We start from the raw sequence: 144,179 nt of genomic DNA on the forward strand, positions 1-144,179 counted from the left end.
TACAATATATTCACCCTCCCGCTCTTCAATGATCTCGACTGTCGCAACATAGCGAACACCAATTACGCTGACGACATACAGGTACTACTCGCACTATCTGGTACTTATGAAGAAGATGCTGCAGGCCTAACCAAAATCTAATCAGCAATTCAAACTTGGATGGCTGCCAATGGCCTCTGCCTAAACGGGGACAAAACAGAGATCCTCCTAGTAGGTAACAGCGAAACTCTCAACAAGCTCCCACCACAATACAAAACCTTCAACATTGACAGCTCCACCATCACAGCTGTAAAAACTTTAGGTGTCTACCTTGACTCCTCACTATCCATGTCCCGCCAGGTCAATGCCATAGCCTCTTCTGCCGCACTCACCACCAAAGTGATCAATGCAGTTAAACCTTTTCTCTCCACCAAAAACTGCCTAACCATTGCATATTCTTGAAATCACTGGCCTTCACACACGTGCCTCTCATCAGATACCCCACTGTACCTATCTGAAAGAATCACCCTCAACTCCTCCAACAAGACCTACCAGATCCCACCTATCCAATCAGATCTATGTCCCCTCCTTCATAAGAACGAAAGTGGGAGGGTCCAGCTTTCAACACTTGGCGACAGAAAACTGGAATGCCTTGCCTACCACACTAAGGAATGAAAGATCCTACTCTACCTTCCGCAAAATGTTAAAAACTTACCTGTTCTGCTAGTTGACCTAGCCCACCTGATTAATTTGATGTTCAACTGTAACCCTAGCAACAGCATAACTTACGTATGTTTCCTCTGTTAATTGGATATATATTGTCTTCACCTCTGTCAGTGACTGTTCCAAGCTAAGTACTCTGTAAGAGCACTACAATGCCCCAGGGCCGATGTGTGCTTTATAAATGCAAATAAATAGAATTAAAAAATACATATCTCCCCCTTCAACATGCTTGATAATAATAATAACAATAATTACATGGCACAGGTATTCCACAATTAGTCTAAGTAGTTAGAACCGTGGGAAAATGTGAGGGGTGCTATAATAATCACTTAGGCGAAAGAGAAGAAATAGTTTATATCTGTTGAGTTATGATGTCATTTAATTTCGCAAAAAAAAACAGCGCACCATTTACATTTGGCTGTTGAATTTATTTGAAAAAGAATACAATTAAAAAAGAATTCAAGACTTTATTTTTACCACAGGGGAAGTTAACGTTCTGAGATACTTCTTATAAGGCTCGCTTACGCAAGGCTACACTTCTTGCCTAAGAGACACACTTTACAGTGGCAAAGTACTTTGGTATGAGGAGGTCCAACAGGCTGTATTGAATTTTATATGAAGGATTTAATTATATTATTGAGGCAGTCACTTAATTTATTGGCAAGACTAAGGGGTTGATTGCATTAGCACTAAAATGACATTTACAACTCTCTGGTGGTATAGTATTTTGGAAGAGGTTGAAGTTTGATGTGAAGCTGCAAAATCAGATCCAGCAAGAAACGAATGACTGTCAGGGACGGAGTGGTGTTAGGATTGGTTCTAACTCTATGGGCACCAGGGGGCAGTTTGCTGTTCAAGTTAGTACTGTGGGCTTGTTTTGGATGTCTGGAGGTCTCGGACCAGTGTTATGAAATCGGGCTGCCATCTATGGCCTAAAGTGAACCAAGTGCTTTGGGAAGAAATGTAATTGTGCATTTCATCCACACTTTCGTCAGATGACAGAGGACGATGTTTGTGAGGAGGACATTAATCTCCCACCATCTAAGTCACCAGTGGAAGTACAGATTGCATGACCTCAGCAACAATAAGATCAACCGACAGAGGATGAACTAGAGGTGATTTCTGAAAATACACCACCTCATTTTTGCTTTGGAATCAAAAGACAATGAAGAACATGATTAAGATTATTGGTCCAATGGTGTGGGTGTGGGGCAAACTCTGCTCAGATGTACTTGGCAATGAAATTGCTGGTTGTACTGCTGTTAGGGTAGGCGTATGTAGGCTTCCCCACATCCCAGAAGCATGAAAGAGATCATTACTACACCACAGCCCATGCGCATGCCCCTAACTCTTATGAGCTCATTAGCTCTGAACTGTAATTGGATAAAGATGAGCCAGCAGTCTTGATAGTTAAGTTTTCTTTCCCTTCAATAAGGCTAAGTCACTCTTAAAGTTGAGTTTTATTTTCCATCAATAAGGGTATGTCACTCTTGAAGTTGCAATTAACATTTACTCCATATTCCAAAAACCATATGTGAGTTGAGAAATTCCAAGTGTCCTAGTGCCAACACGTGTTTCAACCTATTATCGGTCTTTCTCAAGGCTGGGCTTCCTTCAAGAACATGTATGATAATGTTGAAAAGAGCATTGCCTAACAGGTATGTCAATAAGTGGGTAGGCTGTCCTTATGTTGTAAAAACCTCATTTAGTAGATGGATGCAAAATATTCTTATGCTGTTGTTATTATTCTTATGCTGTTGTTAGTAGCAATAGTCCTTCCTTTTCAGGCTTGAATCAAATGGAAAATGTGGGGGTCTCCCGATTAGTGAGAAACCTCTGTCGCATTGGCCTCCTGCGTGTTATTACCACGGGGCTGTCATTTTGGAAAGGTCCATTAATATGCAGATGGTGATGGCACACATAAGGAGTGTGACATCACCCATGTAAACACAAATGAAGGCCAGTGTGAGACACAGTTTAGAGAGTATTAACTGTGTGTGATACTCTTTGCTTCAAAGTAGGTAATCAGACTGTGTACACTTATTCACCTCAAAATCTGAAACTTGTTCAGGGGGCACCAAAATAAGCTTTCCAACAGTGGAAACATTTAAGAGACTGGGGAAGGCTCCGTCCGTAGTCGGGCTTTCTGCATGCACAGGTTCCCAGCAGTAATTCAACAGGCCCACTGTAGACCAGATGGTTGATACCAATGTTCTCAACAATTTCCAGCTGGATAGTGATGATTGTACATGGTGATTCTCAATCAGCAGGAGATCAATATGGCCATTTGTAATTGTTACATTTGCTTGGGAATGCCTACGTTAACTCGGGTTAGGGTACAGTGTGAATGGGTATTTAGTGCTGCTGAATCTAATTTCTTAGACCATCGGAGACACTGTTTTGGCACACATCTGAGGGAGCTTACTTTATTAAAAAGGAATGAGCCTTATATTACCCAGGGCTAAGGCAGAAGGAAGCCCCAGGTCTATCACTTAGAAGACCACACAACAGGTTCAGTTGATAAACATTTATTTACAAGTTAGCCAGTCACATCGGTAGAGAGGGGTACCACAGTGAAGGTTGGTGGTTATAGTGATGCAGACGATATTGTTTCACTGCATAGCAAAAGTAAATATTTTATTTTTCATTCATTGTCAATTTTTTAATGCTCTCACCAACTGGAGACCCTGAATCAATTATTGCTGGCTCTACCAACTAGCGGAACCACTACAACTCTCTCAGTTGTCCATGCCTCTACTTTTTCTACCTTCTTCCAAGTCACCTACAAGAAGGCAGTATGGTGTTTTAGCTTGTGCCTCTGCATGGAATCTACCAATTCTCTACCAATACTGCCTGCAGAGCTCCCTGCACTAACAGAGGCCAGACAAGGCAGGCAAATTGTTCCTGTATGCCTCATGCCTCAGTCTGTCTGCAACTGCCCAAATGGTGCCACTTCTACATCTCATCCATCGCCAATAAGATGCTGTAGTGTTGGTGGTGGCAAATGGATGGTGCTACTGGTTCAGGTTAAGCTTGACCAGACATGGAGGGCCTGGGTGTTTTGGCTGGCCCGGATTGTTGATAGGATGACGGTCTCTTGTCACAGTGTGTCCTGTGATTAACTTTTGCATTTATCAACACTTCCTCATTACCGTCACCTCTGGAGGGCATTGTAGTAGCATAGGAGAAGCAGGGGATTAGCACACTGTGTACAAATCAATGTACCACACTTTAAAGTTTGTGAACATCACAGTGGTGCCCATATTACTACACATTCACACCCCTTTACATTCTATCCTTCTGATGAGTTGATATAGACCCAGACCCAACAGCAGATGGGTGCTGTCATGAAAGATGATTACTCCTGAACCGCCTGAAACTGGTGAACCATCTCTGGCTACTCTGCCTATACTCTTTAGTCTCCAGTAGCACCACCCAACCTGCTCCCTTTCCTCAATGCACTCATGCAACCGTCTGGCTACCGCTCCCTGCTGATAGGATGCCATTATCTGTTCTGCAACCCCATTGTCTACATACTAATGCTCATTCTGCAGAAACACTTGAAGTGTAGGTGCAGCGCCTTATGCCGCTTCTGACAGAGGTTCCATAGTAGCCACGATCTCTGCGTACAGTTTGTCACCATCTTTCACCACTTCTGATGATAGGAGAACTCCCTACCATGACAAAGCCCCGTCAAATTGGCTTGAATCTTCGCCCGCCCCCTCCTGCAGCAAGGACCCCTCCGACAGGTCTAACTCTTCTTCCTCTCCCTCCTGCAGTATGGCCTCCTCTGACAGGCCTGGCTCTCCAACTGCCCCCCTCTTCCAGCACCTCTTCCATCGCCCACTGTTTGTCATGGCTCCCTTTGAGTGCCCCAAAGGTTCCACAGACCATTCTGTTTGACTTCACCATCTGATGATCCTGACACTTCCATCTCCCTCTCCTGCAGCACAGCTGCCTCATACAGGCCAGGCCCTTCCTCATCCTCAGGGCCACTCTCCCCCTCCTCACAGACCTTGCTGTCTAACGCAGCATCAAACAAGGACACATATCCAGCTCCTCATGGTCACCTCCTACCTCATACTCCAGGTAAAAGGACATGTTGACAAATATAGAAAAAGACAAAACAAACAGATACAAGCAGTACTCAAACGGACTAAATGGAAAGCTTCTTGGTACACACAAATACAAAAAGAAACGTAAGCAGGAAGGATTCTCAGGTTCAAAGAACGGTGTCTAAGAGTTCCTAAGGTTTCACGAGTTGGGTAAAAAAGGTTATGAATCAGGAAGAAAATGTTATGGCCTTTTTTAAGTGACACAAAGGGATAGGTAAAAGCATAGGAGAAACATTGTTGTGTTTGTATGTTTTCTTTGCACAACACAAAAGGGAAAAGGAAGAGGGAAGAGATAATACAGGTGGCCTATAAACACACACACACACACACATCACACACGTATAAAAAACACACAAATCACATGCTGGCTCCTCAAACTCTACAAAGCTCTCCAAGTGTACACTGAAACTCTCCCAAGAGCAACAATATGTAATCCTGCCCTGTACTCCCCTCTGTACAGACAAACAAAACTAACAAAGGAAACAGGGATTGAGAGAGACCTTTTAAAGGGCTGTGTAACTTCCTTAAATAGTTTGAGGCCCCTGATTAGATGGTCATGCTCTCTTAAAAGTTTTCAAACGTCTCGATTGTACTGTGGGATGCGGAACCTGATTCTAAAATCCGAGGTGGCTTTGACCTGTCAGAAATGCAGAGGTATTCCTGTGCAGTGGCCAGAGCCCACCCCATGGGGCTCTGTTGAAGAGGTATCGAACATGCTTGCAAGCTAATAAAGCGACCCAATGGCAGGTCAATATATGGCCCTACAGCATCCATTTACCACAAACCGAGCATAAATATTTTGAAACTTAAATTAAGAATATACCCCACAATCAATTAGAAAAACACACATTTAATTGAAATTGAGTACATTCATACAGAAAAACAGATTTGAATGAACACAAGCAAATTTTCCTGAAGATTGATGATATCAAAATATATCACAGTCCATTTGGGGAAGCAATAGCAGAAGAAGTTTCCTGCAATTACCATTGCAAATCCAATGTGTTTCGGGTACAATTTGAACAAGGTGACCATGAGGGTGTAATGAATATTACAGTGATAGTATTTGGATTGTATTCTTTTTCATGTACACTTTTATGGCGATGTCCTCCGAAATAAAGTTGTTCTGTTCTATTAAGGAGATGTTTCTTGTTAAGATGCATCCTCCGGTGTTCCATTCTTCATTTCTTCTCCATTCAAAGCTGATGAAATACATTAACATGCACCACACACACAATGAAAGTGCCAGCCATGAAGTGCACCGGGTCCGAGTCTTTGGGGGAGCCAGGGGTTGCTTAATCTGCTACGCCCTTTTTTCCACTACTTGCTATTGTGGGTTATGCTTGAAGGCGAGAAAGGCAGCAGCTCCTGTACATGAAAGTGTGAGGGAATTGTGTGTGAGAGAGAGAGAGAGAGAGAGAGAGAGAGATAGAAAGACAGGAAGGGGAGAAGAGAAGTAAAGGTGAGAGTGTCAATGGGGTAAATAATCATCATTCATAATGTGCCAACCTCTTTATGAGCAGGTGAGCAAATTCCATGCCAGCGGATCATATAACGCACCATTAAACATCAGCAACAAAAAGCAAGACATACATAACATCTTAAAAGAATGTTTCTCAGATGCAAAGAGGCAACAACATGCAGAAGAGGAACTGATTATCACACCGGTGCAGGCAGGGCAATGCCATTTCATGCATGGACAGTGCCATCGGATCCACTGACTCTTAAAGCGTAGAATTCCCCAAATGGTTGAGAAATGCTTCTGCAAAAATAAGGATGTTTACTCTCTGCACTTTCCATTCTGTCTATTCACCCACTGCATTGGCAGAGTAGTTGTCACCTGTAGTTTCAGTCATGGCTTCCTGTTGCTGTGCATTATACCCAGCCGCGACCACTGTTGTAGCACTCACATTTTGATTACACTGTGCGTGTCTGCAGCATCATGTCTATCGAAAGGCTTACAGTGCTTCAGCTCACCAACTGAAGCTGGAGGCTGATGAATGTAGACCACTTGCAAGCATTGGGTTAATGAAGTATTGCCATAATGCACAACAGCTTTTGTTTACAACCAAACAAATGCATTGTTCTTGTCTAGTCTCATTGGCACGTACCAACCAATAGTATTCTCATCACCATCGAACAGAATACATTTCACATGTTCTGTGAACCAGATGTTCTTTAAGTCAGAGGGCTCTGCTGCCAGCTCATGGTCTTAAGCAAGGAGGGTGAGGGTCAAAGCTTCTACTCTCCTGGACTAGATCTCACCTGGGTTTCTGCACAACACCTAATTATGTGTGTCTGCCTCGGGCTGTTCAGATCTTGCAGGAATTGCTTTTAAAGTGTTTGCCTTCACTAGAATGATGTTTACAAAGTACACACAACTCCGACCTAGATAAGGCAGAATGCTCACCCCTCTCATCTGACTGCACATTTTAGTAGAAGACACAAACCGCCATCTTTGTGTAGCCGCTAGGGGTGGCATGTATGCCTTTATTAAGCACTAAACATAGTCAGACTTGATGACTAAAGATCATACATCTCCTTGTAGTGCATTGGTGGCAGTTATGTTGCATGATGTAGGTGGTTACTTGCCAGAGCATATCTGCCAATCTATTTTTACCTTTCCTTTCCAATATGAAGTGGCCTGCAGAAATCTGTAGTCACTGAGCACCAGCCCATTAGCTCTTGGGTCATTAGTTTACTTTACATATGTAGTCACTCCACTATCTGCAGGATGGGGCCTCAGGGTCCATCTCTCACACCACACCCACAGAAAACATATTAATCCCAAACTATGGAATGTATTGGAACTAAACAACAGTAGGAGCCAGAGTGTGGTTTTGTGTGACATGTAGGCTTGAAATAGTTATTGCCTGGTGCTACTGAGGTAGGCAGAGGCAGCAGGGAGTGAAAGGCTGGCAGCTCGTTCAGAGGTAGTTGTCAGCGAGATGGAGTTCAGAAAACCTCAGAGTTGGAGTAAAGATAAGCTTGGAGTGGGAGATGGGGAGACCTGTGAGCAGGATGGACCACGTGGGGGGCACCATTCAACCTCAGCCTTGTTTTAGAATCAGTCCAGATGCGCCACTGCCATCAGGGATGAGTCAGAGCAGCAGGGCGAGAGATGCCATGATTGGGTGGTTGTGATAAAGTAGGTGCGCAGAAAAGAGACTAACTGGGAGGCATACAAGAGATGGGGGTCCTCACTGTTTAAATAGGGAATGGTCACTGTTCAGTCCGACAGGAGCGCATGTTCACCCCCATGGGGTAGCATCTTGGTGCTGTACACAGATAACAAATGTTGATTATCACCCAACTCATTGGTACTAGTTTATCCACCTCGGACGATTGAAGGGCTGAGTGGGTCCTGGCATTTGAAACCAAGACCATGAGGTCAAACCATGCAGTCTACAACTTAGTGAAGTAATGTATAGGCTGGCTCTTCATTTCACATAGACAAATACATCACAGATATGAGGAAGACTGCATCCAGGCTATGGAAAGCAGGGCTTGATATGCGCCTGGATCATGACCATAGTACTAGTACAAAAGCCTATTAGCTAGAGACTCACCTGCCACCAAGCTCAATCCAGTAGATACCCAACCCAAGGCGAACGACCAAGAATACGTTGTGCTGCCTGAAGGCCTGGCAGAGCCAGTGAAGACTGACATGGCAATTAAAGCACTGGCACCTGGGAAGGAAAAGGAACAATATGAGACATGAAGCATTTCTGAGCTCAAATGGCTCCATATCAGGGCTGCCCTAGGCTTCGGGGACAAGCAAAAATGCTCAGGAATGCATGTGTCATCATTGCTGGAATCTCTGGCCTTAGTTTAGCAGATGGGCCAGGGGACATAACCTGCACTGGGAGGTGTAAATTCAGAATGTTATGGAACAATCTTCTCGTTCCAAAAGACATAACACCTGAATAGAATCCGCAAACTAGTGTAACAGTTGCTTTCTGAAGACTGTGCGGCTTAAGGTAGCCATTCATACAGTGTTAGTCTGAAAACCTTCCAATGCATGTTTCCCATTCAAGTCTACCTTTCCCAGCAAGATACCTTCCTGCGTTGTTACCAAAAAAGTGTTCACCCAAATGAATTTGGTTTCCGGCACAACTCTCCCTCCCTCCCTCCCACCTCACACCCACCTTTGCTGATTAGGATAAGGGGTATACAATCACATTCATGATGTGCTTTATTGCTTTTCTGTGGTATTAAGCATCAATAGTGCTAAATTGCAGATGGAGGGGTAACAATTCAATGTGAGCACCAATGTGAGCACCAACCTTATGACAGGTTAAACATGTTACAGAGTTCAATTTACCAGTGCCATGGGCCGCATCACAGGCCCTTGGACTACATCTAACACTCTCTTTCCTTCCACTTGACTCTAGCCCATATCGAGTGACTTTATGTGTCGGGTACGCGTCAGATTGCGGTTAGGACAGCAACCAAGGGTTGTCTAAACCCATTAGTGAAAAATGTGATTTGTCTTGGGTGGATCCAAATTCACCCACCTCCATATTAATGACCATGCTATTGCGCAGGAATCCCAGTTTCCAAGATGTGTTACCATCCTATCAAGGATCAGTGCTAAACTACCCACAGGCATAGGAGGTGGTGGTGAAGATCAGAGTAGGGTTGTATTACAAAAATGCATCAAGCAAGGATGATTTAGCCTTATAATGGCATAAGATAGCACCACAAACCAGGATTAATTGTGAGACAAAATAACTTGTTCTTAGTCACTGCTAATCATTCTACAAAGTAGTTGCAGAAAGGTGCATCATTTTCTTTACAAACAAAACAGCAGTGAAACATGCATGCGTGGCAAGAAATATATACAGTGCAAGACTCACCTGCACAAAAACTCAGGATTGCAGTCAGCTTCTGCTTATTTGTCCCTGACAGGACTGTGTTGAACATAATTTCGAGGATCTGCATCAAAACAGCCACCAGCAAAAGCAGCAATGAGATGATAGAGAAGGCCCGGGTGGCATCGATATCAGCTGCATGGAAGAATAAATCAGAAAATATAAAGTGCCTTAGCACTTTTTCTGCATTGCTGTGACCTTCAAGCAGGCAACACTTAGGCACCTTGGAAAGCCTGCTATTCGTTGTATTCACACATCATTTGGCCACTGTACCCTGCAAGGAGTAATCTTGGGGGGAAGGGAGTGTTGGTACAAGGTTCAAAGCAAATGGTCTGGGACAGTAATATCGTTTTGCTAAAGAAGGATATATACAATTCCTAAATGAATCTGATAGCCTTGAGCAAACATAGGATTTTAGAGTCCAACCTGTTCCTGGATAGTCCTCCATTGAAATCTGTTATGTCAAGATAGTCCAGCCCAGGGGTCTGGGATCATAGTAGCCTTTGTGAATGTAGCTTCCCACTCAAGAAGACAGAGCTCATTTTCTCCTTCTGTATAACTGGTATAAAACCAAGATCTCATTGGATCACCCCGTTACTAAGTGAAGAAGATGTCAGAGGATATAGAGCGGCTGTAAAAATATTGATTACATCTAAATTGTCAGGTGTATTTGCATGAAATATCTCACAATGCATTTAAAATAAGGGGAGGAGGATCCCATTTGATTGATTTTCTTTATGCAGGATCAATCTCCCGACTGTTTTTATATTCACCTGCAGTTGATGATCAATTAAATTCTGATGGTGGTTAATATTGGAAGTGATAATGCTTCTTATCTCGAGCACCCTCTAAATGAGGGGCACCGGTTTTAATGTTTATTGAAGTGATTACGTGGTGATTATTCTTTTCTGTATCAGATTTCATGTCTTGGAATTCTCAAATGCGATTTCTTTTTGTGGTGCTTTTTGAATTTTTGCTTTTTTACATTTTTTAAGATAGTGCAAGAAACGGAATAAACTACTAGCACTGACTAGCACTGCCCTATGGGACTGTGTACGCACAAATAGGATAAAATCCCTCCCCTCAATGCACAATCTAGAGCACAACACACAGAAGGATCCGCTGTTAGAATCTGCCAAATGCACCAAAAGTAAAAGGTTATGGATTGAGTGCCATTCAAATGAATAAACAAATTGGAATCATTCTTACCCATGATGTCACAATGGAAATTTCCCAGCCCACAATATGGGCAAAACTAAAATAAATTAGGTATGTATTTTTAAATTAATGCTTCCATGGATAAAACAACCACATATGCCCCTACTTCCAAAACAATAATTAATGTATTCAATTGGATATACGAAATCAAAATTATGCTTAAATCAAAAATTGAATTATAAAATTAGACAATATTCTAAACAACCTTCTCGCCCCCTTGGCATGTTGATAAACATTTGCAAGGGGTTAAGCCATGATATAGGATAGAGATAAAGAATCCATAAAAAAAGTGAATTGAGGTATGAGAAAAGAAACGTACAGGAGTGTGACAATGGAGGACGGCAAGATGGGGACTGCTGGCAGCACATACTTTTTTGTGAACAGTGTCCCAGCTGCAGCCATTTGGCCACTACCAATGCCAAACCAAATGTCTTGAATCCTTTGGCAAAAGCCGGCTCATGCCAGCTCTACTTATAGCTGTGTGCTGACTATGTCAACTCCTACAACACTATATTTTATTTATTTTATTGTGCATTTGTAAGGCGCTTGTGCATCAAGTAAATTGTGTTTCAAAGCACCCACAGGGCAACAGGGAGGGAACATGGTAATGAAAAGCAAATAAAACAACGAAAGATAGTGGCAGACCTACTAAGCCTTGTGAGCATTCAGAACGTGCAATTGCAGAGAGAAAAATGGAAGAGGGAATGGGGGCTAAGGCTAGGTGTACTAAGAAGGAAGTGCTAGGGAGTGAGCAGCTGTTAAGTGACTAGGTCAGAAGGGTCAGCTGCCAATAAATAAGTGCAGGCCTGTGATAGCATAGGCCATTGGGTGCCAAGGCAAGTGCTGGGAGCGGACGGAGGCTGAAGGCGATTGGGTGTGGGAGACCAGGACCCAGGAGGACAAATAAGAACCATAGTCACCAATCTCAGTAACTATGGGTTTAGCAGGGGAGGGAGGGAGGTAAGGAGCAGGTGAAAAGGAAAGTCTTGAGGAGCTTCTGGAATTTGAGGCTCAAGACTAAGAGGAAGGGGAGGCTATTCCAAAGGAGGGAGCCTGTTAGCAGAGTGCTTGACACACAGAGTTGGTGCCAGAGGAGCTTAAAGATCTGGAGGGAGAGTATTTAGTGAGAGAAAGTTGTAGATAGCGTGGCCACCTGCCCCAGACAGCCTTATGTATGATGCAGAGGGATTTGAATTTGATCCTTACAGCAACCAGGAGTCAGTGGAGAGTGTTTAGGGCTGGAGAGATGCAGTGCCTGAACTTGAGGCCAAGGGTAAGTCTGTCAGTTCTATTCTGGATTACCTGGAGGAGTCATAGAGAAGAAGAGGGGAAATTAAGGAAAAGGCTATTGCAGTAGTTTAGCCTAGAGAGAACCAGAGCTATAGAGACATTAAGCTTCTAGGGGAAAGTGAAGAAAAGGAAGAATTCCTTTGATGAGGTGGAGTTCAAAGTGGGCCTTCTTGGCAAGGTCCTGAATGTGAGGGAGGAAGGAAAGAGAGGAGTCAAAGATGACTCCAGGGTTTCTGGCTTCAGATGAAGGAGAAGGAGGAGAGCCCATAGAGGATGGCCAGAGTGAGGGGAAGGAAGAGCGAGCAGGAGTCCCAATGGGAAGGATCTCAGTCTTGCTGGCATTGAGGAAGAGATTGTTGGAAGTACACCAGGACTGGATGGCAGATAGGCAGTGAGGAATGATGGAGGAAGTAAGGAGAGGGCCAGAGGGAAGTTTGAAGAAGAGTTGTGTGTAACCTGCAAAACACTGGACGTTAGGGGAGATGGTGGAAATGAGGTGTGCAAGCAGACCAGGATAGGTGTTAAAGAGCCAGGGAGAAAGGTTGGATCCCTGGGGGACACCTCAGGTGGAGATAGAGATGGTGGAGGAGAAAGAGCCTAGAATAATCTGGGATGGACACTCATTGAGGAAGGATGTCAGCCAGTCCAGTGCCCGCTCCGAGATACCTAGGGTATCATGAAGTCATTTTATGAGGATGGAGCGGTTGACTGTATCAAATGCAAATGAGAAATCAAGTAGAATGAGAACAGCTGGAGAGTTGGAGTCAAGAGATGCAAGCATTTCCTCATGGGTGTTCAGAAGAGCAGTTTCCATGCCTCTGGATGCTCGTAATCCAGATTGATGGTCTTGGAGGCAACCAACAATTTCAGTGTGCTGGGTCAGTTGGGGGAAGACCAGCTTCTCTAGGAGTTTCCCAAGGAAGGGGGTGATACATATGGGGTGGTTGTTGGCTGGACAAGACTGGTGTGCAGAAGGCTTCTTCAGGAGAAGGCACACAAGGGAGTGCTTGAGGGAGGAGGGGAAATATCCAGTAGTAAAAGAGGGGTTGCAGTAATCAGCAAGTGCAGGGGCAAGAGAGACAATATTGTCCTTAATGGTTCTGGAGGAACAGTGGGAGACCTGTTTAGAGGAGACCTTTGTGGAGCGGACAACTCTGGTGACCTCATCAGGTCTGATAGGAGAGAAGGAGGAGACAAAGGTTGAAGGGGGATGGGAGGCCATAGGAGGCAGGGAGTTGGGGAAGGGAAGGGGGAGAGGGACACAAGGGTGCTCAGGATGTCCTGAGTTTTTGCAGTGAAGTGTGTGGCCAGTGAGTTGCAGAGGGCCTTGGAAGGAAGATATGAGGAGGAGACTGTGGAAGGGGTGGCTAGTTCCTTGCAGATTTTAAAGAGTTCAGCCCTGTTGTTGGATGCACCAGAGACGCAAGCCTGGATGTGGCCCTTTTCTTTTCACGGATGGAGAGTCAGTATTGCCTTTGGAGCAGGCAACAGGCCAGATTGTCAGAGGGTGAGCCAGAGGTCTGCCACTTCCATTCCGCAGCTCTGCACTTGCGTTTCAGGGCTGCAAGCTCGGAGTCGTACCAGGTGTTACGCTTGGAGGCATGTTGCAGGCAGATCCCCATGACTGGGGCAAGAAGTCAAGTGTATTAGTGATGGCAAGATGGAGGTTGCTGAGAGCAGAGTCAGAGGTAGAGTCTGTAGTGGGGAGAGAGGGTGGATGAAGGTAGACGCAAAGGCGGCTGCTGACACTTGTTTCATCGGACAGATGTTTGTGAACGAGCTTGGCAGGGCTGAGGGAGGTGCGGTCAGAAGGCCAAGAAGACCCAGGTAAGAGGAGAGGAGAGAATGGTCTGACCAGGAGAGTGCGGTGATCAATGGGGGGGAGGGTGAAAGATCAGTGTGGATGAAGGCATCAAGAGTGTGTCCAGCCGAGTGGGTAGGACAAGAAAGGAGAATGGAGAGGGAGAGAGAGGTGCAGAGGCCATGGAAGAGAGTGGTTGATGTGATTGAGGAGTCAAGGTGGATGTTGATATTGCCCAGGAGAAGGAGTTTAGAGGTGTTTGTGAGGAGAAAGGAGGACAAATCAGTCCATTCAGAGAGGAAAAGGGTGGAAGGGCAGGTGGCCTGTAGATAGTTGCAATAGTCAGAGAGGAGGTGGGAGAAATGACCAGCTTGCAAACTAGGCTCTCGAAGGAAGAGTAAGACTGTGTGGGTATGAGGGAAGAAGGGACCCACTCAGGGAAGATCAAAACAACCCCACCGCAAGCACATTTAGGGCGAGTCTTGGAGATGATTTTACAGCCATCCGGGAGAAGGCCGTCAAAAGCAGTGACTGAGCTGGCATTGAACCACATCTCGGTAAGAGCAAGGATATCGAGGTCAAGGTCTTCAAGGAGGAGGCAGATGTCAGCAGAGTTTTTAATGGCAAAACAAGCATTAAGTATGGCTAGATGCAAGAGGTCACCACTTTTGAAGGTTTTCCGAGGAGGGGTACAGGGGCATGGTACACCAGTCGGAGGGGGGGCAGAGAGAGTGGAAGAAGGAGTGGCAGGTGTGGAAAGGAATTTAATGAGGGACGGCAAGTGCTGGTCAAAGAGGAGGAGGTTAGGTTGAGGACACAGAACCAAGATAGTGCCAGTGTGATAGACATTATTGATACACCTGGATGATGAAAAGCCCACCAAGAGTACTTCCCATCTAGTGCCAACATTAGTGGGTAAGGATGTGAGAGGAGAGAGAGTAGAGATGAGATGAGGAGTCCATAGATCTGGAGAAGGGACATACAAGAGGATATCAGTAAAGATCTGTCTCGAAGTTGTGCTAACATAGGTGTCTGCAATAGGTAGGCTGGTTTTGGTGGTCAGGATGTCTTTTTTAGACTTTTTTCATCCAGACTTCGTGAGAGAGGGAGGGTAGGTGATAGTGTAGCAGTTGGAGAAGATAGGGGAGATGGTGAGCGCCATAGGGGTGATGGAGGATAGTTTGAAGAAAGAGGAGGGGCTGCATAGCACAGTACGAGCACATGCTCACCAGGCACCCTAGTATGCAAGTGAATCAAGAAAACAGATGTACTGGGAATACTTTAGTACCACAGATGGGTGCAGAGATGTTAAAAAAGACAGCAGGCTTCGACTCTGTAAAAAGAGGCACCAATTCCAATGCAAGAATGAGGTGAAGAGATGTTAGAAAACACAGCAAGTTTCAAATTTAAAAAAAGAGATACAAAATGAGATGAAAAAAGGAATAAGTGAGATTAGTAAGGCAAGGGAGGCAGAATGGCATAAGCTCACCTTGGTTCAACAGTTGTTCGTTTTAGTGGAGAGTCAATGACAATGTCCAGCCATCACTGAGAGGTATTCTGCAGGGTGAGTAAAGATGCATAGGTGCAGGTTTATGGGGTAACAGGCTGCCTGCCTGGAGACTGTTCCATGATGTTCTGCAGGGGTGCAAGGAGGAGGGGTTCCTCAAAGACCTTCAAGGCCCGTAGAGGCACAGACAGGGGCCTTACTGAGAGGGACTTGGTTGTAGGGGACGGCATCCGCATGCCGACACCTATGTTTGGTTCAAGTAGTTAAGGGCTGCCCAATCAGAGAGGCAGCAGGCTCACCATGGATTGTTTCCTCCCCCCGAGTAGGCGGCAGCCATTTTGAGCATTTTTGTCGCAATGTGGAAATCAATAACCCATTTCCTACTGCAAAGGTAAAACACCTTCACAATAACATGCCCCAAGATGTTCAGTAATGTGCGAATATTCACAAATCATTCTGGCGAAAAGTAGCAAGGGATGGAGAGCTTGCTTCCCGATTTCCAAATAAAAAAAAAAACAGCTGCACAAAAGCCCGGCAGGGCTTACTTTCAGTGCGATTGTGTTACGCTGCTCTTGCACCTTCCATAGATGGTCAGTGGGTGTTTTCTGCACACAATGCTGCAGTCTTGCCTTATGAGATGGTATGGGTGATTTCAGGCATAGACAGAGGCCTTACTGAGAGGGGGTTGGTTGTGGGGTCCAGCTTCAGCCTGCCGGCTCCTATGACTGGTTCAAGTAGGCAGGGGCTGCCCAATCAGAGAGGCAGCAGGCTCACCATGGATTGTTTCCTCCCCACGACGAGGCAGCAGACATTATGAGCAGTTTTTCCATAATGTGGAAATCAATAGCCTGTTCCCTACTGCAAGATAAAACACCTTCACAATAACATGCCCCAATATGTGCAGTAAGGTGGGAATATTCAAAATTCATTCAGGCAAAAAAGTAGCGAGTGATGGAACCTTAGCTTTACGATTTCCAGATTTTCACAAAACAGCTTCACAAAATGCCATCAGGGTTAACCTTCAGTGAGGTAGTGGAACGCTGCTCCTGCAGCTTCCAAAGATGGTCAGTGGATGTTTTCTGCAATAAATGCTGCAGTCTTGCCTTATGAGATGGAATGCAGGTTGCACAACTGAGGATCACGTACATACAAATAATCGTCACATAAATATATAGATAATATATATTTAGATTTACCCACAGAAACGCTTGGTAAAAATATTGATCAAAAAGTGCAACGTCCGTTTTAAGACATCCTCATTACCCTTCCTCACTTCGACTCATTTATGTATTTATTTCATTTATTCATAAAAACAGAGGGAAAATAATGCATTTTTGGCACAAAACGTGTACAAAATGTAACATTGATAAACAGAGCGGAAGACATGAGTCCTTTACAAGGAGTGATAGAAGGTGACTTGAAGAACGGATGTTGCAAAGGGAGGTGGAAACATTAACCCGGGTGGAGGGAAGGACTGAATGACATAGGAATGGGATGGTGGAGAAGGTGCTAAATTAAGGATGGAGGGATGACCGAAAAGTGCTTTAGGGTTGTCTGTGAACGGTAGGGGGAGAGGAAAACAGGGTAATGCAATAGCGTATAGTACTAGGAGACAGGTTCTTCAGAAAGAAGGAGGGCTTTGAGGTTGCATGCAAATAGTGGTAGAATATGAGAGGAACGGAGAGGGCGAGGAAGAGCATTCCAGAGAAGGGGAGCGAGGAGGTGCAGGGGGCTTGAGTGGAGGCAAGCGGGTGAGCCGAGGATGATCGTAATGAGCGAGGAGGAGAGTAGGGAAGTGATATGAGCAGTTCTATGTGATTTTACAGCATTTTGAAGGTCAAACACCATAAAGACGGATTCATTTGGGTCATTTTGGTGTCGCCTCCAAAATCCCGTAGGATCACATTGGGCCCCGACTGTCTCTGTGCCCTCGGTTTTTAAGGCATAAGGGGGGTTTCACCCCTGAAAAACCCTTTCATGCCCCCGCCCCCGCCTGTCCCCACCACACTTTCCCATCACTCATTACGTTTTAACTTGCACCCCCACCCCTCCCATTCCCATGATATACATTCAAACACCTCACCCTCACATAGATGAACACACACACCCAAAGAAACACCTTATTTCAACGACATCCCTGGCCGGACTGCACTTGTCAGCCTCTGCACACACTCGTCTGCTACTCAGGGAGCAGCTGTCATTCTCAAAATGGCTGCACACCGAGAGGAGGACAGCATCGACAGGGCAAGGTAAATGCAGATGGCTGGTGGTGGGGGGCTGGAGATGGAGTTTAAGGTGTCTAAGAGGGGTTTTAGGATCGATTTAGAAATTCAGACATATCGATTTTATTCAGTCTTTCTAAATTGATCTTTTTTTGGTTTGGTCTTAATAAAACAATTTTTTCACTTGGGACCATATGAGCAGATAGGTATGGTGGGGCGGGTCCATGGATAATTTTGAAGATGATGAGAAGAATTTTATACTTAGCCCTTTGTTTCATAGATAGCCAGCCAGTCTGGTGACAGGCAGTGGACGTAGAGGCAAAGCGAGAAAGGTTGCAAGTGTGCAGGCTACAAAGTTGAGGACTTCATCCAGAGGTGAAAAGTATAGTTGGATAGGCCATGGAGGAGACCGGAACAGTATTCTGATCTTGAAAGTTTGAAGGTAGAGATTAGCTGTTTAGCAGTATTGAAAGGAAAAAGATGACAGACTTTTCTGATATTGAGGAGTTTGAGTCTGGCTGTATTGGCAGACTTGGAGATGAAGTGTGAGAAGTTGTGTGATGTGTCGAACATGACACCAAGCTAGCGAGTGGAAGCAGAGTAAGGAAGGTAGTCAGGAGAGAAGAGAAGAAGAGAGGAGAAGAAGAGATGGCCTGTCTGGATGGGAAGTAGAGAGCATCAGTTTTAGTGGCGTTGAGCACGAGCGAGTGAGATGCCATCCAATATTTGATGGCGGAGAGACAGGTTGACATTTTTGACAACAGCTTGTTGGATAAGGAATAAAAGGAAAAGAAGATTTGAATGTCATCAGCAAAGAGTTGATAGGAGAAGCCATAAAAAGAATTCAGGGTGCCAAGAGCTGAAGTATAGAGAGTGAAGATAAGTGGACCAAGGACAGAACTGTTCGGGGAACTTCAACAGTAAGGGGGGTGGGGGGAGAGTGGGGAGGTAAGGCTGTTCCAGGACACCTGGAAATGTCAGTGGGCAAGGTATGATGCAAACCAAGCGAGGTCCTTAGCTCTGATGATAAGGAGAGATAATGTAGAGAGAAGGTCAGAATAGTTAACAGTATCCAAGGCAGCAGAGAGATTGAGACGAATACGAATTGATGAAAGGTTAGCATGACAAGCAGAAGAGATCAAGTTGCTGACATCATGGAGAGCTCTCTCGGTAGAATGCAGAGGTCGGAAGCCAGGTTGAAAATTGTCCTGGAGGTTGTGAGCATCCAGGAACTCATTGAGTCGATTGAATACTTCTTACTCTAGGATTTTGGAATAGTGTGGTAGAAGTGAGGCAGGGTGAAATTTGGCAAGACAGTTAGGATCTAGACTAGCGTTCTTAAGGAGAGGGATGGCAGTAGATGTTGTATAGGAGGAAAGAAAAGTGGCATTGTCAAGAGAGGAGTTGAAGTTGGAGGCAAGATGTGGAGCAACACTGGGAGCTATGTGCTTCACAATGTTCAGGGATAGTGGGTCATTGTGGGCACAGGATGAGTTGGCCTTGATGAGGAGTAGGCCAAGAATCACTTCAGGGTTGGCGGGGCCAAAGGCAGACATAGTAGCTGGAGAGGAGAGTACAGGTGGTGGATAAAAGTGAGCAGGACAAGGGTATAGAAGGTAAGTAGCAAGGGTTTTGTGAATGGTACACATTTTAGGAGCAAAGTACAAAGCAATATCATTTGAAGAATGAGTAGAGGAGATGGAGGTGGGTATAGGAGGTGATTACTCCTTACTCCTCATTCGTCCTTCTCACTTCTCAGTCAGCCTTTTCACTCATCAGTCCTCACTCTTCATGCCTCCTTCTCATATTTCAACCCTCTTCCTCATCTCGCCTCCTCACCAATCGCACATGATATATTTTAGGACATTATTACTAGTCCTCCAAGTGATTTCTAAGGAATTCATTATTGTAAAGCTGGGGATGACTAGGGGGATATGAACTTACTTTTAATGTTTATAATACCAAAGCATAATGGGTGAAGAAACCAATCAACACGCTACCAGATTTTCTTCAATTGTTGCTTGAGAACCAGACCAAAAGCCCCCAATTCATCATCATTTTAATATGTAATTGGGTCCTGGCTTCTGAAAAACTGAGTAGAGCGGGAAGCAGATCTAGTGTGGGATATTCCCGTGGCCAATTTATCACCTGTGAAGATATCCAAGCAAGGCGTATCCTTACATACTTTTTTGGGATCCTACGGTTTATGAATTGTTAATGGTTGGACAACATCTGTCAAACAAACGTTTATTGGTCATAATGGGACATCCTTAATAGACTATTTTATAGTTAGAGTGAAGGAACGGAAGCTTGTAGTGGAGATTGAAGATATAAAGTGTGATGAAAGTGATCACCTGCCACTTGCCTTGACTTTCATAATTCCTGGTCAGAAGAGGAATAATGTGGTTATAAATGAGGGAGAGTTAGTAAATTCCAGAAGAATGCTAAATGGGAGATGGCACGTCATGAGGAGGTCCTTCATGCATTAGTAAAAACCACAAAGGATGAAAATGATGTCCCACATTGTCCCTGCTCTCCCACAGGATGTCCATCAGGGGGTGTGTGGCAAGGGTGTAGAAGCCCCAGCTTTTTTTATTTGTATTAATCAATACAATTATGCAGGTAATTCCATCACTGAAAGGTTTATCTGCTAATCATACTACCGTTTAATAAGCTCCAGGCCAAAAGCATAATGTAAACATGTGCCATGCTGCATCAGTAGCCTGATCTGCAGCACCTGCTCTCCAGTGGCACAGAGCAGCGCAGGGACTGCAATTAAGATGTGCACTCTGTTCCAAAAGCTACAATACTTTGAGTAGGCTGTCCTGGTTGCATGTACAACTTTAAATGTAAGCCATACCTGAGTTTAAGGTATGGTGGCCAGCATCTCTCATACTTATCCAAGCCACATCAATTTGATATCGAACATGTGTCATCCCTGTGAGCCCAGCTCAGCTGTTGAAGGGTTTTGTGTATTCTCCCCCAGACAGGCTGTCCTTGCTGCTGCTAGTAAGACTGTAGCCTTGCAGTTTGCCTCTCTTTATACCATTGTGAGGGCAGGTAACACCATGCCCAGAGAGACAGCTGCTCAACAGGAAGCTGTCCTAGGAACAGGAATCAAAGAGTTCACCCATTCACAACAGGCTTATCCTCACACCAGGGTGCTGTACAACTAAAGGGTGTTTGATTCCTATTGAGAAGGGAAGGGGGCAGGGTTAGTGTAGACAGGGGGAGCTCTTTACAGCCAGAGAAATGTTTTGCCACTGTGTTGTTCTGCCTCTATCTTTCCTCCCTGTCCTCTCCAGTTCCATTAGCACAAAACACTTTGGATGTAGTTTCAGAAGGAAAAGTCTACTTGTTCTAAGAACAAGGACTGGAGCCCTAAAGCAGGCTACCTTTAACCCAATCACCTATAGGTGTTTGCCTAGGGGTCTCCCACTCCTTCTTTGTTTCATTCTTGAACAAAAACCTGAGGAAAAATTCACTGACCCTCTGTTGGGAGAGTTGATCTATCCAAAGTCCTCCACCAGTGAAGTGAAGACTGAGTGTCCAAGCAGAGGGAAGCTCTAAACCCTAACCGTCCCCGGGGATCAGAGTGGGGTGAACTGCTTCTCAGACAAGACTTGCTCTCTGCCAGCGAAAATGGTACCCAGGACCTCAACATGTTGAAGGACCCCTGCAGTTGTGTGCCATCCTCCCTGTGTTGGGTAGCCTGAGAATAAGGAGCAATCTGCTCCTTGAATCCATGGATTGCGTTTCTGTTCTGTTGTGGAATTCACTTCCAATTGAGCTACGGGGGATTGATTTTTTCCACAAAGTAAGAACCTTTTTGTTTCCATCTTGAGAAAGAGAGTCATGAGGGTGAGGGGAATGGGATTCTGTTGATATTGGGTGAAATATTTCTGTATCCAGTTCTTCGGCACCTTGATGCCTCGGAGTGAGGTGACTGTCTGCGCTTAAGTCCTGAACCATACCATACGATAGCATTCACAGCACCCTGAGTGCCAAGACAGGCAGGACCCCTGTTTTCTTTGCCTCAAACCGGTCCAACTGCTTTCAAATTGGGATCATTGCATCTCAAACCACAGGCCCCGCCAGTGCAGCCTTTAACACTCAAATGAACTTTTCAAACCAGCGTGCTTATATCTCAAACCACTTCAATTCCACCTTGTACCTCGCAGAGCCTAGGAGCCCAACTCAAACCACTGAATTATCACTCATTGACTCAAACCAGCAGTTACACAAATGACTTGACCCACCTCAACCTCGAACTGCTACTCTGTAGAACTACACACCGGAGCATTGGGATCACTGATTCGAACCATCAACGACAGTTGACTAGAACCACGGAGCATCACCTGCCGACCTTACCCAGAGGTTACCATCCCTTGAATACTACCTTCGAACCATTTGGAGCTGCCACATTTGACCAGACTAAACGCCAGCTCGCTGCTTGGATCAACATGACTTGCTGCAGCTAAACCTGGCTTAAGCTGCTCGCACAACAACGCAAAACCTTGTTCAGCGCTGTTGAACTGCCAGAACTGCAACAATGAATTATTGACTGCTAACTGCCCCCCTCAGTCCATTCATGGGCTCTAGAGACTCGTTAGGTCACTTTGATGGTTTTTGCACCCAAGAACATATCCTTTTAAAGAATATTGTGGCTTTTACTTGCCTTTCAACCCTGATGCATGACCCAGGGTGAGGTATATTGTGATCTTTGCTTATTCTGTGTTCTTTCCTCATCGGTGGCTTTTGTGTAGCCTTTTCTATTTCTTGATTCTTGCATTTGGTGTACTTAATTGAATAAATATATATAAAGAAGTAGGAAAGTTCACTGGAGCCAAGTCACACATTCCACAACACCACCTAGTAGCCATCGCTGGAAGTTCACATCCAGTCTTGAGCCACAGCAGCAATGCATTGTGGGTATGCAGATTAACTCAAATGCAAAACTTTTTCTCCAGGAAATTGTCTTTGTCTATGAGGCAGTGCTATTTTACAGTGCCCTGATCCCCTTCGGGCGTGGGCGCTTTACAAATGCAAATAAATAAAAATAAAAATGTAAATGAAATGCTATTGTCAATCGTACCTGTTCCTGGGAATCATTATGGTAGCCAAAGTTAGGTGCCCGCTCGCTCACTCGTATAGACAACTAGTGCTATGCTAATGAGCTATGTAGTCTTGTAAACACAAACCTCAATCGGTATTGTGTTACTATCAGCACTGTGATAGCCCCATGATGGTCCTCTTTAATTCCAAGACGACACTAATAAACCCTGTGTTTAAAGTGCAAGTGCAGCTAGTGCTTACTTACATAATTTACATGACATGATTCAACATTCACCAAACACCTCTAACTTTAAAAAATAATTCTGTGAGAGATACAAAGAGAGGGAGAGGGGGGTTGACATCTATATTTTTGAAACCCTTGCACCATAATGCGTTTAAATACACGTTCAGCTGTCTGTTTAACTTAAGGGTCCACCGTACCGTCCTTTGTAAAAATCCCTAGTTTCGTCCCTCACACTTTTACCTAAGTAGATAAGGCTAAACTGTTAATTGCCCAAGAGAATGGCTCCCTTTTCCTGGGTTTGTGATCACAGTTCACTTCAGGAATTTCAATATTTCTCACCAGCACCAGAGGGAATGACCCCCTTCCCTGGTTAGTATATTCCTAACCCAGCTAAATTCAAACAATGTTCACCAGGGGGAATTACTCCCTTGCCCTGGTTGAACGTGTCCTCAAACAAAAAACAGCCCAACAACCCTTCTCTTCTTGGGATGTTAATGTATCAGTAAGAATACCTCCTTTCCGCTGATTGAAAGGTTCATTTAACACGTTGTAGTCAACGGCCAAGGGGAATGACTCCCTTCCCCTGGCTGGAAGCTTGTTCTTACTACCACCACTTAATATCAGGTGAATGACTCCCTCCTCCTGATGCTTCTCATTACAACATGCCAATCACACTAGACCCAGGGGGAATGACTCCCTTCACCTGGACACTCCAGTGTCTCCTCTGTTCAGTGCCATATAATGTTCCAACTGAGGTTGGGTCCCAGACCGATGTTCTTCTTCTTTGACTCTGCAGCCCTGGTTTACTAACCTGCCAAGTACTGCCAAGAGGAAGATGACTCATTATTTTCTTGGTTGGGGTTACTGAGTCTCTTATTCTTCTTGGGTATGCGTCCTTGACCATTTTCTGGTGGTCAGTGGGATTCCCCCATCTGCTGACACAAAGAAGAGGAGCTTTCAGGTCGGTCTGACGCACATAAAAGATACTCTGGGTGTCCCGACTATCAGGCCAAGGAAGAGTCTTTAATGCCTGCCTCCCTTCTAACCCCATTACCTTCATAGGGATATCGGTATGTTGCCGGGGCTTCCAGGAACAAGAGGTTGAGTCTCTGCTGCTTCAGGCTTTTCTCCATGTCTGTGATGACAGTGCTGCTTACCTCTGCACAACTCAGCATCTTGGCAGTTCTCTCTGAGTCTGCAATGGCAGCACAGTCTACCTCTCTGCAGCTCAGCCTCATTGGGTTTCTCTCTGAGTCTGCCCCATCAGCACTGTACTTCCTTGTGCGGTTCAGCTTCCTTCTGCCCTTCGGGACCGCTCCTGTGGCACCCAAGAAGAAAGGCTGCAGTGGTTCTGCCGCATCCTCCGTGCTTCTTCTTCTCTGGTCCTCCCAAGCGGCTTTGAAACTCCCACGCCACAGAGTTTCCACAGCTGCTGCCTGTCTCAGTTGGAGTAAACAGGTATCTTTGTCCCTCTTTTGTTTTTATACAATGTAGCCGGTTCCCAATCAGCTTGTTGTGTAATTCTTTCATCACTTTTGTTGTTTTGTTCTTGATACTGGCACAGGGCCACTCGTAACAGTAGTTGTATGGCCAGTGATCTTCATGTTTCCTATACTCTTCTTCGTCATAGTGTAAAGGAGGTCCCAAATATAGCCTGCACTCCAGTCGCCCATTTTGAAGTACCAGGAACGTTCACACCAAAATAAGTGATGTATGATGAGCAAATAAACAAACAGAGAGCCGCAGTGGGGCTCTGCCCAGTGCTCATTAGAAGAATTACACCTATTGAAGTACCAATAGCCGGACAACCATGGGCAGTGAGGTATCCATTGAGAAAACCCTACCAGCAAATGAAACGAAATGAAGATTGCTTAAGTACTGTACAGGAAGAAACCAGAAAATCCTTAATGAAGGGCGAATGGTGACGTCACAAAAAGCCCAGACTAACGTACAGATAAAGATATGACGACCCAAGGATGACACAAAGAGACGAAACGCCATGAATAAAGATAATGTGAACCCAAAGGAAGAGAACATTGTTGAAATACAAGGAAGCTTAAGCTGAAAGCATGGTGAATATATTCAACCAACTAACGCCTGTACATATGCTTGGAACCGCAAGAAGCTGAAGAAAATAGTGTGGCTTGCAATGCTTAGTAGAAGAATAGAGCAGCAAGCGCCATTGTACACAATCTACCTCAAAAAGATGCATGTTATATAAGTGCAAATCCACTTTGCATTAAAGCAGAACCAACCCAGGTTATTCCAGGTCAAACACAAGAAGTTTCATATTTTAGCATTAAGAGGAAAAAGACTGAATTGAAACTCGGCAGAGGCAGCTTGTGCCAGGAAAGTCGATGCCACATAGATAGAAGCTGTAGACAGTAGCTACTTTTAATTGAAGGAAAGAACAGAATATCCTGCCGCCTAAGAATCGAGATAAGAAAGTGAATGTAGGTGGCAGGGTGAAACGAAAATCAAATGCATAAATGGAGAGAAACGAGGCAAATTCATGGTGTACTAGCACGTGACCAGCCGAGCGAGGAGAGACACGGTTTCACACCTACGCCTGGCACCGGCCCAGATAAAGATATCAAAACTTTTTCCAGACAGAAGATGCAGTTTCAGAGCCAACCACAGTGAACTAATTGACACTTAGCTCATAAAGTGATGATTGATTGAAGGAAGGCAGGGTGAGCTAAGGGACGTCCTGCACCTGGTTGACCATTCTGCGTGCTGCTAGGCAAAGTGGAAAGTTATGCATGGGGTTGTTGCCAGCCCAATCACAATAGACCAAGTAATCTAGGGTCCTATAGTTAGTAGAATCAATGAGATGTCGTACTTTTAGTGACGTCTACAGTAGTCATTTGTGAAGGAAGGGCTTAGATGCCCACCTGACAGTATTTACCCAATCCCCTCACTCCGTTACCATATACAGATATAGCACCTATACTAAAGTTACCTTTTTTCCAACCAATAGAATTGCATGTTAATTTTGAGTGTTACACGTCAGATTATGACGCGTTTTGAGTATAAAAGTTATGTTGTGTGTGAAGCTCGAGGGAGTTGAAGCGAGATGGACTGTCGCACTGCTGTTGATGTCCATGTTTCCCCGTTTTTTGTACTTGTCATTAAACAGACTCCCCTTTGCCAAACCATTGGGTTGTCCTTATTGCTTGGTGTTGGAGTAAGAGACCCTGCCTCTCCATCCATCTCCAGGTGCAGCTATCTCGTCTTAAAGTACTGCAGGGCAAACCCCGACTCTATGGGCCGGCCGGGGGTCCCTCAGTACACTTTGTAGCAAAGATCGAATGGTTTATCGACTATTGATTATTGATTAAAGTAAGACACCTATTGACAGTTGACATAAAGTAACTCTAGGTCTTCGGCAATATCACGAGTCCTTTGCCATTCGGCTGAGTAGACCGTGAAGCTCTCCGTAGACAATGGTAGTGTAAGTAAGAAAACTGCAGTAAGGGCCCGAAGGGACCCGTTTTCCCAACACATCCCTTCCCATTACTACGGGCAGCTGATCGGGCGAAGACAGCAATGAAGGCGGTGATCCCGAGGATCCAGAGACGAACTCTGCGAACGGTGAGTGAAGAAAAAATGTAGTGCTTTGGCAAACAGTGCATGCCTTAGAATAAGTAAAGGGAAAAAAGGTAACGGAGGGAGGAGGGAAAATAAAAAATATAGTTAGCAGTAGAGAAGACTGTATATATATATAAGGGGATAATGACTCGAGAATAAATAAATAAATAAATAAATAAATAAATAAAGGTTACCAGGGTGGACACCCGAGAAGAGAGAGGTTACCAGGGCGGACACCTGAGAAGAGAGAGGATTCGCCTTATTCCTGTGCTTTAAATATAGCAGCTAGAAGAAACTTGTCCCCAGAGTCCCACATAATGGGGAACAATTAGGCTAACACAACGTTTAAAGACGTCGTGAAAGGGGTTTGTTTACACTCCATGAAGGGGTAATGTTTAGAAGCAGAGACATTTGTGTCCAGCTCGTGTGTGTCTAGTCTGTTAAGGGTCTGTCTTACATGTTTTCTGTTGTGACATCATAAGTGATATTTTTTTAAGAAAACTGAGTGAAAATCTTTGCGCGATTCACTAGCTGAGACAGAATCGCATATGAAGTGATGTTTTTGAGTAAATTGGAATATGTAATATTTTTGTGAAAAATTTGGATTGGAGCTTGCGGTGTTTGGTGATCGCTCATATTGTCACGAGTTGTTTAAGCCACACGAAAGCCTTGGCAAGTGTTATATAAAAGGAAATTTGGATCAGATTTCAGCATGGAAGACATAACCCCATTAGCACACCTATGCAAGCAATTGCCAAAACACGCACCCAAGCTAAAGAAGTTTAGTACCGAGTAGGTTAAAGGTACTGCCCACAAGATGTTTATGCCATGGCCACAAAATGGGTCTTTATCTAAAGCCGTCTTACAAAATATGACGACATATTTGAACGCCACATATACAGGCAAGAAGTTGGAAAAACGCCTTGCCGTTCTTGAATTGTGGAAAATGTACGAGCAAGCAAAGGAGGAAGAGCCGCCAACAGATTGGATACTTAATGTATGCACAGAGGGGGGTGAGACGACTACTGCACCACCTGTGCCGCCCGAAACATAAAATGAGGGAAGTAAAGACAAGGGTTTATAGCCATTGAGGGAACTTAAAGCAGCCACGGGGTATATCAACCCCGCATATGAGTCACCTACACATAGTAGTGACAAAAATCAAGGGAAGGATGAAGACAAGGATATTACCTATGCAGTCCCAGGGGACAAGGGCTGGCTCGATGATGAAAGAAAAGATCAGGCACAGACAAGTGCCTCTCTCAACAAGGAGAGAGAAGGGAAGAGATGGAAAGGGAGTGGAGACAGAACTGATGAGATAGCATTCGCGAAAGACGAATGGATGGGAGGACACATTTTATTGAAGTTCGATGGTAAAGTCATTGATGACGCAAGACAAAAGGAGAGGTTAGATGAGACACAGAGAAAGGGAAAAGAGAAGGAATTAAGAGACGAAAGGATAAGGAGGAAAGACAGACAAAGGCGAGAACAGCTATATCGCGAGGAGCAAGAAAAACAGCTCGATCACAACCGAAGAGTAGCCTACGATCCAGACAGACAGAAGCAGGAAAGGTTAGAAGAAGAGCAAAGAGTACATGAAAAAATAATAAGGAGACGAAGAGATGAGGAAATGCGAAGGGCAGATGAACGTAGAAATGAAAAGAAAAAGGAAGAAGATAGGGTCAGAGAAGAGGTGAGGAAGCGCAAAGAATTTGATGACGACATCGAACGTAAGCGAAGGCAGAGAGCACGCGATCTTGAGTATTTGGAGAGGGAAGTTAAAAAACCTGATCCACTTGTAGACTGGGAAGATATCGAAGAATTCTTCCCTGCGTACGACTCAGTACCCGGTACGTCTAGGGCAAATATTGATGATGACTTCGACACCAGAAGCATCGGAGAAATGATCGATAACATATATGATGAAATGGGGCTAGAACAAATACCCCAAGGAGAGAGAGAGAAGATGAGCACCTGGAAAGCACTCAGCTGTATGACACTGAGGAACTCACTCGCAGCAGTGGGACTAGAAAGCTATCCATGGATATATTAGAAATAATAGGAATAAAGTGGATACAAGAAGTTGCGTGAACTGGGGACAGACAATGTACGACTCTGAAAGGGAAGAACGCGAAGAAAACGAGGAAGGGAGGTGAAGCGAAAGGCGACTCCCAAGGGAAAAGGAGATAAGATGGTCAGAAGCTCGCAAGTCTGCACCGAGGGCAGCAGAGTCAGCCACGCAGTCTGACTGACATGAAGAAGTATCTCACGGTCAGAGGGGGTGTCTTCACCACCTTATGTGGACAGGCTAAGACATTGGCAGGTAGACAGCGATGCAGGAATATTACCCCTTCAATAGACAGGAGAAGAATGAGAGAAGAAAAGGAGGGCTATGTATTCCAGTTTCCGCTACTAGAGAAGGGAGGAGTACAACCACAATATATTGCATGGGCACACATGGATCGGGAACACTTGAGAAACAAGCTTCCAATGCTGACATCGGGAGCCGGAAAGTGGATACAGGAGTTGGAAAAAATGACAGGGGGAAGCACGTTAGCAATAGGGGACATGAAGGGTCTCCTAATCGCCATACTTGGTGAGAGAGCAGATGATGTGTGGGCACGGGCAGGGTACCCTGGTGTAACCACAATCAATACCGCACATGACAGAGCGCCATTTAACAATTGCAGAGCAGCAGTATGGAAAGCGCTGCAAGTACTTTACCCAGATACTTCCGATATGGGAGCTATAATGACTCGAAAAATGAAAGATTCTGAAGATCTGTTACTTTATATACAGAATTTCCAAGACCCGTCGGTGCTCGAAACGCATGAATCTTGGACAAAATCCATACCTGTGTTTTATCATATATTGTGCCAAGGCTTACAGAATCGGTGCAGAAACAACTCAATAAATTGGTAGGAGTTTAGGCTAAACCTTGGACTGAAATACAGTTGACTATTGCACATTATTGTAGACTGCTGCAGGAAAAGAATCGCAAAAAGGAAGCAACTCGAAAGAGTGAGGAAGCAAAACTAATGCAGAAGAAACTATCAAAGTATGCTCTTGAAGGAGCCATGCTAACGCAGCCGAACAAAGCACGCAACAGGTGGCCAGTCCACAACAGAATAATCAGGGTAATGTAGGAGTTTACCCACGAGGGAGAGGATTTAGGGGAAGAGGATGGCAGAGCAGTCAAGGGGGCTTCCAAAATAATCGGGGAGGTTTTCAAAAAGTGCAAAATGGAAACCCAGATATGTCAAATGGACAAATAATCCGACCATCGCCAGTGTGTTGGCTGTGTGGAATGACAGGGCACTTGGCACGCACATGCAGAACTCAAGCCATGATGCAGAATGGCCAAGGGATGGGAGCAGGCATGGTGAATCCACCTGCAGTTGTACAACAGGGCGTTGCACAGAATCACACAGTGCAACAACAGGTGCCAGGAGCGCAGCATGGAGTGCAACCTCAGAGCATGGGACATTTTCCACAAGGACAAGCCCAACAAGTGTTGCACACAATGAGCACAGGACAGGCTCCAAACCCTGGAAGAGGGAGTAACAATAGGAATGGGGGAAATCCACAAGTGCACAGTGGCCAAATTTGTATATAAACTAGGACAGCTCATTGGGAGCCCTGATGTGCTCTGTCCTATCAGTGACAACAAACCCTCACAGGGAAGCTAGGGTGGATGTCGTTATAGGGGGTAAAGAATATTCCTTCCTAGTACACACAGGTGCAGCACGCTCGTGCATACGTGAAGGCAAGTTTTCCTTGTCCAGCGAGGCCATAGATACTCAGAGTTTCACAGGAGCTCCCAGTCGAGTTCTCTTTACAAATGCGCTGCCAGTCTCCATAGGAGAGTGCGAAATGAATGTCCCCTTATTATACTCACGTTAGACCCCAGTAAACATTTTGGGTCGAGACCTAATGACAAAATTGAACATGACGATTTCGTTCACAGAGGAGGGCATAATATGCTCCACTCCAGGAATGCACTCTTCGAATGTATGCAAAATGATCAGAGCATACTCAGGACACACAGCCATGGGGGCCATACCATTAGAGCCAGAAATGTTCGCATATGGCATGCGTGTGCTTATGGCGGGATTGGCAGGCCTTGCAGAAAAAGTAATGAGAGCCCCTGATGAGTTCTTATTCAGACGTAGAATACTGATGCGTGAGGAGGAGGGACAGGTATTTCCCTTGATAATACACGCAGCTGCAGTGCGAGAGAAAGTGGTGTTGGTTGACAGTTACGATGATGAGGGCAGACAATGGTGCGCGATTATCGCCATCAAAGAAGGATATCCAGGGACTGACGTCACCGATGACGATCTATTCGAAGAACAAACACACATAGGAGAGACAATGGTAGAAGTATTTGTCACCTTTTGGGTAAAGATGATTAAAAGAGAAGTACCGCAAAGAATGATGTTGGCACTGAAACGTCCCGAATATTTTGATGACGATATAGCTAAAGTGCCTGTCTCAATATGGACTAGCGGACCATATGACGTAGGCCTCTTGAAGGGGGTGGGAGAAGTTAAAATTAAATTGAAACCAGGAGCAATCCGACCAAGAGCCCGACAATATCCCATGTCCAGAGAGGCAGATAAAGGGATTTCTAAGACAATTTCTGCCATGATGGACCAGGGCATTTTAGTGACGTCAGAATCACCATGTAATATGTCAGTTTACCCGTCAAAAAATCAAAAGGGAGGTCTTGGAGGCTAATTCAAGATCTTAGGCCAATAAACAATATTGTTGAGGCCGAGTTCCCTTTAGTCGCTAACCCGTCTACAATTCTATGTAATATACCTGTTGAGGCAAAATATTTCATGGTGATTGACCTGAAAAAATGCATTTTTCTCAATCCTGTTGCACCGTGACTCACAAGATCTGACGTCATTCATGTTCAGACAAATGCGTCTGAAAAGCACAAGGCTGCCACATGGGTACTGTGAGTGCCCATCCATTTTCAACAGAGTCCTGCAGATGGATTTGAGCAATATTGCACTAGAAAGTGTCTTCTTATAATATGTGGATGACATCTTAATTTGCAGCACCACAGAAGAGCAATGCAGGCACGATTCTGTACAGCTACTGTCTATATTGGCTGAGAAAGGATATAAAGTTGACAAGGAAAAATTACAATGTTGTCAACAAGAAGTGCTGTACATAGGCCAGCTAATTTCACACGAAGGAAAGAAATTGAGCCCAGAAAGGGCTGAAGCCATATTGAACACGGCTAAGCCACTCAGATAAAGCAAATGCAGAGCTTTCTAGTCCTGTGCAACTACGTTAGGGCATGGGTTTTCGATTACAACTCTTATACTAAGCCTTTACTTTAGGCCCTAAAGAAGGCCCAAGTGACAAAGGAAAATACTGAATGGTCTGAAGCCATGGAGGAAGGGTTTGCTGAACTCAAGAGGGCAATTTGCACAGCTCAAGTTCTCGGTAATTCCTAATTATGCAGAGGAATTGTACCTGTTTTCACACACAAACGGCACCGTTATGACAGAAGTACTCGCTCAAAAAACCTCCTTGGGGTACAAACCCCTATCATTCTACAGTGGGAATCTGGACCCAGTAATGAGAGGCCACTTCCCATGCAAACAAAGTTTAGCTGCCACACCGTTCGCCATAGAGAAGGCTACAACCATTGTCATTTGATGCTCCGTGACGTTGTGCGTCAAGTACTCACTATTTTCCATTCTAGAGAAACCAAAGGGCACATTGACATCTCAGAGAGCTTCTGTTTATGAAATGATCATATCAAACCCATTGATTAAAATAATCTGATGTAAGATAGTAAACCCAGCCATGTTCATTGCAGAACCAGTCACTGAAGAAAATGCCTTGGCAGGAGGAGAGATTGTCTTCTTTGACGGGTCTTCGAGAATCGAACAAAGTGATGGGCAAAGATACACAGGCGTTGCTGTGATGAAACACAGAGCGAATGAGGAGTTTTGAGTGCTTCTTAGTGCACAAATACCATCTCATTATTCAGCGCAGGCTGCAGAATTATTGCTGTTGATACTCGCCATTGAGAATCACGCACACCAGGAAGTGACGGTGTACAGTGACTCCGCCTATGTGACGTCAACAGTGCACGCAGGCTTAGTGCTTTGGAAAAGGAGGGGCTACCTCCAAGCGGACGGCACGCCAGTGCAGCACGCAGCCTTATTGGACAGGCTGATTAAGGCACTACAGCTCCCAGTGGGCATAGCGGTCGGGAAATGTGCCGCCCACACCAAGGGGACAGATTTTGTCTCATGCGGAAACCAAGCAGCAGACACAGAAGCCAAGCGTATGGCATCCAAAATTCAGACGATCATGGAAGTGGAAGTGGTGTGCACCAATGAAACGATGATGGTTGCACGGGCAACATCAGAAGCCTATAGCGATATTAGGCAAACCCAATTAATGGAGCTCCAAAGGGAGGCACCGCAGGAGGAGAAAAACCTCTGGAAACTTCGAGGGTGTTCTTTAAACCCCTCTGACAGCTTGTGGCGACAAGACAGCACTGGTAAACCAGTAATGCCTATTAAAAATAGCGCTGGAGCAGTTACACTACCCAGCGCATATGTCAAAAGAGAACCTAGCAGCAACGCTTGCGGAAGACTGGTTCATACCGAATTTAGCAGAGCATGTTGCATTTTTTATGGTGGACTGTATAATCTGCCAGCAGTTCACCACTGGGCACACATTAAAAGTAGTGAGAGGAGTCATCCCCAGGCCCAATGGGCCTTTTCAGCACTTGCATGTCGATTACGTCGACATGATTCAAGTATGCAATGGGTACAGATACTTAATTGTTGTGGTGTTTCCATTCTCTAGATGGATAGAAGCAGGTCCATGTACACACCCAGACTCTACCTGTGCGGCCACATTTTTTGTGAGGGAAGTGTTTCCCAAGTGGGGGGGTGTGAAGTTATGAGATCAGATAATGGGGCCCACTTTGTCAATACAGTGTTCGAACAGATTAGCTTGATGCTTGGTATAAAGCACAAGTACTCGTCGGCGTATCATCCGGAAGGAAATGGTATCTGTGAGAGGCTCAACAGCTTGTTAAAGGAAAGGATAGCCAAGTTGAAGCTTACTCTAAAGAGGGGATGGTCGCATTGCCTTTCATTGGCACTGTATGCTCTACGGAACCAACATGGCTCCGACCATCATCTTACGCCGCACAAGATAGTCACAGGAAGAAGAATGAGAATTCCCCTCACACCCCGAGACAGAGCTAGATGTGATGCCCAGTCAACAGGAGAGGTTTTAGGGTCTGAGAAGCAAAACTATCTGAACTGCATGACATCTTGCCTTAGTGTAATTTTAGACCAGCTGCATCGACGACGAAGAGGGTGCAGCGCAGCACAGAACACAGAACACAGAAGGAGACACTACACCAGACTCAGCTCAAGGTCTACGTGTTCCACTCGTCTTCCTTGGAGAGGCTGTCCTGGTAAGAAATCATACAAGGAAAAAGTGGGACGAACCAAGGTTCAACGGTCCTTTCATTATAGAGGACTGCACTTTGTCCGCTGTGAAGCTACAGGGCAGGAGAGCTTGTATTTTTCTAGGGGACATTAATCCTTACATCGGAGAAAGCCCCCTGCCTGCACCCAAACGAGAAGAATCGACGAGCAACGGGGATGAACCACAGCACGTGCAGACGTGATCCATGACGAGGAAGAAGGACGCATGACCAGCAAAGTAAAAGACAAATAACTTTTTGCAAAAGGTTGTGGCTTCATTTTGGACATTCCCCTAAGCAAAAAAGGGGATAAGGCCGTAAAACGGACGCTCTGTGCATCCTAGTTGCAGGGTGAAGAAGAAAATGTTGCTCAAAAGCCACAACAGAGTCTGTTGATTTGAACTTTGGACTGAGGCACACTAAAGCCTTGATTAGAAAGACTATGCCAAATGTTGAAGTACACATAAATTGAAATAAGATACAGTACCCTAGCTCGTTCCACACTGAGAGCCTATTTGGAAATCACTTATGGTGTCCCACGGCAGAGACATCACGAAGGACGTAGTTACATACTTCAACCTAGTGCTAAGATCATACCCGTCACTAGTAGGAAGAATCCCGAGTGTTGCAGACTTCCTTCAAGATCATGAAAACAAAAAAATAATATGGCAAATACTTACTGTCATTGCATAGCAATTCATCGTACTCCCCGAGTACAGTGAGGGAGAAGCACATGTTCCCAACAAAGGTGGAAATAGATGAGCTCATCAACACACTGTTCTTTAGCATAATTGAAGACTGTCCATCCATTGTCGGTAGAACAACGGATACGCTAACATTCCTTCAAGATCCAACGAATACAGAAAACCGTCGTCTCCTAAACAACATAATCTTCTTGGTCGCACTCCACGCAAACGGACAGTGCAGACATTGTTTACATCAAGGAAAAAACATATTATCCTGAATCTCAACGAAGACCGGACAGATGTCCCTATCACCAGAGGCCAGCAGACTGGCACATAAGGTTCTGTTTCGCCTAGTTACTGACTTTCCAGAGCTAGTGGGGAGACCAATCGATGTTGACGTCCTCACATTCATCATAGATCCAGCTAATGTTGCACAAATGGGAACGCTACTGCAAGGAATCATGCTTCAAGTGGAACTTTCAAACTATCAGAGACGTTTCCTGAGGAGACAGTGAAACCTTCCGCCGAGGGACAGATCGAGGAAGCAGATTCGAGAGCTCCATTTGTTATTTTTCCCTATTTCTTCACACTGATCAGTGTCCAGCATGTGCTCAGGACTGAAGCAGATTTGGGGGGTGGATTGGGAACTCACCTACTTTGAACACGCACAGTAAAAGGACACACTGAAGTACTGCTTAACCTGATTTCTTTTCCATAGTCTAACAAAGGAACTGTATCCTGAATTAAAAGACAATTGACACTTACAAGAAGGGGAAGACGAACACCCCTTAACAACAGACACTCATAAACTCTGAGCTTGAGGGGCGACACTGAATAAGGAAATACTAACATCAACAATTGTTGAATGATCAATATGGGGACCCAGAGCAGCAACCAGGTCCTCCCACAAGAAGAGAGGCATCCCGGCTTCTCCGGAAGGAAATGCTGTCGCCTCACATATCGAACCATTATGTACTTATGCATTATGTTTATCATTATTTTACTGTCATTAACAATTAGAAATGCATTCTATATTGGTGCACAAAGCGTCCCAATTTCAGTGCACCCACCTAATGATATACGCATGAAACCCACAAAGGCACCCAGACCCTATATAGTCATTCCAGTTCCTAGAAGATCTGATGGTCGAGTAAATGAACTTGAAATGGATGTGACTAGCAAAGATACACACACTCTTGTGGGAACGAACGAGAAGGAAAGCCGGAGACAGGGTCGGCACGGAATGCATTAAGTAACATCACTGACAACTACACGCATACAAACACTGAATGTACACGAAACAGGCCTAGCATCAATGACTGCAGAACCACAAACCAAAGCATCAGGAGGGAAGAGATTTCCTGCCATGAGAAACGTCACAGAAGTCGTCATGAGAAAACAAGAAGAGTCAAAAGAAAAGCAAATAGAAGCAGTCCTAACTGAAACCCTTAAGAAAACAGAAGCGGCCTCAGGAAAGCTTTCCGCAAAGACACAAATGTTAATAAACGTACTATTCCCGCACATAGCTAATGCAAGAAAACTACAAGAGGAAATGAAGGATAAAAAAATAGAAACTGTATTACCAAGCATATATGATCCAACACAAGGGACAAGTACCAGTTCCACAGTACAGCCATACACCGGACCAGTGTCAGGCTGGTTGGCATGGTCATTTTCACACAGCAGAGAAAATATGCATGAAGAAAGGAAAAGGGATGCCTGACTCCTGTCTGCTCAAATGGTGCAGATGAAGAGGCCTGCACCGTGGACCAGGATACCTGAGAACCCTCCAGCAAGAAAAAGCCACATAGATGCATTCAGAGACGTAGTAATAGCAAACTACATGAAAACCTTAAAGATCAATAGAAGCACAAATGAAGACGACAATGAACTGAACGATTACCTGGACAGCACAGCACACTTGGGAAATAACATTTGGTACCAGCACATGAAGGAAGTAGGAAGATGAAATTCTGAAGAAGAATGCTTCGTTTGTGCTCTCCTACCATATAACATGGGAAAGTCCAAGATCTTCGTGGGGTAGAAATTGATTTCCAGCCAGCACACTGTCTCTCACACGTAGCAATGTGTAAAACTAGAGGCCCGTTTATGGGAAGTGATGCTTCACTAATATGGGCAACTGCAACACTTTATCCCGATGAAGATGATTATGTTCAAGACTTGTTCTGCATCTACCTTGCACTTGCCACCAGCTGGCCTTATTTATTATTTTTTTTTTTACGCTACTTACCTTGTACTGCACTCCCCCCCTCCCCTTCCCCTTGCACTTTTCCCTTCCCCCCACCCCTGCACTTGCGCGATCTGAATGACACCTGGCCTAGTAGGATCATTGTCTGTCTTCCCCTTGTTCCCCCCCGCCTCGTCGCGCCTTGAAACACTTGTGTATAGGCGCGTTACAAATGCCATATCATATCATATCATATCATAAAACAAGAAACAGAACTCATACGAGGAATCATGTGATCAGATACGAGAAGCCTGGAGTCAAAGGAGCAGGAATAAGATGGGAAGTAAACCCGAGACTACATGTCCAAGGAAAAACTCCAGAGGAAGCCCGAAAGTGGAAAAACAGAGCCCAAATGCAGATTTGGGGAACAGTGCTTTCACCAGACGGATGGGAGAAAGGAGTGGTGATTTACAGAGCATGGATGATCACGGGACTCTACAAAGAAACTGGTGACATTGTGCAAAATGGCTGCAAACCATTATGGCCAAAACTTGCAAAACTGCTAACATGGGTCAAAGACAGGGGAGGACCCTTGCAGATAGTGTCACTGGAAAGCCCAAAATTCTGCTTCAGAAACAATGGAACAAGAAAGATGCGAGAGAACCAGAACTGTGGACGAGTTTTTGGTGCTCCAGGAATGGTTCATGGAACTGCAGTGATCATGGATCATTATTGGGCATGTGGATCCAAGGCATACATCAGATTGCCAAGAGACTGGGGAGGTATATGCACGATTGTGAATGTCCACGTTCCAGCATTAATAATCCCGAAGAGTGACCTGAACATTGACAGTTTCCCGAAAGCAGATGCTCACCTAAGCAAGAAGAGATCTATGGAACTGATAACTCGACTGAAGAGAGAGAATTACTTTTCTGCCAAATGAGAAGAAGCTTTTCATGCAATCCCATATGAACACAGGCTATTCAGCCTTACCTCATCAGTGTTTGCGAAGATTCCAAGTTGGAGCAAATACTAAATGGTTGCAGATAACCAGGAGGGAATTACTACAGATGATCAACATGACCATAAAAGGATTCAATGCGATCAAGGAAGATCCATAAGACTAATGACTTTCTAGAACAGATATGTACTTGACATGATCACAGCTATGGATGGAGGAGTTTGTGCAAAAATTGGGGAATCGTGTTGCACATTTATACCTTCTCACGATGAAGAAAATGGAACTTTAACAGAAGCTGGATCACTGTTTTCATGGGTTCCACAATGGATGGCGGATGCATTCAAGTTCCTAGGAGCCGTGCTAGTGATGATATTGCTAGGACCCTACCAGCAAATGAAAAGAAATGAAGATTGCTTAAGTACTGTACAGGAAGAAACCAGAAAATCCTTAATGAAGGGCGAATGGTGACGTCACAAAAAGCCCTGACTAACATACAGATAAAGATATGACAACCCAAGGATGACACAAAGAGACAAAACGCCATGAATAAAGATATCGTGAACCCAAAGGAAGAGAACATTATTGAAATACAAGGGAGCTTAAGCTGAAAGCATGGTGAATATATTCAACCAACTAACGCCTGTACATATGCTTGGAACCGCAAGAAGCTGAAGAAAATAGTGCGGCTTGCAACGCTTAGTAGAAGAATAGAGCGGCAAGCACCATTGTACACAATTTATCTCAAAATGATGCATGTTATATAAGTGCAAATCCAATTTGCATTAAAGCAGAACCAACCCAGGTTATTTCAGGTCAAACGCAAGAAGTTTCATATTTTAGCATCGAGAGGAAAAAGACTGAATCGAAACTCGGCAGAGGCAGCTCATGCCAGGGAAGTCGAGGCCACATAGATAGAAGCTGTAGACAGTAGCTACTTTTAATTGAAGATAAGAACAGAATATCCTGCCTCTGAAGAATCGAGATAAGAAAGCGAATGCAGGTGGCAGGGTGAAACGAAAATCAAATGCATAAATGGAGAGAAACGAGGCAAATTCATGGTGTACTAGCATGTGACCAGCCGAGCGAGGAGAGACACAGTTTCACACCTATGCCTGGCACCGGCCCAGGTAGAGATATCAAAACTTTTTCCAGACAGAAGATGCAGTTTCAGAGCCAACCACAGTGAACTAATTGACACTTAGTTCATGAAGTGATGATTGATTGAAGGAGGGCAGGGTGAGCTAAGGGACGCCCTGCACCTGGTTGACTATTCTGCGTGCTGCTAGGCAAAGTGGAAAGTTTTGCATGGGGTTGATGCCAACCCAATCACAATGGACCAAGTAATCTAGGGTCCTATAGTTAGTTGAACCAATGAGATGTCGTACGTTTAGTGTCATTTGTGAAGGAAGGGCGTAGATGCCCACCTGACAGTACTTACCCAATCCCCTCACTCCGTTACCATATACAGATATAGCAACTAAACTAAAGTTACATTTTTTCCAACCAATAAAATTCCCTGTTAATTTTGGGTCTTACACGTTAGATTATGATGCGTTTTGTGTATAAAAGTTATGTTGTGTGTGAAGCTCGAGGGAGTTGAAGCAAGACGGGCTGTCGCACTGCTGTTGATGTCCATGTTTCCCCGTTTTTTGTACTTGTCATTAAACGGACTCCCCTTTGCCAAACCATTGAGTTGTGCTTATTGATTGGTGTTGGAGTAAGAGACCCTGCACCTCCATCCATCTCGAGGTGCAGCTATCTCGTCTTAAAGTACTACAGGGCAAACCCTGACTCTATGGGCCGGCTGGGGGTCCCTCAGTACAATAGTACTTTTAGATTCCCTATAGTTCTCTACCTGATTACAGTACATAGGTTTACTCTCTATAAAGATGTTATTTGAGGAAAGAGAGGTTAGAGTGTGTGGGGGGGGTGCTGATATTACAAGGGCTGCACCTTAGATGGTTGTACTAATCCCTAGAGCGGGAGTCCATACCCATGAGATCCTCCTGCATTATACCAGCCCCATGGGGAATATCGGATAGCGGCCTCACCTGCTTGGCCTCATGGGAAGGGGCTCCCACTCGGGGAGAAGTGACAACATTTAGTAATTCATCACACTAGCCACACAATAACACTTATCATGTTTGTTTTACCCTTGGTGTAATGTAATAAATGCCATGCCACATTAAGAAAGTAAATGCAGTGTGACATGACTATTGTAGGCTAGTCTAATAACACTTAGAGTTTCTTTTCCCTTGATGCCAAGTAAAATGTTCCATGCCACAATAAGAAAGTATATGCAGACTGACACTATTAGTGCCAGTCTGCATGTACGTTTTTAGTGTGGCTTGGCATCTTCTTACTTGACATTAATGGTAATGCAAACCTGATAATTGTTATTATCTAGTTTGACTGACCTACAATGAATGTAGGGCCATCTTTTACCTGGATAGACTGCCGCACATTCAATGTAGGACAGACTAGCTAGGTAATAACGCTAATCATGTTTGCTTAACCCTTGATGCACAGTAAGTGTACATCAAGGGTTAAGCAAATATGATGCATGTTATTATCTGCCTATACTGGCAACACTTATCATGGTTGCTTTACCCTTGATGCACAATAACTTTGGATCAAGAGTAAAGCAAACAGGAGTATGTTTATGTGGCAAAACTGACCTACATTCAGTGTAGGACAGTCTAGCCAGATCAATATAGTCAATAAAATGGTCAGGGTGATTCTACAGATAGATCACTCTAGTAGGTGGAACATGGAAAAAATGTTAAACTGCGGGTGATGTTCATATGTATATGTATTGTTAATCTCTCAATAAGAAATTATGTGTTGTGTGTCATGTTTAGAATATATGTTTTTTAACAAATGAATCAAATTAATAAAGAGAATTATATATTTTCTGTAATTAAATGAGTGTGGGAGTGAGATCCATACTAGAGGTGATCTATCTGGAGGATCGCCCTGATGTTTTTTTACTATATTGATGTGACTACCTGATAGATCAGGGAATAAGCCAGGCACCCCTTATTATTAATTTGGCCACTATAGCCAGGTAATAACATGTGTTATGTTTGCTTTACCCTTAATGCTTAGTAACTGTGCATCAAGGATAAAGCAAAGATAATTGTTATTATGTGGATAGGCTGGCCTACATTCAATGTAGGGCAGTCTAGTCAGTATTAACACTTCATGTTCCATTGTTGCTTTACGTTTGATGCATGTTACTGTGCATTAGCACCCGGCACGCGCGGCGCAACGGGAATACTGCGTGGTGATTGGCTCATTTGCGAGCCATACCACACGAGATTCCCTTTTACGCCGTGCGTGCCGGCTACTCTGTTCCCAGCGAGGGGCGTGGCAGCCCCTCAGCCAATGAGGTGGCTCGAAACGGGGCAATCCCCGCTCTGAGCCTCCCCATGGCTGAGGCTTCCTTCGTCCCCCGCCGGGGACGCAGGTAAGAATTTTTTTGTTTTCCTCCTCCCACCTCCCACCCCACCCGATGTACCTTCTATCCTGCGATCTCCGGTGGGGGATGATGGAAACCTCCAGCCGTGTGGAGACTCGGAGCGTCCCCCGCCGGAGACCACAGTATTTATTTATTTATTTTTTTCCCCGTCCCCCTCCCTTCCGCCCTCCCAACCCCACTTACCTTCTTTTTTCTTCTGGTCTTGGGAGCGAACGTGCTGGGAACACTTGTGTTCCCAGCACGTCTGCTCCCGATGGCCACCATGGAAAGGGAAAACGCACTACGTTTTCCCTTTCCCGGTGGGCATATATTTTTTTTTTCTTCTATTTCGAAACAAGCAAAACAGAAAAAAATGCCATTAGCACCCTGGTCTACTGGGGGCATTACCTGGGGCGGTATTGGCCCCCGCCTCGGGTCTTATTGCCACATTAAGGGTAAAATAAAAAAACATTGACATGCAACCAGCAGTCCCCACCCCTATTCTTAGGAGTGGGGGATGACACTAACACTCACGCACACAAACACTTTCACACATCACTCATGCAACTCCCTGCATGCACACATTCATAAAACCAAACACCTAAATAGATACATACATACATAAATGCATACAATCCATTCATTCATGCATACACATTAAATGACAAAAACAGAACTTACCTGCATGCACCCTCCACACGTGCCCACACCACCACAGGGAGGACTGGATGGCCATCCCCTCCTCGCTGCAACCTAGACATTCTGCCTGGCTGTCAGTCAGCATTTTCACGCAGAGAGCCGCAACGTGAAAATGCTGACTGACACCCCACTTGGTCCCATAATTGTGTGCTATGTTTGCCGTAGAGTTGAAAGGGCTCTGCAACAAGCAAACAAAAAATGCATAGTGGGTGGCATCCCCCGCCCATTGTGGTGTCCCGCCACTGAAAGTATGTGGTCAAGGGCATGAATTGCACAGTGGGCTAAAATCCTCGCTTCAGGGCTTAACCAAAATGGATGATCATGGACGAACAATTTAATCTCACTGTGCCTTAACTGCAAAAACTGGATTCCTTGGAAGTTCTTAAATTCACACTATTCGAAAAAAATCTTCCTTACAATGGGACAAAAGTAATGATTTTAGAGAAGAAATGGTGTCCACTCGAGCTACTGTTTGTGGCAGCTGAGACCATCATCTAGAATTGTGTTATGGTTGTACTAGCTCTCCCTCTGTCCCATAACATTTGATTTGACAGGCAGTTAAATAGGCTCACCAGCTAGTCAGTGTACCAGAGATTCTAGCATAGCTGACTGACTGCGGTAGAACCAACATTAATGTCCTCCTTTGTTGCTGGCAATCACTGAAGTTGCATGGGCTGTCCAGAGTACTTCACCAAAGTCTAATTCGTGAGACTCTTTAATATGCCCAGTAATGTTATGTTATTTAGCCTTGCATTGCACACCTTCTGCTGTTTTCCTGGTGTTATATTATCTGCAAGAGGAGGGCTAAGGGAATGGTGTAGGGTACGGTTGATTTGTAGCAATGTTGATATGTGCAGATCGGAAAATACAGGGCTTTCTGTGGTGTGTAAATGTTAACTATCTTTGAGTTACCTGGAGTAGTGGTTAATGAACGCTCCAGGTTGCTTACATACATTATTTGTGTGGTTATCTGTGGTGTCTGTCAGAATGGTGTTTAAAGAGTTTGCAGAGATGCATCGGTAATTCTGTGGTGAGTTAGTGTGTTGTATAGGAAAATGTAGTGTAAAGACATGTCTTCAGCTGGCGTGCATTCCATTGTGTAATCTGTGTTGCTTTGGGGCTGGAGTTGTGTGGAGATGTGTTGTCTGTTTGGGTGGAGGTAGAATGATTTTAAGATGGTTATTGTTACTGTGTCTTCACCTAACAACCCACCCAAATTCTGGGGCAACCTTTTTTACTTTGGAAGCATCACAGTTTGTCACATTGTATTGTTTAAATCCTTGCAACACATTCTTTCTCCAGCGTCTATACCTTAATTTGCCATATTCTATGATCTTGGACTAAGTGCGGCTTTGGTGACACTATGTCATGACACAAATTCAGGGCCCACCCGTTCTATTCAGTTGCCCAGGACCTCCCTTCTTACTGCCCATTGACACCTTAAAGACACTCCCAACTGTATGTCAATCAGTTTTACATGGAATTATCGAAAACTTCCGATGGACATGCCTCATGGACTAGCAATTGACAAAGCCAATATTTGAGGCATTAGTCTAACCCCCACCACCCTCAGATGTTTTGGCCTGGTTGTGCCCCTGGCAGCAGACATGGAAAACTATATAGAGATAGCTCTTTCCTCTCAAAAATCTCAGCCCTCCTGAAGTGTAAAGATGAGTGTTGGATGTGCAAAATGTTTTGTACATGATGCATACCTTTGTCAAATGATAACTACAAGCAGATGGGGGTGTATACATCTTGAACTTATTAAGACGTGTAGGACAGTTTAAGGCAGGAACTTCAAACTTTGGTTGTCCAGATGTTTTGGACCACAAATTTCATAGACCCTTGCTAGCATAATCAATGTTGAGGGATCCTAGGAACGATAGATCAAAATATATGGAGACCTGCAGGTTGCAGACCCCTGTTTTAAGGCAATCTCAGGTGTTTCAATGTTGTCTGTAAAATGATTAAATCTAATGGTTTTTAGGATCATAAAAAAGAAAAATAACACATGTTTAAAAAAAGGTGCTTGCATGTGTATTTATATGAATGTGTTGGTGTGTATGTATGCATGTATGTATGTATGTATGCATTTGGGTGTGTGTAGATTTGGGACAAAGATGCAGTGTGTGGCCACTAAGATCCACATAATGCACAACTTGGAACAATGTTGGCATGTATTGAGACAGACTGTGGGATTTTATTTAGGCACTGGTGTTTTTATCTTTAGGGACAGCCAGAATCAACATGTTACAAAATGTTCCTTTGTGCTGTTGGAATTTTTCATGTGTTGCCATGCAGAGTAGCGTGCAAATCCTGCATTGTTTTCCAGTTTTTCTGAATTTTCTGCAGTGAAATGCACGGTGTCAGCCAATTATTTTATACAATTTCAAAGGGGAAGCACCAGCCAAAACCTTACTGTGCTATGTTTAGTTGTGCATGCTGGTTCAATTCAGGGAAAACCTTAACATCCGTCCATTTGTCAAATTCACCAGCTGCAGCTGTGCTAGACTGTAGTGTAATCATTGGTTTGGGTCATGGAACCCCATGAAGATGGCAAGTTAGGTCTTGCTACCTTCTTTGACCACACATTGGGAGAACATGATTACTGACATTAAAAAAAAACATTGTCAATGCCAACAGTTTTAGCTTTTATATAGGCAAGGAAAAGGCACTTGTCAGGCACTACAGTAGGGGTATTAACTGGCCATGGATGTTGGCAGGTGCAAAATTGTAAGAGTACCTGGGCATTTATAAGCAGTGTCTGGCAAATGCCTAATACTTATACACGAGGCAAAAACAGTTAGCTTATTACACTAGTTGTTTGTTTACAACTCAAACTAAGTCATTAACACTATAAGAATGCTTTGAGAAAACACTGGCAGGCAGTATGAGTGCACAGTTGGATGATAAGGCTTGAGTAAAGCAAGCTCAAAGAGTTCACATGAGGAGGTGTTTTGAGCGGGGAGCGGCAGGAAGTGGGTGGAAAAGGCTATATGGATTAGCATGGCCATGGGCAGTCATTGGCTTGGCAAATAACCAAACAACATCTACAATCTGTGTGTCCCTCCTCATATGACATTTCTGCCCATCTGTACTCTAATGCAATAGTTTTGGCTTATAGGTGGTGCAAAAGCACCCCCCCAATTGCCCACCCTAGAGAACAGGGATTTTTCCATTGTCTTCCTCCACTCTTCCCATGTTGGATAGTCCCCTGAGTGGTGTCCCCATTGAAGATGATTGCTTTAAAGAGATTGTGGGCTTGCAAGATGTTACATTTAGCAAATTATTTTTAACGTACTCTTTGATGCCTTTTTAGTGTTCAGCAGACCTCTTGTAAACTAGTAGAATAACTGTAAATGCCTATGGTTTATATCACAAGTATTATTATGTTATAATTTAGAACTCACAATTATTTAGCATATAAAGGAACTGAGGCACCAGAATATATAATTGCACAAGATCATGCATGTTTAAGTTGTGAAGCCACATTTAGAAACCTTTTCCTTGTTTCACACAATCACACATTTAAGCATTTTGCCATCCTCTCTTATGGCTAACTCCCTTTGCCAGGAATTATATGATCTCTATCCATGGAACCTCCTTACTGTTCCTCAGTCGGGAGTAGGGAGTGAGGTCTTTTTATTGGGTGACATTAAATTACCCCTTGCATTGCATATTGTTTTGTCCTTTAAGCATCTGTTCTGCCTATTGCTCTGTGGGGAAGTGAGGTAGTGTGATGAATTGGATTCTGCTCGGCAGGAGTACAAGGATTAGTAGGGGCAAAAATGCCCACTCAGCCCTCACACATATAAAAACAAAGAGCCAACACAATCATATAGGTAGAATAGGCACAGTTAAGAGATATACCTCCTATGCCTTTTCTGCTAACATAACCAAGGGAAGGATAGGCTCTTTAGAGGGGTGCGAATGTGATCATGTAGTGACCGAAGAAATGCAGAAATGCAGTCCAAAATAAAGGGAATGTCCAATCAAGGTTCTATGAAAATATATAAACTTTAATCAAACACACCATCTGCAATAGAGCTATCTAGAAAACACTGTGCAAAACCGACCCCTATGGAAAGAACAGAGAAGATGTAACAGATAGAAGAATGTAGCAGAGGGTGATAGGCAAATTACTAACACAAAAATAATATTTCTTTGGATGAAAACAAAGGTGCAAAAGTGATCTAAGCAGTCTCAGGGGCCATTATTGGTCAGTAGTAGCTTGGTTCTTAGGCAGTTCAACAGCGTTGAACCTCAGCTTCAAGCTCAGTTCAGGTACAGTGGATCTTGGGTGTCCAAGCAGCCAGCGGGCGTCAAGCATGTATAAATGAGTTAGCTCTGTGTGGTTCGAAGCTAGCTTAAAGTGGCGCAGGTCGGGGCTCTCACCAGGATCTCTTCAAGATCGGACTGGGGAGAGTCGGGTTGTAACCACTGGTAAGTGTCGTTGAGTGACGCTCCAGTGGTTCGAGTCTGCGGGCGGCAGTTGTCAAAATAGGGATCCTGTTGCTCCAATGTACAGTTCGGCAAAGCGGCAGTTTGAGAGCGGGTTGATTTGTCTTGTAAACCCCTGATAAGATTCAGCAAGTGATGCTCCAGCAGTTTGAGTCGGGTCCAGTGTCGAGCAGTTGATTTCAGTCTAGCAGGTTATGGGCTCTGCAAGGGCGTGATGCAGCATTAAGCCTCAATGTGCAAGCAATTTATCGAATTTACGAAGGAGTGCCAGAAGTTAGCACGGGCAGGATCCCTTGGCATCGAAGGCATTGAGCTTAGATACAATGGTGTGGAGTTCCGCTTTGACTGGTTTCATGGTGGCGGAACAGAGAGCCTTAGCAGATCTGGTCATTCCGATGCTGTGAGACCCAATTCAGGGGCTCGAGCAAAGGGTGAGTCCTTTTAGGGTCTGCTCTACCAGCCCTTGGAGATTCTGGTGCAGAATGGCAGGTCCTGGTCCGCAGCAAGTGTCACTCCCAATGTGCACTGTGAATGGGTATGGGGCAGAGTTCACCTCAACATTGGACTTTTCCTTCTTCACAGAGGTTGGTTGAGGGCTTTGGAAAGTGCAACTCTCCCAAAAGAGGTCCAATAAATCCTTCTCAGCTGCTATTCCAGACTGAATCAGTGGTGGGAGACCACTTCTTTTAAAGGTAATAGTTCACATGTGATTGGACTAAATCTACCCTTCCTTTAGTGATCCAATCCATGTTCTTGAAAGAAGAGGACTTTGTCCTTCTGGCATCACACCCAACGTGCTTTGCTCCAGAGGGTGTGTAGGGGACAGGACGGAGAGAGAGAGAGAGAGAGAGAGAGAGAGAGAGAGAGAGAGAGAAACAAAATGGTGGAAGTCATCCTCCACTGTACAGAGCCCTCTCGACTACTCTAACCTTTCCATCTTCATTTCTCACTATGATCAGTGGTCGAAGTGTACGAAAAGAAGTAGTGGAGCTATGCTCCCTACTGGCCTGCCCCAGCTACCCACAAATCCCCTTGGTGGGCCCCCTCCTACGTGCAATCCTAACCCCCAAACGCGCCTGCTGTTTAAGAGACCTTTCAGGGAAGTGAACTGAAGGGCAAATTTCAACTTCGTCCTACACTTTTATTTTCAAACTAAGCCATTCCAGAATGGTTTCTTTTAAAAATAAAAGTTTAGGAATGGTAAAACTTAATTTTAAAAAGTAGAGGAGCACCACTCCCAACCGCGCCCGACCACTTCGACCACTATGATCATTAGGCCTTTAGAAATCCAGCACCCTGGTGTGAAGCTACTCTCTTTGAATGGGTGTGCTCCTTTCATGCCTGGGCCCAGGGCAGCTGCCTGCTGGGCGGCTGTCTCTGGCGAGGGCGTTACATACCCTCACAAAGAGATCAAAGAATAAGCATGGCCATTCAGGTTCCTGTCCTGTCATTTGGCATGCTCAGCCTGTCTGGCCCGAATGCACATCCGCTTGCATAGCTTAGCTGGCTCACAGGAGCTGGTGCATGTGTGATATCACATTGAATGTTACTGCAATAATCATAAGTAGTGCCATGCCTTAGCCCAGACATAGCTTTGTTTTAGAGTTTACACTGAAACCATCATGGGTTACTTGTTATCATCACAGCTTTGGTACAGAGGGGCATATCTTAAATACAACACCTGTGCTGCAGACAATTGGCTGTCAAATGGCCAACTGTGACCACTACACCTGCTGTGTGCCACTGGTAGAGCAGGTGATGTGAGTGAGGATATTGATGCAGCAAGGCACAGCGACACACTATGCTTTGGAATGGAGCTTATGAAAGGGGAATCTGATCAGCAGATTACCCTTTTAGGTATGCAATTAACCTCATCATTTTATTAATTAATAAACATTTTATAAAAGTGCTTTCACACCCTTCACAGATGGCAATTCCTCGCAGGTATCATGAGTGTTGTACCTTTTACATGGCTCAGACGATACTAAATTGCAAGGTTGTCAGGCTTAGATATGTCTTTTGGGCAGCAGAACGATATCCGAAGCATCCTACAGCTCATTGTATTCTAGTGTTATGAGCCATGTGATCCAGTTTTGTGACATAGTGCACTGTGCATCTGATAGCTACCACTAATGTGACTGCCCTGATGTGTTTAAAACACATTTGCAACTCGTTTTGAAAACATTGTACTGTAGCAGCTACTCAATACGTTTGTGATGATTCATGAATTGCAATACCTAACTGTGGCATAATTTGTTTTGTGCCAACTCCTAGTTCTTGCCCCAAAGTCTGCTGGGAGTTCACAATGTGAACCACAAGGGCATTAATTTAACTGGGATGCCCCCATGAGGTCAAGCAATGCAACTGGCATTAGAAACCAGACCACCTTGTTTGGCAACTCTTGCAGGAGTTCCCTGCCCACTGTGTCACAAAGGAGAGTATGGCCAAACTGCATAGGAGTATTTGCTAAGGAAATGTGTGTGAGCGTGTCGATTGTTTTGTGTTGCTACAGACTGCAGGAGAGTCTTTTTTCCATGCCATTGATTGCAGAAGGAGGGGGCAACTTGTTAAAAACTATGTGCCTGAGCAGAGCGGTGCCGAGTGTGTTGAGTGTTTTGTGTTGCTACAGACTGCAGGAGAGTCTTTTTTTACATGCCATTGCCTAAGCGGAGCAGGGACGTCATTAAGGGGTCGCAGGGGTCGCAACTGCGAACTCTTTGGTCTCCCTTGCGACCTCTGTGTTCTCCCTTGCGACCTCTGTCTTTAAAAAAAAGTCTTTCATCCTTCTGAGGTCGATAAATGAGTACCAACACAGGTTGGGTGATATTGGGTGTATATTTTTTCTATATAAGGCACTTAAACGTAAGTGCTATATAATAACACATCATTATCTTTTGGTCATGGAGGTCTGCTTGCATTCACAGTAATTTAGTAATATGGGCCTATATACACTGATCTTAACGATACATATGGAGATCCATTCTTGTATGAAATGTACATCACATTATAGTGATATCGTAACCATATTTTTTGTCCTGTACAATGCTATGTGATGCCACTTCCTGTTTTGTCAATGGGTGAAAGGTCGTGTTCCATCGCTTCCCGCGATATCACTTCGGGGCGGGGTCAAATGACATCACTTCCTGTGATGTCATCAGGGGATCAAGGGTCGTGTGATGTCACTTCCGCTACACCTGGCATTTTGGTGAAATGACGTCCCTGAAGTGGAGAGGTGCAGAGTGTGTCAAGTATTTTGTGTTATGTGCATCTGGGCGGCGGCGGCGGCGGTGCTCTCGAAAGGTGCATCCATGAAACAGCTGAAAATCAAGTACAGACTCTGGCTGCAAGTATGTGCCGCACAGAGATTTTATCTGTACTTATCCTTTGGCAGTCGTTTGTGCTAATGATCAGGGCTTTTGCGTGTAATCTCTTGGCTCTCACACTGTTATGTATAATAAACATTGCTATCGGTGCTTGCTCAGTACTGGCCCATTAGCTGAACTACCATTGAAAACTGCAATGAAAAGTAGTGAACAATTAAACGAATAAAACGGTTAACTATTTTGATTTAAATAAGCAATCAGGTGGTGATTGAGGGGTCACTGATACCCTTTGAGCCACTGACGAGTTATCCCTCCGACCTGCTATATTGCTCACAACTATATACCTATTCAACACTGTCTTTTAAATAAGGACTATCGTCTGAGGTGGTGCTTGGATGCCTATCAAGTACTACCTGAGAAGTGAAAATCTGAAAGATGATTTTAGGGTGCCAGAGATGGATGGGCTCGCACAGACTATCGTGATCAGAGCTCCAGAGTCCTTGGATAGCCAGAGTCTACCTACTGGTGTCAATGGGTCGGAAGATCGCATTTGGGCTTGAGCATTAGATCTGTCCTCAGAAGAACATAGCCTGATACTAGCCCTCATATCGCCCCCGCAAGACGGCCCTCTGGGGGATCTACTCAAAAATACTCTGGAATATACGCTTTCAATGTCATCTATTAAAAGAACAATAACGAGTCTTGTGCCGAGGCAAAGAGCTTGCAGACTAGGAGAGGCAGATGCCATGGTCTCCACCTGATCAGTCTGACACAAGAACTTTAAACAAAGGGGACAGAGTCCAAGGGAAAGCCAGTTTGGCAATAAATACTGACAGAAAGGTTCAAGCCCCTAATCCCTTTGCCAAACCTCAAGTTTGGCTAAAACAGCTAAATATAAGGGAACGTGGCAGAGTGTTAAATCGTATCATTATACTGTGAGTGATTCGTACTCTGCCCAATATAGCGAGGAAAGACGAGGTGGTAAAAACTGTACTGAAAAACACAAGGAGAGGAGGAGTGAGGAGGAATGTAGCTCTGGGGAGGATGGAAAGATGAAAATCTGGGCTCTCATTCCTGAGATATTGACCCAGGTATTTCAGAAATTAAACATGGAGGGGAAGTTTCTTTAGCAAAATTCAGGGATGCACTTTGTAATTTGGAACATGCGGGGTTCAAGTTCTGCAATTGGTGAATGGAACTGTAATGGGTTATCTAAAACCTATAGCGACTTTTAGCTTTGAACTGATGGAAACAAGAAGTGCAGTGTGTGTAGATTTAGTTATAAAAATAGGAGCTAACATGATCTCATAATTGGAGAGGGAGGGAAAATGTCTTAATAAAAAACTGAAAGAAGTAATGGAATTAGGCTCAGACTTGGACTATGAAAAATGACATAGTCCAGAAGGCTTTGTGGAATTCCTTTGGGATCTAGATAGACCTGGACCAATGAAGGGATGTTCTCAGATCTCACACAGTCACAGCTATGATGCAGAGACTATGCAGAGAGAGATAGAGCCAAGAAAGGCGATTCGCCTTCTAAATAATCAGCACCAGTTGCCATTGATACTAGCGCAGAAAAAAAAGAGCTAAGTAATGGCTACAGGAACTGGTCGAGATCACAGGAATTCAGGCGGAATCTAGAAGATGGTCACTCCATGCTGAAAACAGTGAACGCCAGTAAGTCTAGGAATTTCTGGGCAGTAATTAATAGTCAGAAGCAATTGCAAGGGGGTAGCAAAGTAACACAGTATCGGAAGGGGATTGGATGAGTTATTTTGGCAGGATGTTCAGGGAAACAAGAGTGGCAGCTGAGGTCATATTGAATGAGGTCCAGTGGGCAGTACTGCTGTTGCGAGAAGTGATTGGGAATTTAATAGCTAAAGCATCGAACTCTAAAGCGGCTTGGCCGAATGGCCTATAGAACAGGATACTAAAGAATGACATGCCAACATGGACCCAAGACTTGTTTCAGCTCTTTAAAGCAATAATTAGATCATGAAAATGCCCAGGGCCCTGAAAACAGGCTATAATTATTCCCATCTATAAGAGGGCTTATAGGGCGAATCCGCCTAACTACCGCACTGCTGGATGCAGAGAGTAGAATCTTTATGGACATAGTGCTTGGAGAATTGGAAGACTGGGCAGAAAAAAAGTCAATTTTATCAAAGTGCCAAATTAGTTTTCGGAGAGGTCTATTCACTGCATTAAATGGGATTGTACTAAATACCATTAACAACAACACCCAGAAAAAGAACCCTGAGGTAATCTATGGAGCGTGGATTGACCTATCAAAGGCCTTCAACACAGTCAATAGGAGGAAACTATGGGCCAAACTGCAAAAGTAGGAATTTCAAAGGGTCTACTTGCTATTGTCACACTAATACACATGTACAAGTTAACTTCATAGGCAAGGTAATTTGTCATCTAAAATGTCTACAGAGAAAGGAGTGAGGCAGGGGTGCATGTTGGCCCCCTGCCACTTTAATCTTTATCTGGCTGACCTTGTGGATAGCCTCGCACCCTTTGCTCTTGCGAGTCCCACGACAGGAGATAGCGTTATTAACTGTATGGCCTATGCCGATGATGTGGTGCTCTTAGAACGCCCGCCAATAGGCATCCAGCAAATGATGTTAGGGTTCCAAGAATATGCTGTGTTGAGTGATCTCCAAATCAACTCTGTGAAATCTAACTTTATGGCAACCCAAAGAGAAAGCCCTCTAAGTTCAGATGAAAGTTGGGTGATCAGATAATTCCAGTCACCAAGGAAATTCTATACCTGGGCTTTAGATTTAGGGGGTCTGCATCAGTGAATCTGTTAGAGAAAGATATTGGGGAAAAGGCCCTGCAATTATGGTGCCAAATGAAACAAATCCTTGCCACCTACTGCAGATTTTCACTTCTCCCTTTGATAAAATTCTATAAAGGGAAGGTAGTGCAAGTTCTTCTCTATGGCATGGAAATGGATCCTAAGGCCTGGAAGATATATTGGATCACCATATAGGGTCGACTTTGGAAGAAAGTTTTTATCCTACCTATGCCATTATCTGTAGCTCGTCTGCGCTATGAGTTGGGGCTACAATTGTTGCAAGCATGTTATTACCGGAGATAGGTTTCTCTGTATAGATTGATATTGAGGCCAATAAAGAATTGCTTATATACAGATATTGAAGTTCATCTAAAACGTGGGAATTGTGAAATTCTAACTGATTTGAAAAACAATGTCATGAGTATTTAGGAAAAATGTGATCAGGCTGAAATCGATTTAATAGAAAATCCATTGAAAGGGAAGAAGGCTATAATGAAAATTGATTGGATAATCACAAAGGGCAGATTTAGCGCGTCAAAATATGTTCAATCTTTTGCACTTGGGGATACGCCATGTGGCAGTCTTGCCATACCTACGGTGCTTTCCTCATCCTAAATGGAGGGCACAACTGCTGAGATTTTGCTTAAATCTGGTGGAAACAAGGGAGGTCCAACAATTTCGTAGAAAAGTAAATATGACAGAAAGGAATTGTGATTTATGTGGGGGCTCGACTGTTCAAAACCTGAGGCACCTGTTGGTAGAATGTGCTGCAAAAAAATCACTGAGAATAAAACATATAGTAAGATTTGTGGGGATGGACGACTGGTTAAATAAAGATTAATTTTGGTGGAGAATATCTGCGGGATATGAACCATTTTTGAGTGTGGGTATACTGAGGATTTTGAAGAAATTGGAACTTTGATAGCTTTTAGACCTAAAACAAAAATGTGTTAGGTTAACTATGTGTTGGTTATGTCTATTATGCTTCTGTTTTTTCTGTGTTTTTCTGTATGTGCTTTTTTAACGTAAAGGTTATTTAATGTTGTATATTTTGAAAAGTCACATTTTTGCTAAGACACAATAAATAAAACATTTAATTTAAAAAAAGCCTCAGTGTAGGCCACCAGTGGGCGCACGGATGGGAAGTCCCTGAATCCGTGCCTCTCCCTCAGCGGTCCCGGGAAGTGGATGAAGCCCTCACTTTTTGCCCCCAATGTGCTAACCCTGTCCTGAGGGTGAAGAGAGGACCCCCCCCCCAGTGGGTGAAAGAGCGGGATCAAACTGTGCAGCGAATCCAGAGAACAGTTGCGTTATGGCCGAGCCTGAAAACAAAAGTGCTTTGTTCTGTCATGGAGGCGGAGCACAGCTAACAAAAAGGAAGGAAGCTGCCCAGCCTGGGCACAGGGCGGCACGAGAGGAGGAAAAGGAGGTGGGTGTGACCCACAGCCCATCCCAGCCCGCGGCCCATCCCAGGCCCCCACGCCCTCCAGATCCGACAGCCTGCTAGCAGTGGACTACACTAGTGGAGAGGAACCACGCAGCGAGGAAGGTCTCCCGCGCCAGACGAGGTGCGGCCAACAAAATGAAAAAAGAGGTGGGTGCGGCCCTGCCCACCCCCGGCGGTCATTACCTCGGAGCCCGCATTGGAACGCTGGGAGAGGCACCAGGAGCCCCCCTGACTCGCCGGAGCCCCATATCAGACCCAATCAGGGAGAGGGGACCATGGGAAAGGAGAAGAGGTCCCTCTTCCAGCGTTACATGGCTGGGCACCACTATTGAATTTAGGGATGATCACCCAGCACTCCAGACATTACTGCCCATTGACTCGGGCAGCCCTGGGGTGACTGGTCGTGTTTGCCACAAGTAGCTCCCTCCAACCCCTGTAGGAGCAGGAGACCACCCCCTCTGCAGACTACTGCATAGAAGGATCTGGGTGCCAGCACACGCTGAGTAATCCATACAGACCCCAGGCCCACAGCGCAAGGAGGAATCACGGTTAATAACATTGGGGCCCCGCAATTCCAGGGCCCCACAGTCAAGCTGAGAGTTCCACCTGAGGGAAAAGGAGGCCCATAGTAGCGTGGGGGACCCCCGAAGGACCAACAAGTTTGTGGAATCGGAATAAAAATAGGGAGGTGTGGGCACCCTCTTCAGGGGCGTGTGCCCACCTCCCCACCTGAAGGAGTACTAGGTGAAGCTGAGCAGATCTCTCCAGGGCGGAGGACCTCAGTCAGTGCAGGGGAGGCCCGAAAAGGTGTGGGGCCCTACGGCCCACAAACTGAAGATTCTGGGCGGGATAATTGGCAACAGAAGAACTCCATTAATTGTTAAGCCTCAGAGGAAATCGGAGTCCAAGCCCCCAGACAGGGACCCATAAACCACAGATGGCTAGGAGACCTCTGTGCCAAAGGGAGAAAAAGTGCCCAGTGAACGCCGGTAGGGAGACTACCCCCACTCATGGGCATATACGGAGGAGAGAGGGAGCACATGGACTCAAGGGCTAAGCTGGCTAACTTTGAATATACCCCAAGAACAAACGAATGAGGGCTAGACAAATGGATTACCATGTTTCAGGTCGAGGAGGAATCAGCCGCAACCAAAAAATATGTGGCAGCAGTAATGGAGGAGATAAGGAATATGAGAGCGGACATTTGCGGTAGGGTCGACAAGATCACCCAGAGGATCAACAAGATGGAGGAAAGACTGGAGGAGGTAGAGCACAACCAGCCCTCCTTGGACAACCTGGAGACCCAGATGGATGTACACCTTTCAGAAGTGGAGAGGAGGGAGGAGGAGATAATGCTCAAAATGGACGAACTCGAAAATCGAGAAAGGAGAAACAACCTCAGAATTTTTGGGATCTCGAATAAAGAGGAAGAGACTGAAAAAGACCTGAGGAGAACCCTGTACGAAATTACAAAACTCGGCTTTGACAACGACACAATAGATGAGGCAAAAATGTAAAGGATCCACGGCTGGGGCGTCCCAGATAGGTCCTCGTCCGCTTTCATAACTACGGCAACAAGCTTAAGATCCTTGAAAGGGCAAGAAAAAAGGGCACAGTGCTATATGGCTCTTTGAAGATCACAGTCTTTCGGGACCTGTCTTTGCTCATTCTCACAAAGAGGAGGCTCTGTTCACCCCTCACCAAGTGGCTAAATGAGAAGGGGATCCGATATAGGTGGGGGTTCCCATTCTCCATTTCTTTCGAAATTGATGGCTACAAAAACAGGCTCACCACAGAGGAGGACATACACACGGTCACCAGAGAGCTCAAGGGGGGGGCGGAGGGCCCATGCACCTCTAGGCATAAGATGAAGGAGGGACAATGACAGACGAGGGGTCCAAGACGGAGACGTATCCCAGGTTCCCGAAAGTACAGGAAACTGGGCACCCCGCCTGGATAACGATCGCTGGATGGTGACTTAAGTGCAGCGACACCCATGTTGGGCTGGTCTTAGTTGTAGGTTGTTTGGAATCCACTACTGTTGTTATCTTGTGAACGGTTTATTGAGGGGTAGGAGCAACTCAGGGGGGGATAATTGTTTTTTTTTTTAGAAACCTTTGGAGGGTTGGGAAAAGAGCAAGGGCTATAGAACAAGTGGTTTTACCAGAAAGGGACCGGACTGAATGGGTACCTAGGTGGTTTGGTTCCAACCTGTTGCCATTAACCAGGGGGAGGATCAGATGCCCAGGGGAAAGGGGGAAGGTATTCTTGGGGGGAGTAGAAGGGGAGGGGAGGGACCTTTGGTACAGGCTCTATCCTGTTTTGGCTCTGATGGCACAACCCACATTGACATGCATAATCCTCTTGGGTGGAGAGAATCGAACTCCCGGACAGGGATAACATAATGGCTGTGGTTTGACATCCAGAGGGTAGGCACCCTGAATGTAAAAGGGTTGAACTCACTGACGAAAAGATCATTGGTGGCAAGGGAATTTCCAGAGGTCAGGACCGGATATTCTGTTCCTACAAGGCACCAGATATGCTAAAGGGGACGAGAGAAGGATTTAAAGGGGGCAAATCGGCAGTGTATACTGGGACTCGAGTCGTCTGAGAAAGGCAGGGGTGGGGTTTCTGGTCAATAAGGTGACTAAGATGGAATTGACTAGGGTCTGGTCGAGCGTGGAGGTAAGGGCCCTGTTGGTATCAGGCACCATAAGGAAGGTGTGTTTCACATTTGCCACGGTCTATGCCCCAAACCAGGGTCAGCTAAGATTTTTTAACAATACACTTACAAAAATACTAACAGAAAGTACAGGACATTTTATCACCGGAGGGGACTTTAATATATGGGCTGATGTAGAATTAGACAGACAAGTACTACAGGAGAGGAAACAGCACCTGCCCAGACCAGGTTATCGGGAACCCCAGTAGACACTTGAGGGATATCAGGTCAGAGACAGACGGCAACATTTCCACCCCTGTGAAAGAGGATACACTTTCTATTCACCCCTGCATGGTATATATAACAGAATAGATTACCTGTATATATCTTGGGACTTGTGGGAAGAGGCACAGGGCTCGACCATCATTCCGATCTCTTGATTCGACCATAATATGGTCATGCTAGAACTACAATCAATCAGTTTGACCTCCAAAGGGACGAAATGGCGGTGTAATGGTTCACTGTGGAGGGGCCACGTATTTTACTCGGAGATGAGCAAGGAAATTGGGGACTAGTATGCTTGTCCTTTTTGCATAGCCTTGCATAATAGCCTGCCACTTAAGGGGTTAAGACAAATCACACGGGGGAGGAAAGAGATATTGGGCCTCATTACACGGATGGCGGTAAGGGTTTATCGGTACCGGTAAGGGTACCAGTGCCGGTAAACCCACACCGCCTTACTACGAGGTCCCTTTGCGGGTCCCTACCTTAACGGCTGGTTTTACCAGCCGTTAAGGATGGGACCCGCAAAGGGACCTTGGAGGTAATTACGGTACCGCAATTTGCTGTACCGTAATTACTGCCTTCCCCATTCCCATTGAGCCCTATGGGAGTGAAAATGGGAATGGGGAAGTGCCATGGTGAATGGGGAATTACCGCCCCCACACACCTTGGAATAGGGTGGTAATTCCGCCATTCACCATGGCGGACTCTGTAAAATACCGGCAGCAACGTTGGCGCTAATAGCGCCATGGTTACCGCCGTCCGTGTAATGAGGCCCATTGTCTGGGAAGCTGGGAAGGCCACCTGGAGAGGGATCCTGATTAGAGAAGGGCAGAGGAAAAAGAGGGAACGAGCACTAGTCGAAAGTAGTCTGAGAGAAGAGATGAAACAATTGGACAAAAGAGCACATGAGCCGTCAGGGAGGCGGGAGGAATATATAGCAGAGGCAAGGGGGAAAAGGGAGGAACTGCGCCTACTGGAAGAAGGGAAAATAATCCGAAACCTACAGTTCTTAAAACAAAAATTCTATGAGAAAGGAGATAATGCGGATGCATTATTGGCGGCTAGACTTAGGGGGCAATGGGCCGAAAGATGGTTCTCAGAAATCGAGGGGGTGGATGGAATGTGCGATTCAACAGGGGGTGGGATCTCAGAGTCTTTCGCAGCCTTCTATGAGCAACTATATGACTCAGAGGTAGAACACGGAGAGGAAAACATAGATAGGAACCTGTGAGATATCCATCTACCCAAACTTTGGTCCCTCAGAGTCTAGTGCACTAGATGCACCCATAACAGAGGAAGAAGTCAATAATGCGGTGGGTAGATTACCACTGGGAAAGGCCACGGGGGAGGATGGATTTACTGCAGGGTTCTATAAGACATTACTTCATGCTCTACTGCCATTCATGACGTAACTGTTTAATGGCATGATGAAAATGTGGGAGGCCCCCAATTCCTTTGGCAGGGTGCTCTTCACAGTAATACACCAGGAAGACAGGGATCCCCAGGGATGCGCATCTTATCACCCGATCTCCCTCCTGAAGATAGATGCCAAAATATACACTCCGGTCCTAGCGACTAGACTAGAGGGATACATGCCAGGGCTAATCCACCCGGACCAAGTGGGCTTCATAAAGGGCCGACAAGGAGCAGACACAATGCAGAAGACCCGCCACCTAATTCTTGCAACCCAAGAGATGAGTGGGGACCCTTCCCTTTTGTCAATTGACGCCAAAAAGGCATTTGATAGGGTAGAATGAGAATTCCTTAAGGCAGTGCTCATAAAATCCGGGATAGGCGAAAACCTCCTTTGGGGGATAGTGGCGGTCTACTCATCTCCTATAGCGTGTGCTATGGTCAATGGTGTGTACTCCCGGTGGTTCAAATTGGGAAGGGGAACTAGGCAGGGCTGCCCTCTCTCCTCGACTCTTTATGCACTCTCTATAGAACCTCTGGCGCAAAAGGTTAGAGCGGAACCAGGGGTGGTGGGATTCTCGATCAGGGAGGAGGAAAACAAAGTTGCACTTTACGCGGATGATATGCTCCTACACATCAGGGACTCAATGAGCTCCATACCTGCAGTGCTCCTACTGATCCAGCAACATGGCTCTATGGCAGGACTGAAAATCAACAGATCCAAATTGGTGCTCTTCCCCCTAGACAGGCAAAGGGATGGGGAGATAGAAAGGTTCACATCACTTGGGATGCAGATCAGCCTGAACACGATGAAATACTTGGGCATAAACATCACAAGGGCCACCGGGAACTTATTTGAGGCGCATTCCCCTCCTCTGATGGTCAAAATAAAGGCAGACTTTCTAAAATGGCAGAAGCTCATAATATCCCTGTTGGGTCGCCTCAAAGCGATAAAATTTGTGGTTAGCTTCAGATTCCTCTATGTGTTCCAAATGCTCCCAATCCTGATCCCTGATACATTCTTTAGAGAGATCCGGAGATCAATTCTAAGGTTTCTCTGGCAGGGGAAAAAGGCCAGGATCCACAGCAGTACATTGGTATTACACAAGGAGAAAGGAGGAGTGGGTCACCCAGACATTAACCTCTATTATAAGGCTGCATAATTAAGAGTTCTAATGCCTCACCTCCGATCCCAAAGGGACCTGCAGTGGGTCTCCACTGGATAACCAACAGCTGCATCCTGCTACAGTCGGGGAATGGTTATGGGTCCCGAGAAACATGATCCTGAAGAGGATCCATGAACACCCAGTGGTGGGGACTCTATGGGGCATCTGGAGACAAGGGGGTGATATGAGGGGTGTTACTACCTAGCCCTCACTGCTTGGGCATCTTTGGGTACCTGGAGTGAGAGATGCGATACCGAACCCCCGAACGATTTCAGAAATGGTATGATGCAGGGCTTGAAAGAATAGGACAGCTCTGGAGGCGGGTAACTTTATCTCTATAACCGAGCTAGAGGAGGCACTCCGTATTTACTTACTTGCAGTCACAAGGGGCCCTCACAGGTACAGAGCTTAAGGAAAAGACACATAGGGACCTCACACAATTCGAAGCAATCCTAGATTTTAAAAAAGGACGGAAACAAAGGGGCTGATATCAGCGATGTGTGGGGCCTTGGTTGCATCGAGTGGAGGATCCAGAGAAAAACTGAGAGATCAATGGGAAAGGGATATGGGAATCAATATCGACTCGGACCTCTGGGACAGACTCTGCAGGGGTGTACAAACTCCACTCCATTACACTTCTCCACAGATGGCACTACAACCAGGCCAAACTCTCAAAAATGTTGGGATATGTGGTGCGAGTGCCTGAGGGTGCAGATTTTCTGGGATGAAGTCCTGAAATGTATAAAAGACCTTGATGGCATAGCCCGAGTCAAATTGCCCATGTTGGTATAGTTTGGGATGGAGGATGAGGAGAGGGAATATTCAAGCCTTCCAAAAATGGCTGCAGCACTAATGCTGGCCCAAGGGCATGTATTGCAACCAAATGGAAAAACAAGCACCCTCCAAGTAAATCAGAATGGGTCACTGTTGCCAGAAATGTATACTCTATGGAAAGAATCACAGCGGGTCTCCATGGACTAGTAGGCTCACTGGAGACGGAATGGGGTGAATTTATCACAAAATACATGGGGCCGGACTCACATAATTAAATTGGTCTAAATGGGCGGCAGGAGGGGGGCGAGACACGGAAATGAAGCGATGACTCAAAAGTACCGACTGGGAGACGGGGGACCCATGTTAATCGGCTCCCCAAAGGTACTCACCTAAGAGGAAATCAGTATAGAAGGGGTTAAAATGTTAAGTTGTCAATGTGCACGAAGATGTTAAGGTGTGCTTTGCGAACAGGGAAGAAGTGTACCAAAGGGGTTGGAGGAGGGTGGTGGCGGGAGGGGAAGAAACAAGAAGGGGGAGGGGAAAGTTAAGCAATCTTTTGAAATGTTGAATTGGTCCGGGGGCCGAGGTACGAACCCCGGCCAGTGCGGTTTACTGTATGTGTCTAAAAATCCTCAATAAAATACAAATTTGAAAGAAAAAAAAGCCTCTCGACGATAACTTATATTGTGTTTGCTGAACTTTGGACATTGGTTACTAATGGCTGCTTATCTGAGATGGAGAAGGAGATCATTTCAACATTGCATGTGTGGCTCAAAAAGGGCATACATTATGGCAGACACATGATGTTGCAGTGAAGGTCCTTTTAAAACTACTTAACCACATAGGCATTCACAACACTAAGGCTCAACTGGGTTCAATAAACACTGTGCCCTCCATGCATTGTTACCAACACTGCGGTAAGATAGCTCAGTGAGTTAAGAGCTCACTGCCGGCCTACTCAGCTCTCTATCCGTAACAGAGTAATATTAAATTGGATAAGAACGGCACCCGTTATTCCGGAACTGCAGGTTGATTGACACTGCCCATCCAAACTCTCTGTGTATTGGCCGCTTAAATGTTCTTTTTCTTTAGCCCAATGTTATTGAGATTTCAAAAGGTGACACCTTTAATATGTGGAGGCAGGACCGGGTAATTCACTGTTTAGTGACCCTACAACAGCCCAAGAGGCCTGACATCATCCTCTTGAAATTACATTTTTACATTATCAGTGTGTGTTGTCTAGTCTTTAAGGGGTCCCTTGAATAGGCGCGTCTGAGGTATTCTGATGTACATGCCAAGAATCTACCTGTTTCTGCCCCAGCCTAACAGCCTTGTCATCAACCTCATTGAAATGCTGCCATGTTTTCTATAAGCCAATCTAATGAGTATGAGAAGGTAGACCTCCTGTGTAGGTGGTCCTGGGGAAAAGTCAATCACAAGTCAAGAACTTTTCATTCGACTCACCCTTCCACAGCCAACCTGTCCTGACATTAGAGTCTTTTGGATACATTCTCTCATTATCACTATTGCCTAGTCTTACTCGGTTAAAATAAAAGCCCCTTTCTAAATCCGGGTTGGGACAGGAACATGTCAGTAATCAGCCAGCAGACTGACCCGGCCTCAGCTCAACTGTCAGTAGATTTGCCTCTTGAAAATCACCCCATTATCACTATTGACTAGTTTAAATGGTTCTGAGAAAGCCAGGTGTGTGACTAGTGAGGTACATTTCAGGAACTTGCCAGTTGACTGACCTTGCACAAATCCAACTGCCTGGCATCGGCCACTGAAATTATAATTCTCCCATTATTACTATAGCCTATCTAAATAAGTTTAAATGAGCAACCACTTCAATATCTGCAGTTAGGCAGCTTCAAATCCCATGCCAGCAACGTGTCAGTCAATTGGTCCTGCCCAGCCCAACTGACCTTGTATCGACCTCACAAAAGCAAACATTCCCCTTATCAGCATAGTTTGATCTTGCAGGGTTTGTGGAAACCAACCCCTTGAACACCTGGGGCTAGCATAGGATCAATTATATTTCAGGAACCTGCACAATGACTGATGCTTGCAAAGCCAAACTGTCTTGCTGTTTCTTTTGCACAATGCATTAAATTCAATGCTGTTTGAAAGTGTTGAGGTTTAAGAGAAGTGCATTAGAAATAATGAAGGACGGGGACAAGATGAGTGGAAGAAACAACCCAACATTATATGATGTTATGTCATATTATGTCATGTCATGTTATTTTGGCAGCTTACATAGAGCTTCACACAGCTGTCCTACTATTGGCATCTTGAAAAATGTCAGACACAAGTCAGGAACTGGCTGTCCCACTCAGAGATATCCAAGCGCTGTGGTTTCGTCAACCCGGCAAGCTACAGTGATAACCAGAAGCAATATTTTGAAGAGGCTAACGAAAGGGGTGCTGAGCTTGGGGATGACACATGACATGACATGTAGCACAACCTTTGCCAGCACCAGATATCCAAGGGCTTTGATTCTGCTAGCTCAGTAATATCGGGCAGCAGTGATAATGGGAGAATGTGTTGTCAAGAGGGCAGTGCTGGGACAGTTGGCCAAGCTTAAGTGAGACGATTGCCCTTCCTTAACACCAGATATTCAGTCTATTTTTCAGACTCAATGAGACTGGTATGAAGTAGCGCTTTCATGAGGTCGATGCCAGGACAAAATGGATGTGGCAGGACCATCCTATGGGCAGGTTGCTGACATTTGACTGACATTGACCCAAGAGCTTGTCAACTGTCCTGCCATCAAGGGATCTGCATTCCCAGGCTCATGAACACTTATAACTGGATACATTACTCTCAAGAAAAAGATAGTAGAGTTGGGCTTTGGCATGCTGAGCTCATTTGCAGGTTCCTGACATGCGAGTGGTCAGTTCCGACTTCAAGATCTTTAAGGGGTCTGATTTGTCAAACCTATGAAGATTACACAATAGTGATGAAGAAACCATTTATTTTTAAGAGCACAGTGCCAGGAGTCTTCGTCTGGGACAGAGCCAGTCCACCGGAAGCACTAGCCTAATGACTCTCATTATTATCTAACGTATAGTACTCCATTAATCACACTCAGAAAGATGAAGGAGGAGTAGGCCAGGGTGAGTGCTTAACTTGCTGAGATACACATACCAGCTTGCGTCAGCCCTGGCGCGTCAGCGCAAGCCGGTCTGTGCCGATGTGTGGCACTCTGTGGTGCCTGTTGCCTGCTTCAGTTGTGGGTAAGGTATTGGTATTCTAATTATGCAAGTACTGGCCTTAATAGAGTCTGCAAAGGCCAGTCTATCCTCTAGCAGTAGGGGTGCAAGTACCCACGTAGTGGGTGCTCGTAGCTTGGATATTGTCAAACGATACCATGTGGAGGCATCGTATATCGCACCAGTAGGTAGTACTATGGTCACACAAGATACTGTGGGGAGAGCCACTCATTCTCTGGATTATAACCCAGCAGATCTGTCCACAACGCGTGTGGTGTCACATGTGTCTGCTGGTGACCGGACTTTAATGGGTCTCAGCAGAGATAAGCAGGAAGGAACGGATACTAGCGTCAGAGAGAACGGTCAGAATTATGGTATTTTACAGCAAGAGGCAGACAGTACTGAGTTGGTGCCTGTGTAATGGTGTGCACAGGTCTATCCCTTCTGAATGCATGAACCCGTGTCTGAAAACAACCCATAACCCCACTTGTATTAAATACTATGTCTCTTCTTAAACACACGTTAGAGGTAGCAACATACATCACTCATCAGGATGTGGATATTTGTGCACTTACAGAAACGTGGTGTTATGAAGCAGCAGGCACGACCCTGGCGTTAGCTATTCCTCCTAGATGTGATATGATATGATATGGCATTTATAACAAACCTATACACAAGTGTTTCAAGGTGCGACGAGGCAAGGGGGGGGACAAAGGGAGGACAGACAACGATCCTACTAGGCCAGGTGTCATTCAGATCGCGCAAATGCATGGGAAGGGGGGAAGGAAAAGTGTGAGGGGGCAAGGGAGAGGGGAAAGTGCAGTACATGGGAAAGTGGAATAAATAAGATAAATAAGACAAATAAAACAGCCAGCTAGTGGCAAGTGCAAGGAAGTGCAGACATAAGTGCTGGTAGGGGGACTGTAGGGATAAAGAAAATGGTCCCCCGGTGCAGGGGTTGTCAGGGAGGCAGTGCAGGTGAGCAGTTGACAGGGCCTGGGCCAGAGATCAGAAAGGGTGGTCAGGTAACCAGTGCAATTTCAGTCAGGAATTCAGCAAGGGGTAGGAGGAGAGAAAGCAGAAGCAAAGAGGAAGGTTTTGAGGTGTTTCCAGAACCGGAGGTGGTTCTCCTCGAGTTTCAGGGAGGCAGGAAGGCTGTTCCAGAGAGAGGCCCCTGCCGAAGAGAGTGATCTGCCACCAACTCGTTGGCTGGAGAAGCGACTGACCCTGAGGGAGTTGGAGGCAGATGAGCGAAGAGCATGAGAAGGAAGATATTTAGGAAGAGAGAGTTGAAGGTATTGCGGCCCCAGACCCCATAAGGCCTTGTGTACAATGCAGAGGGTTTTGAATTTAATCCTCGAAGCCACTGGGAGCCAATGCAGAGATTTCAGTCCTGGAGAGATACGATCCCTGGGCTTGAGGCCAAGGACAAGTCTTTCAGTCCTGTTCTGGATAAGTTGCAGAGGGCAGAGAGTGGAGGCAGGAAGATTTAGACAGAGGTTATTAGAGTAGTCCAGCTTGGAGAGGACCAGGGCTCTGAAGACAGTGAGCTTCTGGGGGAAGGATAGGAAATTAAGAATACCTCTAAGGAGTTGCAGCTGGTAGTGTGACCTCTTAGAGACGTCAGAGATGTGAGAGGAGAAGGACAGTGCTGAGTTGAAGATGACCCCGAGGTTTTTTGCCTTGCAGGTGGGAGAGGGAGGAGGGCCAAGAGAGGCCGGCCAGAGAGCTGCAGGGAAGGAGGGAGTGGGTGTGCCGATGAGTAGAATCTCAGTCTTACTGGCATTAAGGCAGAGGTCGTTGGCGGCACACCAATCCTGGATGGCAGACAGACAGTCAGAGATGAGGGAAGGAAAGGGGGAGGAGGAGGCCGAGGGTAGCCTGAAAATGAGCTGGGTATCATCCACATAGCACTGAAAGTTGGGACAGAGAGCGGTGATGCAGTGGGCAAGGAGTGCCAGGTATTGGTTGAACAGCCAGGGAGAGAGGTTAGATCCCTGGGGGACACCACAAGTAGAGAAAAAGATGTCGGAGAGGAAGGACCCAGGTTGGACCTGGGAGAGTCGGTCGGAGAGGAAAGAAGTCAGCCACACCAGAGCCTGACCAGTGATACCCAGGTTGTCATCATGGAGATGGTTGAGCAGGATGGCATGGTTGACAGTGTCAAAGGCAGAAATGAGATCAAGCAGGATAACAACGCAAGGAGTGTTAGAGTCGAGTTTGGAGAGCAGGTCTTCACGGATGTTCAGGAGAGCAGTTTCAGTGCTTCTGGCAGCTCTGCAGCCACACTGATGGTCATGAAGACAACCAACAGATTCAGTGTTGAGATTGAGCTGGGAGATGGCCAGTTTCTCCAGGAGCTTGCCCAGGAACGGAGTTACGGAGATTGGGTGATAGTTAGCCAGGCAGGAGGGGTCGGCAGAGGGTTTCTTAAGAAGAGGGTGCACAAGGTAGTGCTTCAGGGGGAAGGGAAGACTCCAGTGGCGAAGGAGTGATTGCAGAAATCCGCTAGGGCAGGAGCCAGGGAGTCGATGTGATCCTTGATAGTTTTGGAGGAACAGGGGTGAACCTGTTTCAACGAGACTTTCATAAATCGGACTTGTCTAGAAACCTTGTCTGGAGAGAAAAGGGGAAAGGTGGAGAAGGAGGGAGGAGTGGCAGCAGAAGGGCCAGAGGAAGAGCAGGGAATAGCGGGAGGGGGATGAGAGGAGGAGAGTGAGGACAGGATGTCCTGCGTTTTAGAAATGAAGTGAGAGGCCAATGCCGTGCAGAGGGCCATGGTAGACCAGAGGGAAGAGGGGGATGCGGTTGCTTTTTTCTTTGAAGTCGAATTGGACCTCTGGGAGGGGGAGTGTTCAGGTGTTGAACAAAAAATAAATAAAATAAAACACATAAAAATAAGCATGGATGCGGAAACTAGATTTAATATGGTTTTGGTGTATAGACCTCCTTCTCCTATGCCAGAATTCCCTACCCAATTCTGTAATTTTTTGCTACCCAATACTAAGGCAGTGGTTCTGGGTGATTCTAATTTTTGGCTTGGTCATAGCAATGATGTTTAGCCACTACCTTAGAAGATTCTTGAAGTAACTTAGGTTTTGAGCAACTTGTTAAGACATCCACACATATTAAGGGGAACACCCTAGATTGGGTTGCTATACACAATATTAAAACAACTAATTTGGTGTTCTCACCCTGTCCATGGTCAGATCACTTTTTTGTTAATTTTACAGTCGTTTTGGAAAAACCCATAAAGATCAGCGCTATGAAAGAAATTAGTATAACTGCAAGTCATCAGATGCTCTGAAGCCGTGGCTACTGCCTGTGGTACAGGAGGTTACTAAATTGGAGGCAGTAGGGGACATTGCCAGTGCAAATCTGCAGTCTGTGCATGAAGCTACAAATACCCAAGCGCCCCTTAGAACCAAGTTGGTTATTGAGAAAAAAGGTAACAACTGATTCTCCCCTGATTTACAAAAATTGAAAGCTAAAAAAAGACAAGGAGGGGCATAAATTGGTAGCAAAGGAGTTTAAACTAGCAGTTATAGCAAAAAAATTGTATATTTAATGACAGGATAGCAAACGCACAATTGGAGGCTAAAGAACTTTTAAAATATTGAGGGAATTAGAAAACCCATATGGGAAAGAACTCTAATTATCTGATCAAAGATCTTGCCTGGTGCACACTGATGAAGCTATGTTTGGTAAGCTTGACCAGATAAAAGAGAATATTGAGGTTAACAAGAAGAATAGTTGTTTGGCCCTTAACACTGATGATGTGTTGGTACCTAAACAAAAAGTGCAAAATTTCCCTGTTCAATTTTAAATGTATATCTGAAGCTGAACTGGCGAAGATTATTGCCAATCTTAAACCAACCAGTTGTAAAGCAGATCCCTGCCCTGCAATGATTATAAACTTCAATAAAACAAAATTAATGCATTTCGCACACAAGGAAATCACCATCCCCAAAGTCTTTATTGAAGAGAATTATGTCGAAAGGGTCCTACATTTAAATATCTTGACATCAACTCTTCACAAAAGGCGCCTATATGGCAGTCATTACCACAACACGTAGAAAAGCTGTGGCATTAACTACAATGATAGCAAAATTCAGTAAAGATTACTAAGGATATAGCTTAAAAGGAGTGTTATTACTATATGAAATGTGCTTTCGTGCTGTTATTCCATACGAGCTGGAGGCCTTGAGTGTGTGTGATTTTAGATGTATGATGGTAATTGAGGGAAAATTGGGGTGGCAGATTTTGGGCTTAGGCCCAAGCACTCCAATCGAAGCAATAAGACTCGAGTTGGGCCTTACCTCTTTACTCTCTTTTGCTCCTTTTATTCAATCTAAGACCAGACCTACTTGCCTGTTGCTGAAATCACTAGGAACCAATATAGGAACAGGTGATAAATACGCCCAGTTGATATATTCAACACTTAAGATCATAGATTGGAAACCAGATAGGGGAGTTGATTATTATTTACTTTACAGAACGAATTTGTGTTGAAATTGGAGAGGTGGGACTGGGTTAAAAACTATGCACACATGGAACAAATGAGTAGTCATAAAGAATTCAAAGTCCTAACGCAGCTCTATAAAGTACCCCAAGGTTACCTTATGCTATGCTTCTCGCCTGCTTTACGCATGTTCATCTTACAGTTAAGGCTGAACAAATTACCTATACTATCAAGTGTAGGTGTTTTCCATGCAACAGAGATAGTGGATAGAAGATGTCGTCTTTGTAAAGTCAAGGGTAAAGTGGAGACTGCGTGCCACATCTTAACTGAATGTCAATTAAATGGTCCCCTTTATATGACCTTATTGGAATCCTTTGTGAGTTATTACGAAAGCATCAAGGACAACGCATTTTGGGGCAACTGCCTGAACACTTCAAATAAATTCTTGCATATAGCACTTCATTGTGTATGGCTAAAGGTGGAATTCTTATTAAACGAAAAGGCTATTGAGGTTTTAGTTGATGCATAGAGATTGATATTCACTTATATCTTAATTTGTGCTTGTGTTTTATTACCTGTATGCTTCATCGCCTGTATGTTTTAATTGTTGTATGTCTTTGAGTGTATGTAGATTTAAAGTGTCCTCACCACAATGTTCAGGGGTTAGGGATTGGTGACAACCTATGTCTTGGTATATTGTCCATCTTTCTAAGTCCTTTTATTGCAAGAGCCCATCTAGTACCAGAGGCGAATGCTTTTCGACCCCCTACACCACTTAACAGTAGAATGACCCCCATCTCAGAAGGACAACCAATGGGCAAAGATCAGGAAATATAGGACAGGTTATCTGCCTGAGTCTTTTCCTGAGCGAACCCTCATATGCAGTTTGGCCAAAGTCTTCTTTTTGACACAGTGGACGAGTTTTGGGCCATTTAAAAAGATTATTGGCACAATTGCAAAGATTTGTCTGCATTTAGATCTCTTGAAATCCTGAATGTAAAATTCTGCAGGATTGACTAAGTATTCAGGCAGAGGCTCTTTCCTCTACAAAGTGTGCTTCATAAGAGGAGGATTGGACTTTAATCGGGCAACTGCACTTGGAGTTAGCACTCGCGAGTGACAATTTAATTTGGGCGATTAAGAAAGAAGCGGTTGAAATCGAGAGCTGAAAAGCTGCCTGTTATCTGCCTGCATATGCCAACTCTACACATGCGCACCCATCATAACCCAATGGATAGACTCAACTGTGAAGGCACACCCCAACATTGGGCAGGCTACTTATTTATTTATTTATTTATTTATTTATATTGCGCAGCAAGCCCCAAGGCATCTGGCCGCATTACTTACAGTACATATGTTACGCAAATACAAACACAATAGTGAAGCAGAATAGAGTCATCGAAAGTGGCGAGAGGAGTACAGACAAACAGGATAATGGAAAACATTCTGAAGTCTCTTGTAATTCACTACCACCTGTTAGTCCTCACATTTGGGTAGTCTGGTCTTGAGGTGCTGGAGTTAAGGCATGATGCCAAAATTGTATGTGAGGCAGGACCTTTCAGGTCCCATCAAAGTAAGCACAGATGCCAATGCCAGACATCCAGGGCATACTCCATTGGTTGAGGACACCATGGATGTTCACCCCTGGGCATGATTGATGCCCATGATCCACATGAGTGAGCTGGGCATGAAGAAGAAATCTAGCTCCGTTGCTTCCCAAAGCAAAGGTCCATGCTCAATAAATAGCCTAATAATAATAATAATGAGTGCCAGCACTGACAGAAAAGTGGGGCTGCCAAGAATACTCCTGTGAGTGCCGACTGGCGTCATCCCTGTATCTTGGATGGTAGAAGGACCTGCCCGGATATCTGTAAGTGGGAGGAATGTCGGAATAAGTTATGGCCAGGTGCAACCATTCCATTCAAGGTGTCCGGCAAGTATTTTTTTGTTTTTGCTTTTGTTTGTTTGTTTGTTTGTCCTGTCTTGTGTGGTTGTGGTTATCTTGCTGGTTATGCTTCACTAAGGTTGATTCCTTGTTTGAGCTGTATTGTCTATGATGCTCTAGTCTTTTTGTAAATTTCACTTTTTCTGCTGATTGTGAAGCATTCCTACTTTTGCTATTAATGTTTATATGAAAAACAATAAAGTGTTTTTGAAAAAGGTGTCCGGCAAGTATAAGGAGATGTGTCCCCAAGTTTACCAATTTACGAGTACGACAATGACAAATTCAATTGCCCGCCAACATGAGTTTTCTCAGTATATTACCTACGTCGCTCTAATGAGGACCCAAAGGGCATTCTTTGAAGGGTGCACATGCAAAATAAAGTGTATCAATATGTACCTGCATGTTTGTATTTAGTTTATGTTTAGCAAAGGCCTGAGCAAAGTGCCTGAGCAGTGTTTTAAATGTGATGAAAAAGGAGGTGATCGCTAAAGTGCAGCCTATGAAGTGAGGGGACATGGCCTAGGTGTTTATAATCAGTCAGTATTTTGTTAAGCTTCATGATATCAGTACGCCAATGTTGCTGTCTGTACATAGTTTGGAAGCCCTACCCATCCATATTGCTTGCCCCTAAAGTGATCAGATTGGAAATCTTGCTCTGGATAAGAGAGTCTTAGAGTAAGTGAGGAAACGTGGTTATAGTTCACCACGTGCTGTCTACCAGGTTATCCCAATGTTCGCAGCTAGCAAAAACAATGCACTGTGAAAAAAGGGATCTGCCGAGAATCAGATCATTTGTTCAAGTGGAAAAGCCAAGATTTGAGGCAAGGTTTTCCTAGTTTATCAATTGGCAATACACACAACTCAGGTTTTATCTTCCGGGGCCTAGATTATTACTGCGATCATACTAAAATTGTGCAATTATCTTGCAATTCCATTTATATAAAACAAACATTTCCTGATATCATGTGTAATGCTCCCATGTGGGTTTGGGTCTCGGTTCCCTTCCCTGTACTACTTTCTGCAATCTATAGCTTGTAGAGAACATTTGCCGATCCTCTGCATTGCTAGAAGCATGCCTCTCTGGACAGCCAAAACAAATTCTCCTCTTACCACCATTTCCAAGAGTACCACATATGTCTAAAATGCAGACCCGCCAGAGTCCAAAATGGGAACCGGAGGCGGCGATCCAGAAATCTGTTGCGAGTGAGATGACGTTGACGATGGCGCTGAGGAGGAGCAGGACCAACGACGACACTTGCAGCGCCAACATTCTCAAGGGCCCCTGAAACAATAGGAAGCCCAGTTACAACGATAATAATGCAGGTAGGACCCACGTTGTCTTTGCTTATTATACTAGAGAATAATCAAGCTTGCTGCTGTTTATAATAAAACGCACAGTTCAGCTATGAAACCCCAAAAAGGCTTCACCAAGACACAGAAGGCGACAATCTATAAAGTGTGTTTGAGCATAATGAACCTTTATGCAATATGCCTGGTGTTAGGCACAAGTCCTAAAAAAATACGTTTAGGGAATAATGGTCATACAGAATGCTCAACACCTCCGCAGGGTGTACCCTTGATTTGTACCCCTCCCCAGAAAGTTTTTAAGGCTGGCAGCCTTCTGCATCTCATCACTTTCAACACTCGCTCTGCTGTCAAACACTCCTCTGACATCTGCCACATCCTAGAAGAACTTGAACTTGATGTCCTTGGTCTTACCGAGACTTGGTTCACGGCCAGCTCTGTCACAAGTTTTGACACTCTCCTCCCTGACTGCTACAAGATCCTCTCCGCCCCCAGATCCAACCAGGCTGGAGGGGGTGTAGTCCTGATCTTCCCCAAATGGATTCCTGCCTCTATCTAAAAAGCCTCTTGTAGACTGTTATACGCTTGTATGCTAGTTTGCCATTTTTATGGATTGTTACGTATAAATACAGAGGAAACTCTCCGTTTCCTTTTCCGTATTTATTTGTAAACACTGGAAACAGCGGAAATTCGTGTTTCTTAATTAGCTCATTAGTTTGCCAATTGTGTCTTGCAGGTCAATGACTATGCAAAGTAACACAACGGAGAAGATAAGGGAGATGTATTTCCTTCTGAAATACTTTAAAAGGCTATGTTTTTTATTTGAATAAATGTAGAAAAGCAGTAGTTGCAATGGATTTTTTCAACAGAGTGGATGAAATTACAACAAAAAAAATATGGATAAACACAGATCAAATGTTGAAAAAATAAACATCATAAATTCGGGAAGCTGGCTCGTGTCCAAGACATGAATTATGAGAATACATCTGCAACTCAACATAACAGATAGGGTTTTGATCATTATTTGCACTTCTTTTTTTGTATTCTTGAATGATGTAAAATGTTCAGCAGGAAACAGGCGGGTGAGCGGGGGTGTGGCTCTGAGGTGCAGATACAAATGAGGCTCCGAACAAACACTGATTGAATGTGACCAGTGGGACCAGAGCAGTGTTGGCATGTGCGCTTATTATAAGCGACGATGGGCTTCTTTTTGCCCAAAGTCGCTTTTAATATTTTGTGGTCGCTTGTCGCGGTTTTTGTCCGCTTGTTTGATCAGACGTGCACGTGTAATTGGGCTTGTTTGCATTTCAGCCAAACCCATTACACGTCGCAGCTCCACATGGCGTCCTGCACTGGGCTGCTAGGCGAGCAAGCTATCCTGTGTTTGCAATCAATGGTTCTCTCCAGGGGTTCTCTAATTCATCTTTGGTAGGTTGCGCGATTTGCAGAGCTTTTGTCACATAACTTGCATGCTATTCATCAGGAAGTGTGCATAGGGGTCGGCTTGCTTACAGTACTTTCGGATTACTTGCAACAAACACCTGTTTCCAGGCACAAACACAAGGAGAGAAAAACACACTGCGTGCTGGAGAATGCTCCTGCTCTGACCCGTGGGTCATTTTTAGAGGGAGGGAGGGAAGAGTGGGGAAAATAAAAGTGTACAGTATTCTTTCTAAAAACAAGAGTACTAGGAAAGCCACGTGACATTGCTATCTTGCCATGTCGTGAAGCAACATGAACATGTTGACAACAAGCTTAAACGTAAGACAAGACAGCAAGGTGTTTAATGTAGGTACACAGACAAAGCCCGGAATATAGTCAAATTGTATTGTATTGTATTTATTATGTTTATATAGCGCTTCACTCCAAAATGCTGTACATTTTAACAACTGGATACATATAACATTATAACAGTAGAAGCAATTTACAATTATGAATCAAACCAACAAAACAGAAAGTAGAGCAGGTAAACTGAGAGGGAAGAGGGAGGGGTGAGGAGGGGATGTAGGAGGGAAAACAGAAGGGGGTATGAGGGCGAGAATGGGGTGGAGGGGGCAAGGGGAGGGAGAGGATCATGGGGAATAGACAAAGGAAGGAGGGGGAGCAAGAAGCGGGGAAGGTTTCATGGCGGGGGATGGAGAAGGAGGGATTTTAGGGAAGTGTGGAAGGAGGAGAAGGTAGGTATAGAGCGGATTGAGAGAGGAAAGGAGTTCCAGTGCAGCGGGGCTAGGAGCTGGAAGGAGCGGAAACGGGGGGGGACAGAGGGGGACGGAGTTACAGTGAGAAGGAAATGGTCAGCAGACCGAAGGGGACGGGAGGGAGAGTAGAAAGAGAGGAGGGAGGAGAGATAAGAGGGAGCAAGACCATGGAGAGATTTAATGACTAAACAGAGGAAATTAAATTTAAGTTGGGAGTGAAAGGGAAGCCAGCCAAGGGAAGAGAGGGAAGTAGAGATGGAGTCACGGGAGCTAAGGAGACAGAGGGTACGAAAAGCAGAATGGTAGATAGATTTGAGGGGGCGAGATGAGAAGTAGGCAGTCCAAAGAGTAAGGAGGAGCAGTAGAAGAGGCGAGAGAAGATAAGGGAGGAGATTAAAGGTTTAGTAGCATGGAAAGTGAGACTTTGCGAATATTAAAGAGGTGGAAACGACAGGCGCGAGAGGTGAGAGAAATATGATGGGAAAGGAGAGGGAGGAGTCAAAGTGAATGCCTAACTTGAGCAGAGATAGGGAGATTAGAGGGAGGAAAGTGAATGAAAGGTGGAGGAGAGGGAGGGGGAAGAGAATTGGAGGGGAAGAACCCCCCTGGAACAGCATATTGTCCTTTATGGCCTGCAATTACACCTTTGTCTTCCTCGAGGGCCGCTCCCCCTTTTACATAAGCTTAGGCATTTGGCACTGGTGGGACATTCCCATCTGAAAGGCCCCTTGCAGATCGTTACCTAGCCAAGTGCCCCATCAATGGCAAATGGCTAAAAAATATGCAGAACAGAAAACCTTTTTATGAAAGGTTAGCCATGAAAAAGGATTGTTATGCATTTCTCACAATAGCAAGCAAGACGTTTGTGACAACCATTTCTACACAGCAGTGGAAAAAGAAAATCCATGACCTGAGCATCCGAACCCGACCCAGAAACTCGCATGTGAAGGGACACCACCCCACTTGTTTGCTAATCTAAGTGAGATCGAGTCCCATCTCCCATCTCTGACAAAAGGGGGTGGGGGTACGTCCGCTAGCGTGTACCCACAACTTGTGAGGTAGTTACGATGGTGCAGGGCTCGCATTTGACATTTGTACTGCATCTGTACAGGGTTCACACGTCGAGCTTGACTCACCAATTCATCCTTCCGATATGGACTCATTGCGCGCCATTGAAATTGTACATTATCACAGCACCTATCATCACAGCGCATAGAAACAAGCGTTAACTGCTACAAAGCGCGTGATGAAAACGTGATATTCGAATGTTGTTATCGAGTAATACGGCAGTTTATTAAAGGCATGATACGCATATTCTGAGTTCCATAAAAGACCCAAGGATTGCACTTGTTACAAGATTATGACGCAGCATTCCTTTAAGGATGCGTTGTGGAATTAATATGTTGTAGAGTTGAAAAAGACAAACAGCTGTGCGGGGGTTAAACTGTTTACATTTGCGTCTGACCTATGCCGGACTCTGGGGACACATTTACAAAGATTGGCTTCTCTCTGAAATGTCGAACTAGTCACACAAAGCCTTCTTTAGAATTGTTACTATACCTATGTTTTGGTGAGCATGGGAACCCGAGATTAATCCGTGTTTTTTTACGTTGTAATGTACTCGGACATGTGCAAACACATTGCTTAAATGCCAATTAAACACGCGTGCAATATTCATTCAAGAAAGCAACAAATAACAGAATAAATGTCCACAGCATCGATTGCGGCCGCCAGAACACGGGGGCAAGAAACTACAAAGAATACAACACGCGGCGGCTAGGATGCTACACTGCCACTGGACAAAAGAGAACAAACTCCAGTCTCCACGCCGGCTGCCGTTCAGGCCAATGATACAGCTAAAGGGCTATGCGGCCTTCCATGCGCAGAGAATGCCACTTACTTGACTCGCTGTGAAGGGGGAGGGTTCTTCTCTTCTCGCTCTGGAACTTTCCCTTTTCTTTGATTCGTAGCTCTTGCCTGTGGGTAACGGCTCACAGTGCCTGGCAGCTTACCTTTTCCTGCAAGTGATCCCTTAAAGAGCCTGGGTGGCTTTATATATGAGGCACCGTGGGGGTGTTGAAATGATTCACCAGTCTACCTCATTTATTAACAGATTCCGACATCTGTGTTTGCCCAGCCCTCTTTATGTTTTGCCAGCCGGAAGCTGGCATGGAAGTCTTTCCATTATTGTCTGAAAGGTGCAAACCATCTCCAACATTCTGTCCCATTGCACAATGGCAGCATTCACCCAGCGTTAGAGTTATAAAAACAGGTGCACATTTTTAGTTTGGGCGATTAGGCACCCAAGTAAAAAACGATTGCATTAGAGTACAGATGGGGGACAAATGGCATATGAGGAGGGAAGCAAAGCGTCTAGGTGTTGGTTGGTTATTTGCCCACCCATTCACTGCCCATGGCCATGCTAATTCCTATGGCCATTCACACCCAGCCCCCCCCCCCCTCGCTCAAAACGCTTGCGTTAATTAAGCCTTACCATCAAGCTGTGCACTCAAAGTGCCTGCCAGGGTTTTCTCAAAGCAGTCTTCTGAGAGTTAGTGACTTGATTGGAGCCAAAAACCCACTGCTGGTGTAATAAAAATGTCTGAAAAAGGTCTGCCTTCAGCCACTCGATTTTTAAGTACTCTGCATGTTCTTCACTGAAGTTGTGTTAAAAATAAGCTTTGGCAAAGCCAACCGTTTTGGTGTGTAAGTATTGGGCATTTGCCAGCTGCTGCTATCAGATGCCCAAGTACTCACACCATTGTGCACCTCCTACCATCAATGGGCAGTTAATACCACTAGAGCAGTGCCTGGAAAGTGCCTTTCCCATGCCTACCCAAAAGCCCAAACTGTTGGCATTGCCAGTGCTTGTTTTTGGAAGCACGAGGTTCCACTGCAAGTAGAAAAACCTAAGGAGCTGACCGCAGTACAGAAGAGTGCTTGCGTCCCATGGATTGTTTATGCTCGCTACAGGCTCCTAGCATTCCACACTAATAACACAAAGAGCCCCGCCACCAAAAGGTGCAGTTGGCATCCAGCTAACAGCATTTCCAGGACCCCTTCATGCTTCTTCCTTGTCCTTGTCCGTGTTCTAATGCCAGGTGGTGTCCCGCCTCCAAAGGCATTCCTACCAAAACTTTTCTTTCGAATTCTCACGGACTTTAAAAGAATCTCTCCTTTCACGGCTATAAGTAGGGGGCGCACAAAGGAGTCCTTGAGGGAGATGGGGAACAACCAGTTGTAAAACACAGTGGTGGGGGGCTCAATGGAGGACTATCAGCACCCAAGTATGGGGTTTGCATTGCGGGGTGGCGGCATAGGATCAGTGGGTAGGGGGGGAACAGGCGAGCAGGGAACATAGTATCACTACTTTTATTTTTACTCTTCAAACCCTGGCCTAACTGCTCTGGCAGTTGCCAGTGGCTGCTTGCTCATGCCACCTATAGATCATACTCCACTGTCTCAGGCGCCACCATGAGGGCCTTCTTGTCTGGTTGCTTGGTAGAATCCCAGTTCTATCTCTGCTCCCCGCAGCCTGGAACTAAGCGGCTCCACTGCCCCAATGAATGCCAGGAAAAACGGATGTGCCCATTTGCCAGATTTTGTGATTATAAGATGAAGGAAGTAACTAGAGGGGGTTCACCATTACCTTTCCCCTCTGTGCCATGATCTTGGAGATGAGAAATAGTTTGTGATGGTCTTCCATGCCTTCTGTTCTAGCCAGAGGCAACAGGCCCACCTGTATTCTATTGTCTGCACACATGGTGGTCCGGACCGGCCTGGGGTGTGGCGTACCCTGTGCTTTAAGAAGCTTGGCAGGCCCCCACCACATGTATGGCTCACAGGGGAGCTGCCAAATGTTGTGCTACGCCGTTGGGCACCACTGGGTCTGACAAAGGGGTAGTCTGCAGAGCATGCCTTGAAGTCTGTTAGGGAGAATTCTCAAGAATGTGCTAATTTCCCTTACCTTTTGAGACCCCCCTGCAACTTTTCTGGATTTCTAGGATTTGATTTTTTACCTGGAAAGAGTGTGAGCCTTCTTTTCCCACTCTTTTATATATTTTCTGGTGTGTTTTACTTTTGTGTTCTTCGGTTATGGAGTTTTAAACAACTCCATAGGCATCATCTTTTTCTTGTGTGTCACACATCACCTTTAGTGCAGTGGCACAGGGGTGTCTTTCAGACTCCCCAAGGTTTAAATACCTTCTCTGGGACTGACTACTGTCTCCCAGAGTATGTAAAGTTAAATTGACTTTACTAGTCTCTTTAAATTTACTGACCCAGCACACACTATCTTCCTATGGAGTGCTGGAGGGTTCCATGTCTTAATATCCCCGCAAAAATATCGCCATTCAAAAATATCACCATATTTTTGCAGCGATATTAAAGCATGGAACATGCAGGGGACACCCCCGCAACCCTCATATTATTTTAAAGGGAGCGGGGACACTCCCGCAACCCCACTCCCAAAAACCCCAAATATCATCACTAAAAATATTGCCTATGGCTGTTCCCGACGACGACAATATTTTTGGTGGGGATAATATTACCTGATACCGTGCTAGAGGGGTTGCTTAGCATCCCCTGAGTCAAAACACTCAAGTAACAGTCAAATGTTACCCTTTCCTACTTTAAATGGCTGGTGGCAGTGGATTAGATCAAACTACCATGATTATTCCCTACTGCGAACAACGGCAGCTAAAAATCGGGTCAGCCATGTTTTTCAATATGGCGCCCAAGACCTATCTGTAAAAACAGACTGGTCAACTTTTTGCGCCATTACTTTTAGGAAAGGTCCTTCGTGTGTTTGTCTCTGCACACCAAACCAGGTGTGGTCCCTTTGTTCGTTGGCCTTTGGCGGGCTTCAGTACTGAAGCCCTTGTCTGGCGCAAGGGTGTCTGGGTGAACAGGATGTGAGGGAGGTGCCCGAAACTCCCTCTTCTTAGTCTCCTAGGAGACCTGAATGCACTCTGGCGTGATTGGCCAGCTGGCTGTCGGGCAAGGACAGCCACCCTGCTGTGTGAGTGACAGCCAGGCTGGAATGAATGGGGCAAAACTGTTTAAAAGCAGGTCTCTGGGACTTGGAAAGCAGAGTCGACCACTGGAACGAAAGAACTAAAGACGAGCTGAAGGAAGAGAACTGCTGCAAAGCCTGGATGACCGGTGAAGCCCTGCTGCAGGTCTGAATTGCCTGAAACTCCATCGACAGAGAAGCCCTTCAAGGTTAAATTCTTCCCTTAATTTTGGCAGGAACAACCAACTCCTAAGCCACCTGGACACCGTCCCCCTCTGGTCGAATTTTCATCAGAGTGCTGTTGAAAACTGGATAGCCAGAGGGAAGGAAACCAGCTTGTGGACTTTAAGGCACTCACACGTCTTGCTAAGCTTTTGGCCTCATCCCTGGGCAGTGCAGGAACCTCCCGACGTCCTCCTTCTTGTCCCCATGACTGAAGCTCAGGAACAGCGAGATCTGCTCGAACTGTCAGGAACAACTGCCTCGGCTACAGCTCTTCTTCAATACAAAGGTACTGTGCAAACCCGGTCCGGAAATCTTTTCGGCCATTGCGAAAGTTTGTGGAAATGTTTTCAACTTCGAAGGCTTGTCCTTCCCTAACCATTCATCAAACTTTTCGCCTAGCCAAATTCTTCTAAACTCTGTGGCAAAGACTTAACCGTTTACTACCAGAACTGTGCTATCCTATACAAATACTCTGAACCATTGACCTTGGCCCAGGCCTATTGAGAAGAATTGCTGGTTGTAGTTAATGGAAACCCTTTGCCCTGCCCATGAATGTATTTGTGCTGCCTTTCTTATAACCTTGTCTTTTTTCCCCTTTATTAAGAATCTGAAGTGCCATTTTGCTCCCACTTCAGGGGAACTGAACTTGTTCAGTAACTTATTGGTTGTGTAATTGAAGTATATTAAGTGTGTGATATTGGGCTGCTCTTGCTAGTGTAATGTTTTCAAACTGATGTGTGAATGAATGTATATTCTTTTACCAAGAAACCTTGTGTATGTGTATATTTGAATCACTGTATTTGTTGGGCCTTTGTGTAACTTGTTCTACTGCTCACTAAACTCTTGAGATAAGTCTGGCTGCTCAGCCACTGCTACAACATAACTGTGTAGTAGAGGCTTGTACCAAAAGTGAAATTGTACGGACACTTGTAGTCTTAATTGCATGTAGTGTTCTCAAAGGGTACTGCATGTGATTCTGCCTGACACTGGTGTACAGTGGCGAGGATAAAGTATACTTCTTACATTTAGAGCACTGCTCTTACCTTTGTTCAAATAACCCTCACAAGGCTAAGCAACACTAGAGAAGAAATTGTTTTATCATGACTGATAAGGAAAGCTAAAGACGGGAGACCCTAGTCACTTTAACAGTTGATCAATTGAGAGATATGTGTAAAGCTAGGAATCTCACTGTAAAAGGCAAAAAGGTTGAATTGATAGAAAAGTTGTTAGAATACCAAAGTCTGAGGAGTGGGTGTGAAACCCCCACACCTGCAGCAAACGTGGAAAATGTTGATGAGGATGATAATATGTCAGAGCCTAGCTCTAATATTTTGGATGAGTTAGATGAGGCAGAAGAGGCTCAGGAGGTAGGCCCTGTCTTACCTCTACCTGCTCATAGGCCTCAGCCTTTGACCACAGCAGGGACCACATCATGTCCAAACCTATGTCCTGCATTTGTCTCTTTGAAAATAATTAGACTGGAGTTAGAGTTTAAAAAAATCCAAGCTCAAACTGAAAGCAAACATCAAGAACTTAGACTCAGAGAAATAGAGTTGAATCATGCACTTGAAATGAAAAAGTTGTCTCTTGAAACTGGTTCTCTCCCAGAGTCCTTAGGTTTTCCAGTCCCAAGAGGCCTTGCACGCCCAAAGATGCAGTAAGTATGTATGAGGCTAAGCTTGATAATTTGGAATGGTTGGCTGCTTTTGTATATAACCATGGGATTCAAGACATTCCTTGGCCTTTTTCTAGGCTACCCCCTGTTGCAACTGATGTGGTAATGGAGTTGGGGGATATAGACAAAAAGGAGTATGAAACTGTGAAGCTAGCTTTGATAGCTAGATTTGGGAAGACCCCTTCTCAGTATCTTAAGAGGTTTAGAACACTTAAAAAGCATGATAGTACCCCTTGGGCTACCTGGGTGACTGTTTGAAAAACTTAGATGGATGGGTTAAGGGTTATAGAGTTAACATTTATGAAGGTATGAGAAATCTGTTTATGTTGGAGTCTATTTATGATGCCTTCTCTCCTGAGCTGAGACAGCACTTGGCTGACTCTAAGGAAATTGATCCATAGATGTTATCCAGGGCTGCTGACTTTGGGTTGCCAACAGGGCTACTCACAAGGATTCTGGGGTAACTCAGAAGAAGGAGGATGGAAAGCAAAACAAGAAAGACAACAAAGAGAATTCTAATACTTCCACTCCAAAAGAGGGCCCCAAACATAACAAGGGTAAGCCACCAGGGAAACCCGAATCAGGCTAGTGTACCTCCTGGCGCCAAACCAGAGGGAGGTCACAACAAACCCCATTCTTAAAGACATTTGGGGAATGTTATGCTTGTGGGACAACTGACCATGTGAAAGAGGATCCCAGATGTAAGGGTACGCCTTCAGGGATCCACATTGTCTCCTTAGCCTTCTCTCCAGAGAATGAAGTACCAATGGCAAGTGAAAAGTTACACTTACTGGCTGAGGAACCCATGAAAGTCTCAGCCAGTGTTTCTTTAGTATCCTTGGGTCTGTAGGAACAACAAAACCTAGATGTCTACAATTCCATTCCAGACAATACTAAAGAGTATTACAAAGACAGTGTTCTTGTGAATGGTCAGGAGACACCTGCCATCAGAGACACTGGGGCCAGCATAACTGTAGTTGATGAATAATTTTTCAAGGTTGAGGATGTTGCTAAGGCACCCAAATTCCTTACTAAGCTTGCTGGAGGACCTGTTGAAATGCTTCCACAGTTACCAGCTCTCATCCAGTGCAATGACATGACTGTCAAGATACCTGTAAGTGTGCAGAGTGAAGTACCTGGGAGAGTCCTGTTGGGGAATGACTTAACAACTCTTGGAGTTGTATATAACACCCATAGGCCTTCCAGCAAAAGGAAACAGGAGCAGACTAGGAAGGCCAGAGAGAGTACCTTAAGGGGCTCCCAGGAAGAGATTATAGAAGAAAATATAACTCCCAGTCCACAGGACTTACTGACTGCAATTTCAAAGAAAAAAAGAGGAAAAGGGGAAACCTAAAACCTCCAGGAAGAAACCAGCCAGCACTCCTGTGCTACCAACAAGGACATCCCCGAGAGGACTGTCCATAGTCACACCTGTGACTCCTCCACCAGCTGAGGCTGAATGTGTGAAACAACCTCGTGTGGTTGAATCAGCTGCTGAGGCATAAGAGCTGGAAGAGGACCTTGCTCCTGTTGGAGATCTGGATCCTGCAGACCATCCTGAGCTGCAGGCGTTACTGCCAGAAGGTAGACCCTGTAGGGCAGACTTCAGCACAGGTCAAAGGCAGTGTACTATTCTTGAATGTCTTTGCCTACAGGCAGCTTCCCATAGGGATGGGCAAGAGCCAGGGAAGCTTAGGTTGTACTGGGAAGATGGACTCTTCTAGAGTGAACCAACTGAGTCGGTTCCAGGGGACTACAGAAGACTTGTAGTGCCTCCTGAAAGCAGACTCCAGTTCCTACAGTTAGCCCATGAGATACCGTTGGCTGGTCACTTAAGTTTTAAGAAGACCAAGGAAAGGCTCTCTTTATATTTCTACTGGCCTATTTTGGGGTCTGATGTAGATAAGTACTGTAGGAGCTGTCACACTTGTCAAACCTCTGGCAAGAGTGGGGCAAATAATGTGGCACCCTTGGTGCCTCTCCCAGTGGTGGGAGTCCCTTTTGAGAGGGTAGGAATCGACATTGTTGGTCCCTTAGACTCTCCCACATTTTCAGGAAACAGGTTTATCCTGGTTGTAGTAGACCATGCTACTAGGTATCCTGAAGCCATACCTATGAGAACTGTTACAGCTCAGGCCGTGGCTAAGGCCCTACTTGGTAATTTTTACCATGCCTTCTCTTTGCTTATAGAGAAGTCCTTCAGAAGGCATTTGGATTTAGTCCCTTTGAGCTTCTTTCTGGCCATCCAGTTAGAAGCCCCTTGGCCCTAATTAAGGAGGGTTTGGAGAGTGCTCCTTCCCCCAAGCCAGTGAGAGTCACTGACTATGCGATAGGTCTCCAGAGAAGAATGTCACACATTGTTAGGCAGAAACCTGTGCAGTTCCCTTGGGGAACACTGCAAAAGATTTAAGACTACAGGTAGAGCAGTAAACCCCTTTGGTAGCAGTCTGTACCACCCAGATTTACCTGGTAGCTGTGGCTGAGCAGTCAGACTTCTCTCAAGAAGAGTTAGGCAGTATGTAAAGTATACACAATATGTACCAAAACACAATAGCACAAGCAAACACTGACCAGAGCTTGGTTTCAAAAGTATATAGTTATTTATTTAAAATACACATAAGTTAAAAACACTCTAGCAAAAATATAGTAAAAGCACTTCAACACAGTTATAATGAAAGTAGATTCAATCCTTTCTCCTATCTAGACAACTCTAAGTAAACACCACTTAATTAAAACAGAGGTGAGTGCTTAACGTTAGATGACACTCTAGTAGTTTCCAAGAAAGGGAGAGAAAAAGCAGAAATGGGTTAGACACACCACTCTAAGGTCCAGAGCACTTGCAATAGGCTTAAAGAAGAATAAAGTCACAGGTGAGCAAAAGTCACTAGGCAGGGCCCACTCTTAGAGTAGCCGGAGCGAAAATGTGCCCAAGATCACACTGTTAGTTAGAGATTCAAAGTCTTGCAAAGAGTCAAAAAGAGGTTAGAGTGGCTCAGGAAGTTTAGCCAAAGTGTCCCAGGCACTCCCAGGTTCGAAAGCCGGGGACTAAATCTACCCCGTACAGTCGGTAGCAAGGGAAGCCAGGCAGAACACAGTACCTTAAGCGGAAAGGATCCTCCAGCGGTGGCAGTTGTTCCAGGCAGTGGCAGCAGGGCTCGACGTCGGTCAGGGGAGAAGAAGTTCTCGCTGAAGAGCAGAAGAAGAGGGTCGTTGCACTGCCCGGGAAGAAACCAGCCGCGGAGTCCTCCGGTTAAAGGGTTGGTACCGACTTTCGCGGTATGGGGGTAAAGTGTGGTATTCCGGTTGCCGGGGTGCTTGGCACAGGCAAGGCGGCCACGAGATACCTCAAAGAACGGAAAGAAGGCGAAAACTGGTTGTCCCCACCAGTCAAGGGAAGGAGCCACTCCGTTAAGAGTTCTCCTCGGTCGTCGGGAAAAAGTGGTGAGACGGTTCAGCAGGGCTCCACCGGGTGGTGTCGTCGAAGCAGGTCGGCTCAGCTCTTCCCTCGTCGGATTCTTGGTCCTGTGGCGACTTCTGAAGTCCCAGTCCCCAAAGCCCTGCTTTTATGCAGCAAACCCCCATTCACCCAGCCTAGCTGTCACTCAAACATGCTAAGTGGTGAGCCGGGCGGCTCACCACTTGGGCCAATCAGGACGGAGTGCGACTTGAGTTACCAAGGTAACTCAGTCCAGGGTGCCTAAATCCCCCTCCACCCCTCCTAAGTACCCCAGACAGAGTGGCACCACTTTGGAGGGCTTCTGTGGAGAAGCCCGCCAAAAGTGGAACAAAGGGCTCCACTTTGGGTCAGAGTTACAGAGGCGAACACCAACGCCATTTTAGAATCAAGTTTTGGCAAAAAGTCCCAACCGGAGTTATAAAAATAAATATATAAACCGGCGGTATGTTTAAGGCTACCGTAAATAAATAATTAAATGTGTTAGCCTAAAACAATGGGAAATCCCATAGGGAAATATTCGCGGTCGAATATAAAAAGTAGTTTCCACTGCCACCAGCCAAAACTCGATCAGGGGGGACGGAGACGTGCCCCCTCGACTAACAGACCCTGGGGCAATCGAATTGCCCCAGCCAGTACGTCCACAATATGATGGTTTGTACTGGTTCTGTTCAGGATTCAAGACTAGCAAAGTCTTTGGTGACTTTACATGCCCTGGGAGACAGTAGTCAGTCCCAGGGTATGGAGTCTATGTTGGGGAGTCCCTAGGACACCCCTGGGTCACGGCACAGAGGGTGCTGTGTGACCCATATCACAAAAATACATGAGGCCCTATGGAGTAAGAGACCCCATAGCCCATTCAACACAAGGTTTAACCAAGAAAACACACTTCAACATGTCCAAGAGTGAGGGTAAAAGAGTCTCACTCTTGGCAGGAGAAAAAAAATTAAACCCCAGAAATCCAGCAAAGCTGCTGGGGGACTCACTAGGTAGGGAAATTCAGCCTAAACAGAGAATTCTCCCTAACACTCGCCCCCCCCAGACTAAGGGACAGGAGGATTTAATCCACTCCTGGATGAACCTCATACCTCTAGTCGATGATATACATCCTAGAGAGTCCATCAGCATTTTGATGGTGACACCCTGACCTGTGCTCAATGGTGAAATCAAACCCTTGCAGGCAGATTGACCATCTCAATAGTTTTGGATTTTCCCCTTTCATTTGCATTAACCATCTCAAGGGTTGGTGGTCAGTCTGAATAACAAAAGTAGAACCATACAAGTATGGCCTAAACTTCTTCAGTGCCCACACAATAGCAAAGCATTCTCTTTCGATAGTTGCCCACCTTGTCTCAGGATCCTTCAGTTTCCTACTGATGAAGCAAATGGGGTGCTCCCTACCCTTCTCATCCAGTTGGCTTAGAACTGCACCTATACCTACATTGGAAGCATCAGTTTGTACAATGAAAGGTTGGTGGTAGTCAGGAGCTCTCAATACTGGAGCCTGGCAAAGAGCTCTCTTCAGTTTTTCAAAGGCCTGATTGCACTCCTCATTCCATTTTACCTTTTTAGGGAATTTGGGAGAGGAGATTACATTCAGTGGAGAAGCTATGGTCCCATAGTTCTCAATGAAATTCCTGTAATACCCAGTGAGGCCTAGAAAAGCTCTCACTTGGGTTTGAGTAGTTGGTGTTGTCCAATTTTGCACAGCTTCAATCTTGCTGGGCAAAGGCCTTATTTCTCCACCTCCTACCTCATGTCCAAGGTAGACCACTTTACTTTGACCAATCTGGCACTTACTGGCTTTGATTGTCAAATGGGCCTGTTTCAGAGCCTGCAACACATGTCCTAGGTGGTTCACATGTTCTTCCCAGGAGTGGCTGAAGACTGCAATGTCATCCAAGTATGCCATGCAGAAATCTTCCATCCCAGCCAGAACTTGGTTTACCATCCTTTGGAATGTGGCAGGTGCATTTTTCAGTCCAAAAGGCATGACCTTAAACTGGTACAAGCCAACTGGGGTTGAAAATGCAGTTTTCTCCTTGGCATGGTCTGTCAGGGCTATTTGCCAATAGCCTGACGTCAGGTCAAATGTGCTGAGGTACTTGGCTGCACCAAGTTTATCCACCAACTCATCTGTCCTGGGCAAAGGGTGGGCATCAGTCTTGGTGACTGCATTTAGAGCTCTATAGTCCACACAGAATCTCAAGTCTTTGGATCCTGCCTTTGGTACTAACACAACTGGGCTAGACCATGGACTAGTAGAGGGTTCTATTACCCCGAGATCAAGCATCTTCTTGACCTCTCCTTTGATGTGGGCTCTGATATGTTCTGACATTCTGTATCCTCTGCTTTTGACTGGCAGACAGTCACCAGTGAGTATCTCATGCTGGCCCCAAGGGGTCAAGCCTGGTGACAGTGAGAACAGGGAGGCAAACTGATTTAACATAGATTTGCACTCCTCTTGTTGCTCAGGTGTCAGGTCTGAAGAGAGATTGACTCCTTCAACTTTTTCATCTAAAGGTACACCTCTGAGGAGATCAGGGAGAGATTCACTCTCTTCCTCCTCTGCAGCTGAAGCTAGGAGCAAGGCTCCTACATCAGGTCTGGAGATGTAGGCTTTTAGTCGGTTGGTGTGGAAGACTCTAGGAGCTTCCCTGGGTCTGCCCAGATCCACCAGATAGTTGACCTCTCCAAGTTTTCCCACAACCTTGAAGGGTCCCATCCATTTGTCTTGCAAGGCCCTCTGCCTTGTTGGGAGCATAACTAGAACAAGCTGGTCTTGAGTAAACTCAACCATGTTAGCCTTCTGGTCGTGCCAATGTTTGACCAGGGCTTGACCAGCTTTCAAGTTGTCACTTGCTTCTGCCATCATGTGTGACATTCTCCTCCGGAGACCTATCACATAGTCAGTCACTCTGACTGGCTTGAGGGGAGGAGCACCTTCCAACCCCTCCTTAATCAGGGCCAATGGACCTCTGACTGGATGGCCATAGAGAAGCTCAAAGGGAGAATAACCTACTCCCTCCTGAGGGACTTCTCTATAAGCAAAGAGAAGGCATGGCAGTAGAAGGTCCCACTTTTTCTTAAGGGGTTCTTCCAAAGCACCTATCATGCTCTTCATGGTTCTGTTAAACCTTTCAACCAACCCGTTTGTCTGAGGGTGGTAGGCGGTTGAGAACTTGTAGGTAACTCCACAGGTTTTCCACATGGCCTTCATGTAGTGGGACATAAAGTTTGACCCCCTGTCAGAGATTACCTCCTTAGGAAACCCAACCCTGGTAAAAATACCAAGGAGGGCCTTAGCCACAGCCGGAGCTGTAACAGTCCTCATAGGAATGGCCTCCGGGTACCTAGTAGCATGGTCTACTACAACAAGGATAAACCTGTTGCCTGAGGAGGTTGGAGGATCAAGGGGACCAACAATGTCAATCCCTACCCTCTCAAATGGGACTCCCACAACTGGGAGAGGCACTAAAGGTGCCACATTCTTGGAACCAACCTTACCAGAAGTCTGGCAGGTATGGCAGCTCTTACAATATCTATCTACTTCGGCCCCCATCTTTGGCCAATAAAAGTAGAGTGAGAGCCTTTCCTTGGTCTTCTTGAAACTCAAGTGGCCAGCCAAAGGTATCTCATGGGCTAGTTGTAAGAACTGTTGTCTGTTTTCCTGTGGGACTACAAGGCGTTTGTAGTCTCCAGGTTCAGACTCAGTGGGTTCACTGTAGAAGAGGCCATCTTCCCAGTGCAACCTATACTTCCCAGGCTCTTGCCCATCAGCTTGAGAAGCTGCCTGGTGGCGGAGACCCTCCAGAGTTGGACATTCTCTTTGCCCCTTACGAAAAGCTGCCCTGCTAGGCCCACCTTCTGCCAGTAAAGACTGCAGCTCAGGATGGTCCTCAGGGTCCAAATCTCCAATAAGGTTGGGGCCTCCTTCTAGCTCTTCCTCAGAGTCTAGCTCAACCACACAGGGTTGTACCTCCCTCTCAGCCTCAGCTGGAGGTGGAGTTACAGGTGTAACTTTGGACAACCTAGGGGAAGTCCTTGTTGGAAGCACTGGAGTGCTTGCTGCTGGCTTTTTCCTAGGAGTCTTGGGTTGCCCCTTTGCTCCTGATCTGGTAGTTACTGCAGTAAGTTGCTCCAGTGGTAGAGGAGTGATTTCTGTCATCATCTCCTGAGATAACCCTCTCAGGGTTTTCTCCCTTGCAGGTTTTGTGAGTTCCTGAAACCTTTTGCTAGGAGGTCTGGGGGTATGAGATACAACTCCAAGAGCTTTGAGGTCATTACCCAACAGAACCCTACCTGGCACTTCACATTGTACACTGACAGGTATTTTTACAGCCATATCATTACATTGGATGAGAACTGGTAACTGGGGACACATCTGCACAGGCCCACCAGCTAACTTGGTGAGGCATTTGGGTGCCTTAGCAACATCCTCTGCCTTGAAAAATGATTCATCCACCACAGTTATGCTGGCTCCAGTGTCCCTAATGGCAGGAGTCTCCTGACCATTCACCTGGACACTGTCCTTATAATACTCTTTAGTATTATCTGGGATAGAGTTATAGACATCTAAATTCTGTTGCTCCCACAACCCCAGAGAGACTAAAGAAACACTAGCTGAGACTCCAGTGGGTTCATCAGCTAGTAATAGAAAGTTTCCACTTGCCATGGGTACTTCCTCTTCTGGAGCGAAGGCTAAGGAGGCAAGCTGGACCCCTGAAGGTTTACCCTTACATCTGGGATCTCCTTTCACATGGTCAGTAGCCTTACAAACAAAGCATGAGCCAAAGGCTCGCTGGAATGGAGGCTTGTTCTGACCTCCTTCTGGTCTGGGACCAGAAGGTACACTAGCCTGATTTGGTTTCCCTTGTGGCTTACCCTTATAGTTTTGTTTGGGGCCCTCTTTGGAATTTGTAGTATTAGAATTCTCTTTGGAGTCCTTCTTAGACTGTTTTTCCCCATCCTTCTTCTGAGTTACCCCAGAATCCTTGTGAGTGGCCCTGTTGGCAACCCACAAGTCAGCAGCCTTAGCTAGCTTCCGGGAATCTAATTCCCTGGAATCAGCCAAGTGTTGTCTGAGCTCAGGAGAGCAGGCATCATAAATAGTCTCCAACATAAACAAATTCTTCATACCTTCATAAGTGTTCACCTTGTAACCCTTAATCCATCCCTCTAAGTTTTTCAAACATTCATTCACCCAGGTAGCCCAAGGGGTACCATCATGCTTTTTGAGGCTCCTAAACCTCTTAAGATACTGGGAAGGGGTCTTCCCAAACCTAGCTATCAAAGCTAGTTTCACACATTCATAGTCCTTCCTATCCTCCTCCCCCATCTCCATTACCACATCAGTTGCAACAGGGGGAAGCCTAGAGAACAACCAGGTGAGTAAGTCATTTCCTGTGATGTTCTGGAGCCCATGATTATATTCAAACAGAGACAACCAATCCAACACATCCAACTTAGGCTCATACATACCAACCAATTCTTTAGGCATCCGGGGTCTTTTAGGACTGGAACTTCTAGAGGAGCCAGAGAGAGAAACATTCTCAACAGATAATTTCTTCATTTCTAAGTCATACTTGAGCTCCATTTCCCTTAGCCTTAGTTCTTTGTCAGTTTGAGCATTCAGTTTCTTATACTCCAATTCTAGCTTCATTTTCTCTAGTTCAAAGTACTGAGGACTAAATGTGGGACCTGGTAAAGGTCCAGTAGGCACAGCAGGTAGAGCAGGCAGAGGCCTAGGGGGGACAGTTACAACAGCCTCACCCTCCTCTTCTGACTCTTCCTCAGAAACATCAACATTTTGTTCCATGTTAACTTCAACACTGTCATCTACAGTTGCTGGAGTGGTAGGTTCCTCTGAACCATCACCCAGACTTTGGTTAGCTAACAATCTTTCAATCAGCTCCATTTTCTTGCCCTTAGTCAGGAGATCCTTATGTTTACAGAGCACTCTTAAACAATCAGCAGTTTTGGCTGCAAGGGACTCTTGACTATAGCTTTCTATAACTGACATGTTAGAGGTTTTACTTTTTCAGTGCTAAGCTTTGTGGTTAGTTGCACTAAGGTATCTAAAGCACAATAAAATGTATACTCAATACAAATCCCACCGCTGTACACCAGTGTTAGGCAGAAACCTGTGCAGTTCCCTTGGGGAACACTGCAAAAGATTTAAGACTACAGGTAGAGCAGTAAACCCCTTTGGTAGCAGTCTGTACCACCCAGATTTACCTGGTAGCTGTGGCTGAGCAGTCAGACTTCTCTCAAGAAGAGTTAGGCAGTATGTAAAGTATACACAATATGTACCAAAACACAATAGCACAAGCAAACACTGACCAGAGCTTGGTTTCAAAAGTATATAGTTATTTATTTAAAATACACATAAGTTAAAAACACTCTAGCAAAAATATAGTAAAAGCACTTCAACACAGTTATAATGAAAGTAGATTCAATCCTTTCTCCTATCTAGACAACTCTAAGTAAACACCACTTAATTAAAACAGAGGTGAGTGCTTAACGTTAGATGACACTCTAGTAGTTTCCAAGAAAGGGAGAGAAAAAGCAGAAATGGGTTAGACACACCACTCTAAGGTCCAGAGCACTTGCAATAGGCTTAAAGAAGAATAAAGTCACAGGTGAGCAAAAGTCACTAGGCAGGGCCCACTCTTAGAGTAGCCGGAGCGAAAATGTGCCCAAGATCACACTGTTAGTTAGAGATTCAAAGTCTTGCAAAGAGTCAAAAAGAGGTTAGAGTGGCTCAGGAAGTTTAGCCAAAGTGTCCCAGGCACTCCCAGGTTCGAAAGCCGGGGACTAAATCTACCCCGTACAGTCGGTAGCAAGGGAAGCCAGGCAGAACACAGTACCTTAAGCGGAAAGGATCCTCCAGCGGTGGCAGTTGTTCCAGGCAGTGGCAGCAGGGCTCGACGTCGGTCAGGGGAGAAGAAGTTCTCGCTGAAGAGCAGAAGAAGAGGGTCGTTGCACTGCCCGGGAAGAAACCAGCCGCGGAGTCCTCCGGTTAAAGGGTTGGTACCGACTTTCGCGGTATGGGGGTAAAGTGTGGTATTCCGGTTGCCGGGGTGCTTGGCACAGGCAAGGCGGCCACGAGATACCTCAAAGAACGGAAAGAAGGCGAAAACTGGTTGTCCCCACCAGTCAAGGGAAGGAGCCACTCCGTTAAGAGTTCTCCTCGGTCGTCGGGAAAAAGTGGTGAGACGGTTCAGCAGGGCTCCACCGGGTGGTGTCGTCGAAGCAGGTCGGCTCAGCTCTTCCCTCGTCGGATTCTTGGTCCTGTGGCGACTTCTGAAGTCCCAGTCCCCAAAGCCCTGCTTTTATGCAGCAAACCCCCATTCACCCAGCCTAGCTGTCACTCAAACATGCTAAGTGGTGAGCCGGGCGGCTCACCACTTGGGCCAATCAGGACGGAGTGCGACTTGAGTTACCAAGGTAACTCAGTCCAGGGTGCCTAAATCCCCCTCCACCCCTCCTAAGTACCCCAGACAGAGTGGCACCACTTTGGAGGGCTTCTGTGGAGAAGCCCGCCAAAAGTGGAACAAAGGGCTCCACTTTGGGTCAGAGTTACAGAGGCGAACACCAACGCCATTTTAGAATCAAGTTTTGGCAAAAAGTCCCAACCGGAGTTATAAAAATAAATATATAAACCGGCGGTATGTTTAAGGCTACCGTAAATAAATAATTAAATGTGTTAGCCTAAAACAATGGGAAATCCCATAGGGAAATATTCGCGGTCGAATATAAAAAGTAGTTTCCACTGCCACCAGCCAAAACTCGATCAGGGGGGACGGAGACGTGCCCCCTCGACTAACAGACCCTGGGGCAATCGAATTGCCCCAGCCAGTACGTCCACAATATGATGGTTTGTACTGGTTCTGTTCAGGATTCAAGACTAGCAAAGTCTTTGGTGACTTTACATGCCCTGGGAGACAGTAGTCAGTCCCAGGGTATGGAGTCTATGTTGGGGAGTCCCTAGGACACCCCTGGGTCACGGCACAGAGGGTGCTGTGTGACCCATATCACAAAAATACATGAGGCCCTATGGAGTAAGAGACCCCATAGCCCATTCAACACAAGGTTTAACCAAGAAAACACACTTCAACATGTCCAAGAGTGAGGGTAAAAGAGTCTCACTCTTGGCAGGAGAAAAAAAATTAAACCCCAGAAATCCAGCAAAGCTGCTGGGGGACTCACTAGGTAGGGAAATTCAGCCTAAACAGAGAATTCTCCCTAACACACATGATGGCAGAAGCATCAGATAACTTGAAAGCAGGTCAGGCTCTGGTGAAGCATTGTCATGACCAGAAGGCCAACATGGTTGAGTTTTCTCAAGACCAGCTAGTTCTAGTTATGGTACCTACAAGGGAGAGGGCCTTACTGGACAAATGGATATGACCCTTGAATGTTGTGGGTAAACTTGGAGAGGTCAATTATCTGGTGGCAATCCTAAGGAGGCTCCCAGAGTCTTTCCCACAAACCATCTAAACGCTTATGTCTCAAGACCAGAAGTGGGTGCTTTACTTCTAGCTTCAGCTCAAGAGGGGGAGGAGAGTGTACCTCTACCTGATCTACTCAGAGGCCAGTCTTTAGATGACAAAATAGAAGGAGTTAATCTCTCTTCTAATTTGACACCTGAACAACAGGAGGAGTGCAAGTTTCTGTTAAATCAGTTTGCCTCAGTTTTTTCACTATCACCAGTCTTGACCCCTTGGGGCCAGCATGATATTCAAACGGGTGACTGTTTACATGTAAAAGCAGAGGTTACAGGATGTCAGATCATGTAAGATCCCACATAAAGGAGGAGGTCAACAAGATGCTTGATCTCGGGGTAATAGAAGTTCAAGGTCTAGTCCAGTTGTTCTAGTACCAAAGGCAGGATCCAAGGAGTTGAGATTCTGTGTGGACTATCCTTTATTAGGAGATTCATCCTAAAACTGTCAGCAATCCACTAACTGCATCCTCCCGAACAATTGAATAACTCATGCTCCCCCAACATATTATTTAACTTTCTCTACTATATCTTCCCTCTTAAATCAGCAACCCAATAATAACATAAATGTCACTATTCAGTGTCTTTTAACAGCATTGTTTTGAATAATAAGCATTGGCAACATCAATAGTGTTGGCCTTTGAAGTTGTCCAATGTATTTTACATTTATAGGCATGCATTTGTGTTGGTCTAGGAATCTAGCTGAATCTTTCTCCAACAAATAATTGACCATATTTTAAACTAATTGTGTGATGCTGGAAATGCCTTATGGCGGGACAGGCTATCCTAACCCTTTTCTTACCACTTCTGTGTGTGTTTTCTCTGTTTTCTGCCGGTATGCAGTGATAAAATTGTGGCAAAAAAGTCGCCTGTGCAAAAAATCGCAGCAAAAATGCTGTGGTTTGTCCGGGTAAAGGTGTACCCCAATATACCATTTAAGGGGAGTGGGGTTTGCGGGGTTATCACCCGCTTTCCTTAAATGGTATAATGGGTCTGGGGGCTGTGGGGGTAAAACTACAGCCTTTTTGCCGTGATATTTTGTGTCCACATTTTTGCCGCAATTTTAACACATGGAACCTTTCTGCCACTGAGGTCCAACCTGGACCTCTGGCAGTGCAGCTCTTAATGTTTTCCTTTTAGTGAACAACACCCATGAAATACCCTCATGGAACCCATGGGTGGGGGTACACCCGTGTACCCCTTATGTGTGTTTTTGGGCACTTATGTGTTGCCCACAGAGCAGGGTAAGGGCTGGTGGCAGCTACATGCTGACTTGACAGTGGCTATGAGTGTCCTCCATTTCTGCGACACCCAGGTTCTCCATATGAATCAATGGATTCCTACAGGAAGACAAAATGGCCACTGTGGCCTCTTGGTTTCTATTGCCTTTTACCTTGTTTCTGAAAGTCCTGGGAAGCCCTGACTCTGTCCCTTCCTCCTGACTGGCTGTTGGGTTCAAATACCATATATGGCTCTGGGTCTGCCTCCTGTCAGACTGACTGGAGCTTTCCTAGGGACTGTGTGTTGGGGTACACCCTAGGGGTGGAACCTGTATGAATGGAGTCTGAAGTGAACTATCATTCTGTGTTGTGGGTGTCTCGTTTCCGTGTGTGTGACACAATAAATGAGACAGCCCCGACTGAAACTGCCAAGAATGTAGTGTAGTGTGCTGAAAGGCTGGGTACTTACCCCAATCTACATTCTTTGTTATGGGTGTCTGGGTGGAGTGAATGGCCTAAATGCTTCTGAGCCTGATTGGCTGTCTGCCTGCATGAATGCCCGTCTGCGTGATTGGCTGACTGAGCATGGCCAGAGTGAATGGGGAAAACATTTGTATATCTGGGAACCTCTCACCAATTTCTTCAGAAGCTGAAGTCAAAGCTGAAGCAAGAAGAAGTTGTTCCTTGAAGCCCAGCTGGAGGAGAAGTCTGCTGCTGCATTTTCTTCATGTAATCCAAAAGCTTCTGTGTTCTTCCAATGACTGATCCAGAGAGGACCTGCAAAGGAGACCTCCCCCCGAGCTACGAGGGACCATCGTGCAACCTGCTACTCTTCATCAAAGTATCCTGGAAGCCAGTCCTGTGTGGCTGCCACCCGGAGAATGGGTTTTTGTAAGTCCTGAAGAGGAGTTCTCAAGTTGGAAAAGTCCATTGTTGTCACCCATGGTCCGGAGTTGTGTTTCCTGACTGCTGGAAGCCATTGCAGTCTATCGCCCAGAAGAGTGGGTAAACTGACATAATGCTGGTGAACAGACAGAGCTGCGAAATTTCCAAACTTCCTGATAACATTTCAAAGGATATCCTTGACATCATTACCAACCCCTTTTTCCTGCCAAAGAGAGTTCAGAGTCGCTGAGTGCAGAGGAAGGTTCCCCGGTGAGTTTCCTGCCTCCAGAAGCCGAGAGTGGGCGGCCATGCCTTTTCTGTGGCAGCGGCCCATGTGCGCCCTACTGGCCTTGGGATGTACTTCTAATCACCTGCAATTTAGGCGCCTCTTGAAAAGGTTCCTTTTTTGAAGCATATAGGACCACCTAGCTATGTCTGATGTCCCAGCGCCAAGATGCCTTTGGGCCTACAAGCGCTTTACAAAACATTTTATATAACATACACCATTACCTGTACCTGTAATAATAATTCTGTTGGCAGCACTGTGAGAAAGCTGCACAAACGTATTAATGAGTATATCAAAGCATTAAGAGCAATGACATTTGACAACCTCTAGCTTACACGAGAACAAAGCAAAAAAATAAAGAAATAAAAGACTAGGGCCTCATTACAAGGTTGGTGGTGTCTCAGCAGTAAATCCACAGAGATACCACCAAACAGATTTACCTTTACCACCTCTTGGTCTGGTGGAATGACACCCAGATTAAAAGTGGTGGTAGGAAGTGTTAGTCCTGATTTACTCATGGGGATGTCAGCAGAATTTCCACTGGCGGTAATTCCGCCGGCAGGTAATTCTGCCGATTCATCTTTTTTTTTTTTTTTAAAGCAGAGGAATTACCTGTAAGTGATTTCAATCCAGCGCACACCTGAGGCAACGCCTAGCATGTAGTGCACAACTAAAATCCTTATTTATTTTTTGTGTCTAAAAGTTCTTTATTCTGAATGATATACCACTCATATCACGCCCTTCTCCTGGAACCACCCTGGTCGCACTAAACCAGGAATCAGGCTGGTTTGCAAAAGTAAAGATTTATTTATATATTTAAAATGTATCACAATAGGTTTTAATAGGTACACCACACTCACCAATGGGGTGACGTAACACGGAATAATCTCTTTAATACACAAGGAGTAGCAGTGAGCAAAACAATCCAGCACAGAAAATAATACTTGTGTGTGGTTTCAGATATGATAGCACTGTGGTTAAAGGTTCACCTCCACACCTCTCAACCTCCCAATAGTCAGTGTAAAGAGATAGGAGAAGAGAGCATGTATTCAGGAGTGGCAACAATCAAATAGAATATCAAATCCACTTTCCCCCTTTCAAAGACAAGAGAAAACGGAATTGACTGTCAAGCCGTCAGTATGGCTTTTCAAGTTATCTTTAAAATGGACTGGGCAAAAACACCAAATATGGTCAGAATTGCTGAAATTGTTATAAATTCTTATGGGAGCCGCTTTGGATAGTTGCACACAAATGTAAGCAATGATTTAATACCAAGAAAACATTTGAAATCTTAAAATTCGAGTTGGAAGTAATCAAAAGCTGTTTAACATGTATAAAAAATTCCCGAAATGGAAATTCGGGGCAAACTTTTAACTGCGTGATATTCGCAATAACAGGAGAACCGTTTGATTTGGAATGCAGTTTTAGCTGTGATTTAAATCTATGGTTGTCAGCTACAAGCAGAAGTTGAAATTTTGTTTCTAGCATAGAAACTGAAGAAGTTATAGACATTTTAGTTGAGGTTGTTTTTTCGAGATAGGCCCAAGAATGGAAAACGGGAATGCGCTTTTAAAATGACAAAAGGGTTTCTTACACTAGAGGATGACTATGAACAATACCACCCAGGAACACAGTCACTTGATCAGAATGACTGCCTGCGGAGGAACTCGCCTTCTTCAGATGAGCAAAGATCAGTGCAGAGATAGTTTTAGCAATACTAGTACAGGAGGAAGATAGGATGGTTTGGATAGAGAGTTCAGACAATGCAAAGATGCTCCTTGCTCCTAACAATACAAGTACTGAAAAAAAGATAGGATGGGTTTAAGATAGGGATTGACTGTGCAAAATACATATGACAGTGACACAATTCTTGCTATAGATACTCACTGGATATGTTTTTAAATGAGACCGTCAAATCTTGTCAGGGAATTGGATCTGGTTTAGGAAAGACGTCTGGGCACATTGGACTTGGCAGGATCGGCAAGGCGCTCTGGTCATAGCACGGCACAGGACTGGACTGGATCTGCAAGGCACTCTGGTCACAACACGGCACAGGACTGGATTGGATCCGCCCTTCTTGATTATGATGATAACTATTTCAGCAGGCAAGCAGTAACAGCGCAGCACAGCTGTATTTTGATGCTTCACCTTAAGTTTGTGGGGTTCTGTTCTAGAATATTGAGGCCTAGCTGAAAATGGTTCAGCTATGCAATGGGTTTCTGCTTTGCCAAGTTTCATGAGTCTGGAGCAGGGAAGATGTAAAGTTCAGCAGCAGGGTGCTCCGCCAGCATCAGGATAGTGAGTGAATCTGTGTGGGTTTTTGTGTGGTGAGCTGTGTCTATTTATGCTATGAACAGATATCATAAAGGGGGTGTATAGGCTGCCTTTGACAGGTGATTGGGTCAGGAGAGAAACACAGTGTCACCTTTATGGTGTGGTTTTATGAGGCTTAGCATCCACCCCTAGCCCCTGGAACACCAAATCTACTTTTGGCACAATACATAGTTACACATGTGCAACCTCTATAACAATCACATATACAGATTACATATTTTACATAGCAGCTCCTGCTCAAAACCCCGTAGCTGTGGGATCTTGTCTCCACTTTTCACAGAATTCTGCCCTTTTCATCAGGATCACAATGTCCAATTCTTAAGCAAATTTCACAAATCTGTTACTTTTTTATGTGTCACAATTTTAAACAGTAAGTTATCCGTCTTTTTAAAATGTGTTCTTTGTCCATTTTAAGCAACAAATGGTTTATTTAGCTCCGCCTCTTGGTCTCTCCCTGGAAGCCCAGGAGCCATCCCCCAAGTTTGTTCCTTGCAGAGGCCATTTACGACTGTCCTCACACCTCGCATTTCCTTTAGCTGCAGCAGTCCATTGTTTCTTTTGCCTCTGTAGACCAGGTTCTTTCCTCCCCTATAATTAACACTTCCGCGTGATTTCCTGCTGGGAGGAAATACCTTCCTTCTGTGAGAAAACCTGTTTTTCCAGTTTGGTAGCTTCAGCCAGGCTTAATTTTAGTTGTTAATTCTGTTGAATTTTCCCTTAGCATCAAACAAACTTGTTGTATCAAAATCACAGCTAAAATTGTCATTCAAGATTTTAAACCATCGGATTAAAACAATTACAATATGGGTTACTATCAAGAACAGGCCTCTTAGATTGCAAACATTTGAGTTCAGTTTATACATGTTAAAGTTTAATCAGGCAGGCAACATTGGGAAGTCGACCGAGATGTTTTTTCAGCCTTTTTCCACTTGATGGTTTCCGGTCTCTCTTTTGCTACCTTCGGACCAAGGACACATATGCGAACCAGGTCCCTCTTTTCTGCCTTTGTTGTACGCGAATCACCTTTTGGACCCTCATACACTTCATCAGACGGTCGGACTCTGCGACACCAGCCATTAGTACCCCACGTCCATTGGCTCACTTAGACAGCAGCCCTTTTCAAGGTCTTGCCAAACACTGCCCTGATGAAGGCAGAGGACAATCCTTGGATATGAAAAACACTTTCTTCTTGTCTTTATCCAATCCTGTTCCGCCGAAACGCTTTTCTTCTATCAGAGGGGAATTACAGGTCCTTCACAGCATCACCTGTGGACACCAGGATCTCTCTCTTTTTTTGCCTATGTGACATGTATCCATTAATGGGACCATGTCTTTTCTGTTAAACATGTGGCAGACCCCATTCTCATCCCTGAGTCCTTGGGGATTGATTCAAAACACTGAAGAATATTCATTTTTGAGTTTCTATAATTTCAAATAGAGACAGTATGGTACTTATCACTATATTGTTGTTTTGCTAATAGGAAAATTGTCGTATGTATTTTTATGTATGTCTTCTTTTTGATGCACTAATCCTTCTCCTTTTTTTCCCTTTGTGTTAAAATTGTCATTCTTTATTTCCACAAATGGAAGATTTGTATTTATGTCTTCAATTATATATGTACCTCCAAGTTGGTTTTTATTATATGCACTAAGTTGTGATATAAAAGTTTCTTTTCTAAAGATATAAAAGTTTCTTTTCTAAAAAACCTTTTTTTGTTCCATTATTGTGGAAGTTTCCAGCACACCTTCTGTGCATGTAAATTTTGATAAATTATCAAGACTATATGGGTTGAGACCAGGTGAACCTTTCCAATTTATTTAGACTTCACAGTAGCCAACCCAACACATACCAGTATCCTTTCTTTCTTGTTGAGATCAGGCTACTGACAGCTGTCATCACAGCAGACCTCTGCTGCACAGAGATTTTTGACAGACCCAGAGACAGGCCACTTTTGCTGTGGACATCTTTTTATGCTCTCAGCTTTTCAGGACCTTGTAAGTTCACAATAATTTCTTAAACTAAGTGAATTGTAGCACCCAGCAAGAATTTTGGATATTTGAGGGTGTTCTGTACAGGCATTCTGCAGTTTCAGCAATAAAGAAAAAGGGATTTAAAGCAAGATTTTGGGTTTCACTTTTCCTCCTGTACTCTATTTTCAATTGTTGTGGAGCCCAGTGATATATTTCAGGAGTGAGAGCTCTGTTCCACCACTGACAAGATGCGTGGCAGATTGGGCAACCATCAAAGCACGATTTTCAGAGGTTTTGGCGTGCACAAGGGTTTTTGCGGCCATTTTGTGTTTTGTGGCACCATCATAACACAGTGATGCAGCATAGCAAAGCAAAAGTGGGTCAATACATCCCACAGAGCCCCCCCTCCCGACTTGAGATTGACCTCCCGTCAAGGGGAATTCGGGAGATTGGGGTGTTCTTTTCCATTGGACCAGGTGGAGAAATTCAGCTGCTTCTCCCATCAGTGCTGGAGGTGAAACGCTCTCCTCGCCTGTTCTGGATGGGAGTATGGAACGGCACTCCGGGCTCCTTGGGTCTTTCCTCCCGGTCCCCGAGTGGTCCTCCTAGGTAATTAGAATTTCTTAGTTCCAATGCTAGGAGACAAAACAGAGCATGGTTATGGAAATTTCCCCACTACTACTCCCCGAGGGTGTAGTGGGGCAGATGCATACATTGAATACAATTTACAATATTCCCTGCTTGTATTTACTAATGACTTTAACAGGTGGATTCATCTAGGTATCCAGGTTTTTCTGGGTTGCTTCCCCCTTCTAGAAGGCGGTCCCCAGAATGGAGTGGGATAGTTTGGGTATCTGAGCACCCAGTATCATGCTCAGTGATTTCAGGAGTCTCGGGCGCCTCTATTTGCAGCAAAGTATGCCTGGGGTGGCAACTCTTCAGCTGGTTATGTGGACCCACTTGTCTTCCACTTCTGCCAAACTGCCCTTGGGGATGCAGATTCTGTAGGCGAATGGTGAGATTCTGTCTACAATTTCAAAAGGACCCCGCCAAGTTGGGAAGAATTCGCACTGTTTGGCTTGGTTCCTTTGGAAATTGTACAAGTAGACCTGGTCTCCTACTTTGTATTCTTTTTTAGTTGTCTTAAGGTTATAGTGGGTCTTCATACTGTCTGCAGATCTTTCTAGATTCCGCTGAGCATAGGCAAAAGCATGTTGCAGTTGTTTTCTTAGATTCTCAACATACTCATGAGTTGTGGATGCATTTATCTAGATCTGCTCTTGGGTTCTGTAGAGCAGATGCTGGGGTAGCACCTTCCTTCATCCAGCCATCAGCTCAAATGGAGACATTTTTGTTTCAGAAGAAGGGGTAGATCTGATGGCCATCAGGACAAGGGGTAATCAAACGTCCCAACTTGGCGCAGAATCTGCCACAAACTTTTTTAATATGCTCTGTAAGGATATTTGGCATGTTACAGCACAGAGTACAGCACTACTGCACAGGTAGCATACAGCACAGAGTACAGCACTACTGCACAAGTAGCACATTTTTTTTTGCAGCACCACCACAAGGGTGAGATGCATTGCTATATGGGTTACCAGATTAACAAGGAAAGACAGGCTATTCAGTCAAAAACGATGTTAACATATAAGATGCAAATCTATTTTTACAGTTAAAAGCACACATGCTCATTTAAAAATGCACACTATTTTTCACATGAAATGCCTATGGTGCGAGAGACACATTTGAAAATTAACAGCTAACCTATTAACCATTAACCTGACTAATAAAACCTTATTTAACATAACCCACTAATGAAATGTGTTCTCCACTGCAGAATTAGGCATACTCTGAAAACCATTTAAATGTGTGTGCAGATTTTTTTTCTTCTCTTCTTTGTCTGCTTCTCCGTGTTTTTGTGCACAGTAACTGCAGGAAGAAGGAAGTCAGATTTGCAACAATTGCAAATGTATAAGCGAAGCTATTGTTGAGAGTAGGAGGATGAGAGATGATGGATTTCATTGGGACACGTCATACAGAGGGCTGAGATGAAAGTTTTAGTGGGCAGTATCGGGGAAAAAGACAGGGAGACATTTTTCTGCACTACTGGGGAGAAGACCTGGCTGTGGGACTCCTGACTGAATGCAGATTCCTGCGTCCTGCTGCAGTCGAGATTGGGGAGAGCTGAAAGAAGGGCCTTTCCACTGGCTGAGGCATTCCTATCTGCAAAAGCTGAGAATTCCAGGCAATGACCCCGGTTTGAGAAGGCAAGCGTTCCTTTTTGCTGGAGTTAATCCAAGGGAGCCACATTCACAAAGAGAACAGCCAAAGAGAACAACTAAAAAGATAAGGTAATGAGAAGTGTGGGAGCTGAGTGTGTACGGTAATATGCAGTCAGTGTAGGATTCCTGTGCATGCCTTAATCAAATGCTAATGTTGCAATTTGAGTTCTGTTCTCCGCCACGCTCTTCGCAGTGTGTCATAGACAATGCTTTTACTGTACCATTTTATTTATTTCTGTAAAGAATGAGATCGTGTTTAAATGCAACTTTTATAATACAGAAAAATATTTGAAAACAGACGGGTGGTGTATTTAATATTTACCATTACAATGCCGATGATGTGGGGAGATTTTTAAACAGTGCAATGGTCATTTTAAGACAGATGTGTGCATGTCAGAATCAGTATGAACAGTTGTGAGTGACCGTAGCATAGCTTGTTGGAGGTACATGAGCCAACGGGAAGAGAGACTCTCTGAACATAGCTCCCTACCGTATATAAGGTAGTGGAAATTACCACAAGACTACCATATATAGGTCTCTGTCGTAAATGAGTCAGTGAGTTCGCCCATGGTGGCACACCATCACTATTACTGAAAAATGTGGTCTTCCTAAAATGTAGGTCTGAGGTCTCTCTAGTGATCACACGAAAAATCTAAGCAAAGATAAGGGATTTTGGACATTGGGGCCACAAATAAAACAAGGGAATTATGCTCACCAAAATGCCACCAACCGCGCCTACCAACCACGTATACCAAATATGCAGGTCTGGGTGCTGAAATAATGCATGTTCATTGTATTATTGTTGCACATGGCCAAATCTGAATACAAAGAGTGATTATTGCTAAGTTATTTTTCGGCGGTAATAAAATACCGTCAGGCCCCAAATCTCCACAAAATACCCTACATATTTATGGTGCGTTGCAGGCCGGGAAAGTGATCATAGAGTACCTACTGGGCGTGGCAAGTGTGTCTCACACTGCCATTTGCACATTAAAGAGAACCCATTTTATAATAGCAGTGTGCCACTAAAAACGGATTTCCGAATGTCACAAAGGGAAACCACATTCTCAGATCTAGTGCAATATTTAGAGGCAAAGTTATTTGCACATGGGAATTGGTCTTCGAATAGCACGTTAGAATGGAGTAACCGCATTCAGGGTGAGGTGCAGAAAGAAAAACTAGACAATATTTTTGCAGAAGGCAGCATAATTCAGGTCTGCCTTACAAGATTATTGAATGCAGCCGATAAAAGTGCAGAGAAAGACTGTTTAATACGGCTATGCGGCAAAATATGGTTTATTTTAAACAAATCCCTGCGAATGCAAGAGAATGATACTCAGCTAATTAACAGGTTAAAGACTGAATTAGAGGGGGCAAGTAAAAATCAGGAAATGTTGAGAGCAGAATTGGATGTATGCCAAAAAGACATGCAATTAAAATGCAGAGACTTTGATACTCAGTTATCCAAAAGCAAGAAACAATTTGAAGATAGTGAGCAAGAATTGGCACACTTAAAAGCCTTAGTGGATCACATTAGGCAGGATAAAGATGAGGTTGTTTCAGAAATGCAGATTTTACAAAAAGAACATTGCGAAAAAGAAGGTGATCTCCAGAGTGCAGAACAAGAAATGATTAAAATGATTCAAGAAAGAGACAAGAGAAATAAAGAGTTCAATGAATGCCAAATGCAAATGTGCGATATGCAGGAGGTGATTAATAAAATGAGTGATGAAAATAATTATTTGCAAGATGAAGCCAACAGACTCCTTAAAAAGTGTAAGGACTTAGAACAGCAAATGTGCATTCCCAGGTCCCAGGAGAGGCGGCAGGGCACCACATTCAATGGAGTGGAGGTGAATTCTAGCTATGCCCAAAGAGCTAGTGCCCCAGTGACTGGGCCGGTGACTGAACTTGGTTGCAGCGCCCTTGGGGGATTTGATACTCCCATTGGGGGCAGCCACCAATCTCATACACCTGAAAACAGGATTGAGTCACAAAATAGTGCAATTCCATGCATTGCAACAAGTAGCCCCATAAAAATAATGAAATCCATTAAAGCCCTGATCAAACCATTTAAAAAGGGAGGTGAATGCTGCATTGAGGATCACTTAGAAGCGGTGCATGACATTTTTAAAGCACTCCAGATACCTAGGGAACAGAACAGACAATATTTTCATTTAACTTAAGATGCCCCGACGGCCAGCATCATAAGGGGATTAAATGAACAGCAGAATATGACATGGCTGGAGTTTGAAAAAGAAATTAGGCGTCATTTTTCTCCTTTTCAGTCATTGCAGGAGGCAAAGAAAGTCGCGTACACAATTACTGCTGGACCTAATACATCCCCTCGCCAATTTTTACAAGACTTAAAAAGAGCATTCTCTCGCTTTGATGTATCTTTTGACTCAAATTCCAATGAGTTTAAAACCGCATACTTCTATGGGCTACAGAAAGACATCATATCCCAATTGGTCCGTGAATTTGACCGTGACAAGTCCCTTGAATGGATTGTACATCAAAGCACAAAGCTATATGAGGTACTCTATTGTCAGGGTAGAGAAAGTGATAAAATGAAAGATACCAGGCCTAAATCTAAAGAACCCTCAGCCACAGTAATGGAAATCAGGTCAGCCAAAATGTCCCTTGAGTCTGCTCAAAGCCAAGGTAAAAATAATGTGACACCTGAACAAAGGGGTAATCAACAAAGATCGCCATTTCCTGTACCAATGTTCCAAACACATGATCCTAGTAATAGAGAGAGCTACATCAGCCCTAGATATTTAGGGGATAGACCCCGGGTAGGATATCGGCCTGATATGGCAGGTATGAACAATAACCAGAGACAAAATCAAGATCAAAGAAATGATGGTCCCTACCAGTCATTGGGGACACAGAGCAGATTTGATCCCAGCACCATGATATATGGTAATCAGGATAGGCCCCGATATGTGGATCGATGTACTGATAATGGAAATCAACATAGGGGCCAGTACCCACAATCTGAGAGACAGGACATGAGGCAAAAGGTGAACTACAATCCACGCCAGTACAATGATTCCCCACCAGGGGACTATAATCAAAGGATGGGTGCAACCCGCTCCCCTCCACAAATGAATCAAGAGTTCAGAAACCATCCCAACCGACATCAATCACCTGAGAGGTATCAGAATAGATCCAATCAGGGGGAAAACAACCAATATCGACCTAGGCCACAGAAAGAGGATCCTAGAGAGATGGAAAGGTTCCAGTGCCTTGAGGCCCAAGTGAAAATGTTAGCTGAGCAAATAGGAAAGCTCTATACAGCGCAAAAACAACCTTCCAAAGAGGGGGCTGATGGCCATAGCAATGACCGGGGGGCTTCCGAAAAGTGACTAAGTACTCATGATAACTGCAGTGCCAAAATGACAGATTGCTCTGATATAATTTTGCATAACAACTCTGAGATGACTAATGGATTAAAAAGGAAAGTACCAGTAAATGAAATTGTGATAGAAAGTGCAAATACTTCTAAAAAAGAGGTACGGTTTAACTTAGAGCTAAATAAAACAGTAAAGATTTGCACAAATGAAAAAGAAACATTAGGAATTCCAAAAGAACAAAGGAACAGATTTAAGAAAAATGACTCATGCATGGGGAATACCAGTGAACAGGGAGTAAGTGGGGATGCCATAGCTCCTTCCCTGGGCAAGCAAAACAATGACCAAACACAGACAGAAAAGGGAAATACTCACAAGGAGGGTACAAGTCAATCACCTGAAGAATTCTTTGAGCCACATATTTTTGAAGAGGCTGAAAGGGCTGGTATTACACTAAATGATCACAAATGCACAGAATTAAAAAATGACAAATTGCTGAATGATGTTGTTACACATGTTCAGTTGGAAGGTTGTAATGTGGTCTCTGATGTTACCCAGATGGATGGGCGAACAGTGGCCACACTCCAAAAAACCTCTGAACATGGAGAAATGAATAAAATATCTCGCACAGAAATGGGTAAAAAGGAAGGAAAAATGTCTTTTCATTTACCAATGTGCTTAGCCAAAAGTGAAAAAGATCTGAGAAAGGTGAGCCCTGAAATCAGTAAGAATTCACATTTCTTATGTGTATTAGAGGAAGTTGAGGACAGATATTATGCACCCATCACTGTAGAAGAAAAATGCCACACCTTCGCTATGATTGACACTGGCGCACAGGCCACAATTATGTCCAAGGAGCTGGTAAAGAGTATCAATGAAGGGAGGCCTCCACAGAGTCAGATCACAGTGAAGGCAAATCAAGGCCCAGTGCATAACTTTAATGGGGAGGAGGTGCCCATCATAGGTGTAACTGAGGTTGACATAAAAATAGGAAAGCACAGAATGAAACAAGAGGTATTGATCACATCTATTTGTGAAATTCCATTTCTGATGGGGACAGATTGCCTGAAAAGATTGTCTCCTCTCATAGATGGGGTGAATGGAGTGCTGTGGTCCTTAACCAAAAAACCATTGAGGCCTAAGAAACTAAAATCACAAAACAGCAATATAAATGAATGTCACACCGTTGCCAAAACAAATGATGCTGTGGAGGTATATCTCCAGAATAGCTGCATACCTAGTGTCACTGTTATATTAATGTGTCAAGACAAAATGCAGAGCGACAATGAAAAACTACCTGTACAAATATACTTGGACCCAAGGAAAGATTGGCAGACTGCCATAGATGAGCACACATTACGTTTCTATTTAAAAGAGAAAACATGCAAACAGAATATTGCTCCTAAAACAGATTCAGAAAAACACATTACCACTCTGGCAGAAATACACATGGAAGATGAGCAACCATGGGTTCATGTTGGTATAAATGATTATCTTAAAACAATAAAAGCCACTTTAGCACTTGAACATGAAAGGAGTTTCATTAATGAGAAATTGTTGCAAAAAATTATGGAGAGGGAAGAAATCCCGAAATTTAGGATTAAAAACCAATATGTTTCTGGGTTGGACAGTCCAGACTTTGAAAACCGAATTGCAGGCAGATGCATGCTTAAAATTAGCATTGGGCAGAAAACAATTTACCATAATGTATGGATAGTGAGTGGAGCACAAAATGAATTTTACATGGGCAATGACATCATGCACAGAATGTGTATGGTGTTAGATTTACTTAATCAAAAAATATGGCCACGCCTAGGTGGTCCGGCACCTGAATTTGAAGACAAAAGAAGGGCTTATCATTGTGCACAACTGGTTCCTTATGCAGTCGAATTACAAATGAGGAAAAATACTATTATTCCTGCATTTACAAAACAGTTTGCAATAACACTGAAATGCAAAAATGGACAGCAGATGAAAGGCTCTGATGCATTTGTATGCCTGAATGAATCCATAAAACAGCAAGGCCTGGATTATGAATACATTCCATTGGTAGACATTGGTGAGGGATCTGTAAAAATCATGGTAAATAATAAAGGTTGTCAGGATATTCATTTAGAGGAAAACTCCCCATTAGGAATGGCCATACAAAAATCACATTATACGGCAGATTTAAATAACATGGTGATTGGGAATATTCCTGAAAAATATGTAGATGCCAAGGGCGAGTTGCCAGAACACCTGGACTCTCAGCCCAAAGGAATATTTAAAATTCATTCTGTGTATCCTTATGATTCAAATGAGACAGTGTGCTGCCATCAAGAGGATTGCATAATATTTAATTTAAATGAAAATGAAACAGGAAATCAGCCCATTGAAGTGGAAGCTGATATGCCAAAATATTTAAAAGTGGCAGCTCTACAAAAAGACACAGCCACACAGTTAGAGGAAAGCGCTGAGATTCCTTTACCAAAAGAGTTTCCAGAATTTTCCAGAATGGTAGAAGAGCAGATCTCCTTAGCGGATGCATGTGACAGCGATAAGGATAGAGACGACCTGAGGGAAATATTTATGGAGTTTAAGGATGTATTTGCAAAAGATGCTTATGATTGTGGTTTAACTGATTTACATGTGGCCACACTACCAGAAGGTTGTAGCAGAAATCCAGTGTTTGTACGCCAGTATAGACTACCGCTGGCATGTTTAGAATCATTGGCAGAGATTATTAAAAATTTGGAATCATGGGGAATAATCAGGCCCATTCATAGCACATCCAATACGCCTATTTTAGGTGTGTTAAAGCCAAATGGTCAATGGCGGCTGTGTGCAGATTTAAGAGAGTTAAATAAAAGAGTACCAGTATTTAGATGGCCACTACCATTCATTGATCAGGGCCTAGCTCAGATACATGGTTCAAATGTATTTACCATGTTAGATCTCACATCTGGATATTGGTGTGTGCCATTGGCAGAGGAGATACAACACTTATTTTCCTTTACATTTGACAGGACTCAATATGCCTGGCTTAGAGCTCCGTTCGGGTACAACAATAGTGGGAGTGAATTTGGCATATTTTTGAGAAAGGCCATGCCGGATGCAGCGGAAAGAGGAACAATAGTTTATGTGGATGATGTCCTGATAAAAAATGAAAGCCTGAAAAGCCATTTTGATGAAATAAGACATGTGCTTGGCCAATTGCAGAAAGCAGGCGCCAAAGTATCTTTGCAAAAAGCACAATGGTGCAAGAAAAAAGTGAACTTTCTAGGGCATGAAGTGACTGAACGTGGGCTAAATCCACAAAGGAAGAAAATAGAGGCCATACAAAGATTAAAAGATCCTAAAGATGTGAAAGGAGTAAAAAGTTTATTAGGGATGACAGGCTATAACAGAAAGTTCATTGAGAATTATGCAGAAATCACTCAACCATTGACTAAACTGCTTAAACTAAATACTCCCTGGAGATGGGAAAGAGAGCAGTCTGATGCAGTGGCTAGATTGAAGGAATGTCTTGTAAAGGCACCATGTTTAGCATACCCCATAAAGGACAGGGATTTCTTTATAGAAATAGGTTTTTCTGAACATTGTATGTCAGCAGTATTATCACAAAAACACGATTTGAATCACAAAACCATTGCATATGCAAGTAAGGCATTTTCCCAAGTTGAAATGAGATTTAATGAATGTGAAAAGGCCCTATTAACCACTGTGTGGGCGCTACAACATTTCCGCCCCATTGTTCAGGGAGAAAAGGTGATTATTGAAACAAATCATCAACCTTTGCAATTTTTAGAGAGTAAAAGAATTAGATCAGGCAATCTAGCGCAATCCAGAATCACTTCATGGACGCTGGCATTACAAGGTTTTCCCGTAGAAGTGAGATATGGACAAAATAAAAAGAGCCCAATTGCTCAAGGGTTAGCTGACTTACATGATTGTGCAGCTGAACAAATACCAAATGAAATGGAAGTGGAAACTAGTTTGCAGGAATTTGAACAATCATCACACAAAGCTTTTGATGAAAAAACATGCAAGGATTTACCAACTGTATATGTGGATGGTTGTGCTTTTCACATTGAAAATGACAGTAATAAACAGTTAGTGGCAGGAATAGGAAATGTCTGGTTGAAATGTGAAGGCGTTCCCAGTATAGGGATGAGGATTGGAGATAGGAGCAGTCAGGTGGCGGAATTGGCAGCCATCTATAAAGCAATTGCTACTGCAGTTGATAAAAAGTTCAGTGAAATTGTCCTGGTGACTGATTCTGACTATGCACGGAATAGCTTTGTGGAGTATTTGCCTGGTTGGAAAGCAAGAGGCATGGTTACATACAACAAAAAGCCACTTAAACATGGAAAAATGATACAAGCCATAGACAAATTGGTGTCAGAAAATAATTTAACAATATACTGGAGAAAAATTTGTGGGCATTTAAAAACACCAGGAGAGGATAAGGAGGGAAATGATAAGGCAGACCATCTGGCTAAGATTGGGGCTGTGATGGGAGAATTGCTACCTATTGATTATTTAATGGGTGAAATACAAATTGATGCAGTCACACGTTCTAAAGCACCAAAGGAGGTAGATCAACCGGTGGTGCAGTGGAGCCATGACACGCCAGACCAAGATTTGATTGAGGCACAAAAGAATGATCACATTTTGGGAATCTATTATAATCATTTGATAGATCCTGAACAAAATCCTTTAACAGAAAATGATTGTATGGGAAAAGAAGAGTTGAGGGTGTTATTAAAGAACAAAACACGAATCAGATTACAGGATGGACTCATGATTAGAGAGTCCATAACAGGACAAATACAGTGGGTAGTACCCCTTTCATTCAGAGGACTGATGCTACACCATGCACATGATGCCATAACTGCGGGCCATAGAGGTTCACAAAAAACATTAGAAATATTAAAAGATTATGCTTACTGGCCACATATGTCCCAAGATGTGGAATTATATACTAGAGGATGTCTAGTATGCGCCCAATTTAAACCTGCTTCACCAATGCATAGAGCACCATTGATGAAAAGAGGCCTAACTCTCCCATGGTCAGATTTGCAAATAGACTATGTAGGTCCTTTAAAAAGGTCGAGCAGGGGACACCGTTATATTTTGAGTGTGGTATGTTTGATGTCGAAGTGGATTGAGTGCATTCCTGCACCAGATTGTAGTGCGCAAACAGCAGCCACATTGCTGGTGAACCATGTGTTCTCAAGGTTTGGGTTGCCACAAAGAATTGAGTTAGACAGAGGAAGTCATTTCACAAGTGCTCTAATGAGTAAGGTATGGCAAATACTAGGTGTGAAAAGGAAACTACATATCGCATATCGGGCGGCGTCTTCAGGTACAGTTGAAAGAAGCAATAGGTCTGTTGTGGATATTTTAAAGAAATTTGTGGCAGAAGCAGGTTCCAGCTGGGATTTGCGTTTACCATTGGTTTTGATGGCAATCAGGTCGACTCCTGCCAAAGCAACAGGTGTTAGCCCCCATGAGGTCTTAACAGGTAGGAAAATGGTGTTACCACAACACCTACTATACAGAACACATGAGCAAACCCTTGTGAGTGCATCCACAGTTCATGAATATATTGATGAACTGAGGAGACATTTGCAACATGCATTTGCTTTTGTGCAGAGAAATCTGGAAAGAGCTGCTGACAGTGCAAAGTCATATTATGATAAAAAGACATCAGTAAAGGAATACAGTGTAGGGGATCAGGTGTACAAGTTTCATTTTGGAAAAAGTAAACAGAAAAATTCTAAATTTCTAGCAGCCTGGCAGGGGCCATTTCGAATTATAGATAAGGTCTCTCCTGTAGTGTATAAAATTTTGAAAAATGAAGGTGAAACAGCAATAGAGCAGTTTGTCCATGTAAATCAAATCAAACCATGCCATCCCAGACATGAGATCAGGCAGCTTGAGCATGTAGAGACAGATAAAGTCCCTTAAAAAAAAAAGGAGAAAATAAGTGGATGTAGTCAGGAGGCAGTGACAAAGAAGTTAAAAAAAAAAAAAAAGTTGATTGTTATGATGGCACATAAACACTGTAATATATGTAAAAATATATAATATAAATAAATAAATAAATAAATAAATAAATAAATAAATGCACATATAATGGAAGCTCATGGTTGGTGTGCAGAGAGAAAGTGTGTTAAATATTGAATATCTGCTTGTTTTCTTTTAACTTGTGTTTAATTTCAGAAAAAAAAAAAAATGAAATATTTTTACCAAGCATGTTTTATTTTTGGCAAAAGGATGAAGTTAGTATTATGCTATGTACTTAATTTGTTTATTTTCTATTTTGATTTAGACAATTAACATTATTTGGTCGGAGGTTTCGAGATAAGAGCCCACGGGAGAGACGATGGAGTCCTGGAGTCCCCTGGATGAAGACCAAAAGATGCCTGCCTCCAGGTGGAGGTGAAGACAAAATAACCGGAATGCCAAAAGAGATGACTGCTGTGGATTCAAGATTGCCAAGATGAAAAAATACTCGAATGAACCGAATAACATCGCTGGTCGGGACATACCAAAAGAGACAAAACAAAAGTTCCGGCATATGAAGTTCCACGTATTTATTATTTTAATTATTTATTTTAATTTGTTATATTAATTATTTGTTTTAGTTAGTTGTTTTATTTCGTTGTTTTTAATTGACTTGGAAAATTTAAACTTAAAGTAATGCCACTTCCACTGAGAAGGCAAATGTGGAACATTTTATGAACTGATGGACTCAGATGAAATGTTGATTGCAAATTTTTCATTGATGCACATGAATATTCATTTTGTTGGATTGCTATATTGTAAAAAAAAAAAAAAGAGAGAACAAGTTGTTTTTAGGAATTGGCTTGGATTGTAGCCAAGTTCTAAAAACAAAAGGAGGGTATATGTAAGGATATTTGGCATGTTACAGCACAGAGTACAGCACTACTGCACAGGTAGCATACAGCACAGAGTACAGCACTACTGCACAAGTAGCACATTTTTTTTTGCAGCACCACCACAAGGTTGCGGTGCATTGCTATATGGGTTACCAGATTAACAAGGAAAGACAGGCTATTCAGTCAAAAACGATTTTAACATATAAGATGCAAATCTATTTTTACAGTTAAAAGCACATGTGCTCATTTAAAAATGCACACTATTTTTCACATGAAATGCCTATGGTGCGAGAAACACATTTGAAAATTAACAGCTAACCTATTAACCATTAACCTGACTAATAAAACCTTATTTAACATAACCCACTAATGAAATGTGTTCTCCACTGCAGAATTAGGCATACTCTGAAAACCATTTAAATGTGTGTGCAGATTTTTTTTCTTCTCTTCTTTGTCTGCTTCTCCGTGTTTTTGTGCACAGTAACTGCAGGAAGAAGGAAGTCAGATTTGCAACAATTGCAAATGTATAAGCGAAGCTATTGTTGAGAGTAGGAGGATGAGAGATGATGGATTTCATTGGGACACGTCATACAGAGGGCTGAGATGAAAGTTTTAGTGGGCAGTATCGGGGAAAAAGACAGGGAGACATTTTTCTGCACTACTGGGGAGAAGACCTGGCTGTGGGACTCCTGACTGAATGCAGATTCCTGCGTCCTGCTGCAGTCGAGATTGGGGAGAGCTGAAAGAAGGACCTTTCCACTGGCTGAGGCATTCCTATCTGCAAAAGCTGAGAATTCCAGGCAATGACCCCGGTTTGAGAAGGCAAGCGTTCCTTTTTGCTGGAGTTAATCCAAGGGAGCCACATTCACAAAGAGAACAGCCAAAGAGAACAACTAAAAAGATAAGGTAATGAGAAGTGTGGGAGCTGAGTGTGTACGGTAATATGCAGTCAGTGTAGGATTCCTGTGCATGCCTTAATCAAATGCTAATGTTGCAATTTGAGTTCTGTTCTCCGCCACGCTCTTCGCAGTGTGTCATAGACAATGCTTTTACTGTACCATTTTATTTATTTCTGTAAAGAATGAGATCGTGTTTAAATGCAACTTTTATAATACAGAAAAATATTTGAAAACAGACGGGTGGTGTATTTAATATTTACCATTACAATGCCGATGATGTGGGGAGATTTTTAAACAGTGCAATGGTCATTTTAAGACAGATGTGTGCATGTCAGAATCAGTATGAACAGTTGTGAGTGACCGTAGCATAGCTTGTTGGAGGTACATGAGCCAACGGGAAGAGAGACTCTCTGAACATAGCTCCCTACCGTATATAAGGTAGTGGAAATTACCACAAGACTACCATTTATAGCTCTCTGTCGTAAATAAGTCAGTGAGTTCGCCCATGGTGGCACACCATCACTATTACTGAAAAATGTGGTCTTCCTAAAATGTAGGTCTGAGGTCTCTCTAGTGATCACACGAAAAATCTAAGCAAAGATAAGGGATTTTGGACATTGGGGCCACAAATAAAACAAGGGAATTATGCTCACCAAAATGCCACCAACCGCGCCTACCAACCACGTATACCAAATATGCAGGTCTGGGTGCTGAAATAATGCATGTCCATTGTATTATTGTTGCACATGGCCAAATCTGAATACAAAGAGTGATTATTGCTAAGTTATTTTTCGGCGGTAATAAAATACCGTCAGGCCCCAAATCTCCACAAAATACCCTACAGCTCACAATAGTTTTGTTGTATCTCTTAACTCCACCACTAGAGGCTTGCCGGTAGGCAATGTGTAGTTTCCTTTTGACCCCAAGTATCTCCCACATCTTTGTCATCACTTCACTAGTGAAGTGACTACCTCGGTCTGACTCAATCCTTTGGGGTAGCCCAAAACGCGAGAAGATGTGATTGATCATTTGGGCAGCTGCTGTTTCTGCCTTGCAATTTGGGGCCGGGAGACATTCTACCCATTTAGTGAACAAGCATGTTACGGTCAACATGTACTTGTTCCGCCTAGAGGAGCGAATCACGGGCCCGATAAAATCGACTTGTAAATCTGACCAAGGCAGTGTCATCCCCCTATTTTGGAGGGGGGCACAGTGTGTGAGTGATGTTGGCTGAAATTGTGCGCACACAAGACACCCCTTCAAGTATTGGTTGAGGTCCTGCCCCATGCGTGGCCAGTATGCAACCTCTCGCAAGATTTCTAGTGTTGTATGAAACCCCCGATGATTGGCTGTGGCCGCATCATGGGTGTGACTTAGCATCAGGCTTCGGAATGAGGTAGGGACCACCCACTGGCCATGGCCAGCTATGGATCTCCTCACTAACAAACCGTCCTGGATTCAGAACATTTTTGGACATTTCATCAACACTCTGAGGTCGTCTTTCCCAATGTAATCGGTATCCGTCGGGGGAAAGTTCTCAGGGTCCTCAATGTGTTGATAAAACGATTCAATTAATGGATCCCCTTTTTGAGCCGTAATCAAATCAGCATCTGGGGTCTCCTTACTCCATTGTACAGTTGAGAGTTCATTGTGAGCATTTGTCTGGGACATAGTGATAACAGTGACCTGGATTTCCCCCAACAGGGTCTCCATCTCAAGTAGATCCCTTTGGATGGTCCCTCTACTTTAGAATGACCCTTGATCTTTTCCCAGTAGATGGTCATCCCATTCGAGGTGAACAGATCATCAATATTTTCTATTCATTTCCAATGTTTCAATGGTTTATTATTAGCACATAGCATGCCTCTGGTTTTCCAGTTAACCAGGTGCTCCTCGAACCGTTCCATACATAATCTGAATCTGTGATTATGACCAGTTCGTGGAGTTGGTGTTGGACACCAGTGAGGATGGCTTTATGCACAGCCATCAGCTCTGCCACTTGACTACTTCGGGGACCGATTTTGTACACAGCGGAGGGTTCTGGGGCATCATTCACCCATGCATTCCCTACGCCGGCCACAAGTTCCTTTGCCCCGTTGTTCTCAACATGGTAGGGGCACCCATCCACATAGACAGTGGACATTCCCTCACACTGGTCCTCTTCATAGACTTTGTTTGGGAATTAAGGTATGCCTCCATGTTGTCCTTGATATTAAGACTCTCGTCCTCGAGACAGTTTTCTCTGGCACAATCATGCAAGTTAGCCAGACCTTGCACGAGGGGACTCTTCTTGTTTTGGCCATATCTGACCTCCACAGGAAAGCCTTGCATTAACAGAATCCTGGAAGTAATTCGGGAATTGCTCACATTTCCGTCTTGGATTCTGTCACTTTGAAGATATTGCAAAGGTTGGTGTGGAGTCTCCACTATGATGTGTTCCCCTGGATAAACGGGCGGTAATTCTTCAATGTCCACACCGTTGCCAGGAGTGCCTTCTCACAATCGTTGAATTTTTCCTCCACAGAGGATACAGTTTTACTCGCATATGAGATTACTTTATTGACCTTGTCATGCTTTTGATATAATGCTGCAGTCAAGCATGTATTTGAGAACCCTGTCACCAAGAAGAACTCCTTGTTTGTAACAGGGTAAGCTAGGCAAGGTGCTTGTGAGAGGCTTCTTTTGAGCTGTCTTACTGCCTCGGCTTGTTCTGGACCCCACTCCCACTTGGCCTCCCTTTCAGAAGATGGATCAGGGGTCTTGTGATCTCTGCGTTGTCCTCAATCAACTTTCTGGTGTAATTAGTTAGTCCAAAGAGGCTACTTAGTTCCTGCAGAGTTGTGGGGTCTTTTATTTTCTGGAGGGCTTCTACTTTCTTTTCCTGGAGACAGAGACCCTCAGGAGTTATCTCATGCCCCAAGAAATTGACACGGCAGCCCTCAACTGTGTCAGAACATAACGGATCTCCGCTATGTGTTCCTCCAAGGTTGAAGATTTGGCTAAAACATCATCTACATAGGCCAGGTTACCCCTTTCACCAAAGTCGGGCATGGCTTTATGTAGAAAGATGTTAAATTCATTGCGGGAGTTGATGTATCCGAAGGGAGTCTGGGTCCACGTGTACTACTGCCCCCAAAGGTAAAGTCCAGCTTGTATTGGTCCTCCCAACTGACAGGTACAGTCCAGTACCCATTGGTCAGGTCAATGGCTGTGAATACCTTCGACCCCTGGATCTTAGCCAGCCCTTGGTCAATGTAGGGAAGAGGCCATCGGGAGGTATTGACACGTTTATTGAGATCCCTTAGTTCAGACCAGAGTCTCCACTGGCCGTTTGGTTTCAAAATCCGCAGCACCAGATTATTGAAGGTGCTGTGGACTGGACGAATTATCCCACGGGACTCACGGTTCTTAATTATTTCAGTAAGGGACTCCACTGATGCGACAGGCAAGCGATATTGCTTCACAAACACTGGAGTCATGCCAGGGTCCATGGGAATTGTTATTGTGTGGATGTTGGTGCGACCACAGTCATATGAGTCCACCGCAAAGAGATCTTGAAAATCTAAGAAAACCTGTTTAAATTTTTGCTTTTGCTCCAGAAACTCACAGGCATCAGCTAGGTTGACACTCTCTTCAACCATCTGCCTGAAGCCTGGAAAGATCTCTGGTTTGGCTATCTCAGCGGCCTCCTCGAGCTGGGTGGAGAAATCCCTGGTCAAAGTGATGATTTGGACTGATGGCTTCAGGTGGGGAAGGCAGTCCTGATGGACTTGAAAGATCACCTCATCCCTCCTGAAGTCACAGCTCACATCTTCCTTACCATAAGGGCCGGAAGAGGACACTAGGAAGTTCCCCCCATGCCGGGTGAAGATCCTGTCTGGTGTTGTGTCATCATCACTATCACTGTCAAAACAATCCTTGGGGATTGGTCCTAACAGTTCGTTACCTAAATCTATGGAAAAATGTCGGTCATCAACCGCCATTCGAATAATGGTGCCTGCGCCCAGGGTGATACTCTTTAGGTCGCTATTATCCAACTCTATTGGAATGTTGTCATGTTCTATGTTGACTAGTGATGTTGGGTTTACCCCCAACCCTTGTTGTTGGAAATGAGCATTAAGATGGACATAGGCGTCAGGATTTTTCAGTTTCTGTCCTCTTTTAATTTTTACTTCCACTGAGAATTGTCTGGTCCGTTCTGGGATGGTGACTTCCTCTCCAATCTGAATTTCAACTGCATATGGCAGCAGTTGAGCTGACCGAAATGCTTTCTCTGGGTCATCAAAGTCCATGGAATTACCCGCTAATCGGGACCACGCTTGATGTTTATTAGGTCCAAAAAGCGATTGAGAATGTCATTTCCTAAATAAAATGCAGCAGGTACGTCTCGCATGATCCAACACTTATGGACTATGCTCTTGTTGCCTATGGAAATTTTGAGCATTCACCTGCTAAGCAGGAGATGTTTGAAATTGAGTGTTTCCAGGTCAATTTCCCATTTGTCTAACAGTTTAAATGTGGGAATGGCTGGATCTTTTGGGAGTTTGCGGAACTTGGCCTCGCTGATGAAGCTCTTACCGTTGTTCATACATATTCGGGCAAGAACATATTCCTTCCCCTCATTTAACTGAATAGGGATGAACAACTGCTCTCCAATTTTCTGAATATCAGCCAAGCTTTGAGCTAATTTCTCATCTTTCTGGACTATAGGAGTGGGATTTTCTGATTGTGAATTTGTATAGAATTTCAGAGTGTTTTCTTCCACTGTGGAATATCACCTTAAACTGGAAGGAAGGTTAATTTTCTGAAATAGAGAGGACTCCCCATCACCAGTTTGTTGTCCTACTGCAATTACAGTCATATCTGGGATTTGGTTATTTTGGAAGTGAAATTCAACTTGGCCAGGTTTTTGTTCAACCATGTGGTATGTGCCATTTAAACTACCATGGTTGACACTCTGTTTTAATTTTATTGGTCGGTTAGTCTGGGTCCAGAGGACCTTGTTTACACAATCTATGAGGGGAGACAATCTACGCAGGATGTCATTCCCTAGTAAACAAGGTGTGCCCTCTGGAGTCACAACTAAGACTAGGTGCTTCACCTTGTGTCGCCCAATTTTAATGTCTAAATCCACAGTCCCCTCGACAGGAATTTCCTTCCCCTCGAAGTTCTGAAGTTGTCCAGGAAGAGGGGTGAGAAGAATTTGGTATTTCTCCCCCCTTCCCGAATTCAGCGGATCAAAGGCCCTTTTGGACAGAAGCTTGGGATCCAGTGTCCACCAGTGCCAAAATTGTACATTGCCCCTGTGATTGGACCGGGGCATAACATCTTCCCTCTTTTTCCTCAAGTAGGCAAAGATAATGCACATTTTGGGCCAACTGGTGGGTTAATTTCCTAACTTTGGATACTGACAGAGAGGTTATTTGGGCAGGATTCTGTTTGGGATCTGGGAACCTGTAAGAAAAAGGTGACAGCTAAATATGGGGAAGTTTTGGACTCCCCTGGTTCTGATTCTGGGCTGCCCCCTCCCCTTTTTGGAGGCAGTCACCAGGATGGGTTTGAACAAGGGGATTTTCGTGCTGATCATTCTGGGGTTTGATGATGGGTGGTTTTAACTCGGTCCCCACATCTACCCAGTCTGGATTTGGATCCTTTGAGACCCATTTTTCTTTGGGAGGAGTTCCCCCATCCCTGAAGGAGAAGGTCTTTTTCCCAGAATCCTCTGAGGACCCCTCTCCTTCAAACTGGAAGATAAGCACCTCCTCCACAAAATGGGCCTTTTTAGGCTCTTTATTTCTCCTACCCACCCTCTGTTCCTGGGGTTGCAGACTTTCGGGGGCAGGAGATTCTGGTTCCAGTTCCTGGGTTTCCAGGGGCTTTTCACAAGTGGGGAAGGAAGCTTCCTCTAAGGCTTTAAACCCCCCTTCCCCCTGTGCCTCCTCCCTTGGAACCGGTGGGTTGTCGGGGTTCTACCCCCGTTATTGTTCGGGAGCACAAGACCCTGGATTTGAGGAGTTCTGAGCCTCCATGCTCATCTGGGGGTTCTGTTCATTCCTCAGCATGTGACCCAGATCCTGTGCCATGTTCTGGACCTGGCGCTGCAGTTGGGACACCCGCTCTGGCTGGTACGGGGTCCTCTGTCTACCCTGGGTTGATCCCGGGAAGCGTAACTACCCCTTCTCGCCTAATACCCCTTGTTAGGCAAGTTTGGGTACCCCTCCACTCTTGGCCTCCCCTCTCCCAGATTGGGCTGTCTGGGCTCAGGAAAGTGGGGAAATAAAGAAGGGTTGTTTTGGTGGTTAAAGTTGGGCGGGTACCGGGGGAAGAAGTTTGGTCCGGCATTTGGGAAAAGTGAGGAGGGAAGTTTCCTGGGTTTCCAGCTGTCTGGTTGGGTCCCCCCCTTGGGTCAGGGGAGTCCACACATAGCCCAGAATTGGTCTGTTTCCCCTGTAGTGTGGGCCGATGTAGTCAAGGGAGTTAGGGGTCCCATTTGTGGGGTTACCTCCTTGGCTCCTTGTTTGGGTTTAGCCCGAGGGCCTTCTTGGTTTGGGGTTGATATGATTCTGCACGGGAACGTTTTAGGCCCCCCCCATCTCCAGATCTAAAATTGGAGCAACCTTCACCTCCGCCACTTTAGCATCAGCAGGGGCGTTTGTTCAATGACCCAGTCTAGTGATCTTTTCTCATGAAAGTCCCTCACTAGCTGGGTCATAATATATTTAGGGAGAGCATGAAAGAAGGTGTTCACAAATTCCTTACTGTCAGTGCGCACCCTTCTAGTGGTCTGCGCAAAGGCACGTTTCAATTCCTGAACAAATTCTTGTGGGGCCTGGTCTTCCCCACATTGTAAATTGGAGGCTGCCTTGAGGGCCTCTTGAGGATCCTATGAATAGAAAAATGTTTCAGGATGGCCGCCCTATAGGTGGACCATCTGGAATGGTGTAACGCTCACCTGATTCTCGCAGAGGCGCCGGTCTTGACTGGGCGACTACCGTATCTTCAAAGGTGATGTGTAGCACCCGGTTGGCTCTTTGGGCTGGACCTCTGTGCACTGTATGCCTGACTTCAAGAGTAAGATGTCTGCAGACAGAAAATATGGGATTAATGAACTGGGGTTATTGGGGTGTCCCTATCTCTTCCCTTTTTTGCTCTCCTGTAGACACCCAAAGGTTAACGCTCTCACCTTAGGTAAGTGAATGCCGAGCTCTCCATCTGCCTCGGGGCAGGGTGCTGTAACCAGTTTCTTCACTGGATTGGTAGCGCAGGCCTCTTGACTTCAGAGGACTGCTGTCCGTCGTTTACTGCACGAACGGTAAGTTTCGAGTAATTCTATTGTCTTTAAAGTCTTTAGCAATGATGTCTCTTGTTTTGCAGGTTCCGGCGATGGCGGATGACGGGCTGAAGTGAGTTGAAGATGGAGTCCGTATGATGAATAGAAGCTCTTGGAAGCACGTAAGTAAGCGCTTGTTGCCTGCTTCACGATGCGCTCTAACTGTCTTTTATTTTGCAGGTACGAGTTCGGAGCGGCTGCAGGGTGCCGGAATACCCACTGGGATTGATGTGGAAAGGAGTAATGGCACGTGAGTATCAAAGTTCCCCAATGTCTTTAAACGCACCTTGTTTTGTCTTTCAGATGCAGGATGCAGCGCCGAAGGCCTCCGGAGCGTGCGAAGAGTCGGTAAGCTTTTGTCTTTCAGATGCCGGAATGCAGTGTGAAGACCTCCGGAGCGCACGAAGAGTAGGTAAGCCTTTGTCTTTCAGATGCCGGAATGCTAACCTGTTCTTTCTTGTCTTTATAGGTGTTGCTGAAGACTGGATTCAGGATGGTAAGCCTTTTTCCTTAGGCCCAGGATCCGATGCAGAAGACACGATGAGCGTTCTGCTGCAGAGGATGCAGAATAACGCAAAGCAAGATTCATCCACCGGGTGTGGTTTAAATAGCCTCCTGTAGTGCTTAGGTGTCTCCTTCCACAGCCACGCCTAGGTAAGAAAAGAGTTCCTGCTTTCCAGAAGAGTTCCAGTGTTCTGAATCTAGGGAGTGGCTCCTGCCCCACCCAACAGGAAAAGTAGTTCCAAACAGAAGAGGATCAGAGGCTCAGCTGGCAGGCAAGTAAGCAGCATGGTCTGCTGCAGGTAAGTCCACCCAAGCATCATGAGCCCGGCGCTTCCAGCGCTGGGACTGGGCACATTTATGAGCCTGGTGCCATTGGCGCCAGGACTGGGTCCAAAAGGTCCCAATTGGGACTGGTTGGCCCTCGGAACGTGGGTTATGGATCTGCTTCCAAGGGAGTTGGGAAAACCCTGACCTTTTGGAAGCAGAGATCATGACAGTACCTCCCCTCAAGGCCCCTCCCAAACCGGGCTTCTCTGGGGGTTTTGGCTTGTCAGGAAATGTTCGGTGAAATCTTTTGATTAGGCGAGGAGCGTGGACATATTCAGCAGGTTCCCAGGATCTCTCTTGGGGGCCGTAGCCTTTCCAGTCAATTAGGTAAAATAGTTTAGATTTGGAGATCTTGGAGTCCAGAATGCTTTTGACTTCAAACTCGAGTTCTCCATCAACTAGGATGGGTTTTGGAGATTTAGTTAGTCGGGTTTGAGGTTGCACGGGTTTTAATAGAGAGACGTGGAAGACCGGATGTATCTTCATGTGAGGGGGCAAGTCCAACTTGACCGCTACTGGGTTTATTATGGTAGTGATGGAATAGGGACCAAGGTATCTTGGGTTGAATGTGCGTGGCCCTTTTAGAGGTAGATATTTGGTGGATAACCAGACTTGGTCCCCTACTTGATATTGAGGGGCTTCCTTCCGATGTTGATCTGCTCCTTTCTTGTAGTGTTCTTTAGCCCTTTGAAGGTGAGAAACAGCTTCCTTAAAGGCTTGGGTGATTGTAGAATGCAGGTAGTCTACTGCTGGTGTTTCAAGATCTTGGAGGGGATCCAACTCCGAGGTTCGAGGGTGACTGCCGTACAAAAGAAAAAACAGTGTTTTCCCAGTTCCCGAATGGACAGAGTTATTGTAGGCATATTCGGCTATCCAAAGGATGTCTTTCCAAGTTTTTTCAGTTTGTTGCAGCATGCAGCGTAAATACTGTTCCAGAGTTTGATTGGTCCTCTCGGTTTGTCCGTCGGTCTGAGGGTGGTGACTGGTCGATAGTCTCACATCAATTTGAGCCGACCGACAGCAACTTCGCCAAAAATGAGAAATAAATTGACTACCTCGATCCGAAATTAGAACCGAAGGAAAACCGTGTAGTCGGACGATGTTTTCGAGAAATTCTCGGGCCAGAGTTGCTGCTGTTGGCAAGCCTTTGAGCGGAATGAAATGCGCAATCTTGGAGAATAAGTCCACGATTACTAGAATCGTATTGTATCCGGAGCATGGAGGTAGATCGGTGATGAAGTCCATAGAAAGCGTATGCCAAGGGCGAGGTGGGATGTCAATAGGGCGTAAGAGGCCTGCTGGTCTTTCCTTTTGACTCTTGTTTTGGGCGCATACTCCACAAGACATTATAAAGTCTCTAATATCTTTTTTCCAAGACGGCCACCAGAAGTAGCGCTTGATCTTTTCTGAGGTCTTCGCCATACCGGGATGACCTTCCATTAAAGAATCGTGATAACAGGAGATTACTTTTTTCTGTAAATCTGTGCTGGGTAGGTATAATCGTTCTTGGAAATACAATAAGTTGTCCTTTACTGCAAAGTCCTTTCCCTGCAGATGCCAATTTTGTATGTCTGCTGGAGTTACAAGTTGCCTGGCTTTATCCTTAACTTCCTCTATGGATTCTGTGGCGATTACACCCAGAATTCTTTGTTCGGGAATGATTGGTACAGGTTTAGGGTTGATCAAGTGTTCTTCCACTCCCATCCGAGAAAGGGCATCAGCTTTACCGTTCTTTGTACCAGGTCGATAGGTAAATATGAAGTCAAACTCAGCAAAGAATAATGCCCAACGGAGTTGTCTAGAGGATTGGGCTTTTGCGGTTTTCAAATATTGCAGGTTTCGGTGATCCGTAATCACAGTAACGGTGTGTCGGGCCCCCAGCAGATAATGCCGCCAAGCCTTAAAGGCAGACTTGATAGCCAGAAGTTCCTTGTCAGTAATCGTGTAATTGATTTCAGGAGGCGAGAATTTGCGGGACCAAAATGCCACGGGATGCAACTGATTGGTTACCGGGTCCTTTTGTGATAGAACTGCCCCCATGGCAAGGCTTGAAGCATCAGTTTCCACGATGTAGGGGAGTTTGGGGCGAGGGTGTTTTAAGATTGGTGCAGAGATAAATTTAGTCTTCAAATCCTGGAAAGCTTGTTCCGCCTCGGTAGACCATTCAAAACGTTTGTTTTTCTTTAACAAGGCAGTGATGGGCTGGACTATTCGAGAGAATTCGGGGATAAACCTGCGGTAAAAGTTAGCGAAGCCTAACATGCTTTGCACACCTTTTACGGAGGATGATGATGGCCATTTGAGAACTGCATCGACCTTCTTTGAACCCATACGTACTCCGCCAGGTGATAATATGAATCCCAAGAATTCAACTTCAGTCACATTGAAAACACATGTTTCCAATTTAGCGAAAAGTTTGTGTTGACGCAATCTTTCGAGGACCATTTTCACGTGTTTCCGATGTTCAGATTCCGATGAAGAATAAACGAGGATGTCGTCAATGTAAACAACAACACACACATCTATGAGCTCTCTGAGGACATCGTTCATAAAATATTGAAAGGCGGCCGGGGCATTGCAAAGTCCGAAGGGCATGACCTGATATTCAAATAGCCCATACTTGGTGCGGAAGGCAGTCTTCCATTCATCGCCCTCTTTTACTCGTACCAAGTGGTAAGCTCCTCTAAGATCCAGCTTTGTATATATGCATGCTTTTCTGACTTGGTCCAGGAGTTCAGGGATCAAAGGTAACGGATATCTATTCTTAACGGTGATCTGGTTCAGGGAGCGATAATTGATACAAGTTCTAAGGTCTCCTTCCTTTTTTGGAACGAAGAACAAAGCTGAAGAAGCAGGGGACTTGGAAGGACGAATAAACCCATTCGCCAGGTATTGATCCAGGTATTGTCGAAGGTGAAGGTTCTCTGGCTCGGTGAGGGCATAAATTCTACTACAAGGAGGAGTAGATCCAGGTATCAGGTCTATCTGGCAGTCATAAGACCTATGAGGAGGTAGAGTGTTAGCCTGATCCTTCCGGAAAACATCTTGGTATTCTGAAGAAATTGCTGCCAGTGCAACACCAGGTGGAGGGTGACAAGTAGAGACACATTCTGGAAACTGGACCGTTCTTGCTCGCCAATCGATCAGAGGATTGTGTTTCTCTAACCAAGGTATTCCTAGAATAATCTGAAACTGAGGGGCCTTGATCACATCGAACACGATCTTCTCATGGTGTCCATCTTGACTTACTAGCGTCACCTCTTGAGTGGTATGCGTTACTGGCCCGGAGGCTATCTCCGTACCATCCACTGTAGTAATGACGTCCTTTACAGCCTTGGGACAAAGAGTTAGATTCATCCTCAAAACCATTTCATGATCCACATAATTGCCGATGGCACCGCTGTCGACGTAAGCTTCAATTGCATGTAATCGATCCGGATTATCAGGGCTAATGAGGACCATAGGTATCACGAAATGCGAGGTCACGGAACTGGTTTTCACGCTCGGCAAGAGGACCTCTATTCTTGTCGGGCGAGGTCGTTTCCCTGCTCAGAGTTTGTAACTTTGGTAACTGCAGCTCCTACTGCCTTCTTGGCAGGTTTCACCGGACAGTCTCGAAGAAAGTGCCCTGAGTTTCCGCAATATAGGCATAATTGCAACTGTTTTCTCCTTTCCCGCTCCTTTTGTGTTAGAGGACCTTTCAGACCCCCGATTTGCATGGGTTCCCCGGAGTCTACTCCTTTGGAAGGAGTTGGCGGTTTGGAAAATACTCGAGCATCAAACTTGGAACGGTCGGCCTTCCTGTTCTGCAGTCTATGATCTATTTGAACGACCAAGTCTATATAATCCGAACAGTCTTGTGGGGGATTCACTACTTGGGCTAAAACGTCTTTGAGCTCTCCACGTAGACCTCTGTAAAACAGCGTAATCCTTTTGTCCTCAGGCCATTGAGTTTCCACTATTAGTCTATTGAAAGATGCAATATAAGCCAAAAGGTCTTGATTACCCTGTCGCAACGAAAGAAGCTCATTGTCCAAGGCCTGCCCCTGTGAATGTCTTGCGAACAGTTTTTCCATACTAAGCTGAAAGGCTTGAAAATCATGGAGAACCGGATCATCTTGATTAACTAGAGGGATCGACCAGTCTGCCGCATTGCCACTAAGGTACGAAAGTACAAAAGCTACTTTAGCTTGATCAGTTGGAAAGGCTGCTGGCCGGCATAAGAAGTGCAACCGGCACTGATTGATAAATACTGCAAACCTCTTTGGGTCACCAGAAAATCGTTCGGGCGGAGCCAGAGGTACATTCCCAGGTAGGTTGATCTGCACTGGATTCATAGAGGATGTTGAAGGAAGATTTGCCCCTGATGCGGGTAACAGGGTTTGTCCGGCTTGTGACTGTAGCAATTGTCTAGCAAGACCGTCTGTTCTCTCCTTGGAAATAATTAGTTCCCTTCTTAGAGCATTCGTTTCCTGACGAGCTGCATGCACTTCTGCCCTTAGTTCCCCAAGTAACCGGGCTAGATGGTCAGTATCCGAGGTTTCCATAGCGCCTGGGCGAGAGTTTTGCGGTAGGCTTTGCGTTCTGTAACGCTCACCTGATTCTCGCAGAGGCGCCGGTCTTGACTGGGCGACTACCGTATCTTCAAAGGTGATGTGTAGCACCCGGTTGGCTCTTTGGGCTGGACCTCTGTGCACTGTATGCCTGACTTCAAGAGTAAGATGTCTGCAGACAGAAAATATGGGATTAATGAACTGGGGTTATTGGGGTGTCCCTATCTCTTCCCTTTTTTGCTCTCCTGTAGACCCCCAAAGGTTAACGCTCTCACCTTAGGTAAGTGAATGCCGAGCTCTCCATCTGCCTCGGGGCAGGGTGCTGTAACCAGTTTCTTCACTGGATCGGTAGCGCAGGCCTCTTGACTTCAGAGGACTGCTGTCCGTCGTTTACTGCACGAACGGTAAGTTTCGAGTAATTCTATTGTCTTTAAAGTCTTTAGCAATGATGTCTCTTGTTTTGCAGGTTCCGGCGATGGCGGATGACGGGCTGAAGTGAGTTGAAGATGGAGTCCGTATGATGAATAGAAGCGCTTGGAAGCACGTAAGTAAGCGCTTGTTGCCTGCTTCACGATGCGCTCTAACTGTCTTTTATTTTGCAGGTACGAGTTCGGAGCGGCTGCAGGGTGCCGGAATACCCACTGGGGTTGATGTGGAAAGGAGTAATGGCACCTGAGTATCAAAGTTCCCCAATGTCTTTAAACGCACCTTGTTTTGTCTTTCAGATGCAGGATGCAGCGCCGAAGGCCTCCGGAGCGTGCGAAGAGTCAGTAAGCTTTTGTCTTTCAGATGCCGGAATGCAGTGTGAAGACCTCCGGAGCGCACGAAGAGTAGGTAAGCCTTTGTCTTTCAGATGCCGGAATGCTAACCTGTTCTTTCTTGTCTTTATAGGTGTTGCTGAAGACTGGATTCAGGATGGTAAGCCTTTTTCCTTAGGCCCAGGATCCGATGCAGAAGACACGATGAGCGTTCTGCTGCAGAGGATGCAGAATAACGCAAAGCAAGATTCATCCACCGGGTGTGGTTTAAATAGCCTCCTGTAGTGCTTAGGTGTCTCCTTCCACAGCCACGCCTAGGTAAGAAAAGAGTTCCTGCTTTCCAGAAGAGTTCCAGTGTTCTGAATCTAGGGAGTGGCTCCTGCCCCACCCAACAGGAAAAGTAGTTCCAAACAGAAGAGGATCAGAGGCTCAGCTGGCAGGCAAGTAAGCAGCATGGTCTGCTGCAGATAAGTCCACCCAAGCATCATGAGCCCGGCGCTTCCAGCGCTGGGACTGGGCAAATTTATGAGCCTGGTGCCACTGGCGCCAGGACTGGGTCCAAAAGGTCCCAATTGGGACTGGTTGGCCCTCGGAACCTGGGTTATGGATCTGCTTCCAAGGGAGTTGGGAAAACCCTGACCTTTTGGAAGCAGAGATCATGACAAATGGTTCTGATCCTTCAGCACCGCAAAGAAGCTGGAGTACTCAGGAGAAAATGTTCATTTTACATACTGAATACAGCTTTGGCTGTCCTTCAGGTGGAAAGTCTCCATCATCTGCTCAAATAATTTAAGGTGCTCCCAAACCGAATATTTGGCATTTTGTGGTAGGGTGTGATGACGCTCCTAATAGCTTTTATTTGCTTCAGGGGATCCTTGGGTAAAGCCCCCTTAACTTTGTTAGCCTTTTTAGTTCTGGTCACCCTGGTCCACTCATCCTCTGACTCAGAGGCAGTGCTCCCAGAGTTGGCTGTCTGATCTTCTAGGCTCTCCCAGATTCTGCGAGCTTGGGAATGGCTGGCAGAATGTGGGGGCCTTGTCTCTTTGGAACTGTGGCACTCAGAAGAGTCTTCTGTTCCCAGGATTGGTTGAGTACCCCCCACCCCACTGTCCTAGATGGGAACAAGTTTTTAGTATGCTCTTAGTGGGCCTAGTCTCATGGAATTCCCCACCAAATGTTACTGCCTGATCTCTTGGTAGGTTATATTTCTGAGGATCCAGTTCTCTGAGTCTCCCCTCACTGGAGTCTCCCTGATCAGAGAAGATGGCCCTAGCACTTGGGAACCTGTACATAGACGCCCGCCCATCCATTTGTGGGATGTGCTGACCTATTAGCCCCATATTCCCCATTAGGTTGAATTCTACCATCCCCGTGGCCCTTGGCTCATGTGAGCCGGTGGACATGGGGGTGGCAGAGTCCATGGAATTGAAGGGATTAATGGCAGGCACGAATCTGACCCCTTTGTTCTTCTATTAAGGCCTTACTGGTCTCTATTAGTTGTTTCTGCATGGCTATCTGTCTATGGAACCTGTCATTTTTTCACAGAGAGCCTCATTGTCTCTCTGTGCTTCCTGTCTGTATTGGGAGTATTGGGACAACTTTTGCTGCAGGAGACTCACCTCCTGAGTTTGATCCTTGCTGGCCTGATTACTCTTTGCCAGAGCATCCTCCACCCTCCTGGTCTGCTCTAACAGCTTTTCATAATCCATTTTTATTTCACCAAGTTCCTGAATGGCCAGGTGATTTTCTTCTAACTTTGTTTTTAAGTGACTGACTTCCTGGTCTAAGGCATCCCTTTCCTGAGTTAGAGTGCCCTTTTGTTCAGCCAGGTCATCCCTCTGTTTTTTTAATGCACCAGCTTTCTGGTGCTCCTCATCAAACTCTGTTTGTGATTCTAGGTCTTTGATAATCAATTTATAATTTTCCTCTTTTGAGGATTCTAGGCAGTTTTGCAGGGTGACTATCTGCTCTGTGCAGGCTCTAATATAATTTAATTGCTGTTCCAGCTTTTGTTGGCTCTGTTGTAGAGAATCCAACCTTTCTCTATCTGATTCTTGGCTCTTTTGTAGCCTTTTCTCTGCAGAGTTCAAATCAGTTTGGGTTTTCTCTAGAGATTGTACTTGCCTCTTTGCCAGATCTAGGTTTTTGGCATATTTTTCCTGTATTACTCCAATGTGGAGGTATAGGTAAGCTGCTATTTTGGCAGTTTTACATTGCTCTTCTTTTATTTTTGGGGCCATATACAATTCACTAAGTGCCTGGTGTAATGGACCCTGGTCTTGTCATGTATCTAATTCTATGGCAATGACTTGTTTTTTTTTTTTCCTGCAGCCGGACATCCTGATCCTGCTCTATCCATTCACCCCTGACAAACAATTTGTGCAGTAGGTGTTCTTTTGCCATATTGATTTCCACTGGAGTCGCCACTCAGGATACATTTATTTCCTTCTGGCTTTTCTCAGGGTTACTTTACTTTTGCAAAACAGGGCAAATTCCTTTGAGTATTTCTTTTGAAGGGTGTTTTTACACTGTAGCACAGTATGGTAGCCCAACAGGATGTATGTACCCCGTCAGTTAGCACGCTGTGTTAGACTGTCACAAGTGGTATGTCTAATTCAGGATCTCGTGACGAGCCCCCAAGCTGTAAGTCATTTCTATCTGGCACACACCTAAGTCAACGCCTAGCATGTAGTGCACAACTGAAATCCTTATTTATTTTTTTGTGTCTAAATGTTCTTTATTCTGAACGATATACCACTCATATCACGCCCTCCTCCTGGAACCCCCCCATTAACACTGAACCAGGAATCAGGCTGGTTTGCGAAGGCAAAGATTTATTTATATATTTAAAATGTATCACAATAGGTTTTAATAGGTACACCACACTCACCAATGGGGTGAGGTAACACGGAATAGTCTCTTTAATACACAAGGAGTAGCAGTGAGCAAAACATTCCAGCACAGAAAATAATACTTGTGTGTGTTTTCAGATATGATAGCACTGTGGTTAAAGGTTCCCCTGCACACCCCTCAACCCCCAATAGTCAGTGTAAAGAGATAGGAGAAGAGAGCATGTATTCAGGAGTGGCAACAATCAAATAGAATATCAATCCCACTTTCCCCCTTTCAAACACCAGAGAAAATGGAATGGACTGTCAAGCTGTCAGAATAGCTTTTCAAGTTATCTTTAAAATGGACTGGGCAAAAACACCAAATATGGTCAAAATTGCTGAAATTGTTATAAATTCTTATGGGAGCCGCTTTGGATAGTTGCACAGAAACATAAGCAATTATTTAATACCAAGAAAACATTTGAAATTTTAAAATTCAAGTTGGAAGCAATCAAAAGCTGTTTTACATGTATACAAATTTCTCAAAACTAAACTTTGCGGCAAACTTTTCACTGTGCGATATTTGTGATAACTGGAGAACCGTGAGGACTTGGATTCCGGTTTTAGGTGCGATTTAAAGCTATGGATGTCAGCACAACAATTGAGGAAGCTATAGGCATTTTAGTAGAGGTTGTTTTTTCGAGATAGGCGCAAGAATGGAAAACAGGAATGCGCTTTTAAAATGACAAAAGGTTTTCTTACACTAGAAGATGACTATGAGCAAAACGAATTCCACCCAGGAACACAGCCACATGATCAGAATGACTGCCTGCGGAGGAACTCGCCTTCTTCAGATGAGCAAAGATCAGCACAGAGATAGTTTTAGCAATACTAGTACAGGAGGAAGATAGGATGGTTTGTATAGAGAGTTCAGACAATGCAAAGATGCTCCTAACAATACAGGTTCTGAATACAAGATAGGATGGGGATTGACTGAGCAAAATACATATGCCAGTCACACAATTCTTCCTTTAGATACTCACTGGATATGTATTTAAATGAGACTGTCAAATCTGGTCAGGGAATTGGATTTGGTTTAGGAAAGACGGCTGGGCACATCGGACTGGGCAGGATCAGCAAGGCGCTCTGGTCACAGCACGGCACAGGACTGGACTGGATCTGCAAGGCACTCTGGTCACAGCACGGCACAGGACTGGATTGGATCTGCCCTTCTTCATTATGATGATAATTATTTCAGCAGGCAAGCAGTAACAGCGCACCCAAGCTGTAGTTTGATGCTTCCCCTTAAGTTTGAGGGGTTCGGTTCTAGAATTTTGAGGCCTAGCTGAAAATGGTTCAGCTATGTAATGGGTTTCTGCTTTGCCAAGTTTCTGGAGTCTGGAGCAGGGAAGATGTAAAGTTCAGCAGCAGGGTGCTCCGCCAACATCAGGATAGTGAGTGAATCTGTGTGTGTTTTTATGTGGTGAGCTGTGTCTATTTATTTTATGAGGCTTAGCATCCGCCCCTAGACCCTGGAACACCAAATCTACTTTTGGCACAATACATATTTACACATGTGCAACCTCTATAACAATCATATATACAGATTACATATTTTACATAGCAGCTACTCCTCAAAACCCCATAGCTGTGGGATCTTGTCTCCGCTTTTCACAGAATTTTGCCCTTTTCATCAGGATCACAATGTCCAATTCTTAAGCAAATTTCTACAAGTGTGCGTGTTTAACATGGGCATGAGTGTATAAAGTTTCTTAATTCTGGCAGAAATACATTTTGTGTAAAATCACACTTCTTGCCATTTCTTTCCAGAACATGTCACATGGTTTTGCCACCTCTTACAACGTGCAGCCAAAATTTAGAGTCACAAATCGGTTACTTTTATATTTTTCACAATTTCAAACAGTAAGTTATCCGTCTTTTTAAAATGTGTTCTTTGTCCATTTTAAGCAACAAATGGTTTGTTTAGCTCCGCCTCTTGGTCTCTCCCTGGAAGCCAAGGAGCCATCCCCCAAGTTTGTTCCTTGCAGAGGCCATTTACGACTGTCCTCACACCTCGCATTTCCTTTAGCTGCAGCAGTCCATTGTTTCTTTTGCCTCTGTAGACCAGGTTCTTTCCTCCCCTATAATTAACACTTCTGTGTGATTTCCTGCTGGGGGGGAAAGACCTTCCTTCTGTGATAAAACCTGTTATTGCAGTTTGGTAGCTTCAGCCAGGCTTAATTTTAGTTGTTAATTCTGTTGAATTTTCCCTTATCATCAAACAAACTTGTTGTATCAAATCACAACTAAAATTCTCATTCAAGATTTTAAACCATCGGATCAAATCAATTACAATATGGGTTACTTTCAGGAACAGGCCTCTTAGATTGCAAACATTTGATTTCAGTTTATGGGCCTCATCACGACTTTGATAGTAACCCTTAAATCCGGTGGTAGCGCTATTACCGCCAGATTTAAGGGTCCGCCAAAGCAGGACTTCAGCGGATTTCTCCCCAGCTCTGAGCTGGGGGGAAATCCGCCGAAAATTTGCGCTAAATTTCCCCATTGAGCCCAATGGGGAATGGGGCATTCCTGAATGGGCTCAATGGGGAATGGGGATTGACATTACCGCCGAACTCGTGATCCGGCGCTATTAGCGCCTGGGAGTTCGGCGGTAGGGCTAATAATAGTTACCGCCCAAGTCGTGATGAGGCCCTATACATGTTAAAGTTTAATCGGGCAGGCTCCTGACAGCTGTCATCACAGCAGCCCTCTGCTGCACAGAGATTTTTGACAGACCCACAGACAGGCCACTTTTGCTGTGGAAATATTTTTATGCTCTCAGCTTTTCAGGACCTTGTAAGTTCACAATGATTTCTTAAACTTAGTGAATTGTAGCACCCAGCAAAAATGTTGGATATTTGAGGGTGTTCTGTAGCAACATTCTGCAGTTTCAGCAGTAAAGAAAAAGGGATTTAAAGCAAGATTTTGGGTTTCATTTAGCAAAGCACTGTTTTTTCCTCCTGTACTCCATTTTCAATTGATTGTGGAGTCCAGTGACATATTTCAGGAGTGAGAGTTCTGTTCCACCACTGACAACATGCGTGGCAGATTGGGCAACCATCTTTTTGTGCTTTACAAAGCACGATTTTCAGAGCTTTTGGCGTGCACAAGGGTGCAGCCATTTCGTGTTTTGTGGCACCATCACAACACAGTGATGCAGCATAGCAGAGCAAAAGTGGGTCAATACGTCCCACATACCTTCAGAATTCTGCTGGAGGTTTTTCCTCCACCTACCGCCAAAAAAGTAGTTTGGTGGTGTGGTAATGCAGAGGTAATGGAGTGGTAACTCTGTTATGACTACATCACCACCATTTTTGGCCACACCGCCATACTCATAATGAGGCACATGTTTATTTAATGAGAAGCAACTACTACAACAATAATCAAATTGGATCTATCACTTACAGTATCTGAAGGATTAAAAACTGATGATGAACATTTTAATTTAATTTCTATAGAAAAAGTCATGAAGAGGCAAATAGTTCATAAAAGCAGCATAAGTATAAATGAAGTATTGTTACTAGATATGCTATAGGAAATGAAATATGATGTATGTTGACATCTATGTCTTGAAAGAGAGTAAATCATACAGTTTGTGTCATGCATGAGATAATTAACTGTGGTTGGACTGAGCAACCTCTAGTGTTATCCAACGTTTATCTATAGGCACATTAGAGGACAATATGTCGAGTCTGATTAATCATCTTAATATGTCAGATTTCATTTGAAAATAATGAACTTTTTTCTATTTTCAGTCTAGTAGGACAAAGCAGTTCGTGGATTAGGTGCTGGGTAGTAAGATTGCTGCTGTTTTTGGAGGAGAATGGTCCGTCTTTACCTTTTAGTCAACACACGTGGGTAAAGTGTCAAACGCTTAACAGTGACTGGATTAAAATGACATTCTTTTTGGCGTCTAGAGCTAGGCATCCCTGAGCAAACATGCCTCTGTGATTTTTAAACATGGCTATCGAATAATTAAAGTAAGTGACATTTTCCTCCTTACTTGGGATAAAAAAGCAAATAAGAATATATACTCCTCACTTTCCATTTTTAGTTTTGGCTATCAGGTGGCGCTGAAAGTGCTACCTATAAAGCCGAAACTATTGTCAATAAAATATGAGCTTTAACATAAGAGCTTGAAATGGGGGCTTTGGGTGCAGGTTTGTTGTAATGCTTTTCAATGCAGGTTGGCATATGAGGATGGATGCATGTAGTTTGACTATGTGTCCCACCCATTTAACACCCATTGCTAAGTGAAACGATATAGGAATTTCCTCTCATTCCCACCCATTTCCTTCCAGCCACACCTCCTTTTGCACTCTTTGGCTCAAATTCTACTGTGTGGTGAATTTGTCAGCCATTTATACTTTCAAAATGGCGGCCATCATCTGTTAATGTTATTTTAAAGTTGGTTGACTTGATTGATGCTTTTTAAAATATTTACTGCATCTTTAGGTTATATTCCATATGTTAATCGAATTGGTTTTCCAAATAAAGACGTTTTGTTAAAGATACGTGTTTTATAAAATCATACATGCCAGCCCTCCCGATTTAGGTGGGAGACTCCTGAGTTTTCGTGAAAAAATCATGCTACTTTTCACGTTCTCCCGCCTAAAATACTTCTAACTCCAATGCATCCCTATGGGCAAATTTGCAACTCCCGATTTCTCGGATGAAATCTCCCGCCCAGCTGAGTCAGAATGTTGGCATGTCTGTAAAACGGCTGTCAAATTGTCCAAATGCTGATTTGTAGGTGGTGTTGTAGTGTCTCCAGATGTAAACACGACCTGATTGACTGTGCAGATAGTTTTCTCAGAAGGATGCCATTGGTTCTACAGTCTGTGTTTCTGTACGCAGAACAGCCATTTTCTTTCAGCATTCGATCACTCTTGCCGTGCTTTAATCACAGGCGAAATGCCATCGCAAATTAGAGACTGGGTCTGAAATGTTAGGAAATGTTTCAATATATACACACGTGCTTCAATTTCCCACGGAAACATCGGTATCGGCTTTCCACCTTTTAAAGCAGAATGTGTGCTCGAAATCCCTGTTCTGATCCAGGGCCTGTCGCAGGCACGGGCCTCCTCATGGCTCTGCACAACACATGCCTCCAAGACCGGCAGCAGGAAACTGACAAGGGGCCCCCATGCCTCTGACGTCAGGGCCTCAGGTATTGGGAGCGTGTCATGCTACGGGGAACAGTGGCTAATCTGTATGTTCACATTCCCAGAAATTACACTATTGTGTGAACCAACCAACCCTACTCGATCCTGTGTTTCTTTCTTCGGCCCATTCACCTTAAAATGCTGTGAAATCTTAAGCCTCAGAGCCATTTGGTAAATTGTTGTGTTTCGTGAAATGCAGAAAGTTTGAATTTAAGCTTCATTAAAAGAACAAATATCATTCGGCTGCAGACTCCATCCCGAGAAATGCCAACTATTGTTAAACTACCTCCTTATTATGAGCTGCCATGGGGTGGGCTATTTGGCAGAGATGGCAGACAAAGGCAGTAAGTAGTATTGCGTCCGAAAATACCCCCGTTTAGCCCATTGAGTACTGTGTTATATTATGTTACTATGTTTTTATAGCGCGCACTGCGACCCAATGGTATCCTGGCACTATTGGGCCTGCTTTACACAGCTTTTTTCAATGGGATTGCACCATTGTAAACGCTTTTATAAATCAGGGCCAGAACCTAAATGGCCCATATTTAACCCAAGAGGAACAGTTTGTGATCTATACACAGCACAGCAAATATCCAATGGGATCCCAACTCCCAATTCGATGGTATCTTAAAATACGATGTGTTTACAAGTCCACATTTTTTTTACAATTACCCCCATTCACTTAAGTATCGTTTACCATTAGGATTTGAAATGTAGTTGAAAGTCCCAGATCTCTACAACGGGTGCTCAACCCACTGAGCTTTCTTATTAGTTCAGCATTATGCAGGCTGCATAGGATCATTCTATGGCAGAACGACTGGAATGCACTGTGCAGACTGCATAGCGCATAGAAGCCACGTTTCAAGCATCCTTACTAGCTGTGTCTGTTTATGCATGATAGCCATCTGGGCAAGCATTCGGACTAATTGGTGAACCTCAAGCTCAAAAGATAAATAAAACAAGTGAATGTTGCAGAATTGAAAGAATCTGTGGTCGCAAATTTTTGAGAACTGTGCTCTGATCAGAGCCTTGGCATTCCATCATACTGATTGACTGATTCTGACTGATTCTGGGCTGGACGTATTGGCCTATAAGGCTCGGACTGGCCTATAGGGCAACAGGGCAATGCCCGAAGCAAAAACGCAAAATGCTGGTGTGGGCCAGTTTTTTGGTAAAAATGGGCCCTTTTTTTGGCAAATGTGGGCCAGTTTGATGAGTTACTTCAATATGTGGCTAGTAGAACTGCTGCTTCAATATTTTTACAGAGACTACTGTGATATTATTTCATACTGGCACGTCTGAGGTTGCTGCCTGTCTCTACAGGGACGTGTGGTAACAGGCTGTGACAATATTATAGCAAACACACTGACATTTACATGCTCCCCGGCCCCTTCTCCCTCCCTACCCCACTACAAACATCCTCCCTCCGCCCCAACACAGACAAACACAGGCTTACCTGGAACATCCACAACTTCCCTCACCCAGCCCGGGGGAGCCTGTCAGACCCTAAATTCACTCATGTGCATGCTGTGGTGTGACAGTTCATTTACAAGGACAGCTCAAAGTCTTCTCTCCACCAATGTCTTTAGATCTTCGGTTGCGTGTCAGTATTTCCTACTACTCTTGGGTGTGGTCTTCTCATTCAGCAAGAATCTGTCCTATTCACAGCTCCTGCCCAGGACATTCAGTCAAAAAAAAGGGTTGGGCCACTTTGTGCTCTATGCGAGGAGCAGCCTGAAGCATAGTAGTCCTTTCTACAGTCAGAGCATCAGTTCAGTACCAGCACAGAGTGTCCACTCGCATGAATGAGCTGCAACTTCCTTTATTTACTGCCAGTTTACTCCCTAATTCCCTGAACCTCCCTATGTAACCTCTCAGCTCAACCATCAATTCCTTTCAGCAGATTAAACTTGTTGTTAGGCAGAATCATGTACAGTACCCTTTGGGAACACCACACACAATTAAGACTACAAGTGCAAGTACAAATTCTCCTTTGGTATACGACTGTACTACACAGGAAAGTGGTAGCGATAATACCACTGCCACCAGCCAAATTTGAAAGAAAGGGGAACGAAATAATGTTGCATGAGAGACAGACAAAAAAGGATAACTATTAACCCTTTCCAGTACTCTATGTAAAATAGGTTGTACTGGGTCATTGAATTTAAAAATACTAATAAAGTTAATGGCAACTTTACATGTTCTGGGAGACAGTAGTCAGTCCCAGGAAATGGAGTTTAAAGTGGGAATTCTGAAAAAGACAACCCTGTGTCACTGCAATAAAGGTGCTGTGTGACACACGGTAAAAAGATGATGCCTATGGAGTAGGTGAGGCGCCACAATCCATGAACACAAAAATGTTAAACATACAGCAAAATACATGTAAGAGTGGGGAAAAAAGGCTCACACTGTTACCAGGTGAAACAATTAATCCTAGAAATCCAGCAAAGCGGCTGAGGGACTCAGTAGGTAAGGGAAATTAGCCATTCTGGAGAATTCTCCCTAACACTTGTCTGGAAGTTTCAACAAGCACTGGCAATGCCAAATGTTTGGGCTGTTATGGAGGTATGGGAATGGCACTTGCCAAGCACTACCGGACTGGTAGTAACTGTTCATTGATGGTAGCAGGTGCAAAATGGTGCAAGAACCTGGACATCTTATATCAATGCCTGGTAAATGCCTAATACTTATACTATACACAAGCCAAAACTGTTGGCTTTGACAATACTTTTTATTCTTATTTATTGTTTCAGTAGTTATAAAAACATGTAATCGAGCTTCTACTTGAATACAGGGTACACATTAAGAAATGTGGGTGCAATGTTGTAGTTACAATTTCTTTCCAAACAATTCTTTTTTTTTAAAGTGTGGTAAAAAATAAATAGTAAGCCAAGATCGTATAATTGTAAGATTTGCAATATGAGTAGCATTCGAAATTGGTAAGCCGTTTACATCACATCCTATTATGCACAAAGCACAGTTTGATACTAAAACATTGTTTCAGGAAGGATAAGGGGATGAATAATTGGTGAGTCATAAATAAATGGCAGTATCATGAGATTTTGGGGGTTTCTTTGAAATGGTTTCATTATAGTGTGACAGTCCCACATTATAGTTAAGCTGAGTATCAAGTTCCAGAGGAAACCCAAAAATGTAATTAATAACTTTTGACTCGCAAGACTTATATGGATACAATTTTGCAAACAGAATCGTACTCGATTTCCAGAGTTGGGGGTCTGGGGTTATTCCATCCAGGAGTTGTTAAAATATTTGACAGAGAAGGGGGTGTTCGATTCTCCCAAAATGATAGCTATATTTCACATGGTACATTGCAGCAGAGAGGCTGCGAGTCTTTTCAGAAATGGAAAATCAGCCATTTTGTCCCACATAACTATTGCTAATAACTTTTGACTTGCTGGACTTGCTGGATGGATTGGGATGACATGTTCAAATAAAATAGTTTGTCAAGCCCCCGCACCCACCCCTAAACTGCACATTTCGAGAGCAACACATTTTAAAATGAAAAAGTTATTGAGAAAACAAAACCCCACAGTTGCACAGTTTTCAGCTCATTCATTTTCCCATAGAGAAAAAGTGTTTGAACAGACGTAGCAAGAAAACCTGCTGGGCACATTTGGACCAAATAAGAAGCAATTCGGGCAAAACGCTTTCACTTCATTTTATTGATTGGTTTGGGGTAAATCCATCCACTAGTTTTTAAAATAATCAAAAGAGAACAGGTAGTCCCCTGCACCTTAAAACCTTTATATCGGTCTTGGTGCTTTGCAGCAGAGAGGCTGAGAGAGGCTAAAACATTTGACTTGCTGAATGGATATAGATGGCAGTTTCTATACCAAATGTTTGTCAAGGGCCCCCCAAACTGGAAAATTCAGGGAACTTGTACAGTGGGCACGGCCGAAGGCCATGGCTAGTGAACCATTAAGAAACTATGGTGTAACAAAACCCTTGAAATTCACTGAAAAAACGTGTTAAGGTGCAGTTAAGTTGAGCAGATTTAACGCAACACAATCCTTGAAATTCATTGGATGTAGGAAGTCATGACCAGCTTAACTCAGCGCATTTCCCTTGCAAAGACCATGAGCACATAAATATTATAAGAGAAGACATTCACATTGACATACAAAATGGCATTATGGGGGACATAGTAATATGGGGGACATCAAAAGGAACGTGCCGAGTTAAGCTGTTATTGACTTCCCACTTCTGCTGACTTCCAAGAGTTTTGTTGTGTTAAATCTGCTCAACTTAACTTCACCTTAACTAAGGGTTTTTCAGTGAATCTAATAGATGAATATTGTTATATGAGATTGAATCTTTTATTGTTTCCTTTCATTTTTGTTCTGCTTGTGTATATATCTTGATCAATACATTTTATTGTTGAGTTTTGGCAGCCTTGAAAAATCACTCATTAGTGTAAAACATGTGTTGGTCATGTGCCAGAAAAAATAATTGTGTTAGAAAATGTAAGAGTTAAGAAGAAATGCGTGTCTATGTAACAGAGCAAAATACATATGCAAAAAACTATTTTTATTTGATTATTAAAAAGCCTGCGATTATTACACACAAGTCAAATGAATATTGACTGTTAGTCAAGTAAACATGCTAGTTATAAATGATATAAGGAAAATCTGATAGTGTGAAGGGTATATACCCATTTCCAGCTGTGAAACATTTGAAAGTGTGCAATTTACCATTTACCTCTTAGACACCTGAAGCAGCACATCTATTCTGTCATGGCCTGAAAATGTCATACTTTATAAAATAACTTATGATACATGCATACTTAAACCCTACAACCAGGTGAGGGCCCCAGTTACGAACACAGATCTCTCAAAAGGCATGGGACAAGTAGAGGGTTATTTTGTAGAGTAACTGAGGAATATTACATCACATTTAAGTGTACAGCCCGTTTACAAACTCTTCTTTCTGCCTTTAATTCTTTTGTACCCTTCTTTGGTACGCTTTCTATCCTGACCAGCACAACACTCCCAAGTGAGATGAAGAGAAAAAGAGGGAAGAGATATGTAGATTTGAAAGTGGACTTCAATTCTTTCACTTTGGATTTGATAATTAGGGAAGGTTTGAGGGAAGGGAAGATGATGATACTAGAGGCATTTCAGGATGCTAATGTAGAAAAAGACAGATTCTGCCTAAATGAATGGAGAACTGATGGAGCAAGTTTCAGTAGGGGTGGGTGTCAGAGACCCGTGTGGCTGGATCCCACCCTATGTGCCCTGTACTGGAGTGATTAGGAGAAGCTTCTGGTTGGGCAGGAACTGATGTGACCAGGGTGTGTGGAATGGTATTTTGCTTCTTCTAGTTTCATACAATGGCAAGCTACTCACTTGCATGGAAATATCAATGCATACACATCTGACCGCCTTTTGGAATTACAGGACTCGCAAGAAGAAGGTCAATAACAAGCAACGGCACTGCTGAGGGGCCCAACTACATGCCTCAGAAGAGTTTTGATATAAATGGTAATTGTTTAGAAAGAGTCTGACTACATGGGCCTCCACTTTGATATTGAAACATAGTTGGTGGGCCAAAGGTGGAAAGTAATGTGAATAGACTGGGTCAATATCTCATCAGGGTTCGGAGGTTCATTGGGACGTTTTGAAGGCATTATTTTCCTTTCCAGGTCTCTCTTGTCTATCATCAGAATCTGTCTCTGAGGCTGTGTGTGGTGTTGGATTCTGGGGCTATGCACATGTTCGAAGGTGATTGTAGCAGCAAACACCTCCCTTAGACACATGTCTACATTGATGAAGGATAATGGACTCTTGTGTCTTGAGACCTGACTGTATCCTATTTCTGATTACCCACTTATCAATTGTATGTTGCATTTGGCTATCAGATAGGTAAAAGTATACCAAGACACAAGATAATTTAGTTGCCTCCGAGCTTCCAATGGTAGTTGCCTTGGAGATTGGAAAGAGTTTGCTCAGTGTGGCCTCCTGCTCATGTGACATGGATGCCGTCACTTGACCGAGTAGCTATGGCAACAGTATAAAGCAGATTCCATGTGGTTTGTTTGTCGCTTCTCAGCTGTTCCTGTTACTCCGCTCACAACGTTTCCTTGTTTGCTAAACCTGGACTTCGACCTCAACTTCTGCCTTTGGACTGCCCCTGGAACTCCGCTCAAACTTGTCGCTACACTTTATTTGGACAAAACAAACTGCTATGACCCTCGGCTTATAATCTATGGACTTCTTTGTGGTAACGTTTGGTCACGTTGCTCTGTCTTCGTGCTACTGGAGTAACCTGACCTTGAGCTCTGTTTAGCTGGACTGCCTTTTGGATATTCCTTCGGCAAAATGCACTGCACCATCCAGGTCCCAGTAGCTGGGTTCTTGTCAAGCCCTGCTACCATTGACTTTTGGTACTACGCCAAGTACTCTGATCTTGGACGAGGGACCTAGAAACGCTGGTTCGTTACGTTTCACCTGATTGCACCACCCTAGTGAAGGAGTTCCCATCTGAAGTCAGGGACTTTGACCCCTCTCCTCCACTTAGACGCTTTCCTCAGGTCACCACTGGTAGGTGCTATTTCTGCTTGCCTTGTTGGATTCTACTACAGTATGTGGTACATTGATTGTTCCCTAATCACCCTGCTTCCTTTTCAGCTACTTGGTGATCCAGTGCTTTGTTCCAGCCACCTGTGGCCTCATTAACCAGTCAGGGAGGTAATTTTTCCTCTCTGACTGGTGCTTGGGGAAGGGGGTATACATAGTCAACGTGGACACCAAGTCTTGACAAATGTGCATCCACTAAAGATGATATAGATGAGAGGGTGATGAAAGTAGTGGCCCACTATGAAATTGCAGCACAGTAGAGATGAAGAAGGGCCCTTCCTCCGTTGATATGCAATCCTCGGTAAGAGAAAGATAGGCAGAGCTGTAGGAAAGGGAAGTTATTCTTTGGAATTTGTATTTTATATTGGTCGTCTCTTAGTGTACTCATTACTTTTATGGTTGCAGTCTCCCCATTATATTTTGAGTGTATATTTCTATGACGATATGGTATTTTGTTATATTATAGTGGCTTTTGCTACACAATAAAGTGATGATGATGAAGATGACAAGAGAAAGGTGGGTGAGAAAGAGAGAAAGAGGGACCGTGGGTGAGAGAGATAAACTGAGACAGCAAGAGATAGAGAGATGGAGAGAGAGAGCGCAAGAGAGAGAAACAGAGATTCAGAGATAGGGAGAGAGAGAGGGAGGGAGAGAAAGCGAGCAAGAGGTACATATGGAGGGGAGACGAAAATAAGACAGATGAAGGGATTCAGAGTGGGGGCTAGAGAGAAGGATACTTTGACTGTGAATAATTAAAAGACTAAAACTTAGGCAGTCCATCTATGATAAGGAGATGGACAGTGACAAAGAGGGTATACAGAGAAGTAGAAAGATTATGGCAAAGCATTGTGACAAAGGATAAGGACTGTGAAGAAGGATTGTGAATAAAGAGCACTTTTACAAAGGTGAAGGGCTTTATTGAGTGACTGTTACAATGGAGAATGATTGTGATGAAGCAGATGGACTGCGATGATGGACAATGACTATAATGAAGACGGTGAAGTACTGTGGTGAAGGACTGTGATGAAAGAGAAGGCCTGTGAGAAAGTACAGTGATGAAGGAGAAAGACTGTGAGGAAGGGGAAGGACTGTGGTGAAACAGAGGGACTGTAATGGAGGAGAATGACTAATGAAGTAGAAAGAAAAGAACTGCGAGAATGAACAAGGACTGTGACAGAGTACTGTGATGCAAGAAATAGTCTTTGATCAAGGAGAATGACTGCAATGAAGGAGAGAAACTGTAAGTATAAGTATAAGCACTTTGAGGAAGAAGAAGGACTGATGAAGGACTGATAAATTAGGACTGTGATAAAGGACTCACAATGAAGGAAAATAACTGTGAGAAAGAAATACTTTGATGACAGTGAAGGACTGAAGAAAGGCAAGGACTCTGACAAAGGACTGCAATAAAGGAGAAGGACTATGATAAAGGACTTTTAAGAAGATGAAGGATTGGTGATGACGTACTGTGATGAAGGACAGGGACAATGTCTAAGGAGAAGCAGGATGTTAAAGGAGAATGACTGTGACGGAGGACTGTGATGACGGAGAAGGACTGTGAAGAAGGAGAAGGTCCATGGCAAAGAGGGTCTGTGACAAAGTGGACTGTGATGAAAAAGTAGGACTTTGATAAAAGAGAATGACCCTGACTTAGAATGACCTGACAAAGGAGTATTATGATGAAGAAGAACTGTGAAGAAGAACTGTGACAAAGAAAATTGACTATCATGCAGAAAAGCTATGTTGAACGGGAAGGGGTATAACAAAGAAGACCTGTGACAAAGGACTCGTTTTATGATGAAGAAGGCCTATGGTGAGGGTGAATGACTTTGATGTGATGATGAACTGGGATGAAAGAGGACAACTGTGACAAGGAGAAGGACTCAGGTGAAAGAAAATGACCATGATGAAGAAAGAAGATTGTGAGAAAGGAAGTCTGTGATGAACCACAAGGGTTTTGATGAAGGAATATAAAAAAAGATTGATGGAGAGAAGAATGGCGATGAAGAACTAACAAAGGAGAAGTACTGTGACAAAGAAGGACTGTGATTCAGGAAAAGGACCGATGAAGGTCAAGGACTGTGGGGAAGAATAACAACTAAGATAAAGGAGAAGGTATTATGAAATAAAATGACTGTGGCAATGGAGAAGGATTGTGATGATGGAAAAGTGCGAAATCCAAGAAAGACTGCGAGGAGAAGATGTCTGATGGACTGATGAAGAAGAAGGACTCTGATGAAGAAGGACTGTGATGAAGGATAAGGACTGATAGAGGACAAAAACCGTGACAAAGAAGACGAAATGTGAAGAAGGTCCGTGATCAGAGAAAAGGACTGTGATGGAGAAGAACTGTGACAAAGAAGAATGACTGTGATGAAGGAAAAGGACTATGAGGTGGGAGGACTGTGACAAAGGATAAGTGAGGACTTTGATGAAGAAATATGATGGAGAATGTCTGTGAAGAGGGAGGACTTTCAAGAAGGACTGTGACAAAGCATAATGATTGTCATGATGGACTGTGATGAAGGTCAAGTAGTGTGATGAAGGGCTTTAACAAACACACAAAGGAGAAGGACTGTGATGCAGAATACCCGTGATTAAGGAAAAAGACTGTAGTTAAGAAAAAATGTGATGAAGGAGAAGGTCTATGAATCAGAAGTATTGTGACTAATTAGTAGTGCTATGATGAAGAAGAACTATGATGAGGGAGAAGGCCTATGATGAAGAATGGTGACAAAGCAAATGACATTAATGAAGAATTGTGATGAAGGAGGAGAACAGTGGTGATGGAGAAGTACTGTGAGGAAGGACTGTGTTGAGGCAGAAGAACTCTAATGAAGGAGAAAACTGATGACAGAGGAGGACTGTGATGAAGGAGAAGGACTATGATGTGGGAGAAAACACTGTACAAAGGAGAAGGACTGTCAGAGAGGAGAAGGACTGTGATGAAGGAAAAGGACTGTGACAAAGGATAAGGAATGATGAAGGAGGGCTGGGACAAATAAAAAGGTCTGTGAGGAGGAGGAAGGACTTTGTTTTTACTGCTACTCCTACTGCTACGATGGAGAAGGGCTGTGATGCAGTATTATGGCAGAGGAGTAGGACTGTGAAGAAGGACTTAGATGAAGGAAAGTGACAGTAATGAAGTAGAAAGAACTGTGACAAAGAACTCTTATGAAGGATAAGGCTATGACAAAAAGGAGGACTGTGATGAAAGAGAAGGACTGTTAAAAATTAAAAGGAGTATGATGAGGGGAAGGACTGTAGCAAGGTGATTGACTGTATTGCAAGAAAATAACTGTGATGAAGAAGGACTGTGCTAAAAGAAGGCTGTGATGAACACAAAGGAGTGTGACAAGGATGAGCTAAAATGAAGGAATGATGAAAGAGAAAAAGTGTGATTAGGGACTGAAAAAGGAGAAGGACTGTGATGAAAGAGAAGGCCTGTGATGGAAAAGAAATGTGATAAAGGAGAATGACTGTCATGAAGGACAAATACCGTGAGG

General features: G+C 44.5%; 1 protein-coding gene across 1 annotated transcript; it reads right to left on the reverse strand.

Annotated features, from left to right (window-relative positions):
- Nucleotides 1–5,668: 5,668 nt before the first annotated feature.
- On the reverse strand, nt 5,669–75,528 carry LOC138449990 (lens fiber membrane intrinsic protein-like). The gene is made up of 5 exons (XM_069604807.1): nt 75,453–75,528; nt 71,160–71,331; nt 9,677–9,826; nt 8,387–8,506; nt 5,669–6,185 (listed from the first exon to the last, which is right to left on the reverse strand). Exons 2-5 carry the CDS (start codon nt 71,317–71,319, stop codon nt 6,145–6,147), a joined length of 471 nt encoding a protein of 156 aa, XP_069460908.1. The 5' UTR covers nt 71,320–71,331; nt 75,453–75,528; the 3' UTR covers nt 5,669–6,144.
- Nucleotides 75,529–144,179: the final 68,651 nt, after the last annotated feature.

The sequence above is a fragment of the Ambystoma mexicanum genome, chromosome 1p (assembly GCF_040938575.1).
Source record: "Ambystoma mexicanum isolate Mex_15411 chromosome 1p, UKY_AmexF1_1, whole genome shotgun sequence".
In the NCBI taxonomy this organism is placed as follows: Eukaryota; Metazoa; Chordata; class Amphibia; order Caudata; family Ambystomatidae; genus Ambystoma; species Ambystoma mexicanum.

Coding starts and splice junctions, on each gene's coding strand:
- LOC138449990 (XM_069604807.1), bottom strand. CDS start 71,319: ATGTTGGCGCTGCAAGTGTCGTCGTTGGTCCTGCTCCTCCTCAGCGCC. Junction 9,827..71,159: donor TGGTACTCTTGGAAATGGTG/GTAAGAGGAGAA, acceptor TCTTCCATGCAG/CTGATATCGATGCCACCCGG. Junction 8,507..9,676: donor AATCCTGAGTTTTTGTGCAG/GTGAGTCTTGCA, acceptor TTTCCTTCCCAG/GTGCCAGTGCTTTAATTGCC.